At 33.5% G+C, this 101,601-nt stretch overlaps 6 protein-coding genes and 2 pseudogenes across 6 annotated transcripts; 1 reads left to right on the top strand and 7 right to left on the bottom strand.

The window, feature by feature from the left end:
• Positions 1-14,162: 14,162 nt before the first annotated feature.
• On the bottom strand, positions 14,163-17,705 carry LOC114376089 (cation/H(+) antiporter 14-like). Its single transcript, XM_028334006.1, has 3 exons — positions 17,472-17,705; positions 15,727-16,725; positions 14,163-15,269 (listed from the first exon to the last, which is right to left on the bottom strand). Exons 1-3 carry the CDS (start codon positions 17,703-17,705, stop codon positions 14,163-14,165), a joined length of 2,340 nt encoding a protein of 779 aa, XP_028189807.1.
• An 11,351-nt stretch (positions 17,706-29,056) lies between these two features.
• LOC114374153 lies at positions 29,057-44,090 on the bottom strand (annotated as a pseudogene).
• On the bottom strand, positions 40,387-41,497 carry LOC114374154. The gene is made up of 2 exons (XM_028331762.1): positions 41,086-41,497; positions 40,387-40,997 (listed from the first exon to the last, which is right to left on the bottom strand). The coding sequence occupies exons 1-2, from the start codon at positions 41,234-41,236 to the stop codon at positions 40,534-40,536; spliced, it is 615 nt and encodes a 204-aa protein (XP_028187563.1). The 5' UTR covers positions 41,237-41,497; the 3' UTR covers positions 40,387-40,533.
• A 2,536-nt stretch (positions 44,091-46,626) lies between the features above and the next one.
• Positions 46,627-48,551, bottom strand: LOC114375682. Its single transcript, XM_028333532.1, has one exon. It carries the CDS (start codon positions 48,335-48,337, stop codon positions 46,856-46,858), a length of 1,482 nt encoding a protein of 493 aa, XP_028189333.1. The 5' UTR covers positions 48,338-48,551; the 3' UTR covers positions 46,627-46,855.
• A 1,939-nt stretch (positions 48,552-50,490) lies between these two features.
• On the bottom strand, positions 50,491-54,411 carry LOC114376791 (WRKY transcription factor WRKY24-like). Its single transcript, XM_028335067.1, has 5 exons — positions 53,995-54,411; positions 53,257-53,445; positions 52,541-53,112; positions 52,116-52,277; positions 50,491-51,428 (listed from the first exon to the last, which is right to left on the bottom strand). Exons 1-5 carry the CDS (start codon positions 54,268-54,270, stop codon positions 50,981-50,983), a joined length of 1,647 nt encoding a protein of 548 aa, XP_028190868.1. The 5' UTR covers positions 54,271-54,411; the 3' UTR covers positions 50,491-50,980.
• A 6,952-nt stretch (positions 54,412-61,363) lies between these two features.
• On the bottom strand, positions 61,364-61,864 carry LOC114373047. Its single transcript, XM_028330596.1, has one exon. It carries the CDS (start codon positions 61,862-61,864, stop codon positions 61,364-61,366), a length of 501 nt encoding a protein of 166 aa, XP_028186397.1.
• Positions 61,865-92,306: 30,442 nt separating this feature from the next.
• LOC114375547 (wound-induced protein 1-like) lies at positions 92,307-92,980 on the top strand. The gene has a single exon (XM_028333350.1). It carries the CDS (start codon positions 92,357-92,359, stop codon positions 92,846-92,848), a length of 492 nt encoding a protein of 163 aa, XP_028189151.1. The 5' UTR covers positions 92,307-92,356; the 3' UTR covers positions 92,849-92,980.
• A 572-nt stretch (positions 92,981-93,552) lies between these two features.
• On the bottom strand, positions 93,553-95,148 carry LOC114373044 (annotated as a pseudogene).
• Positions 95,149-101,601: the final 6,453 nt, after the last annotated feature.

Genomic DNA, 101,601 nt, shown 5'->3' with positions numbered 1-101,601 from the left:
ATGTGACCTATGCCTTCCTTCATAATAGTCGCGAAGTTCTTCACTTAGGCTCTTGCAAGAGTTATGACTACTATAGGTGGCATGTTTTTCTCTTTTCATTTCTTTCATTATTTTTCTTCTTTCTTCCTCTCTTATTTTCTTTCTTTCATCTTGACTTATTTCTTCCACTTTTTTTTTCCTTTTTCTTTTCTCTCTTGTTTTTCTTTCCATAACTTGAGGGAACTCAACTCATCTAAGATTCTAGATAAAGGGTCTTTATGACTAGTACCCTTGCCATTAACACTAGATGAATGATGACTCATGTTGGTTCCTAAGTTGTGGTTCTTTCTTTTTGGAGGTTTGAAAACAAAAGGTAAAAGAAACTATGGTTGAAACTAGCCAAAATAAATACTAAAAGAGGTGTGAAAGATAAGGTAAAAACTAATTGGTAAAGTGCAAGCTATCTAGGCGGTTTGACAATGGAAGATAAAAGAAATAAGCTACGAAAGTAAGCAAGAAATGTAAATTAGGCGAATCCTAAGAGTGTTTGGATGACCACATTTAAGGTTCCCAACAAAACACTCACAATCCTAAGGGAAAATTGCCTAAAATTATTACACACAAAGGGAAGTAGGGTGACCTATTGGAGGCTCCCAACTTACTTCCAACGAAAGGCCTTTTTGTTACAAAATTTGAAAGCAATGAAAGTAAAGTAAATTGTCAATTACAAAATTACAAAAAGGTCCTCAATTTTGGTGGTTTTTCTCTCTTTGGTGATTCACTCAATTTGGAGTGCTTCTTAGTCCAATAGCTCATAAGGTGGTTGGCCCCTTGCTTCTTGACTCAAATTCTTCAAGGGATGACACCAATCCTCCTTTCCAATTCCCTATATGGCAACTCACAAACAAGGAAACAAAGAGACAAGTAATAACCAAAGACCAAAAAATGAAATGAAAGTTAAACCAATGGAATTTTAACAAGACATTTTTTTCAAGGATTATTCAACAATTAAAGCAATGAAAAGGACATAGAAGCAAGTTAGGACTCAAAGAGAAACTTAGAAAGGCTCTAGAGTAGAGTAAAAAAAACTAAAAAAAAGACTCAACAAACCTCTAGCTTTGGCACTTGTTTTCACACTAATTTTCTATTGAAATTTAGGAACTAAGACTGGTATAACAGAGGCACCAATTATAGAATAAATTTTGAGTCAAAACAACAAGCACACTTCCCTTTCACTTTTTTTTCATGGATACTGATTTTTCTGCCAACTTGTGTGATTTTTAGTATTTTTTCCTTTTATCCAAATCACTTGGTTCTTTTTGTATAACTTTTTTACAGATGTCTAGAAAGTTCAGTAAAAATTTCAGCTCAAAATTCAAAGTAAAAAATTCTTAGTAATTTTTACAAGTTTGTATGTCCAAGCTGCCAGCACCAGCGATTTTTTTTTAAGCATGGTATATTGATTGCCTTGGGCTTACTTTCAACCTTACTATGTATGTTGAACTCACTAATATTGTTTAACACAGTTTCAGGAGTTCAATATTCACTTAGGATCAAAATTTCAGCCAGCAATTCAATCACCAAAACTCAAATTCACAATAGACACAATCATAAGGAAACCTAAAAGTTCAAGAAAAGGTTCACAATCAAAGACTCTCTAAGAATTTTGCATGAACATGTTAAGGACTAATTAACATGCAAGATTTGACTCAAATAAAATAATAGGCTAAAAGAATTTCATACACTCATGAACAAATGAGTTAGACAAAGAAACAAGAAAATAAAATTCAGCACAACATAAGAAATCTTATGTGACAAGTTTCATGACTAGACATGACTTCTATGACAAAACTACAATAGGTGAACAAGTCACTCTAGATTTTTGAGGTTTTCTTATACTTTAATATTTTTGTAAGAATTTTATGGTTTAGGTTTCAGCCAAAAAAAATAACAAGACAAAACTCAAAGGAACCTAAACTCAACATAATTCATGGTTCAAGAACAAGAACAAGAAATTTGAACCATAGAAAATCAAATCTAGCTTCTATAGCAAGTTTAATCGGTGGAAACTCTAAAGAATCATGTTAACAACATTTAGCACAAGACATGTGAGGAGATACATGGAGAAAAATGAAGAAACAACAATAAAAGAGAAGGTAAAGCAAAAACTTTAATGAAGGTTTAAGGAGCACCTACTTGAAGCTCTTGTGCTTTGATACCACTTGATGGAAGCTTGCTTGTGGGGCTTCTATGGAGGATGGATCTTTGAGCTTCAATGAGATCCTTTAATGGTGATTTTCCACCATGGAGATGCAGCGGAAGACAAAGGAGAAGAGGTGAGAGGAGGCGCCATCCACTAGGGAATAAGCCATGAAAGAAGGAGCTTCACCACCAAGATGAGCCTTGGATAAGAAGCTTGGAAGGATGCTTCAATGGAGGAAAAGAAAGAGGGAGAGAAAGAGATAGGGGGGAGCACGAAATTAAAGGAATAAAAGAGGGAGAGAAGTGGAACTTTGAAGTGTGTCTCACAAGACTCTCATTCATCAAAGTTACAACAAGTGTTACACATGCTTCTATTTATAGACTAGGTAGCTTCCTTGAAAAGCTTTCTTGAGAAAACTTCCTTGAGAAGCTTCTTTGAGAAAACTTCCTTGAGAAGCTAGAGCTTAGCTACACACACTCCTCTCATAACTAAGCTCACCTCCTTGAGAAGCTTCCTTAAGAAGATTCCTAATGAAGCTAGAGCTTAGCTACACATACCTCTCTAATAGCTAAGCTTACCTCCTTGAGATGAGAAGCTAGAGCTTAGCTACACACCCCCTATAATAGCTAAGCTCACCCCCATGACAAAAAAAACATGAAAATACAAAAAAAAGTCCTTACTACAAAGACTACTCAAAATGCCCCGAAATACAAGGCTAAAATCCTATACTACTAGAATGACCAAAATACAAGGTCCAAAAGAAGGAAAAACCTATTCTAATATTTACAAAGATAAGCGGACTCATACTTAGCCCATGGGCTTGAAATCTACCCTAAGGCTCATGAGAACCCTAGGGCCTTCCCTTGGATCTCTAGCCCAATCTACTTGGAGTCTTCTATCCAATGCCCTTGCGGGATAGGATTGCATCAGTTTCTATTAATTTTGATTCTATCTTTATAATTATAACTGTGAATTATACATGTTTGAAAAACCAATTGATGTCCCAATGAGAAATTGTCGTGAAATTGATATGTTTTTGTGTTGAGTATGAACCCTAAAAATTGAGTTTTTTTTGTTAATTAACATGAATTATATTCTCTTTAATTGTTTATTTTATACAAATTATTGTCTTTGTTCTGTATTTTCCCACAATGATGATCAACATGTTATATACATATATATATATATATATATACATACATATATATATATATATATATATATTATAATAATAAAATAATAAATTAAAGAAAGTTGAAAAGTTAATGCCTAGTAGTATTTCTTTTGATGTAATTTTAATTTAATTGTTGTAGAAACTCTTTTTGATTGAAAATAATGTAGCTTGATTTAGTGTGTGTGTGTGTGTGTGTATGTATGTAGTGTCATGCAAATATTATTACTGTGTGATGTGTATATGAGTTATGAGGCGTGATAAATTGTTATAATGAGAATATAATATTGTTGTTGAGATTGAGCACAAGTGCAAAGTTGAACATGTGTTAAATTTTGAGATACATGTAAACATGTGATGGTGGATTGTGACATTATGAGATGTTAAATTGTGTACATGGAATTTGGTTGTGAATAAGTGTGTGGTTAATACTTGATGTGAGAATACTTGTGTTATGAGCTGTGAATTATACAATAACCTGACTGTTGTTTACCTTGGGAAAAGTGTTTATGCATAGTGTTAAAGGGAAAGTGTAGGATTCCTAGTGAGGAACCTCAAGTGTTAAATTGTAGCACAATGTGTCAAACGTGTTTGAATCATGAGTGTGAGGTTGTGGATATTGTATAATTCATGAGCAGTGTCTGCGTGCAAAAATTGTTTTAGGGGTTGGACCTGAATTAGGAAGGTGAGGCCCTAACGGATTCTTCGGAGTCTAGCCCTTGGGGGTAAAGACACTCGGTTTGAGTGCTCCTTTAAGTTTATGTTGATCTCATATGGTTGAAGCATTCTCACAAAACAGAGTGACCCTGACTGGTCACCTTATGATTTTACTTAGTGAGAGTGACCTGACATATCCATTGTGTGGGGTGTCTTGTTATGTACTCCTAAACGCCCTAAGGTGGTTTTTCACTGACATGGTACCATATTGCATATAGATTTGAGTGTTAGTATAATTGTTTCATAACGCTTGCTAATTGTTTATTATGACATTGATGAGTGTTATTTCATCTTGACTCGAGTGTGTGATTCATGGGTAATGTGATTGGTGATTGAAAAATGAATTTTAAATGATAAAGTGATGAAGTGACATTGATTGTATAAGTTGAGCTATGTTATAATTAATTACACAATTTATTTTGATTACGTATTTGTTTATTTGTATTTTTTTAAAAAATGTGATAACTCACTCGCTGTGTGTTATTTGTGTGTGGATCCTGTGATGATCTCGATCTTTGTGTTCGTGGGAGCAGATGACTAGGTGGATGACTTTAAAGAATATCGTGCTAGAGGATGCTGTGACATAATGCTCTGATAAGATGTGACATTGGGGATGAGTTTTTATTTTAATTGCATGATGTTATTTATTTTATTTTGCCTCACTGATTTAACAAAATTTCTTTTGTAAACTTTGACGACCTTGTTCTGAGCCGGATATGTTTTTAATAAGTTTTATTAGGTAAGAGTGAAGTGAATGTGAACCTTTTACCCACATGAACTTGTTTATCAATATTTTTTATGTTTTATTTATTTATATTTATGTCAGGGTAGAGGGTGTTACACAAGTTATGCATTGAAATAGAGACAAATGCCAACAAAAAACTACTTTTCTTAAGAACCTTCAGGAGTTGGAAAACAAACTGAAAGATCTTCAAAAGGATCTAAAGGAGTTTAATGAACTTCACAATCATCAAAAGGAAGAAAGATATGATCTTTGGAGAGAATATGTACAAGCACACAGAGATTATGATGAACTCAAAGTGTGTAAACACTATCTTTGGGTGGAATGTGAAGAACACAAGAAATCTACAAGTTTTCTAAAAAGTGAGCATCTGAAGGATCAAGAACTTAAAGGTCAACCTCAAGATGTTGTTAAAATTCATGAGGAATTAAGAAACTTAAAGACTACATTATCTTAATTTGTCAATGGAACAAACAACCTTAACAAGTTGTTAGGATATTGTAGAAGTTCAATTGACAAATCTGGAAATGGATATGAAGGGAAGGTATATGATTATGATGAAGAATTGGACATATGACGTCCAAATGTAGGGATCATCCTAAGAAGGATTCACCCAACCCCTTCATGACTAACACAAAAAGACCCAAAAATATTTGGGTACCCAAGAAAATAATTTTTCCTGTTACAGATATCCTTGATAGCGAGAAACAAACTCCTGTCATGATACCTAGACAGTGGCTACTCACGACACATGACGGGAGAAAAGGCTTTGTTCCAATGCTTGACTCCATATCATGGTGGAACAATCACTTTCAAAGGGAATCAAAAAGGCAGAATAACCGACGTGGGTTAGATTGGTATTTACCCCTATCCCTCTATTGATAAGGATTTGTTTGTTGAAGGTCTTAATCATAATCTTCTGAGCATAAGTCAATTATGTGACAGTGGATATGGTGTATCCTTCAACAAGGATGAGTGTGTCGCCCAGTGTGAGGACGAGTCTCTTTGATTCTCTGCAAAGAGAAAAGGCAACCTCTACAAGATAAAACTAGGGGAACTCTCAAATCAAAAGGTGTTATGCTTAAAATCTATCAAAGAAAATCACTGGCTATGGCATAGAAAACTTGGCCATGCAAGTTAGAGGTTAATGTCCAAATTGCAGAAAAATAACCTTGTAAGAGGTTTACCTAGTATGTCATATAAAGATGATTTACTTTGTGAGGCGTGTCAAAAGGGGAAAAAGATTAAAAACTCTTTTACCAGTAAAAACATAGTTTCCACCTCTAGACCTCTCTAACTATTACATCTCGATTTGTTTGGTCCTACCAGAACTGCGCCCACCAGTGGTAAGAGGTATGAACTTATCATAGTGGATGATTACTCTAGATGTTCATGGGTTATGTTTCTTAATCACAAGGATGAGTCTTTTGATGTCTTCTTTAAATTTTATAAATGAGTTCAAAACAAAAAAGAGTATGCATTACTTTAATAAGAAGTGACCATGGGGGTGAGTTTGAAAATGAAATGTTCCAACTGTTCTGTGAGGAAAATAAAATCCTTCACAATTTTTCAACACCAAGAACTCCTCAACAAAATGAAATAGTTAAAAGAAAGAATAGATCTCTTCAAGAGATGACTAGAACCATGCTAAATGATAACTCAACCCCTAGCACTTCTTGGCTGAAGCAGTGAATACTTCATGTTATCTTCAAAATAGAATTTATATAAGACCCATCTTGAAAGAGTCTCCCTATGAATTATGGAAGTGATGAAAACCCAACATATCATATTTTCATCCTTTTGGGTGTAAGTGCTTCATTATTAACACAAAGGATAGCCTGGGAAAATTTGATTTGAAAATTGATTGTGGGATATTTCTTGGATATTTGGAAACTTCAATGGCATTCAGAGTGTACAACTCCATAACCTTAGTTGCTGAAGAAGCTATCCATATAAGATTTGATGAAAATAAGTTTGATAAAGAACTATCAAAGCTTGATGAGTCTTTTGCAAATTTATAGTTGGATGATAACACATCAGTTACCATCTCATCCAGAAAGGAATCAGAAATATCGTGTCCACTCAACAAAAAGCTCAAGCTAAAATCAGAGAACCCACTGAACGCATTATAAGAAGGAACCATCCATAGAGTCAAATCATAGGTGATCTAGTAGATAATGTTCAGACTAGATTGTCATTAAAAACACAAGGGCATATTGCACTGATCTCTAAGATGGAGCCTAAACACATTGACTAGGAAATGCACGATGACAACTGGGTGAAAGCGATGCAAGAAGAGCTTGACCAGTTTCAAAAGAATAATGTCTAGAAGCTCGTTGAATTACCAAAAGGAAAAAAAGATAGTTGGAGCAAAATGTGTATTTCGTAACAACTTGGACGAGGATGGTAAGGTTATGAAAAATAAGGCAAGATTAGTTGCTAAAAGTTACTCACAATGGGAAGGTAGACTACACAGAAACTTTTGCACTTGTTGCACATTTATAAGCAATACACATCTTACTTTCATTTGCAACCTATAGTAATATAAAGATGTATCAAATGGATGTAAAAAACACATTTCTAAATGGCTTAATCCAAAAGGAAGTTTATGTTGAACAAACTCCTGAATTTGAAAGTGAAACCCTTCCTCAACATGTTTTTAAACTCAACAAAGCATTATATGGACTTAAACAAGCTCCTAGAGCTTGGTATGAAAAACTAAGTTCATTTATTTTAGAAAATGGTTTTGAACGAGGAAAGGTTGATACAACTCTCTTTCGTAAGAATTATGAGTCTTAATTTATATTAGTACAAGTGTATGTGGACGACATCATTTTTGGTGCCACTAATGAAATGCTTTGTGAAGATTTTGCTAAGTTAATGCAGACTGAGTGTGAAATAAGCATGATGGGTGAGCTAAATTTCTTTCTTGGATTACAAATAAAGCAAACACCACATGACATTTATATTCATTAGAACAAGTATGTAAAAGAACTATTAAAAAAGTTCAAGATGAGTGATGCAAAAGAGATGAAGACTCATATGCATCCCACTACACTTCTTGGACTAGACGAGGAATCAACGAAGGTTGACGGGACCCAGTAAAAAGCAATGATTGGCTCACTTTTATATCTTACTGCGTCCTGGCCTTATATAATATTCAGTGTTTTCTTTTGTGCTAGATTCCAAAAGGAACCAAGGGAAGTTCATTTAATTCCAGTTAAACGTATATTCAAATATTTAATTGGAACTTTTAACCTTGGTCTTCCGTTCAAAAGAAGAGAAAGTTTCACGCTTACAAGCTAGTGCGATGTGAACTATGTTGGTAATAAAGCTAAAAGGAAAAATACAAGTGGAAGTTGTCACTTGATAAGAGGCAACTTAGTCACATGGATATGCAAGAAGCATGGATCAACTGCATTATCCACTACTGAAGTAAAATACATGTCAGCAGCAAGTTGTTGTGCTAAACTTCTATGGATAAAGAACCAGCTTGAAGACTATAGTGTCTATGAGAGTAAAATTCTTATCTACTATGATAATAAAGCTGTTATAAGTCTTTCAAAAAACCCAACATTGCATTCCAGGGCAAAGCATATAGAAATTAAACATCAATTTATAAGAGATCATGTTCAAAATGATATAGTGGATTTACAGTTTGTACCCACTGATGAACAACTTGCTGATATTTTTACTAAATCATTAACTGAAGAAAGGTTGATTCTGTTAAGGAGTCAACTTGGAATGATCTCTATTAATGATTGATTTAATATTCATATGTCTTCCATTAGTGCATCCAAGGACATGCCATCTACTGGCCACTATCACACACTTACAATGTTCAAAATATGGATGATATGTTATGCATTTTTTTTTAAAATGAAACATTTTCCCTTCACAAAATGTTGTAACGCTTCATGCTGAGTCAGTTTTGGGAAGTAAGCTAAATGTTTGTTTTTGAAAAAGCCAAAAGGCCTACTATATAAATACACTTATGTTAAAACTCTTAGGATTACACTCTCATTGCAAACACTTCTACCTCTCTTTGAGTTTCTCAAACCCTAGCTTTCTTCCCTCTCAAATGGCCTCTACAAACACCCTCGCCATTAAAGCCATCTCAACCATGAAAATCGCTACCATACACATTGATAATGAGCCTTCCATTCATGTAGAACACTTTTTCGACATTCAAGAACTCGAAAAAGTGGGTCTAAAGTTGAATGAAACCTTGTTGTTTTGTGGTGCAAGATCTTCAATGAACCTGATGTAGCTCCATGTGAAGCTTATAGGCCTTGGATCTTCTTTATCAATGAAGTCCTTTGCTTCTTGAAGATCAATGGCAGTAGAATGGAGAAGGAGAAAAGGTGATCGGAGATGCCACTTCAAGGAGAAGATGAGTCAAGAACAAACTCATGACCATAGGAAGCCATGCATAAGAGCTTAAAGGTAGGAGAAGATGAGTGGAGGGAGAGGGAGAGAAGGAACACAAAATTTTATGCCTCAAATGAGGTATGAACTTTGAAGTGTAATTCTCAAATGATCAAAGTTGAAAAAATGCACACACAAGGCCTCTATTTATAGCTTAAGTGTCACACAAAATTGGAAGGAAATTTGAATTTGAATTTGAATTTGTGGAGCCAAAATTTCACTAATTATGATTAGTGAATTTTAGCTATGGTTCAGTCCACTAATCCAAGATCATGTCCAAGATTCTCCACTAAGTGTGCTTAGGTGTCATGAGGCATGTAAAGCATGAAAGACATGCACAAAGTGTGACTATATGATGTGGCAATGGGGTGTAGCAAGCAAATGCTCACCTCCCCCTTAGGATGGTCCAAAGTTTAATTGGATTGGGCTTCTCCCAATTCAATTAAATTTCTCTCCCAATACACATATCAAATAGTGCACTTAATGCATGTGAAATTACAAAACTACCCCTAATACAAAAACTAGTTTAGGTGTCGTAAAATACAAGGGCTGAAAAATCGTACATTACTAGGGTAACCTACCTACACTATGGAACCCTAAATACAAGGCCCAAAAATAATGAAACCCTAATCTAATTTGTACAAAGATAAATGGGCTCATAGTTAGCCTATGGGCCCAAAATCTACCCAAAGGCTCACGAGAACCCTAGGGTCTTCTCCTACATCTCTGGCCCAATCTTCTTGGAGTCTCCTAACCATGGCTCTAGTGATGGGTCCCTTCCTTGGTAGGACTACATCAGAACCCCACACCATCTACCTAGAGCTAATAAGTACTTCCTAGCAACATGTTGAGTTCGTCAACAAGAAGACCATAGTCTCCAAGGTTTTGGGAGTGAAGGTCGTATTGTCATGCGACACCATTGCTAAGGCAACAAGGTGTTTGTACGAGGGCAGTACCTACCAAGAAGGTTGGGAGAAGAACTACGACTCCCACATCACTAGAGCTTTCTACTGTGGCAATGCATATAAGGCTAGTGATCAAAAGACCATCGTCTACAACTTGATGTGTGAGAAGGCGAAAATCTAGGCCAACATTCTGAATAAGAGTATACTTCATAAGGTAGGCTCCAAGACAGCCTTCTCTGACCTCCACAAGTTCGTGATGTTTCACTTGATGGAGAACCCACTTTTTGATCTTCCACACACCATATATATCAACATTCTGAGGAACCTCAAAGGGTTAGGTGGTCTGGATGACATCTACTATGCAACCTTCATTAACAAGCTTTTATGGGATCAAGGAGTCTATCATTTTTTCAACAACATGGATGGGGACTCCAAGCATACCTTAATAGTTAAAGGCTTGGTAGTTGCTAAACAACAAAAGTTTAGCAAAACTAACCTGAAGGCTATGAAGGTGGCCTTGGAACAGACCTTGAAAGAGGCTCTAGAAATGGATGCGGAAGCCCTCAATAAGCGAAAACAAAAGAAATTGGCTAAGTCCATTGCTGATGAAGACCATCGTCTGGAAAACTTTGGAACTACAAAGAAAATAAAAAGATCAGGACTGAACAACAATAGAAGAAGAAAGCCAAGAAATAGTCCCAAATGGATGAAGAAGAAGAGGAGATGTTGGCAAAGGAGAAACATACCAAAAGAAGGCATGAGTCTACCGTGTCTGCTCCTGCTGGTCCACTCGCAATAAACCCATTCGCACAAAGGTTAACAAACCTGAGTGAGATTGATGATGATGGTGAAGGACTAGTAAGGATGGTCCACCAAAAGTAGAAAGGTATTGCTCTTGATGCACCTGCTCCTAAAAAAGCAAAGAAGGCTCAACCTGCAGCTGAACCATGAGCGTTTGTTCTTCCATCATCCATTCCCCGATGGGTCAAGACAAGGGCTACCAAAGCCAAGCCAAAGATTGGTGACAAAGAATGGGTAGTTTCCTTCACAGCAAACAAGGAAGATCTAGCCTGTTCCTTATCAAAAAATGAGTCCATTGATGACACTTCTCACACGCCACTCCACAAGTTTGCACCAATCCCACAACCACATTCATCTCTCTCTTCATTACACATTGATAAGTTCAGAAGGGTAGCTCCTAGGGAGCCATTGACGGATGAACAACGTTTCTCTCTGGCCTACACTCATGGTAATCATGCACCACTCTCTCCATATTTTGAAGTCTCTTTCATTGAACCAATGGTAAGGAAAACCACATTTGCTGAAACACCCATTTGAACTTGTTTCAACTCTGAGCACACTCCATCGGAAGCCTTTAAGGCCTTTAAAGCCTTTATAGGAAAAATTGCATTTTTGGTCTCTCAATTTGTCTCCAATTTTGATTTTGGTCCCCCTTTAAAATTATTGACGAATTTTGTCCTCTTATTTTATCCAATCACGTAATCTTGGTCCCCCAATCCAGAATTGGACGTTGACTGTTACAAAGGAATGTTGACTGCCACATGTCACATTCTTATTGGATGATGACTGCCACATGTCATGTTCTGATTGGCCAATGACAACAACAATGCATTTCATCTTCCATGGATTCGACATCCAATCAGAACATGACACGTGGCAGTCATAATCCAATAAGAACATGACACATGACAGTCAACATTCCTTTGTAACAGTCAACGTCCAATTTTGGATTGGGGGACCAAGATTACGTGATTGGATAAAATAGGAGGACAAAATTCATCAATAATTTTAAAGGGGGGCCAAAATCAGAATTAGAGACAAATTGGGGGACTAAAAATGCAATTTTACCAAATTTATACTATTTGTCATCATAATAAATGAGAGATTATTAAGTATGGACGACCATGTGTCTCATCCATCCTATATTTTAATGTATAACAAAAGTATAAATTATCGATATTCTAATGAGTTTTTGACAAGTGGACATGATTATTGTGCTAAAGGAATGTTGTCCACAACTATAGAGAGTATGCTTTGTTTTAACCTGTTGTCCAACATGTTATATTTTGTAGGTGTCCACTCTTATGCAAAACAACGTAACACGCCATCATAAGATAAATTCGTGCGTTCAGTCTCAAGGACTAAGTATCATGAAAAAGGGAAGGACACATGTATTATTTTATTCAAATTTGGTTTGTCTCTATTACATTTGAATAACTAACATTTGACTTCAAGAAAAGGACAACATAGAAGAGACTAGAAGACCTCTATGGAATATCCCCTGGAAGGTCACTTTCACAAAGGTCAAAAAGCACATGGCGTTGTCTGTACTTGATATAAAATCCTCACCATTCGAAGCTTGGCACGTTGACTAATTCCTTTATGTGAGACAATGGTCCTTTCAAGATAACGACACAAACCCCACAATAGATACCTCATTGAAGTCTATAAAAGGATGTCTTGCACAATGAAACAACTTGACGAAAAATGAGAAAAAGATAGAACAAGAGTGCAAGAAAAATACTTGAAGCGAAACTCTGATATAAACACTACAAGTTCTACATTGTTATTATTCCTTGCAAAGAAAATTAATTTGTATCTGTGGAATAATTGGGTTTATAAAAACATGAAAAATGAAACTTATTTTGTAAACTTCTAATTGGATTCATCATATTTAATCGTCCTTTCTGCTATGTATCATTTTCATCAATTTGATTCTTTTATGATCAACTAGGAAATAAATTAGAGAAAAAAGTGTGAACATTGTATGAAAATCGTCTATTAATTAATTTAAGACAATTGATTAGAAATTGATTATTGACTCTAGAATTTCAATTAAAATAAGCTTTTGGATATTTTATTACGTAGTTGAAATTACAACCTAGTGTTCCTTAATTGAAAATCTCTTGACAATTGCTATTTGTTTCTTAAAATTATGTTTTTCACAAAGTGATTGTTAAAATGCTTTTCAATATATCGTGAAAAGTTGAATTGTTAGTTTATGGTAATATTAGATTATTTTGGACTTAGGTCTACTGTTATTGTCGCATATGGTACACTTGCCCTTAAGTGCACGTTTTTATGCATCAACTACCTTCTAAGCTTTTGGCTTTTCAACTCCTAACTTATAACTTGTAAGCTTTTATGCATTAATTAATCAACACTTAGTATTATAACACTTTTAAAATACCTTAATAAATGGCCCGTGTTTACAATTATTTTAGGGTAATAATGAAATAATCAATATATAAATTTTTATTAAGATTATAGCATTGATAATAATAAATATTTGTAATTTTTAATCATTGTATTGTTATCATAATAATATATAAAAAATACTTGAGCAAATTAGACTTGCATCCCTTGAACTTTTTTTGAATTACACACCATACTACTCTTTTTTCTATTCCTATTCTAGTTCCCATAATGTTTGAAAATCTTACTCTGACATCCCTTATATATTACACTACCTTGTATATTACATAGACATCCCTTGTAAGGGAGGTTGTTGCAAACATTAAATAAAGAAAGGTGTTGTATATAATTGAAAAAAAATCTAAAAGGGTGTTAATGTAATTTGATCAAAATACATAAATCATTATTATGACAAAAATTATCTAACAACCTTTTAAGATATATTAATAACCCATTAATGTTTAACTTGTTATACTATTTTTAGCTCATTTTCCATATCCTTAATTATTCTTAAAGCTTCAAATTGTATTTTGCACACTTTTTCTAGTTTTATCTATTTTTCAAACTTGTAACAAACTCGCGACTCGTATTTTTTAAGCTTAAATACCTTGCTAATGTATTCTAAGGTGTATTTATATAAATTTCCAAAGTTGGTAAAGATATAAAGTACCTAGTGTGAATGCATGTAAACCTCTACATCAAAGACTTTCAAAATTTCAAATATATTAACCTATAGCAAATATTATTTTAGAGTTAAACAACCAAAAAAGTGTTACTTTCATAGAATTTTGCTCTCAAGAATCACCTAATATACCGATATTCATGATTAAAGGGGGGTTGTTGTTGCACAACCAAAACTGAAAATGTAAAATCTGATGTGGCTAAGAGGTTCCCAAGTGGACCAAGCTCAGGAAGTTCACACCATTCTGTCAAGCCTAGTGTACATGGAGAGTCTTTAATGTAATGTCTACCGACTACGACCAACTTATATTGTCCTTCTATGCTTCGAATAACTTGTGTTGTTCCTTCTCCATCTTCCACAATCTCTTCCTTGAATGTTACTTTGCCTTCATGGTAACTACTATAACGTATGTGCTCCATCAAGTCAATGTAAGGATTCTTTGTTTTCCTTTTGTTGCCTTGTATTTTAAATGTTATCCAAAAGACTGTTAGTCTCACATTTGGATGTTGAGCTATGCGTAAACTATAAGCCAAGGCCTCTTGGTCATCACCTCCACCTAAGAAGACCATGGCAATTTCACAAAATGACTTCTCATATATGACTAAGAGTTTGCCATTCATTTGGCTTCGATCTATAAAGATTCCAACTGAGCAAGGAGCTTTCCTTAAAACATTTTGGTTTAGTATCCTAATTGAAGCATTGGAGTACTCAACATTTCCATTGATGGACCATTGCTTATGAAATGGCATAATCACAATGTTAGACTTGGAGTCCATTGCCATGTAGCATATATCATCGTGCATGCTTAAATATGGGGTAATTGCATTGAAATATTGCAACATGACACACCCTCTGTTATGCATTTGAAATTGATCAAAGGCGTTCTTTATGTGTTGAGATGACTTGTTAGTACTCTTATTTTTTGTGAGAGTGGAAATTGCCCTGCCTGAGAGCTCTATAAGATGTAGGACAAAGATTGAAATGGGCGTAACATTTGTAGGGTTGGAGGCTTGGAGAAGGTTGATCATTGGATATACATTTTCTTCATTGTGAACACAAACAAGTATTTTGATATCAGGTTCATGTTGTCCATCCTTAATTGTCTTTCTAATATATGCTTTATACCTCCTTGAAGGATCATATATGTAATGAACAACTATAGATGCCAATCCAGTTATGGCCACCATAGTAAATATAGCAAGGGTGAAAGGTAGTTCTTCTATTGCCTATTGATATACATCAAATAGAAATAAATTAGCAATATATATATGATCACATGTAAATATGCTAAATAGTATAATTCCAAAACTTCTTTATATCAATATGATTTTAAAGAACTTATTGGATCAACAAATTGGGATCATTATCAAAAGTGCAATAATATAGAATACAAAATGAAGTACGTTGTGTATATATTTGTTTATGTATATATGTATGTAAGTATTTGGACAAAATTTAGATGTGATTGTGTAGGTGTTTTTGGTGTTATGTTCCAATCAAATTTGGAGTTCCATATCAATAATTCACAAAATATGGATTTGCATTGAAAGTTAGCATATGTTACTACGATAAAACTATAATTTTGATTGAAGAACAACAAAAAAACACTTAAGAAATTATATTTATGTTTTTTCTATATAGTTTTTTCCTTATTATTTTATAATAAAAAAGGAGGTAACGTACCTTAACATTCAATAACATGTTGAGGACGCAAAGATCAACAAGGCCTTTGCAACACATGATTAGAGCTAGTGCAAAAGAATCCCAAAATTCAATATGAAAGTGAAGCGATGGTAAAATGGTTCCCATAAACTTTCCTACGTATGTTGAAATTAAGATAACCTCTATGGTTACTGTCTTGGATTCTACTAATGAAGGAACATCAGTCCTGAGGCCAGTAATAGTACAATAAGATGGAACCATAAAAGTAGAACCAACAGTGTCAAGTCTTTCTGCCAGGACAGAACCTAATGGGGGACCATCCGGTAAGATCAAGCCAAAACAAAACGCAACAAGGAATGGAGGTTGGCCTAACATACTTGCAGAGAATCCAACAAATAGTAATATACAAATGATTGATAAGAAATGACTTTCTGTCATAGGCTTTCCTTGTGGATTGCGGTTGGAGATCCATATAACCAACGGCCTTAGAAAAAAGAATAAGATGGAGAAATAACAAATTGTCACAGCTATTTCTGTAATAGGTTTATATGTTTGTTGTTCCACTGCTTTAGCACTATTGATTACCACAAAATACATTACCCACATGCATAAATCACTAATCATGGAAATGGATATAGCCATGCGTCCAATTTCTGAATTAAGAATGTTCATCTCAGCAAGGAAGCCACTAATAACAGGAAATGTAGACACTGAAGATGATATCACTAAAACATGAATACCAGTGTTTTCCATCCCTTCAGGGTACATTCCTTTAACAATATTGAAAATTATACCACCAAGTGCTATAGAAGATATGTTTCCTATTAGACCAATTGCTATTGCTTGCTTTTCTATCTTTAAGATTAGCATGGGATTGATTTGCACCCCTATTTGAAAGAAATGGATTATCATGCCAAATTCTGCAAATGTTGTGAGTGTCATTTTGCTTGCTGTTGGAAATATCATCTCATAACTTGAATTGTGTTGACCTAGAAATAAAGGGCCCAGTATGATTCCAGCCTGATGAGACCATTGAAGAAGGAACACAAGATGATAAACCATTAGATCAAATCCCATAGAATACTCATGTCAAAGAAAAGATTGTTCATTTTAGAATAAATAATACATGCATTCACGGTCTTCCAATGACAAACCATCATGTATGGTAAATTTGTTAACTTTTATAATAATTATGGTAAAAGTCATAAAAAAATAGTTTATATTAATTTACAATGTAAAAACTCTTACATTAATATTGTGTGCCTATTAAACTTTTTATTTATGAACTTTGTGGGAGAACTTAAAAACAAATTCATTCCAAAACATGGCTTTAGAATAATTATTTCAAATGCTTAAGTTAAAATGCATTTTCATGACCATGAATGATTTTAAACTTTTAGCAACTATGGTCTCTCTAGATAGTACAATGTACTAACCATGCATATTTATTAAACTCTTTATTTTATTAGCTTTCAAGGAGTACTTAAAAAAAAGAAGATTATGGAAAACGAATTCACAAACACAACTTAGTATAATTATTTCAAATGCTTAAGCTAAACTTCATATCAATGAACGTTTTTAAACTTTTATTAACTATGGCATCCCTATATAATACAACGCCGAATATAAAATGAATGATATCTTTGTATTGAAAGGTTGATCTTGTTCTTAAATCCCTTTGGTTACTAATTGATGGCTACAATTCAAATCAATCGACCAACAAATAGTAATTGTTAATTGTGATGAAAGGAAAAAAAATAACTTACCACAATCTGTGAAATAAGAAAGGTTTGATGACAAGGCCTTAACAAGAGATAAGTGATTCTACCGACAATATACATAACAATAATCTCGATAAATAAGACAGATGTGTCATGATGAAGGGGATTGTCTCCATACCAAACACCTCTGCTTGTGTGTTTCAAAACATATTGGCATACGAATTTCTCATTGCCAATCATTCCATAAGAACTCAATTGATCTTTCCTTTCAATATCCATTTTAGTAGATTTAAGAAAAGTTAATACTTCAAAAGAAGCACCCAAAACAATGGCCAAAACTCATACCAATGACAGGAACAAGGCAAATAAACTTCAAAAAATGTGAGAGAAAGGTGATGGAAAGAGAGACTAAAACGATAGTTTAGATAATGGATGGACAAGGAAGTTAGAAGCTTAATGGTTGAAAAGTGTCAATTTAGTTGACCGTTATCCGATATAATTGGTTAGTAAAAATAGTAACTAAAAATAAAAAATAAAAATCCTTATTGTTTGGTATGAGATGAGGTACCATGCTAGATATGTATCTATAATTTAAGACTTTTGGTCTCCTTAGTCAAAATGTGGAAGATAATGACCCATGAATGTAGCCAGATGTTCAACGCATATGCATCTGTGCATACATAAGTTTTGTAACAATATAAGAACACCAAATATGAAGATGAATCATATATTTTAAAGGTATTTGTGGGTCATCATGTTATAGGTGCTAAGTATTCACTATCTTTATCGATGGATTTATGTTAAAAAAATTGATTGAATATTAATGGGATTTCCTCTTTCAACCACATTTTTTTCATCCATAAATCTTAAACTTAATATCATGCTTAAGGGATCTAAATCTAATTACACTCACACCAATGACACATTATATATATATATATATATATATATATATATATATATATATAGATTATGTAAAAGGTACTACATATTTTTTGAGTTCTACAAATTTTTAATATTTTATAATATATTTTAAGGTGACTATTTTAAATGCTAAAAAATTAAGGATAAAATATGTTTGTGATCCCTAATATATATCCAAATTTTGCATTAGGTTCCTAATATTTTTTTTTGCGTTTGATTCTATTATTTGAAATTTTTTGTTTTAGGTCTATGCGGGTAGAATTCCTTCATCAAGTGATGATGTGTTCATTAAATACGATTTGTGACAATTTTTAAAATTGCTAGTATCTATTTTGAAACTAGAATTGAAATTTTTGGAGGCAAAAAAACGTCACAACCAATTAAATATATAAAAAATAGGGAGAAAAATTAAATTCCAGTACAAGAAAAACACCAAAGGATGCCTTTCAAATCACAAAAACAAGATCTAATCTCATATTCAAATAAAAAAATTCAAACAACAATTCCAAATTGAAATCAAAATTTTGAACAAGACCTTAGAATCAAAATCAAAGCACAAATAAAAAATCCCCAAAATTACAACACCAAAGCATAAATTAAATTTCCTTCGGCTAGTGCGCAGACCACAGTGGAGTCAAAATCACTACCATCGGTAGTGTGCGACCTCACCATTCTGCCACCCTAACCTCGAACCAAACCCTAACACCATAAACTCAACAACCCAAATATGGAAATGCAACCTTGAGGATGAGGTTCTATGACACCATATTTAATTTGCATGATGAGGTTGAGGAGCTTTTCAGTGGAGGTAGTGGTTAAAGTGGAAGAGGAGATGCAGGTCATGGGGGTGTTGTTTGGGTCAAGATGGTGAAAGGGCATGCACGACATGACAGTGCATATGAGAGTCATGCAGGTGCAAATCTAGAGGTAGAAGTGGCGTGCATGTGGAGGTGATGGGGTGGGTCGCGCACACAAATCTTGGTCGAAAGAGGTGGCGACGCACAACATGGAGGTGATGACATAGGTCGTGTGTGCAAATCTTGGTCATAGGAGGTGGCAGCGTGTGACGATGGTTACGAAGGATGTGGTGGTGGTGCATGTGTGGCTGTAGAAGATGGGAAAGGGAGAAAATAAGGTTACTATAAGAGAATTTGGAAAGGGAGGGGTAGAAAGGGAAAATGAAAAGGAAAAAAAATAAATAAAAAGGTCATTACGTGTGACACATTCCTTTTTAACTTATTTTGGTAGTTTTTAACCACAAATTATAATTTGAAATTTAAGTGAATAGAACTATTTTTTAAAACTGTCAGAAATTATATTAAATTTTTAATGGACACGTCATTTGACGAATGAATAAACATAAAGAGAAAATTTAGTAGGGATTCTAATGCAAAATTTTGCATATATTATAGACCACAAACATATTTTAACTAAAAATTATTTATTTTTTATAATATTGGTCTCCTTAAAATATGTTGTCTATAAGATACCGTCCTTTTATATTATTATTTTTATTTAAAGTTTATTTTATGAACTAGTTACATTTGCATACATAAAGAGGCAAATTTGTTTACAATTTAAATGAATTAAAGTTTAATAAGAATTGTTAAATTTAAAAGCAAACTATCCAAATTGACACAGGTTTGTGTAACATGCTTTTAAATTTAACAAAGTAGATGCATATCAATTTTTGAATATAACAAGCTACTTTGTTAATTTTCAATTGAAACTAGATGCATATCAATTGAAAATTAATTTTCAATTGAAACTAGATGCATATCAATTTTTGAATATAACATGCTACTTTGTTAGTCTAAAATACTACTAATGAATATGAAAAAAAAACCTACAATGGCATATTCATCCATTAACTTAGGTAATTTATTTTTGTAAAAAATCAACATTCTTTTTGTTTTCAAGAGTAGACTAACTGGCTAAGCAAGTTGTAACTTAATTTCTTTTTCATGGATTAAACACAAACTGAAACCACAAACTATCACCAGAATATATAATAATGTAAAACCATAGAATGAGTCAAGCAAATGCACCTTCATGTAGATGTAGCTTTCATATGAAACAAATTATGTGACCAAAATGTATATACCAAAAGCAAATGGCCTCAGTTCTCAACACAAACATGTTTAATTATATCACCCAATATTGATAAAGATTAGAATTTTTTTTTTATAGAATGAATTTTCTATGCATTCTTAACTTACATCTTTTTACACTATTCATAAATGAGAAATCACAATAACTATTATTTTTGTGCAAAATATGTTTTTGGTCTCTCAACCTTTAGTGATTTTCATTTTTAGGCCCTAAACAAAATTTTAATTGTTCTTAATCCCTATACTTTTAATGTTTACATTTTTAGTTCCTGTCCTTAAGTATCACTATTAAGTGATGACGTGTCAACCACGTTAGAGTCATGTGACATATTAATATGAGGTGGCAATCACATATTAAATTTTTAGGTATATTGTGTTCTTAGTCTTTCATCTTTTTATGACATTCACTTTTAGTCCTTCAATGATCTTTTTCTTCTCCAGAATTTAGTCTCTTAACAATTTTTTGACTGATCTTAATTAGTCCATCAATAATTTGTTTGACTAGTCTTAGTTACATAAATTTTTTTGTCATTGTTTTTAGTGTTTCTCATCAAATATCGCCATTAAGCGATAACGTGACTTACCATGTGGACTACTAGTATGATCTAATAGTCACTTGATAAAATGTTTCTTGTTCGAGACATTTTCTAGTGGTTCTAACGAACTATAAATATTTTGATGTTTTAGCCCCTCCTCTTTTGTTCGCTCACATGGCCTTCTCCCCTAACGTATAGACTCTTCAATATCTCCTTTTAGCATTTTTGCACTTAAGAAATTTTGTAGTGCCTTAGAATGACTAGAAAATGTCTTGAACAAGTAATATTGTATCAAGTGACTATTACATCATACCAGCAATCTACGTGTCAAGTCATGTGATTGCCACATCATCGCTTAGCCATGATACTTGATGAGAAAGACTAAAAACAATGACAAACAAAAGGTGAGAGACTAAAATTGGTAAAAAAAATTGATAAGGAACAAAGACTGGTAAAAAAAATATTGAGGAACTAAAAGTGAATTTCATAAAAAGACGAAGAATTAAAAACATAATTTACTCAAAAAATTGACATGTGGCTTCCATGTCATCATTTAACGATTTAACGGTTGGGACTAAAAACATAAACAGAAAAATATAGTGACTAAAATTGATCAAAATTTTGTTTATGGACTAAAAACACATTTTGTTCATTATTTATAAGGAAGTTATTATAAAAGTTTACAAACTTACTATGCATATTAGTTTATGATTGAGTGACTAGTGTAAAAAGTCTTTAATTTGTGCATAAACTATTTACTCAAAAATGAGCAATACCCAACATGTTCTTTAATATATCACTGTTTATAGAAAGTGTTGATATATTTCCAATGTCATTAAATATTTAGATAAAAAAAACAAGGCTTACTTATGTGTTTTGATCCCTGATGATTTAGTGAATTTTGTTTTGAGTTCCTAATAATTTTTTTTTGTATTGAGTTCCTTATAAACAAAATTTTTATTTTTGGTCCTTGTTGTTTTGTTTTAGTACTTCTAGTATATCTATTTTTTTTTTATTTTTGCTCGTATAATATTTTGTTCATTTTGTATTAATCCCTTTGAAAAATATTTGATAGAGACTAATAACAAGTTATCCACTTATTTTAGGGACAAAAACAAATATAGATATATTAGAAGGACTAAAACAAAATAATAAGAATCAAAAATATTTTTTATTAGGGAATTAATGCAAATTTATTTATTAGGAACCCAAAATAAAACTAACTAATTTAACCAGAATAAAAAGTTATGAATCGCATAAACAATAATTTGGATTTTTTATTGATCAGGGGCTTTTTTTGCGATTTTTCTAAATGGGGGTCAGCTTTAAATAATTACCTAAAAGGGGATAAGTCATGATAGGTGACACGACTTATGAGTTAAAAGTCGTAACACCTGTTGCGACTTCCTATTTTTTGAATTGAAGTCGTAAAATTATTTACGACTTCAGTTTAAATTTTTTTACGATTTTAAAGTCATAACCATTTTTTTTGCTTTTATGACTTCAAAGTTGTAAAAGATTTTCTTTTTCTTTTGGTTTTATGACTTTGAAGTCGTAAAATCTTTTTTTTAAAAATAAAATTGTTTAAGTTTAAAGTGTTTTTTTTAAAAAAAAAATTAATTTTTTTACATTATTTTACTTTGTATTCTAATTTTTTAAAATTGTAAAAAAAATTATTTATTTAAATTTCAAATAAATAATTTTAATTTTACTTATTAATAGTTTTATTTAATATTGTGTATATTTTTTATGGTTTTATTTTATATGCTATTAATTTATTTTAATGTTTTATTATTTAATATATATTATATATTTTTAATATTTTTTTATTTAAATGTTTTTGTTTATTTAAATTTTGGATAATCTATTGATAAAAATACATACTAAAATTAAAAATAACATTATACATTAATATAAAATGAACAATACAAATTAAAGAAAAACATAAAAAATAGAAACTATATTAGTCATTTACTTGTTTGTATGGATAGTTAGTACAATTATGACCTTCGCATCTACACAATGAGCATTTCTTAGGCCTATTTGAAATTGGTTTGTCCATTTCATTATGTATTCAAGTAGTGGCTGATCTTTCCGATGTCTGTCGTCGTTTCGAAGGATCAAGCATAAAATGTGGACCTAGATATTGAGGCCATGTGTCTTCACTTCCAAGGGAATGAAAGTGATGCTAATAAAATTTGAAAATATTTTTCAACTTGTATACAGGGTCAATAAAGTCATCATAATTTAAATTGCAAAAAGCACACCCTGTAATGGCATGCGAGCAAGGTAGTCAAAGTGCTTGAAATTGCCCATAATCACACGACCATTCATTCAATTTGATAGAGCATGCCATTGCTCGTTGACCAAGTCTCATGTTTGCAATTTCTTGAACCTCAAACTCCCTTGTTTCTTAAACATGCATGCAAATATAATGCGAGGTAGAAATGTGTTGATTTTCTTGCATCATGACATATGTCTTCAGAGTATCTATGTCTCGCCTTTATCATATTCATGATTTTCATGTCATTAGTAACAAATGAATAATTTATTTTATTAAATGTTTCATTAACTAAGGCAGTAATAGGTAATGCTCAGGTTCCTTTCAAAATAGAATTCATATATTCGGCAAGGTTGGTAGTCATATGGTCATACCATTTCCCTTCACCGTAGGTCTGAGTCCATTTACTCTTGGAAATTTGATCCAACCAATCTGCTGTTTGAGTAAACTTGGTTTCCTCATCTCGTATCCTATGTCAAAAGATAAAACAATGAGTAATAAATATAGTGAAGATGTAATAAAGCAAGAATCTGATGCATGAAATAGGAAGAAACATACCCATATTGATGAATTCTTTTTTAAGTCAACATTTTTAAATTTTTTTGTTGAAATTTGATGCAATGTGGCGAATGCAATACACAGACGAAACATCCGGTCCATTCTACCCAACGCTTTCCGATTGTAAAGTTGCTAGCAAACAGGGTTACCCTGTCTGATATAATACACAAATTTGGTTGCAGTGTAACATATCTTTGCAAATAATGCAAGAAACATATCCCCTATCGAACTAGACAAAGCGTGAAGGGACACTATCTACTGAGGTTGTAAGTTTAATTTACAATTTTAAAAAATTATTGATATTATTAATCATTATTATTTCTAACTTTGTAAATCTTGAATCACAACATTATCTTGGTCATCACCAACATCAATCATATGTTGAACCCAATGTACCTCCAGTGCATGTTTCTAGATATATGCCCCAACATCATCCATCACAAGCACAATATCAATCAACAACCTTCTCTGGATACGCGTCTCAAGGATGTCAACAAAGTTTTCAACCAATAGGGTTCTCATCATATATGCCTCAATACTCATTTCAAGTTCCTTCTACCTCAAATATTTTTTATGGACCCTCACAAAGGTTTAGTGTAACATCCCATTTTTCATAAACTAATTTAAAAAGAATTGTTATTTATAAATAAATAGAGTTTTAAAAAAAATGATCATGTTTTTATAAAGAAATAAATAATGAGAAATAATGGTTTGAAGAAAAAAAAAAGATATTTGATTTATTCATTTGATAGGGAATAAAATAGAGTTTCTTTTTATAAAATCTTAAAAATAAATAAATAGAGTAATAATAAGTTGTGTGTACCCTAGGTATAAATAGCGATGTTAGGTCAGTTTTAGACTGACGATGTCTCTTTCCTTCATTTTCGTTATCTCTCTTCTCCTCTCCAAAACCATTTCTTTTTCCCGCAGCCCACAAAACCTGTCTTAGAAAAACGATGATTTTGGACTCATTCACCGTTGGTTCGTGAAAGTTGAGTACCACGTTCGCAACCCAATTTCAAGCATTCTCACCGTTGGGAATTGCAAAAACATGTCAGAGCTAAGAGAAATACCCTTCGCACCGTAGCTTTCTCTTTTCCCACAGAAACCCAAAACGGTCTCAGTAAAACTATGATCCCGGTTTCGTTAACCGTTGTATTTTCATGAAATTTGGATATGTTGTTTGAAATTCAATTTCACGCACTTTCACCGTTGGGATTTGCGAGATAATATTTGTGGAGGGAGAAAAAGGAATCGCATGAAGACAGCACAAGTGGAGGCTTCAATCTCTTTTTCGTATCTCTGATGTTTGGGAATTCTATTGGAGCAGTCGGAGGAATAACTGGAGGAATCTCAGGGAACCGCTAGAGATGCCGCTATCGCTGTCGGAAGACACGTGAGTTCGCTCAGAGGTAAAGGATGAGTTTATCGCAATTGGGGGTTAGAATGAACATGTGTAGGGATCCTTAGAGAACTAAATTTGGGATTATTTTGGGATGTTTATTGAATTATAATTTTCTCTTTATGATTATAAATACAATATTATTGTGTTCTATGTACCAATTGATGTCCTGATGAGAATTGATTGATAAACTTGAGTGCTCTTGATGCCTTTGTGTTTAACCCATGAATTTGATTATTTGATTTTGATATAATTGTGAGAAACTATTTCAGGGATTTTACACCCCATGTTGTGATAAAATATTTTGTATAAATTGTTATGTTGAGGTTATGAAATGATGATTCGAACTGTGATTATATGATAAATTGAACATATGACGGATGATGAAATACATGTGTATTGAGATGAGATGTGTGTATAGAGTTGTGAACTATTAACTGTGCAATCACACAATTGTAAGACCCTTTAAGGGTGACGAGTATTGTGATGGGATAAATTGTGGGAACCCGACGAGTTAAAATGATTTTGAAAACAATTGAGTAGTTGTGTATATTGCATAGTTCATAGGTAAAGTGAATATGATTCATGAGATGTGATAACATGCTATTTTGAGATTATACCATTGTGATTGAGATCGAGTGTATGTGATAAATTGTGTATGTATGTAATTGAGATGTTGTTCGCATTGAGTATTAACTATGAATTGTACAATTGCACGACTATAAGTCCCTTTAAGGGAGACGAGTTAATGCTAAGTCTCTTTAAGGGCGACGAGTTAATGTTAAGTCCATTTTTGGGCGATGAGTTAATGTTAAGTCCCTTTAAGGGCGACGAGTTAATGTTAAGTCCCTTTTTGGACGACGAGTTAATGTTAAGTCCCTTTAAGGGAGACGAGTTAATGTTAAGTCCCTTTTATGGCGACGAGTTAAAACTATTTTGAGAACAATTGAGGAGTCGTGTGTTTTGTACAGTTCATAGATAGAGTCTGTGTGCTAAAATGTTTTCTGGGTTGAACCTGAATCAAGAGGGAGAGACCCTGACGGACTCTTCGGAGTGTAAGTCTTGGGGGTCACATGGTTTGAGTGCTCCTTTAAGCCTATGTTGATCCCATATGATTGGAGCATTCTCGCAAAACACTGTGACCCTGACTGGTCTCCCTATGATATTACCTAGTGAGAGTGACTTGACTTGCTAGTGTGTGGTTTGTCTTGTCATGTACTCCTAGGTGCCCGACGAGGTTTTTCACTAACATGGTACCACATTGTATATAGGCTTGAGTCTTAGCATAACTGTTGCATACACTTGCTAATTGTTTATTATGAAATTGATGTGTTATTATGTCTTGATCGGAGTGTGTAATTCTTGTGTATTGTGATTGATGATTGAAAAGTGAATTTTGAATGACAAAGTGATGAAATAATGTGAGATATGCTAAGTAAATTGTATTTGACTATTATATGTTGTCTTGTTTCTCTCTAGTAGTTAGGAATGTGATAACTCACTCCTGGTTTGGTGTTTGTGTTTGGATCCTGTGATGATCTTGAACTTTGTGTTCGGGGGAGCAGATGAATAGGTGGATGACTATGAAAAACCTCATGCTAGAGGACACAGGAACACAACGCTCTGATAGGATGTGACATTAGGATATAGGTTCTATATTAATTGTATGAAGCTTAGATGGCTTTGTTTGAGCCGAGATGACTTATTTATTTATTTGCACAAGTTTGAATATGATGTAGAAGAAAGTGAATGTGAGCCTTTTACCCCTTTGAAAGACTTGTATTTAAAAATGTTTTAAAAATACTTTTAATTAATATTTGAATTTTTATTCCTTTATTAGTATATATGTGAGGGGTAGAGGGTGTCACATTTAGCACCACTTTTAACACTCCACCATCTGCATATAATCCACCACCATTGAACTCTTGTTACCGTCCATCATTACCTACTCAAATGTGTGACATGGGTCATGAAGATGAGAAGAATGATGATGATAACAACAATACCAACAATGGCGATGATGATAATGATGATGACAATGGTGGTGATCATGTTTCTCAACAACAACACACAATTATTTGTGAACATCCTAGAACAAGAGGAGGTAAAGGTTGTAGAACAAGAAGACAACAAACACATGCAAATCTAGTCCAACAAGATGAGAGACTGAGGCACATGTCTAGAATAACTAGTTGTGGGACATCATCTCTATTAATTTTTTAAAAAAAACATGTAATTTAAATTTAAATGTCATCAATTTTTAAATTAAAGTATTTTAAATTTTTAGTATCTCCTTTTAATTTTACTATGTATTTTTATTAATAGATTATCTAAATTTTAAATAAAAAACATTTAAATAAAACAATATTAAAAATATATTATATTTTAAATAATAAAACATTAAAATAAATTAATAACATATAAAATAAAACCATAAAAAAATATACACCATATTAAATAAAAATATTAATAATTAAAATTAAAATTATTTATTTAACATTTAAATAAATATTTTTTTTTACAATTTAAAAAAATTAGAAGACAAAATAAAATAACGTAAAAAAAATTAAAACTAAATAAAACACTTTAAACTTAAACAATTTTATTTTTAAAAAAGGGTTTTACGATTTCAAAGTCCTAAAACAAAAAAAAAAAGCTTTTATGACTCTAAAGTTGTAAAAGCAAAAAAGAAAATGGTTACGACTTTAAAGTCGTGAAAAAAAATTAACTGAAGTCATAAATAATTTTACGACTTCAGTTAAAAGATAGGAAGTCATAATAGGTGTTACGACTTTTTAACTCAGAAGTCGTGTCACTTGTTACCACTTACCCGTTTTGGATAACTATTTAAAACCAACCCCATTTGAAAAAATTGCAAAAAAAAACCCTAATCGATAAAAAGCCCAATAATTTCAATCATTTTAAAAAATATATACTCAGTATACATACAAGTTTAATTACAGTCTATCAATTATCTAATATTAAACCCAAATTAAAAATAAATAAAAAACTAGCAAGTCTCACTTTGTATTGTCATGTGAACTAACAAGGCTAGCCGAAATTAATAAGGCTGGCCGAAATTTCGGCTAACGTTTGCTTCAATACGATTCTAAAATTTGAGATTTTAATCAAGCAATTTGTAAATTGAAAGGAAAATTTGTCTTTCAACCGGAATGAATTCTCAAATTACTTTCCAAAAGCACTTGGTTCAAGGTGGACTGTAACTAAATTTGGAGATAATTGGGACATAAAAGATAAATGATTTTTTTTTAAATGGAACAGAAATCAAATAATCAAAAAAGAGATAATTGTATTGATTTTATTAGATTGTGACTAACAATAAAAAGATGACCTTGTTAGATTTATGCATATTTATGGAAAAGTCACATAGAGGCTCATTTATGCAACACTAAAATTGTAGAGATTTTTGTGGCAACACCAATCATTACATTAGGAAGAGTTTGATGATCTATGTCATGACAGTTTTTGTGTGCTGAGAAGCTTCTTGTTTGAACAAAAAATGATGTATTGACTAATGTATTGTTTTATCCTATGAATAAAATTTTAAATAAAAAAAAATAGTTTTAGAACATAAATTTGAAAAATGAACATACATATAAAAAATTGTTGATCATGAATTAAGTCACTTAAGAATAAGCAAAAAACATTGTAAAGGAAAAAAAAAAGAAAGAGGAGAAAATGAAGACAGAAGGGACAAAATTAAATTTGGAAACACATAAAGATGGTACATTATCTATATCCAAAGTACACTAAGTTTATACATATGATTGCTGGTGATGTCAAATCCTAACATTTTGCTATATATCTACTCTTCTCAAATGTGTGGACTCTTCTGGATCACGTGATCCCCAAAATCTGATTTGTTGTTGCACCACCAAAATTGATCTTTTGGCTCTTATATTTAAAGAGGCAAGAATCTCTCCTATAACTCCCAATTCTCCGTGCTTCCATTTTCTAATTTCTGACATTAATTTTGAATCTGCATGCCTCCTGCCAACCATTACAAGGTCATAACAACTCTCCATGTATTCAATAACTTAAAGTACATCCCTTCCATCCATTATCATCTCCTTTTTGTAAGAAACTCTTTCATTCCAGAATTCCTTAAGCCTAAACTCACTCAAGATTTGTGTGTCAAGCTTTTTGCTCTTTTCTGTGTTAGAGTCAAGAACATATGAGTTCCTTGACACACACTTGCAGGAAAAGAGAGAAATGTATGAGGTAGGAGAGAGAGTTTCTATTCTGCAAGTGTATTCCTTTCTTGAAATGTATAAACTTATTCAACTATCTTATTGAATGATCAATTGTATTTATACTTCATTGTCAAAGGCTAAAAAGATAAAACTGAAAATTGCAACTCAACACATTACTTTCTATTTTTTCAGCAACAAACTACTAACCAATTAACTAACTTTCTAACAAATGAAAACTAACTGATTTATCCACAAATGGATCAGGATTACTACAACACCCTCCTTTAATTCTGATCCTTAATTAGCTTTTATCATCAGTTTACTTCTCAGTTCTTCAAACTTGGCTTTCTTCAATGGTTTTGTCAGTAAATAAGCAAGATTATCTTTTGATTTGCAATAGGTGAGCTTGATTTTTCCTTTGTCAACTTTGTCCCTGATAAAATGATACCTAGTATCAATGTGCTTGTTGTTCCATGATCTACAGGGTTCTTAGCAATATTGATTGTTGACTTATTATCAATCAGTAAGCAAATTGGTTCCTTCTTTTGAATCTTCATTTCTTTTAGCATTTTCCTCAACCACAGACCTTGACATGCTCCAAGGGAAGCTGCTATATACTCAGCTTCACAAGTAGATAATGCTACTGGATCTTCTTTCTTCAAGCTCCAGGAGATTAGAGCTCCACCATACATGAACACATAGGCTACAGTGCTCTTCCTGTCATCCTTGTCCCTCCTCCAATCTGAATCAGTATAGCTAAACATATTTTGATTTGATTCATTTTGTCCAAAAGGTAGCAACACTCCATAATCATTTGTGCCCTTCATATACCTTAAGACCCTTTTTGCAGCCATCATGTGAGAAATCTTAGGTGCCTTCATAAACCTGCTTATAATGCCAACACTATAAGCTATGTCAGGTCTTGTATTATACAAATACCTGAGTGAGCCAACTATTTGTCTGTATAGAGTAGCATCTGCTAGTTCTCCTTCATCATTCAAGCTCATCATTAGTCCAGTTTCAGCTAGAGTTGCAGTTGGATTGCAATTGCTCATGTGAAACTTCACAAGCAAATCAGCTGCATATTTACGTTGATGCATCTCCACACCTGTTTCAGTTTCCTTGAATTCAGTCATTTCAAATTGCTTCATCAACAACTGCTTGACTTTGTTGATTTCTAACATGTTGCTCCCAGTGATCAACAAATCATCCACATAGAGGCATAATAGGATTAAATCTGCAGTAGTCTCCCCTTTAATATAGACACCATGTTTAGAAATACATTTCTCAAACCCAATCTGGTTGAGAACACCATCAATCTTCCTGTTCCAAGCTCTTGGAGCTTGTTTTAAGCCATACAGGGCCTTTTTTAGTTTGTACACTTTGTCTTCTTGGCCATCAACTTGAAAAACCTGGAGGCTGATCAACAAACACATCTTCTTCAAGAGGCCCATTTAGAAAAGCAGACTTGACATCCAATTGATGCATTGACCACCTTCTCATACTTGCAATTGCAACTACAAGCCTTATTGTCTCAATCCTTGCTACTGGAGCAAAAATTTCACCATAGTCCACACCTTCTCTTTGCGGGAAACCTTTTGCCACTAGTCTTGCCTTGTGCTTAACCACCTCTCCTATGGGATTCTTCTTCACTTTAAAGACCCACTTAACTGCAATAGGTATTTTCCCTTTTGGGAGGTTCACAAGATCCCATGTGTTGTTCTTCTTAATTGAGCTCAATTCCTCCTTCATTGCTTGAATCCATTGAGGTTCTTGCAATGCTTCCTCTACATCTATTGGCTCAGCACCATCATATAAGGCCAAGTGCACTAGGTCACCACCTTCAGTGATTTGATCATCTTTATAGACTTCATAATCTCTCAAACTCTGGGGAACTTGTGTCACTCTTGTTGACTTTCTCAGAATTCCTTGGTCAGGTGTGACAGCTGTTACAACAACATTATTACCACTGTAATCTGCTTCAATCAAGAATCTTGCATTCCTGCTTGTAGACTCAAGTTCTAGCCTCCAGTTTTTAAACTCATCAAATTCCACATCCCTGCTAATTGCAATTTGCTTGGACCTTGGATCAAATAGCTTGTACCCTCCTGTCTCATGGTATCCAAGAAATACCATCAATTCACCTTTGTCATCCAGTTTCTGTCTCAACTGGTCAGAAATGTGTTTGTAGCAGATAGCACTTAAAATTCTCAAATGTTTCACATTGGGTTTGATGCCTGACCAAGCTTCTTCTGGAGTCACACCATTTAGTCTTTTTGTAGGACTTCTATTCAGCACATACGCAACAATGGAAGCAGCTTCACTCCACAAGTTTTATGGCAGATCCTTGCATTTGAGCATGCTCTTGACCATGTTCATAATTGTTCTATTCTTCCTTTCTGCTACCCCATTCTGTTATGGAGTGTAGGGTGGTGTGAACTCATGTACAATTCCTGCTTCATCACAAAATTCTAGGAATTCTTTTGAGGTGTATTCACCACCTCCATTAGTTCTCAACACTTTAATCTTCCTAGAACTTTGATTTTCAATATAAGCTTTGTACTTCTTAAAGATATTAAACACATCACTCTTTCTTTTGATCATATAAATCCAGGTCTTTCTAGTGAAATCATCTATAAAGGATATAAAGTACATGTTTCCTCCAAGGGACTCTACTTGTATAGGGCCACAAACATCTGAATAGATGATTTCAAGCTTCTGAGTTAATTTTACTGGGATAAACTTCTTGAAGGGCTTCTTTGTCTGCTTGCATTCCAAGCAATTTCTGCATTTCTCCTGTGATTGCTGTAGTTGAGGAATTCCTTGTGCCAACTTGTGCATTTGAGCAAGATCTCTGAAATTCAAGTGTCCAAGCCTATAGTGCCAAAGCCATTCTTCTTTGTTGCTCACAGCACTAAGACATTCGTGCTCAAGTGCTTGCGTTCCAATTTTAAAAGTTTTATTTCTGGTCAATGGTGTTTTTATGATTAGATTTCTGGTTTTGTCATATACCATCATCATCATGTCCTCCATAGTTATCTTAAAGCCTTTTTGAAGTAACTGGCAAAGACTTAGAAGATTGTTGCTTAGGCCTGGAACATAAAGTACATCCTCTATGCAAGTTTCTCTGCCATCTTTCCTCTGAATCAAGACATTTCCAATTCCTTCAGCAAGCATGGTGATGTCATTTGCAAATCTCACTTTGCTTTTCATCCTTTCATCTAGACACACGAACCAGTCTTTGTGACCAGTCATGTGTGTAGAGCATCCTATGTCTAAGTACCATTGACCCTTGTCATCAGGCGTTGTCTTATTTGTCACCATCAACAGGACAGGTTCAGGAACTAAATCTGCTTCTTCTGCAAGTTGAGCCTCATCAGCAGGATTTTTATCCTTGTACCAGCAATCAGCAGCATAATGTCCCTTCTTTCCACAATTGTAACAATCTACATTCTTCTTGTCCCAAGTCTTTTTTCCTCCTCTCCCTCGATTTCCAATATGTCTTTCTCTGTTGGAACTTTGGTTGCCATTATTTTTATGATCTAAGTGCTCTCTTGATCCATGGTTGCCTCTTCCTCTTGAGTTCTTGAATCTGCCTTTCTTTCCTCTGGATGATTCATTTCCAGAGTTCTTCGGGTTTTGTTGAGCTTGAAGAGCTGTTTCAACAGGATTTGTATTACAATTATTCCTTTCTTGCAATCTTTTCTCATGGGCTTCGAGGGAACCTTGTAATTCATCAATGCTCATGGATTCCAAATCCTTTGATTCCTCAATAGCAACCACAATGTGGTCGAATTTTGGATTCAATGATCTTGATACTTTTTCAATCAGTATTAGATCAGTGAATTTCTGACCACAACCTTTCATTGAATTAGTAAGAACTTGTAATCTACCAAAGAAATCTCCAATACCTTCATTCTCTTCCATCTGCAGCAGTTCAAACTGTCTCTTCAGGGTTTGTAAGCGCACTTTCTTGACTTTGTCTACACCAACATAGGCTTTGTTCAACGTGTCCCAGGCTTTTTTCGCAATAGTTGCACCTGCAATCTTCTCAAAGTGGCTATCATCAACACACTAATGAAGAATCACCAATGCTTTGCAATCGTATTTCTTTAATTCTTTGAATCCTGCCTTTTGTGCATCAGGAGCATTGTCTCTTGGAACTTCTACACCATTCTCAACAATATCAGTTAAATCTTGGAAGCCAAACAAGGCTTTCATCTGAACTTGCCACCTACTGAAGTTCTTGCCAATGAGAACTGGGAGATTCGCTGGAAAAGGGCCATTGGAAGCCATGGTTGTGCTTAAAGATCCCTTCTTGATCGTTCCTTGCTCTAGATACCACTGTTAGTGTCAAGAACATATGAGTTCCTTGACACACACTTGCAAAAAAAGAGAGAAATGTATGAGGTAGGAGAGAGAGTTTCTATTCTGCAAGTGTATTCCTTTCTTGAAATGTATAAACTCATTCAACTATCTTATTGAATGATCAATTATATTTATACATCATTGTCAAAGGCTGAAAAGATAAAACTGAAAATTACAACTCAACACATTACTTTCTGTTTTTTAGCAACAAACTACTAACCAATTAACTAACTTTCTAACAAATGAAAACTAACTGATTTATCCACAAATGGATCAGGATTACTACAACATTTTGTTCCTCCAACAATCTTAGCTGAAGATGAGAAATGAAAAAGGGTAATATGTACATAAGGTTGATCTAACATGCGTCTCGCATATGAAAGTGCTTCTCGATCATCTGCACCATCAAAGAAGAGCACAACCACTTGATATATTGATCCCATTCTGAAGCCACACCAAAACATCTTTTGATTACCACGATCAATGAGGACACCAACTGAGCAAGGAGCTTTCTCTAGAACATTTTTGTTGAGCTGCTTAAGAGCAAAAGATGACTCAGTTATCCATCCAAGTATCCATTGCTTATGAAAAGGTACGATAATTAAAGTTGTTCTCTTTTCAAGTGCCAAGTAGCACACATCATTGTGCATTGTAACATAGGGAGAAATGCCCTTATAGGAATGTAGTGTGACCTTGCCCTTGTATGCATCTTCAAACTTGTTGAATGAGTTGAAAATCCTTTCAGTTTGAGTAGGATGTCGACTAAGCTTCTTTTGCGGCACGTGTGCAACAAGAGAGGAAGCTCTTCCCACAAGCTTAATAAGATGAAGCACAACTAAGTCAATAGGGCTTGCTTCAGTGGGAGTGAAAGCTGCAAGGAGGTTCAACATAGCCAAAACATTTTCATGTTTATGAATTCAAGCTAGTATGTGTAGTTCTTCATTATTTTGGTGATGCATAATTGTCCACCTTTTGTAAGCAAGAAACCTCTTAGAAGGATCATATAGAGTTTTCACAATAGGTGACACAATCTTGGTTACAAACACTAAAGTAACAATCATAATTGCAAAGCATTGATCATTCATGACCTGCAAAATTCATAGAAGTGAAACATTCAATAAATAAGTTTACAAAACAAAAACTCTCTCAAGTTGTAATGTGCACATGAATCAAAAGTTTTGTTTACTTTTTCTATTCTCAAGTCAACCAACAAGGCCAATTCAACAGTGCCTTGCAGTTCATTATAAGACCAAGAGCAAAGGCATCTCGAAATGGCATCCTAAGGAAGAAGAGAGGTAATAAAGCCCCTATAACTTTCCCACAAAAAGCAATGCAAATAACGAATTGAATTGTAGCTAAGTTCTTCATCTTCTGTATTGCATACACATCTATCCTTAATCCAACTATTATAAAAAGGATAGGCACGAACACCACTGAAACAAAGTAATCAAGCTTATTTACCAATGTTGCTCCTAATGGTGGACCATTTGGTATAGCCAACCCCACAAAGAAAGATACAACAAGCGCATTTAGGCCAAAAACTTCACCTAAGAATCCAAGAAATATTAGTGTTAGAAGAACCCCACATATATAAATTTCCGGAATAGGTTTCCCTTCTGGTGATTGCTGAATTGCCCATATTGCAGCTAGGTGAACTACAAAAAGATGATGAATGTAATAATTAGCGTGGTGGACAAGCAAGATCCAATAGATACTCCTATTGACTTTGTCGAGGATAAACTAGCAACAAACTTTATTGTCATAACCAAAACGAAGCAAACATCACACACTAATGAAGAAGAAGTGGCCAATCTTCCAATCTCTGAATTGAGGATCTGAAGCTGAGAAAGAAAATGAGTAATTACTGGAAAGGCTGAGATACATTGAATTTCTATCACAATGAGGAGAACCTTAGAGACATCATTATCCAATGATGCAAAGTGGGTGAGGATAAAGGGCAAAATCACCATATTGGGTCACTTTTACAAAATATTTACCAGAATGGGTCTGTTCCATTCTTATTTACCAAGGGGTGCTGTTTTGGTAATTGAAAGCACTTACCTGAGGGGCGCTTACCTGAGGAACGCGACACGTGGCCGCTGCTGCAGGCGGTGCTGACAGGGGCTGGAAGCGCCCTGCAACGAGGCGCTTACGGTTGCGCCTTACATGCAGGCGCGTTCAGTGGTGGCCTGCCCCGAGGCACCTTGGTTCGCGCCCTGGCCCCAGACGCGTCCAGGCGCCCTTAAATGGGGTCCCCCCTCCCCCAACCCCCCCCCCCAGCATCCCCTTCGCGTTTTGCTCCCCTCCCCCCCCCCCCCAGCAGTCCCCTTCCCCTGAAGTTCCCCCCTCCCTAGCAGGTTTTGTTTTTTTTTTTTTGTTTTTTGTATTTTTAATTTATTTAATTTATATAAATTGTTATATTTTAATATTTATATATATATATATATATATATATATATATATATATATTGTTTTGCAGATAGGCAGTTTATATTTTTTAGTGGATTTATTTGTAGAGGTAATTATTATTAGTTTGATAGTGTGTTACATTTTTAGTGCTTTGTTTTTTGATTTTATAATAATATAAAATTGTTAATTATTGTTGAAGATAATTATAGATAATAATATTGTTATTTAAATACTATATAAATTGTTATATTTTAATATATATATATATATATATATATATATATATATATATATATATATATATATATATATATATATATATATATATTGCATATAGGCAGTTTATATTTTTTAGTGGATTTATTTGTAGAGATAATTATTATTAGTTTGATAGTGTGTTATATTTTTAATGCTTTGTTATATATTTTTTTATGATAGATAGGCAGTTTAAATTGATATATATTTTTAGTGCTTTGTTTTTTGATTTTATAATAATATAAAATTGTTAATTATTGTTGAAGATAATTATAGATAATAATATTCTTATTTATGATTTGTTATTTAAATATTATATTATTATTTTTGTTAATATTTAATTATATTAACTATAATTGATGTTATTTGCAATTGTAAATAATAAATATTACTATAATATTGCTATTGAGCGTATTTAAAAAAGAAAGGCATATTGAGTTTGATACAATATATCAATAGTTTAAAATTAAAATCAAACTGTGTGTGTGTGTGTGACGTGGCATCTAGACCATTAGAGGATGATTTATTGTGGATGCAAAAAAACCATATATCACAACATATTTGGAATGGTGCTAATCAAAGGACGTTAAAAATTCGACGAGCTACACCACTGTATAATCATAGCGAAGTACCGCCCGAGGAAATTATTCCTTTATTACAAGTTTCGGGTTTGTACCCGATAATGAAATTGCCGCAATTGAAGGTAAATGGAGCATTAGTTAATGCTTTTATTGAAAGGTGGAGGCCAGAAACACATACATTTCATTTGAAGTGTGGCGAGGCAACTATTACACTTCAAGATGTTTCTGTGATACTTGGTATTTCTGTGGATGGAAGACCTTTAACTGGCAATACAAATATTGACTGGTTTGAGTTGTGCCATGAATTATTGGGTGTCATGCCTGACGATGATGCAGTTGACGGGAACTCACTTTTATTGAGTTGGCTGACTTCTCAATTTGCAAATATTAATGATTTTATAGGCAACCAACAAGGGCTTGAAAGATTTGCTCGAGCTTGGATCTTAAGATTCATAGGAGGCGTGATGTTTGTTGACAAAAGCAGCAAAAAGGTGCCAATGAGATATTTGCAATTTTTGAGAGACCTTAGAGAGTGCAACACTTATGCATGGGGAGCTGCTCTTTTGGGTAACCTTTATAAAGAGATGTGCATCGCAACTGACTATAATGTTAAATCAATAGGCGGTTTCACTCTCTTGATTCAATTATGGGCATGGGAACAATGCCCAACGTTAGCCCCGTCGTTTATTCCTCCACAACAATAAAACGCACCACTTGCATACAGGTATACTTTCCTTTAATATTTTGAATTGATAATTAATAAATATGGTTGCTTGATGTTAATCATTATTATACGTAACATCTTATTTTGTTATTTGGTTTTTTGTGAAGATGGTTGGGAGGTGAATTGCATCACATAGGCAATGACAATTTACTTGAGTTTCGTCGTAAATTAGATGTCATGAAATGCGATGAGGTAATAATTTTGACATTTGTTTATCAAATGATGTTGTAATTGTTACTTAATTTATTAAATTTAACTTTTATATGCAGTTTGTTTGGGTCCCTTATGCTGGACATGTGGAAATGAATTTGAGTCAAGTTTGTTTTATTGGGTCTGTATTATGGACATGTATCGTACCACTTATTTGTTTTCAAAAAGTGGAATGGCACCACCCGGATAGAGTCATGCGACAGTTTGGAATGCAACAACCTATTCCGGGCCCAGTAATGCAACCCGCGCTTAATGAATGGAATAGTCGCTATGAAAGGAGAGTAGAGCAAACGCCGCCACAAACAGGGACCCTTAGTTTGAACTCTGAATATATGAGGTGGTACAGGCGTAAGACAAAAGTTTATGTCGACCCAAAACATGCAAGAAGAGGACTATTGGTATAAATTGTTCATTATAATTTAGGAAATAATGTTGCGTTGAAGATTATTTTAATAACTATTCCTTTATTTTTTATGCAGGGTGAAATCGCAGAAACACTACATTTTATGGTGTCGCCTGTTGGGAGAAGGGTTTGTACTTTTGACGATTTACTACCATGTATCGAGAAGATCACTCTTCTATCTGAAGAAGAGGATAGGATACTTGAGGCACATCAAGATGCTCCCCCTTCTCAGCCACAATTTGAACATCAGCAGTTTAATATACTACAGCGAAGTGTGGAGACTCGAGGCTTAGGGCGACGTCGGCAAACTGTTGATGCAGCACCGTACAGTTTGCCTCCGATGCCAGAACGAGAACATGGAATGTATTACACACCGCCGCCCAAGAACCATCGCAGATGGCGCCGATGTATTCATACCCACATGATTTCCAACCAGGGTACAGTATGACAGGCATATTTGAATCCTCTCCTCCTTCAGGGGGGACTCCTTCATTCACCCAAAATAATGAACTACCGACCCCAAATGCCCCACTTGGTGGTCTGTGGAATGTACCTGGAAATATACCCGACATGAATGACTTATTGGGGGTCGATTTACGTCATAATTTCTCTGTCGAGGCCGACGAAGTGGATGAAAAGGGGAATCGTAGAAGAAGAAACCCTGATAGGGCAGCTAGGAATTGGGATCGGCCATGTGGGACATCGTCGCGGCATCACAGACATAGTGATGATTGATTAATAATGGGTTTACATTGTATTGTTTTTTTTCCATGTACTTTGTATTGTTTTTTTTTCATGTTTTAACAATGTCATGTACTTTGTATGGTTGTTTCCATGTTAATTTTATATTATTGTCACTTTAACATTTCAATCTTATCGTGCAATGCTTTTAAAATAAATTACGATAATGTCACTGACACATAAATGTGTTTAAGAATAACAAAAAAAGAAGTAAGCATTTCATTATCATATGATCTAATACATGACATCAACAACTGCCTTGTTGAGATTGCAATGGACAATTACGCCGATTGTGTCCTACTGTCCCACATCTGCCACACTTGTATCGACTTTGCGATGGCTCCCTCCAATCCATTTCATTTCTTAATCGTGTTGATCTTGGCCTTCCTTTTTTGTCACGGATAAAACTTGGATCAGGCACAAGTGTCCACGGCTCATCAGATGGGACAATCGCATCGTCATTCCCAAGAGGCCATCATTGTGCGGAGTAAGCACGTAATATGTAGTCATTTGTGTACACAACATCTATATATTGATAAAAGTTGATGCTAACAGTACCACACGCAGCAATGATATGAGAGCACGGATAGTGGTAAGTAGTAAATTGTCCACATTGACAGTAGCGCTCATTCAAGTTAACTGCCCATTGATGTCCACCTCGTTGAGTCATAGGGTCGAAAGCCTCCTCAACCTCAAATATTGTTCTCTGAATATCATATGTCCGAACAATGTGAGAACAAGCCTTTTCTTGATTTTCCCGAAGTTTTTTCATGACGTGTGAGCAATATATTTGACCATCGCGTATTTCCCTTTGTGCTTGACGACCACGATCAACAAAATACTTTCAACACCTACTGTATGTTGACTTCACAAGGGCAGTTATTGGTACATTGCGACATCCCTTAAAAACTTTATTTACACATTCCGATAGATTGGTTGTCATATGACCGTATCTATGGCCTTCTTTGTCATATGCCATTGTCCATTTTTCTTTTGAGATCTTCCCAATCCATGTTTTTACTGGGGGACTCAGCTCACAAAATTTATCAAAATTTCTATCAAAAATATGCTTACACGGGGTGTATCCTGCACATAATAAATTATCCACATTAGTCAAATTTGCATAAAAAATAACATATGTTATATATGAAATAATATATGTTAGATATGAAATGTTACCTAATTTTTTTAACATTTCTTTTTGTTTCTCATTCTTAAACTTGTGATTAAAATTGCTTGCAATGTGGCGCACACAATACACGTAATACGCATGAGGAGGTTGCCACCCGAGTGCTTCATTCGCAACAGCTGACTTTATACTTGCATGACGATCAGAAATGAGACAGATACCATCTTTATCTGTGACATGTTCACGCAAGTGTGCCAAAAATCATGACCACGTTGTTAATGTTTCTCCCTCAACCACAGCGAATGCAAGCGGAAGAACATGACTATTTCCATCTTGTGTTGTTGCAATTAACAGCGTACCGCGATACTTCCCATACATGAATGTACCATCAACTTGTATGACTGGTTTGCAATATTTAAAAGCCTCTTTGCATTGACCGAAGGTCCAAAAGACTCGATGGAACTGTCGGTGTTCACGACTGACAGTATTGCCAACAACAAAATCATCATCACAAATTTGATAATACGATCCTGGCGAATGATTTTGCATGTGTTTCAGCCATGACGGAAGAACGACATAAGACTCATCCCAGTCGCCATATTCAATTGTTATTGCCTTTTGCTTTGCCTTCCACGCTTTCCTGTAAGAAATGTTGTAATTAAATATTCCATTGATCCTCTCTTGAATCAAAGAAATCTTGAGTGACGGATCTTCTTTGATCATCCCTATAAAAATAAGTACGAAAAATTATTGTACACCACACCAACAAACGCAAAAAAAAGGATAAATAAGAATGAAAATTTATAATCATACCTAGTACACAAGTGGCAATCAAATCAGAATCCAATTTATCATGGTCTTGAGTTATACTCATATTCAAGCAACTGTGTGGTCCTCCCCATTGCGTAACTTTCCATGTATTAGTTTTTTTTTTTATAAAATTGCCCTCATATAAAAAGGGCATGGGATGTCATCGCTTCTATTTCCACAACAGACGACATATTTCTATGATTTAGATTCAACAACTTTGAAACTTTGATGCACTTTCATTACATATTGTTGTAATGCATTTTTTACTGCGCTTTTGGTATCAAATTCCATACCAACATATAATTCTTGACCCATATTAAAATTTGATCCCATATCTAAACCGCAAATTTCTTCTTGGTCAGGATGACTCCAATTAATATTACTATAGTGAGAAGCAGAATCCCAAAATGGAGTCTGACTTCCACCTACAAAAACAATATACCAAAAATTTATAATTCAAAGGTAGTGAATTATTTAAATATTATAATATTTATTTATATATAACAATAAATATACCTTCTCCCGATTGCACAACTATAAGTGGTTCGATCAAACAGGCAGCTTCATCATCTGTGTCAAACATTTCATCAATATCCTCATCCTCATCTAATGAGTCCTCAACGTATGAATTAGATATTAAATAATCATCATCATCAAAATCTTCTTCTGAATTTGTTCCAACTGTTGCACTACCCGATTCATTGTGAGACATATTATTTTCGCATGATAACAATGAATTTGTCAAATTAATTGCAAAAGCACCCGTAACATCAACTTCAACACATAATTCTATGACAGACATTTCTTGTTGTTGTTCAAAACTTTGAATCATTGTTTCAACATCTTCATCGTTACAAATTTGCAGTGCAATATATTTACCTGCAACTAAAAATCTACAAGTGATAGTAGATATACTTTCATGTTTTTGTAATTTTACCTTGTCGTGTATCCTTTTTTTAAAACTCTCAAAATTAATACCACGCTTTATTTGAATAGCTTTTTTAGGGCCTTCAAATGTGATATCATCATCAGTTTCATACATCTTACCATTTAAATAGACGAGTGTAATAATTGAATTCATTTTTCAAAAATATACCTACAATAAATAATTAATGTCGTCAACAAACAATAATATAAAAAATATATTAACATAACATAAATTATTAGCCTAAAATAAATTAACAACAACAAATTACTCTAAATAAATTAAATTATTGTCACAACAATTTCCTACTTCGCACACTCATGACGCAAAACAATCGGCATTTATTTTTAATGTCTATGTATAAATTTTGGCTATTAAAAAAATATACCAACAACATCAATAATTATGAGCTTAACTAATAATAATAATAATGTGCTAGACATAAAAACTACTACAATAAATAATTATTGTCATCAACAAACAGATATAACATAATTATAACCAAAAATTAAATTATTAAGTTACCAAAAATTACTAATTATCACACAAAAAATATAAACAAAATTATTATTTCATTTTATAATTCGTGTCAATTTGTTTATGCACCTACAAAATATAATCATTATTATCATCAACAAAATAAATATTAATTAATGCTATAATGTATCGAAGATAAAAAATATTTACTAGTTTTGAGCAAAATTTCTAACCGGTATAAAGTGCTTCAACATGTTTCAACTCAGCTTCAACGTTTTCAACTCAGCTTCAACGTTTTCGTGTGAAAATGAAACGGAGGGCAAGAGGTTTTATAGGAAAGAGGGACGTGCCAGGGGGCCCACCACTAGTGGACGCGCCTGACAGGCTACCACTAGTGATCGCGCCTGGGGCCCCACCACTACTGATAGCGCCTGGCAGGCCACCACTAGTGGTCGCGCCTGGCAGGCCACCACTTCCACCCCTGTCCCATCGTCCTGTCAAGTCACGCCACGTGTCGCGTTCTGGTGGAACGCGCCCCTCAGGTAGGCGCTTTGTAGTAAAATAACAGACCCCCTTGGTAAATAAAAATGAAACAGACTCATTTTGGTAATTAATTTGTAAAAGGAACCCAATTTGGTGATTTTGCCGAGGATAAAGACAACCATTTTGGCAAAAGCAAAAGGAACAAGGTAGCCTAAAATTCCTATGGCAAAAGTCCTTTTACTTGATCTAAAAGTGATTGTTGGATACCCTAGTTAAGAAGATGAATATCATAAAACCAAAAAAGGCCATGGTATCAATCACATTTCTTCCTTTTGATGGGAAAACCTTGTCATGAATGCTGTGTTGTGCCCAAGAATAGAAGAACCTAAAGTCAGCCCACCCTGGTTAACACAAAAGCATTAAAGAAATGAATCAGATACATCTCGTTAGCCTCCAAGTTTCAATAAACCAAAAATAAGCAAAAAGAAGTGTTTCTATATATTACAATAAATACAGCTAGGTTACCAATGATCAATAAAAAAATGAAATTATCTATCGACAAAGTACACCATTTGATGCTTTTGAAAAAGGTAATTGTCACATTGGCAAATTGGACACAATAATTTCTCACAAAATCTCTTCTAAGAACTCTACATAATAAGTTTTCAGCTTTTCAAACAAATCCAAATTATCTACACTAATCATAATAGCCAACAGAAGATAAACCAAAAACTCGACACCAAAAGGAACTTGAACATAAAGATAAAATACATGAAAATTAAAGCTTGCATGCTTACAATAATCTGAGAAACAAAAGACGGTTGACCAGATGGATTGAGAATAAGGTGAATGAAACGGGAAAAGATGAACATGAGGAAAACTTGGAGCAAGAAGACAGGGAGATAATATGCAAGTGGGTCATCTCCAAACCAAATTCCCTTGGAGTTTATTTGATTAACTGTGCTGTGGCATATGAAAGAACCAACGTGTCTGCCTTGGTAATTCCAGCATGCATGACATTGTGAATGAGGCTGTCGTCCTGGCTTACCTTCATCGATATTGAAGATGCATGAAGAGTTAAGAGACATTGAAGGGAATTAGAAAAGTTTGAAAAACACATGAATGTGATGATGAGAGAACCCATTTGGGAGAGAATTGTGATCATGGATGGACAATATAGAGAGAGAGAGAATCAATGTAAGAGCTAAAGGTTCTCTTTTATACGTTACCTTAACCTTGTGTTGACGAAACATAATCATATACTAATTATCTTGTCTTTTTTTATCCATTAAGGGATATTTTTAAGAAAATAGTGACTAATTTATTTATCTATCTATTTATAATATGTAAAAATAAGTAATATTTAACGATGCAATTTTACCGTCAACATTTTAGCTTACTCATAATTGAGAGTATATTTTTCTAACTTCACTTTCGAAATAACCATTTTAATTGTCATTAAATCTTAATAATTCTATAATTTTTACAGCATCGTTTCTTATTTCTTAATCACCAAAAATAAAACATGTAATTAATTTTTAGTTACGCACATCTTTAGCCACATTTTTTAATCGATTTTCTCTAGAGAGGATTTTTTTTTTATCAGATTAAATTGAGAATACCAAATCAAAGCAAGACATAAAACTAACTGGACCATAAATGAATTCACAAGATAGTAAATGACAACACGTTGGATGGCACATCGAGAGCTATAATATACATTAACTGAAATGATAAGAATTTCCCAATCGAGAGCTATTTGGTGCATATCCACTTAGAGTTTAACCTCATATTTTAACAAAAAAAAAAAGCTTAAATATGTTTTTGTCCCTGATATATATATCCGACTTTTGCATCTGATCTTTGATTAAAAAAATATTTCAAATCGGGTTCCTAATATTTGAAAAGTTTTATCTAAGGTCTCTGTCGTTAGTTAGAATCTGTTATCTACTTACGTGACTGTTAACGGACATGTAGGCATGTAACGTGTAATGTCACATGTAATCTTTGTCTGAGTGAAATTATGCATAAGAAATTTTTTTTTTAAGTAAAAACAATGTCGTATTATTTTCGTGTTTCTTCTTCGTTAGATTTTTTATCTTTTAAAATGACGATTAAGATTTTTTCTTGTTCATTTTCTTATTGTTTTCCTTCCTTTCTTGTTTTGTCCCTTTCTTCTTTCTCCTATTTGTCTACATCACCCCTTATCTTCCTCATATCCCACCATTGTGCCACCAATGGTGTTTCATATATTTTTTTTCTGGACTAAATGAAAACAAGTTGGATGAAAGAATAGATATGAACCAGCAAAATCTTAACAACAAAACATCAAACCACAAAATCGAGAAAACAAAAACACCAATTTGAACATATCTCCACAAAAAAATCCAAAATCCCCCCCCAAAAAACATCAAACCACATCAATAGTAAAAACAAATCTAAATATGAAAGCAAGAAAAACAAAACCGATTTTGTTTGGTGAGCTTCACTGGGTTCGTAGTTGGATTTCATGGGGGGTTTCATGATGGGGTTTTGTCGTGAGTTCATGGTGGAGCTCGTTGGGTTTCACAGCGACGGTGGCAGTGGAAGTCATAGTCGTTGGGTTTAGACCACCACCGCTAGCTCCACAACCAACACCACCTCTTCTTCTCAAAGGCAAAATAACCTAGAAGTGAGGTTTGGGTTTTGGGATGCGAAATAACCTGGAAGTGTTCATCGGAGGCAAGGGAGGGGAACACCGGAGAAAGTTCAAATCGCCACCCCCTTCTTCTCTACAAAGACCATGCACAACCACCACCATTGTAGGGCCCACCGTCCTCAACGAAACCCAAGCAATGAAACCGCATGACCTCGTTCTCGTCGGTGATGCACCACGCGTTCTCCTCATCGTCGTTGCCCTCGACGAGCCTCGCGACAACCTGTGACCTTCATCAGGTTTTGTTGTTGATGATGGGTATTTTGAGCTTGGATGTTTCTCCAAAGATGGCTTGGAGTGGGGTTGTGATTAGGGGTTGTTGTGGTTTTGGGGGTGGTGGTGGTGATGACTTTGTTGGTGATGGTGAAGAAGAACAGAGGTGGTGGAAGAAAGGGGTTGGAGGAGGAGGAAGATGGGTTTGTGTCTGTGTTGAATTTGAAGGTGTTTGGGAAGGTTTGGGATTGTGTTTCAAGGGGAGTTGAGTGATACTTCGGTTGTGGCGATGAAGATGTATATGGGCGGAATCTCATTGTCAGTTCCTTGCGTACTTGACTATATCTAGTACTAATGATCATATAATTCAAATGAAATGATAGTCATGACACTTCAAAAAATGTTGCCTACTTATAGAAATTGATCACATCTGTATTTGCAAATTGCTTTTCATTCTTACCTGGGCAAATCTGAATGCAAGGTAGCTTTCCCTAATGCGAAGTTACTTATCAATGACCATATTGAAAGAGGATTATGCTCCCATGACTTAGGAGTTCTGTCTACATTTACAGAGGATAATTAGGTGATGAAACAATGTCAAACACTCAAACTTCAACATCCATTATTGTATACTTAAAATAGTTAAATGTAATATTAATATCTTTAACCTGTCACTCAAGCTGCAACTGAGCAAAAACATTACCTCAAGAAGCTTCATAAAGACAGAAATCACCAACAACAAATGCAATAATTGAAGATATGAAGAGAATATACAAAATCTTTCGTTAACTCATTACTCAAACCTTCATTTGCAGGCATGACTATGGACGGAAAAGAATAAGAAAGAACCAATTTAATTGTGTAAGATCCTACCTACACCGTGCAGAACAATAAAAAAGAATGTCTATATCTATACAAAGAATGATAGAACAGCAGTGAAAAAAATACTATGTTTGTAGTGGGTTATCAGTTATCAGTTATCACCACCATTGATGTACAAGAACTCCATAATTTCTAAGTGAAGTAAACAGATCCAAGCACTGAGAATAGGTCTTGTGATACTTTGCACTTCTCTGACCAGGGCAGCATCTCTGCCACCTATTGTAATGGCACTCAAGAAAAAGCTCATCAATCAAACAAATAGCCCCAGTCTGAATCAACCTTGGTATGAGATGAAACTCGGTCCCTTCCACATCCATCTTCACCACCACAAAATCCCTCTTTGTAACAGTGCTCATGAGCCACTCTGCAAAATCAAAACCCTGAATCTTGTCCTTATCACCCATATGGCTAGAAGAGGTTTGCACAGGGTTGATCCTCCCCATTCCTCTCCCTCTCATCATCACATTCTTGATTGGGTCTCTGGTGATCTCAAAGAACAATGTCTCATTCCTCACCCATGCTGCATAGGGCAACAATGTGACCCCTCTCTTTTCCCTATAATCTTCATGAAATGACTTATCAGCCTCAATTGCATAAACCTCAAAGGTTCTATTCTGCTTTGGGTACTGTTTCCTAAACCAACTTCCAATGCTTGAACCATAGCTTCTAGCTCCAACATCAACATACACATACCTATTCTTAAAGCTTATGTCAACCAAAGAAGTTAAGTACTTTATGTTCTTCACAATTTTCTTCAGTATAATCCAAGGTTTCAATGGCTCTTCCTCTATCAATGCCTCTGCATTTTCAACTATTTCACGTTTGTAACCCTTAACAGAGCACTTTTTCACGAAATTGCCACTGATTAGGGTTTTGATTTCGAAATTAGGGTTTTTGTTTTTCTTCTTCATCAAAATTTCAAGAACCGGAGATGAATCAACACTGTTGATTTCTCGTGTTCTGATCAGTTCAAAGCAATTGAACAGTTCAAGGAAAGAGTCGAAGCTGTAAGCATCTCTCACCGCCGCGTGGACTGCTGCGAAGCCGCCGGGACGGAGCGTGCGGCAGACCTCGGCGGCGAATTCGGCTGGCCGAGGTGACCGCTCCAGGCCGCCGTTGCCGGAAAACTCGAAGTCGAAGGCGTCGCCGGAGAACGGATGTCGGCGGGGGTCGCCGTGGAGGATTAGCGGCGGCGACGGTTTCTTGAAGATTCCGACGGAGTCGATGACGCCGACCTCTTTCAGCGCGAGGACGTCCTCGCCGGAGGGAGTGTCGATGCAGAGAGCGCGGGAGTTCGGGGAGAGGAAGCCCTCGGCGATGAGGTCCTGGAAGACGGCGGCGTAGTGCTCGACGGAGCGGCGCCAGTTCATGCCGGAATACGGATCTTCGGCGTCGGAGATGCGGGAGGTGGCGGAGAGAGTGAGGTTGTCGGAGAAGAAGCAGAAATCGGCGGAGTCGCAGGTTCCGCCGCGGACGGTGACGATGATGGCGAATCTCGCGGCGAAGATGAGGACGGCGAAGGAGAAGAGACGAACTAGAATGTTCCACAGGGAGCCGTGTTTCGCTGCGGGTGGCTCCATGGATTGCTGCGATGTAACCACAGAAGCAGAAAAAGAAGAAAGAAAGAAAGAGTGAGACTGAGAGAGGGGTATGGTTTGAAAATTGACTCTGGTTTCGAGGGTTAAGCGGGAAACTCATATGTTTCACTTCGCGCCACTGGTTTTGAGAAACGACGTCGAAAAACCGTTCAGCGGTACGCACCAGAGGCTGATTGTTGTTCTGCCAAAGTACCACTTAATTTATGTGGAATAACGAAACTGCCATTATTATATATATATATATATAGAGTAGGTTTTATGATACTTAATTACTGTTAGGATTAAAAATATGATACCAGTATTACTTAATTTTATCTGTTTTTTTTATCTAGAATTTATGTTAGAAATAAAAAAGAAATAACAATCGATTAATCCGAATCTTGACATAAAGTTTCCTTTAATAAAAAGTATGAATATGAATGTGATTTTTTTTACACGGAACTAAATCATAGTATTTCATTCACGATAATTTGGAAGATACATAAGGATATATGATGAAAAATCTTGAGACTAGCCATAATATGTTGTTACTCAAAAATAGTGAGCAACAACATTAGCTTAGCTCCTCATAAATACATAAACTGAAACTTTGTAGTTTATATTTTCCACAGGTCAATTTTTGCATTGAAGAACTGTAGTTTGGATTTTTCTTTTTAAAAGATATTTTTATACTTCGTTTTTAGAAAAATACAAAATAGAAAACTGTATTACGTTATTTTATTATTTTCATAGTCTCTTTATATATTGAGACCTGTCATAGCCCATAATTCGAATTGGGTCAGTCCATATGTTAGACCGGGTAGTCTGGTTTGCCTCTATACCCAGCTGATAATTTAAGGATTCTCGATTCTTAATATTTTCATCATCTTGGTGTAAAAATAAATAAAAAAATTTATCAAAAAAATCATCATCTCTTTTGAAAATCATTTTCATACAGACATATTTTCTCTTAAAGTTGAAAATAAGGATTCCTTACTTCCAACTTTAAGAAAATAAATCATGGTACTTTTTTGAACCTATCTGACATTTCATCGAACGAGTGGTAGGGAAGAAATATAAACCCCTTATCCATCAAATCGTGACTAAGGTAAGATATAATTTCTAATTGCATGAAAATATTAGTCAATAGCAGAACAGAATTTACTCCTTACAGAATTTACTCCTTCGAAAAATACTCAAACATAATACTAAATATTATTATAGAAAAATCATGAAATTCTTATACTGATATAGCTTGCAAATATAATAATCTATTGTATCAAGACTTTTTTTTAATAGTTTATATCTCATTTATTTAATTTTATATTTTAACGAAACATTTATAAATACAATTTTTAATATTTAAAAAATTACATGACTTATATATGTTTATAACATCTGTGTTAGCCGTTATGAAAAGACCACTAAGTGTATGAATTCACATGACATTATTTTAACTTAATTCGTAATTTCAGATTCAAATTTTAAATATGCTGATATGAAAGAGGACATAAAGCATAAAATAGATAGAGCATAGCATGATCAGATTGCTGCCTTTTGTTTTCGATTCAATGGTAATTACGACAGAATTAACAAGTGCAATGTGAAAGAAAAAAAAACACTTCAAGCTTCATAGGAAGCAACACTAATATATATTTGGAAATTACATCTCATTTATTATTGAAGAATGGGTAACTTGCACGTCCTTTATTATAAGCTCAGCCTCGTAGGAACACTGCTTGCTCTCATCACCCCCCAAAATCCTATTGTGAGATGTCATGGCCCCACTTAGATAAGATGACAGCTATTTGATTAAGAGGAAATAAAAAATACAATTAATTAAGTTGAAGTTCACTAGCTACCTTACCCACCAAGTAATTAATTCTCAGCTCCCTATCTTTGACTGAGTATGGCCCTAATCAAATATAATACTACAAAAACCCGTGTGATAGCCGCTTCTCCAATCAGCTAAACTATCTCTTCAAGATATTTTTTTAATTTCCAGTAAGATTGGTAGGGACCAAAGCCACTCCATATTAAGTTTCTAATTAAGATGACAAGAGATAGCACACAAAAAAATGTGAAATAATTGAAATATATAGTATGTCATACTATATATAATACATAGCATAAATAGTTTAAGACAGCACATTTCGTATGCAAAGAGAAATTTAAAGGATCCTGAAAATGAGTTTCTAGCTCCCAACTGAAGCCACATGATTACTAAAATAATGATAAAAACTATTTTTACAAACACCTGTGTAACATACAACAATTATGAAATATACAGTATATACCATACCAATCTGTGTGGGTGTGGAATTATACAATAATAATACAAAATAAAAAAATGGATGAAACTTGCATGCAATTTTTTAAAGTAATTTCCGTGTTGTTCTTTAGTTAGAATTAGAATTTCACCTTAATAACTCATGTTGAATTCTAATGCAAATTTTTTGTCCATAAATTAGCGAGGTGAAACTCTAACTCTAACCGACAAACAGACATAAAAATACTTAAACAACTGCATCTAAGTTAAAATAAATGGAATGAACTGTATCTTATTAGTCAAGTAAAATCCTAAACCAACCCCTTCCAAGAACTCCAACCATATCCAAATCTATGCAAAAGCAAATTAATATTCCTTTAACATAGCAAAGAGTCAAGAAACGAGTCATCTCCAGGCTCCTCCTTGTCTCTAGTGGTGGTGAAAACATTATTGTAAGATTGTTGATTCATGTAAGACCCCATTAATGGATTTCCAAACCCTGAGAATCCAAAGCTTCCTGAACTGTGCTGCATATTAGGGTTGAAGTGTGATAATGATGGCCTTTCTGGTGGAGCTGGTGGTCTAAGACTCTGAAGAGAATTGTTATTAGTGCTGATAGAAGTTGCTACACTAGTGGTGTTGTTTGTTGTATTGGTTATTATTGGCAATGATCTACTGATAGAGTTGTTGCCACTGCCACGTGCTGCAGGCACGTCATGGTTGTGTTTTCCCTCATAGGTTGTGATCACTGCCCTTAGGTCTTGTGAGGCTCTCTCTACGTGCTTCCTCACTGGACATCCTGGGAATGTGCACTTGTAGTAACTCCTATATATATACCAGTCACAGATTAAACACAATTTAAGTTGTCAGAAAAGACAATATATTGGAATTATGGTTTTAAATAGTATTCCCCAATCGCAATTGTCATAGTAATATCAAGATATTTTTCCTTACCGTAATGTAATTCAATCACAATTACAACCGTATCAGTCAAATTTTGTTACAATTACTCGTAATATAAAAATTTTCTGACTAATCGTAACGCAATCGTAATTGCGATCACGATTTATTAATTTTAATGGAAATAGACAGCACATGGTACAAAAGGTTAATTTGATTCCCACATGCACACGTGAGTGAAACGATGGTTGCAAAAATTTGACCAAAGAAAAGAGTTTAAGACAATGCAAAAGCAAGAGAGTTACAGGTGCATGCATGCTTTAGAATATATTCCAAGAAACAGCCACTATTGCTAACGTACCTAATACGGTATGTAGTTAGATATTTTGATGGCACTTATCATGCATATATGATGAGTCTGTGTATGCCACATTTGAATGGTCAAGGAGTGTAATGATTGTATATTACTACTAGTATTAGAATTGAGAACTCTATGATGTGATTCTTAATACCATTCTTAATAAAAGGTTAAAGTAGAACAACTTTATAAAAGTTGGATGCATAATTAATTTTATCAATTAAAGAAAGAGATTAAAAAGTGCTTTCTTTTACCTTGGATTTGGATTTCCCTTGACCACTTTCTGTCCATATTTCCTCCACCTGTATCCATCATCTAGAATATCGATGTCACTGGTTGTCTGAACCACAACTCTGGGTTCTCTCACTGTTCTACTTCCTACAGCTGATATACCCTCATTTTCACCTTCTATTCTCCTGCAATAATATTGATAAAAAATATTAATTCAATTACACTTTATTGGAGGGACTATAACATTAAGGAAATGAATCGCATTAAAAAATATCCGTCTCTATTTAAATGTCATATAATTTTAAAGAAACATTATCTCTTTTTATAAGATTTCATTTCAATTGTCTTTGTATTAATTTTTTTATTAAAATTATTTAAATTAACCAATTTTTTTAATATGTTAAAATTAGTCATCAACATAGAAAGGGATGTAATAAATAAAGCTCACCATCTTTTGGCATCAGGTTCATCATTATCAAACTCATCTCCTCCTGATTTAGTATGATCAAAATCATCATCATCCATTGAAATTGATGAATTTTCAGGAGTGGCAACCGAATCCATTTGATGATGTGGTAGTTCATTGCTGCCATGATTTGAATGAGGAATTGCAAGTGATGATGAGGCAGACAATGAGTTCCTCTTGGCAGCTTGAGGCTTGGGATGGTTATGAGTGCCTTTGTAAACTATCTCGGTAATTTGTCCATCTAAGGATTTCTCAACTTTTTTCTTTGTTGGACAATTGGGGTATGTGCACTTGTAGTAGCTTCTTGGATTTTCACTTCCTTTCACTTGCTTTTGCCCATATTTCCTCCAATTGTACCCATCATCTGATCTTCTGCTCAAGGTCTGAACTTGTTGTGGTTGGTAGTTTTTATGATCTGATTGAAAACCATTCCTGTGGTTATTATTCTCAGGGGTCAAACTCTGCATGGCAGAAGTGGTTTCAGTTTTCACCATGCTCATACTTATTCTTGAAGCAAAACCATCCTGTTTAGCAGTTTCTGGAAAACTCCATCCCTGTTGATCAACAAAAAAGAGGTCAAAACATCGCAGAGAATTGAACTTATTCTGCAAATTAAGCATAGAATTTGCATATTAGTGAAGTTTTTTTTATCAGCCAATGTTAATTATTAGTTTTTTGTTAGAATGTTAGTCACGCACGGTTTGAACTATGCCGGTTGAAGATTGAAATCCAGTTGAAGATGGAAGAGGAGGGTGTGTTTGTGTTGGGAAGGAGAAACTAGAGAAGCTTTTGTCTTCTTCTTTGATATGCTGCTGGCTTTCCCCATAACTGCTCTTCCAATTGAAGCCTTGACCACCAAATGATCCAGCTGTTGGAGATGGCAGAACCTGAATTCACAAAAAAAAAAAAAAGGAACACACCACCATACCCATTATTCCAATAACAACACAAAGTTATATCATGCATATGCAATATTCACAAAACACAAGCCACACAATGTAACAAAAAAAAGAGTAAACCGGCCTCCAAAATAAAAAACCATGTTCAGGGTAGATCATCACTTGTGTAACACTCAACACCTTAACCAAACCAATGAAGATTTAAACAAGATGAAATATATATAGCCTATTTGGTTCCATATTTCATGTGATTTTCCACGTTTATTAAGAAGTTAATAGTTACTATGTTTACTAAGAAGAAACTAATAGTTATAACTTTTACATTATATTCATTCGAAACGTGATTTTTTACTTCTCAACAGGTTTCTAAACACGCGAATAATCAGGTAGTCAACCAAAGTCTCAAGAAGAAAACAGTTTTAGCATTTTTTTTCCATTATATTAATTCTAATACACTTTTTGTTCAAGGATGTATTGTGCAATGAACCAAAAGCAAATAAAAATAAAAATAAAAGAGATCCAAGTAGGTTGACTTACGTTGGAAGAGTTAAGGAGAACGGGGGAGTCAAGAAGTTCAGCGAGGCTTAACCCATGAGGGATGTTAAAGTAAGAAGAAGGAGAAAATATTGGTGTTTGAGGATGATTATGGCTAAGAGGGAGAGAAGGAGGGGGTGTGGACTTGAATTTTGGCACACCGCCTGAAGAACCTGTTTGATCCGACGAGTAGGACTCATGATGAGGTCTTTCGAAGCCTCCGAGATTGTGGTGATTGGAGGTGGGAGAAGAAAGAAGGTCAGAGAAAGAAGTGGTCATGAATATGGAAATTGATGAGATAGGTGAAAATTTTCAGAGTTGTGTAAGGTAAGTTAAGAGATGAAGAAGAAGAGGCTTTTAGATAAAAGAGAGATGAAATATAGGAAGCGTTTGGCTTAATAGTTAATACTAACATGAAAGTGAATAGAAAGAGAGAGGAAGAAAAATTGTTACGTGTTGAATGACAAAAGGATGAGAATTGAGAAGAGACTTCTCGGAAGCTAGCTATCCCAAAGTGTGTGTATTTTAATTTTAATTTTCATTACTACTATTTAAATTAAGAAGAAGAAAAATAGTATAAAGTTTTTATATGGGTCAAAGTTGTGTGGTTTGACCGGTTGGCGGCTTATGAGTCATGAAGAGATATTTTCTTTTGTTTTCTGTGTTGTATTTATTGGCATTGAATTTTCAATTCACTGTTGAGGATATTTTTATTTTGTCTGTTGTGTACCTGGCATTATGCCCAGTTGCTCATAGCCACAGTTTAATATTTTTTCTTGCCAATGGCAATATATATAGCCCTAGTTGCATCGTCCAAGACTTTTGGTAATTGGTGATATATATGGTGGTGACGTTGATTTGCTAGATTATGTTTTCTACAATCTATTGATGGCATTAGCTTACTTTTACATTGATTTTTTAATTTTATTATTATTTTCTTTTTTATGTTTCTTTTTGTTTGTCATTTATGTTATATCACATAAATTAAAAAGTAATATTAATATTCTATTTTTATTAAAATCTATACCTATCTTTTAGTATGAGACATTTCATACACTATTATTTTTTTATTTTTTTTCAAAACATAGTAATTAATAATATTTTTAAATATTCAAATAAAAGATAATAAAAAATTCTTTAAAATTACTAAATAAAAGCAAACAAAAATAGTAAGTAGAACCTGACAAATTGTGTCACCACTCTTATAGGTTAAACTAAGAAACTGAGATGACCCAAATTCTAGTAATAGTGTAGTAGTCTTTAAGTATGGCTTCTGTAAGGTTAAAAAATATTTTAAGGATAAAATGAAAGTTCATGTTGTTCATTATGCTACAAATTAATTAAGTTCATGTTGGATTCTTAGGCGCAAAATGTAATAGAATGTGAACCTGATTCTTTATGTATAATTGTTTGCTTTTATATAATTTTTTAAATTATTTTAAAGTTTAAAACAAATTTAATTTCTCTAATCTGTTGATCCAATCTAAATCAATTCATTTACTAACGAATTAATTTGAGTTGGATTGAGTTCGAGAAAAAAATATATACAAATTCGATTCATTCCCATTTCTAAAATTTTGTTTGACTTGAGTCATCAATTTGGCCAAAATAAAAATCCCTAGTGTTAAAGTTGACACTTCTTACCACATTTAATTTGACATCTTTAGGACCATGTTTGGTAAAACTAACTTAAAAGCTAGTTGGAAATTAAAAAACTAGTCCTGATAGATACAAGTTATTGGTAGCTAGAAACTGAAAAAATTAACCTGTTAAATCATAAGTATTTAATAAAATTAGATGTTGAAATAACTAAAATGATTTATTTTAAAAAGGTAATAAGGAAAATGAATAAATATATTAAGGATAAAAGTGAAAAAATATAAAAAGTTAGCGGATAACATTTTAAAAAATGTTATTTCAACTAGAGTCTCAAAAATCACTAGAAGTTACTAAAAAAAAATTATTTACTGAACAATCAAATAATTTTTTTTAATTAAAAAAATAAATACTAATTGAAATATCTTCTCAAATATAATCTAATTTAAGATATCTTTGTTAATTCATAGTTAAATTTCTTTCTTGATGGATTATTACTCTACTAACACTAAAGCACAATAAAAGGACGATGTTACTCTTTTAAACTTGGACCTTTTTCAAATAAACACCCTAAATTTTAGTTTTATTTTAATTAATCTTTAAAATTGATTCAATTTATAAATAAACACCTTAAATTTTAAGTTTGTTCTAATTGATCCTTCTATTTTATCTCTAGTTGCACATGATTAAGTCTCCCATTAACCCTTTGTCCAAAAAGATGACACTTGTGACGTGTATAACAAGGGTGCATCGATGTGTAAGAAAAATGTGTTCAAAAAACACACATTACGGAATAAAAATATCTATTTTGTATTCAAATTATATTATAAACGGATGACATATTAAAAAGTGTACATGTTGATGAGCTCTTGAAGCATATATAAAATTCTTCAATAGTGTGAAGACTCTACGTGTATCCACACCGAGACTGACCTCTATTCGTCAACAACTTTGACAAGTGAAAAAATAAAAATAGAGAAGTGATATTGGGATGATTTCAATGTGCAGCCTAAGGCTCTATTTATAGCACGCTAAGGATATCAAATTTCTGATCAAATCAAAATCATTATTGATAATATCCTTTTTTAAGCTATATTATTTCTTGTTACCTTTTATTGCTAACCATTTAGCAATTAAAATTGAAATAATAATTGACCAAGTCAAACTTGTATCTAGCCGCCTTTTCAACCCAAATTCCAAATACAAAATCATACATGTTTGTTTCTCTTCTTTCACCAAATCTTTCATATTATTTATATTTTTAGTGCTAGCAAAAATATAATAATATTTCGCCTTTTTGAAATCAATTAATCATTTGATCATATTAAATTCTCTAATTTAATTAATCATCAAATATTAAAATAATTTCTTTAACAGAGATTAGCACACTCGTTTGTGTGTGACCCCGTAGGTTCAATACTAAGCAGGTAATATATTAATCAAATTAATATACTAATCAAGGTAGGCGTCTAGCAACACTCCTTAACGTCCAGATAGCATGAAATATCATTTTACTTTCAAGAACCATTAGAAGAGTAGTGTAATAATTTCTTCCATCTTTACAGCTCTGGATTAACTTTAGAGTATGGTATTACTGTCAAACCATTTTGAGTTAACTCATAATAACTTAAGAAACTCATTTCTTCTTTCATTTAATTTTCCTGGCCAGGATATAATTTTATTCATAGAGCTCAAACTCATTACCAAGAGTTGATGGATTCCTTCTTGATTAATCATTAATTCTACAGGTATTTAATCATATCCAATATCCATTCAACAAGTGCTCTAAAGCATTAGGTGTCCGAAATCAAAATACAACAAATAACCTGTTAATTACTATGACAATCTCAGGTCAAAGAAAACTATTATACCTCTTCTTGAGAATTTTCTATTGACCGTTTATGGTAAATTTTAACCATTAGAAAATTTCAACTGAGTCAGTTCAATGATTACATCAACATGTGGCTCATCTATATATGCAAATTAATAAATGAGATCTATTAATACTTATCCAATAAATACTATCATATATATATTAATCTATCTGGATTATTGATATCCTATTTACAATAATCTCATGATCAAGAACGGTTTAGATTAAAATTAGAATAAACTTGTTTCTCATTATCATAATCTCTATTATAATAACAAGTCTTTAATTTTAATCAAGGACATTATCAAATGGACCATTTAATCAAATAGTGAAATATGACAATGAAAATAGAATAATACTTTATTATTAAAATTATAATTAATTACATGATGATTTGGATCGTGGACATACAAATTTATTCCCAACAATCTCCCACTTGCCTAGGGCCAATCATTTATGAACTTCATTCTTAATTTCCATTTGTGTTTGTCAAACTCTTTTATGCCAAGCGCCTTTGTGAAGGGATCTATTGCATTCTCCTTTCCATCTACCTTTTCAATCTTAACGTCACCACGTTCTATTATCTCTCTAATCAAGTGATACCTTCACAAAATATGTTTGGACTTCTGGTGTTATCTTGGTTCCTTTGCTTGAGCAATAGCCCTATTATTATCGCACAATAATGGGACTGACTCTTCTATTGAAGGAACCACACCTAGTTCAAATATGAACTTTTTCATCCAAACAGCTTCTTGAACGACCTCACTTGCCGCTATATATTCTGCTTTAGTAGTTGAATCTGCTACCGTAGCTTACTTGGAACTTTTCCAACTTACTGCACCACCATTTAAAGTGAAAATATATCCTGAAATGGATTTGCTATCATCTTTGTCTTATGCAAAGCTTGCATCAGTATAACCCTTCAGTTTCAATTCAGAGTCTCCATAAATGAGGAATTGGTCTTTAATTCTTCTTAAGTACTTAAGTATGGTCTTAACCACTTTCCAATGTTCCTCACCAGGGTTTGCTTGATATTGACTAGTTACACCTAGTGCATTAGCGACATCAGGACATGTACAAGTCATGGTGTACATGATAGCTCCCACTGCACTAGCATATGGTACTCTACTCATGCGTTCTCTTTCTTCAGGAGTTGTTGGAAAATTTTCTCTACTAAGAGTAATTCCAACACGTACAGGCAAATAGCCTCATTTGGAATTATCCATGTTATATCTCTTTAAGATAGTATCAATGTACATAGATTGGGAGAGTCCAAGCAACCTTTTAGATCTATCTCTATAAATCTTTATACTTAGAATATAGACTGCTTCTCCCAAATCCTTCATGGAGAATGGTTCTGATAGCCAAATCTTTGTGCCTTGCAATGTTGGTATGTCATTTCCAATTAGTAATATGTCATCTACATATAACATTAAGAAAATAATTGCACTCCCACTGACCTTTTTGTAAACACATGGCTCTTCCTCACATTTAACAAACTCGAACTTTTCAATTGTCTTATTAAAATGAATGTTCCAACTTCTAGAAGCTTGTTTCAATCCATATATAGATCGTTGCAACTTGCAAACTTCATTACAACTAGCCAATGATGTGAATCCTTCAGGTTGTGTCGTGTATACTTCCTCTTTCAACTCACCATTAAGGAAAGTTGTTTTCACATCCATTTTCCATATCTCATAATCATAGTACGCTACTATGGCACGTAGAATCTGAATTGATTTGAGCATTGTCACAAGAGAAAATGTTTCGTCATAATCTATTCCTTCATGTTGATGATATCCTTTAGTAACAAGGCGAGCTTTATAGGTCTCGATCTTTCCATCTGCTCCAATCTTTTTCTTGTAAACCCATTTACAACCAATTGGTTTTATATCCTTTGAAGCTTTAACTAAAGTCCATACTTTGTTGATCTTCATTGATTCTATTTCAGATTCCATGGCTTTTTGCCATTTGTTGCAATCCGAGCTTCTCATGGCCTCTTCATAGCTCTTAGGGTCATCATCATTATGATAAACCTCATTTGACATGTCATCTTGCACCATTAAGTTTAATTTATCAGGTGCACGATGCATTCAAGTAGATCTTCTAAGAGGTTCTTATGTTGGGTTCAAAGGTTGTTGCAATTGTTCTAAGATTGGTTCATTAACTTCTTCTTGAACAACAACTTGTTCTTGAACAATAGCTGGTTCTTGAGCCATAATCGTTTGAGTTGAAGAGCTTTGTCCTAATTTCAAAACATCAAAGAAATGTCTCTCAGTTTCCATCTCATGTTCTTGAGTTATGTTATCATTAGTGACTTGAGTCTCATCAAGCTCAATTTCTTTACCATGGTTTCCTTCTACAAGAAACTCTCTTTCCAAAAAAGGTTGCTCCTTTTGCCACAAACACTTTATGGTTAGAAGGTTGGTAGAAATAATATCTCATTTTTTCTTTGGGATAACCAATGAATCTACACTTATCAGACCTTGCCTCAAGTTTATCGGTTTGCAATCTTTTAACATAAGCAAGGAAACCCCAGACCTTGATGTGTTTAAGACTTGATTTCTTTCCTTTCCATATCTCATATGGAGTTGTAGAGACTTCTTTTGTAGGAACTTTATTTAGCAAGTAGGCTGCTGCTTCTAAAGCATATCCCCATAAGTTTAATGGAAGATCGGTGAACCCCATCATGGATCTAACCATATCTAATAAGGTTCGATTTCTTCTTTCAGATACACCATTGTGTTGTGGTGTTCCCGGAGGTGTCCACTGAGATAGAATCTCATTCTCCTTTAAATAGTCAATAAAGTTATCACTAAGATATTCTCCTCCTCTATCAGATCTAAGCATTTTGATACTCTTACCAGTTAACTTTTCAACTTCACTACGAAATCTTTTAAACATTTCAAATGATTCAGATTTATGTTTCATAAGATACAAAAATTCATATCTAGACATATCGTCATTGAAGGTGATAAAATAAGAATATCCTCTTTTGGCTTGAATCTTCATAGGCCCACAAACATCAGTATGAATTAGTCCCAATAACTCAAAAGCTCTTTCTCCACTTCCAAAAAATGGAGATTTAGTCATTTTTCCTTTGAGACAAGATTCACAAGTTTCATATGATTCATAATCATAATTATCAAGGTAACCTTCCTTGTGCAACTTGTTAATTCTTTTCTCGCCAATGTGACCTAGCCTACAATACCAAAGATATGTTTTATTTACTTGATTATCTCTTTTTTCTTTTGAAACTAGAAGAAACATGCATAATTGAGTTATGATTCACATCGAGTAAGACATAAATGCCGCGTTGGAGATAACCATTCACATATAAATCATCATCATGATAAATTGAGCAAATGTTATTATTAAAGATAATGTGAAAACCTCGCATGTCCAACATGGAAATTGAAATAATGTTTGAAACAAATTTCGGAACATAATAACAATATTCCAATACTAGTACTTTGCCAATAGGCATTATTAAAGAAATTGATCCTAAAGCTAAGGCGACAAAATTTGCTCCATTCCCTACTTGTAGATTTATTTCTCCTTTCTTCAACCATCTAGTTATTTGTAGTCCCTACAACGTATTGCAAATATTAAAACTACTGCCTGTATCTAATACCCACATTGAAGAATCAATGACAGTTAAAGAAATCATGAAAACATTTTTCATTAATGTCTTACCTTGTTTCTAGTTTTTCAAAGAATCAAGATACTTCTTGCAAGATGCTTCCTTTTTGGTACTTTGCCTTTCTTCTTGGAGCTCTTGTCAACTACCATGATAGTTCATTTCTTCTTCTCAGAAGCAATTTGATTCTCATAATCAATTAGCAGATTAAGCATCTCATGCAAGTCACAACTTATCTTATTCATGTTGAAATTCACAATAAATTATGAAAATGAATCAGAAAGTGATTGCAGAATCAAATCTTGAGAAAGCTCTTTCCCAAGAGTGCACCCCAACTTCTCAAGTTGTTCTATAAGATCAATCATCTTAAGAACATGGGGTCCAACCTTTTCATTTGCAGCAAGTAAGGATCTAAACAGGGCCTTAGATGACTGAAATCTAGCCATTCTACTTTGACCACCATACATCTTGTTAAGATGTTCGACGATCTCATATGGGTCCATGTCTTGATGTTGCCTCTGGAGTTCTGAACTCATTGATGCCAAGATAACGCACTTAGTAGTGAGGCACTCATCTAGGTACTTTTGAAAAACCTTGGTTGCTTTAGCATCACTCAGATCAGGTGCTTCCATGGGAGGCTTATCAATAGTGCCAATAAGCTTCTCATGCATGAGAACAATTCTCAAGTTGCAGTACCAATCATCATAATTGGCTTTGACTAGTTTTCCAGATTCAAGAATACCACGAAGCGATAGAGAAGACATACTGTTGATTAAGCATACAACAAAATATAGTTATGTCAGAGCATAATTTTTTAAACCTTTTAAAAAATATAAAAATATTAATGATATTTCCACTAATTACAATAATAATATAGTAATGTAAGAAATACTTATTTCTTTTAAGTGGATCACATAAAGCCTCTTAAAAATTGTGAGCAAGCCACTTGGTTATCAATTCATTTCTCATACACATTCTAAGACAATGTATTATATACATTTTCAAATCAAAATAAGAAATATCATATCACATAAGTTCCTAGTTGTCAGGCCAATCCTATTGATATCAATAAATTAATTTTAATACTTCCCTAGGTTGTCTAGGCGCTCAGTATAATTAATTTCAAAAACATGCATCTTATGCGAGAAAAAAAAATATTAATTATAAGTCTCCTGTTCGTCAGGTCGTTCCTTATTATTAATAAAAAAAATTACATCACATGTCTCAATTTGTCTTTTTTGTATAAGTCCCCTAGTAATTAGGTCGTTCCTTATGATTAAACAATTTAATATGTAAGATAAATCAGATGACAAACCTATTTATCTTTTAGATATATAACAATTATATAATTTACACACATAGCATAAAAAAATTTCTCTCAAATAATTGAACGAGATACAATGCTTGAAGCGCATACCTCTTTGATATCACATATCCTGATGCAGCATCTTTCCATTGAATTATTATCCAGCAATTTGAAAATAAAAGAATTAATAACAAATTGCTCAAAATTGAAGGAAAGGTTTAATCTTTTAAAAGGAATCCAAATAAAATAAAAAATATTTATTCTCCTTTATATAAAAATACCAACGTATATGATATGGAACATCTCCAACAAATCAAACACCGTATTAACAACTAATTGCAAACATTTCACTGATTCAAAACAACATCCACGTAACAAGATTACAAATTGCACAAAAAAAATTAATTTGATTTGACAATGTAATCATGCGATCATAACAAGCAGCATTATGTGTAAGTAAATAAAAATTGAAACTTTTTCAAATTTTTGTTAAATATAATTTCAATACAAAAGACCCATGACTCTAATACCAATTGTAGGAAAAAAAGTGTTCAAAAAACACACATTGTGGAATAAAAGGACCTATTTTGTATTTAAATTATATTATAAACAAATGACATATTAAAAAGTATATCTGTCAATGAGTTCTTGAAGCATAAAATTCTTCTGTGAATACTCTACGTGTATTCACACCGAGACTGACCTCTATTCATCAACAACTTTGAACAAGTGGAAAAATAAGAATAGAGAAGTGATATTGGGATAATTTCAACGTGCAGCCTAAGGCTCTATGTAACCAAATTTTTTATCGAATCAAAATCATTATTAATAGTATCTTTTTTTAAGCTATATTATTTCTTATTATCTTTTATTGCTAACCATTTAGCAATTAAAATTGAAATAATAATTGACCAAGTTAAACTTGTATCTAGCCGCCTTTTCAACCCAAATTCCAAATACAAAATCATACATGTTTGTTTCTATTCTTTCACCAAATCTTTGATATTATTTATATTTTCAATGCTAATAAAAATATAATAATATTCCATCTTTTTGAAATCAATTAATCATTTGATCTTATTAAATTCTCTAATTTAATTAATCATCAAATATTAAAATAATTTCTTTAACAGAGATTAGCACACTCGTTTGTGTGTGACCCTGTAAGTTCAATACTAAGCCGATAATATATTAATCAAATTAATATACTAATCAAGGTAGGCGTCTAACAACACTCCTTAACATCCAGATAACATGAAATATCATTTTACTTTCAAAAACTATTAGAATAGTAGTGTAATAATTTCTTCCATCCTTACAGCTCTGAGTTAACTCTAGAGTATGGTATTATTGTCAAATCCTTTTGAGTAAACTCATAATAACTTAAGAAACTCATAAAGCTCAAACTCATTACCAAGAGTTGATGGATTCCTTCTTGATTAATCATTAATTCTATATGTATTTAATTATATCTAATATCCATTCAACAAATGCTCTAAAACATTAGGTGTCCGGAACCAAAATACAACAAATAACCTGTTAATTAGTATGACAATCTCAGGACAAAGAAAACTATTATACCTCTTATTGAGAATTTTCTATTGACAGTTTATGAAAAATTTTAACCATTAGAAAATTTGAATTGAGTAAGTTCAATGATCACATCAACATGTGACTCATCTATATATGCAAATTAATAAATGAGATCTATTAATATTTATCCAATAAATACTATCACATATATTAATCTATCCAGATTACTGATATCCTATTTACAATAATCCTATGAATCATGATCAAGAATAGTTTAGATTAAAATTAGAATAAATTTGTTTCTCATTATCATAATCTCTATTATAATAACAAGTCTTTAATTTTAATCAAAGACATTATTAAATGGACCATTTAATCAAATAGTGAAATATGATAATGAAAATAAAATAATACTTTATTATTAAAATTAAAATTAATTATATGATGATTTAAATCGTGTGCATACAAATTTATTGTCAACATAATATTATCGAAGTCGTGCATTATTCATATTATTCATAGACAGAAACCGTACTTCAATTCTTTTTGCCCATCCAAAGTTCCAACTTTTGCTTTGTGAAACTTTAGTCAATCGACAATTATCTGCATCCAAAAATAATAATAAAAAAATATTATTTATGAATTAAATTAAAATGTATTAATAGTGTTAAAGTTTCTTACATTGATTATATAATTTATTAAGTTTTATAATAATTATTTTAAAAATTATATTTGTGATAATTTTTATTGATTAATAATATAAAAATGTGTATACTAATAATATTAAAAAATTAAACATGTTATTTACATACATAATAAATTTATATACTTGTATAATACTTTTTGTTTTAATTCATTTCATTAATATTTAATTCACACGCTGTATTTTTTTCTACATATTTTATACAAAATAGAAATACAATTTCTCATTAAAAATGCAAAAATCATGCAATGTATATTTTCGATCTGGTATCATATAATACATTATATATGTAATTAAAATAGTAATTTAGACGACAAGAAAAAGCAGGATATCTTTTAAATTTCCAATTGTAAACATAATATTCTATTGGTGAATTATTTGGCACAACCTTGTCTTAGGGGTTGTAGTGCCCTCTCTTAGTATGTCCAATGAGAAGTAGTCACGTGTGGTCGTTGTCCACATCAGAAAGGAGTGTCATTTCCAGCCATGGGGTAGATTTGTAATTTTCATATGTTTTTCTTATTTTCTTTGAATTTTGTAACAAAATATTTCTGATGGAATGGAAACATCGTTGTTTTAATTATTATTTATTTTTAAATGTTAAGTTAGCCTTTGTGTGACCCCTTTTCATGTGCCCCCATTTCCGACAATCCCTTTTCTTGTGACCCCATTTTCGGCGATGAGTGTTGTTATTAAAGGAGAGTGAACCAGGAACCCTATGTCTTCCATGTGCGAGTGTTTGCCAGTGAAGGAGAGGGAACCCATTGTGTTTGATTTTTTGCAGTTCTCGAGTTGCTTAAGTTGAGTATTTGCCTGTTTCGTCATGGGTTTAGCCCAATGATGGAGACTGAACCCTAAGTCTCCTATTTTTCACAGTTTTGTAGTTGATAATTAAGAAAGTCGTGGAGGCTTTTGCACCTCATTTCTGCCTTTGGTGTTGGTCATCGAAGGAGAGGGAACCGTAAAGATCCGATTTTGGTAGTGCGATCTTTTGGCAAAGTAACGAAAAAGACAGTGTTTTCAACCACTTCTACATCGTGGCTATGCCCATCATAATAATCATAGTTTATGTGCATAACTCGTTGGCTCTTGGGGCACTTAATTGAAAATTGTTTCCTTATGTTCTGGTAAAAGGTACCCCCCATGCAACATTAAGGATTTGTGAGCCTTTTCAGATTCCAAAATACGGAATGTTCCTCTCGAAGCACAGCTTGGTGAGGCTGAACTCAATGGAGTCTTTCTCTTTGTCAATGTCCGTGAGAAAGCAATTTGAGTTGACTCCATTTTTGGCGAGGCTTAACTCACTACTACATTTTCTGACTAATGCTACACGTTTTCTATTACAAAAAAAAAAAAAAAAACTATTGTATTTTTCTTAGAGAACGATTTTTAAACTGTGGTAAACTAAGGCATTGCCTTAGCCTTTGGGAACCCTTTTTCAACAAGGACAACACTGTCGAAAAAATTGTAGTCTTTGGTATGATAAAGATAACAATTTTTTTAAGTGACATGCAACAACAATTTTACACCATTGCAATGAAAGGCAATAGCAAAAACCGTTACAGTAAGACCCAAACTCCTTCCATTTTGATCTGCAACAGGGGTCCTATGGTTCCCACCGATAGCTTTCCAGCCTTACTTTGTTCTACTTCTAAGCAAGAGGTTTGAAACGTTATTTCTGTGATGGATAACAATAAAGCTCCTGGGCCAAATGGTTTCAATGTTTTATTCTTCAAGAAGGCTTGGAATATCATTGGTGATGATATCTTTGCAGCGATTAATGAATTCTTTACAATTGGAAAAATTTTAAAGCAGCTTAACCATGCTATTATTGCGCTTATTCCTAAGCATGATCAGGCCTCCCAGGTTAACCATTTTAGACCCATATCTTGTTGTAATTTATTATACAAGATTGTATCTAAAATTTTGGCCAACCGCATAGCCCCAGTGCTTGAGACTATTATTGGGGAAACTCAAACTACTTTCATTAAGAACAGAAAGATGATGGACAACATCTTCCTAGTTCAAGAGATTTTGCGCAAATATGCTCGGAAAAGATCCTCTCCGAGATGCCTCCTAAAAATTGACTTGCATAAAGCTTATGATTCCATTTCTTGGGAATTCTTGGATTGGATGCTTAAGTCCATTGGCTTCCCAGCCTAGTTTTCTACTTGGATCATGGAATGTGTTTCTTCCACTTCCTTTAGTGTGGCAGTCAATGGATTCATTTATGGTCACTTCAAAGGGCAGCGGGGTCTTAGACAAGGGGATCCTCTCTCCCCTTATCTGTTTGTGCTCTGTTTGGAGTACTTTTCCAGAGATATGAGCAGCCTCAAGGATGATGCCAATTTTAAATTTCATCCCTATTGTGCAAGTATTCAGCTATCTCATTTGGCTTTTGCAGATGATATTATGCTTCTATCTAGAGGAGATATCCCTTCTGTGTCAACTATGTTTGCCAAGCTTCAGCACTTCTGTAGGGTTTCAGGGCTTTCCATCAGCTCTGATAAATCTGCCATATACTCAGCCGGTATTAGGCCTCATGAGCTTTCTCATATTCAGCAGCTTACAGGATTTAGCTTGGATGACTTCCCTTTTAGATACTTGGGTTTTCCCCTTTTATCATCTAGATTAAATGTATGTCATTATGCTCCCTTGCTTTCCAAGATTACTGGCCTGATTCAGGGATGGAGCAAGAAGTCTTTATCTTATGCAGGTAAGTTAGAGTTGATCAGAGCAGTTATTCAAGGAATTGTGAATTTCTGGATGGGGATTTTTCCTTTGCTGCAATCTGTTCTGGACCGGATCAACGCTTCATGCCATAATTTTCTGTGGGGCAAAGCGGATATTGGCAAAAACAAGCCCTTGGTTGCTTGGTCAGTAGTTTGTTCTCCGAAAAAAGAAGGGGGTTTAGGCCTTTTTAATCTCAAGGACTGGAACCTTGCGCTTCTTTCCCGTATCCTGTGGGACTTTCATTGTAAGAAAGATTCTCTATGGGTTCGGTGGGTTCACCATTACTATTTCAGAGGGAGCGATGTGTGAAATTACAATACTTCTTCATCAAATTCAGTTTTGATAAAGAAAATCATTCAAATAAGGGACTTTATTATCTCCAAAGAGCTAAGTACGGAAGAGGCCAAAAAGAGGATTCAATCTTGGAGCACCAATGAACAATTGCTTGTTGGCAAAGTCTATGAATACATTAGAGGTGTCAAGCCTACTGTTAGTTGGTGTTCTGTTATATGGAATCCAGCAATCCCCCCTAAGATGTCTTTCATTTTGTAGCTTGCTAAAAGGAACCGGCTGCTTACTCTTGACAAAGTTGCTTTTTTGAACAAGGGTTCCCTTTGCCCTTTATGCTCAAATGAGGCTGAGTCAAATGCTCATTTATTCTTTTCTTGCAGGAAATCTCTCCAAGTTTGGGCTCACATTCGTGATTTGGCTCCTTTCCGCAGGCGTTTCACTTCTTTACAGCGCATTACTGACTCTTTAATTAGGGGCAGATCCACATCAGGTGTTCAAGGAAAATTACGTTGTCTGGCTATAGCAATTACAGTTTACTGCATCTGGCTGTCTAGGAACAAGCTGATTTTTGAAGATTATCAATTTTCTGTAATAGAGGTTATTAGTAAGATTAAGTTTCTTATGTATAGACAAGTGCACCTGTTGCATTTGTTTTAGCATCTTGATATAGGTCTTCTTGTATTAGGGAGGCTTTTGATTTTCTTTAACTGCGGGGTATGCCCCGTTTATTATTGTATCATTTTGGGTTTAATATAATTTACATTTTTCCCAAAAAAAAAACCGTTGCAGCAAAAGGCAACCATAAAAAATTGTAGCAATGAATGCCATAAAGAATGATTATTTTAATGTTCTACAACAACAATTTTATAATAACATACTGTCAAACAACACACATATAATTGTTTGTTATTATCAATTATAGATGTAGAAAATATTTTTCTTTTGTTTGGGATTAAACAATATATTTTCCTTTTAAGGCAACAATTTTAATTTTAGATGTATAAAATGATTTTGTAAGATAGTTTGGGAACAATTTTAAGAGAAAAATAATTTAATTAAGTATAAAAATTATCATTTTTGTTTATTAAAAATTATTTTTATTGATGGCAATGAACTAATTATAAAGTTATACTTTTGGATACATGAAGTAAATTAAAGAAAAAAAGATGGTATGTCATCAATCATTAACTTGTTCACTAAAATAAAAATTATAGTCATGATCTATGTATGTACAAGTCATAAATAAAGATGACTACTTGGGTCGATAAGGTACTCAATTGAGGCTCAACTAAACATTAAGATAGGGGTTATGTTTGGCTTTGCATGAATGGGTAATATTAAGGATCAAGGACATTTCGGTGGACAACAGAGGAGCATTCAAATTGGGACATTTCTTTGGTGTGATGGTGGTGAATAGTAGGTACATTTCTTTGCATGAGTTACCAATTGTAGAAGTGTTGCAACTAATAGTGCTATGTGTATATGAATTGTATGTTAATTAAATATGCCTGCTATGTGTATATGAATTGTGTTGTTAATTAAATATGCCTATTATAGTTGCAAGTTTGTATGCTATGTTATATAAGTTTTGTTGTAAGTTTGTGTGCTATGTGTATTTGGCATATTGTATATGAATATTAAAAAAAATGGCGTAATTGTTTGAAAATGGTAATCAGAAAGTGAAGAATATTAAGCCAAGTTTAAGCCTCAAGTTTATGTGGCATACTACTATTTGAATTGAAATGGACAATAGATTAAATATAAAAAATAAAAAATAATAAAGCAGTTGAGCCAGAATATGTCAATATGACATACTGATTGCCTGATAAATTTAAAAGTGCCATTAAAATTGTCTACAATTAAAAGTTACAAATCAGAAGAGTGGATTGTAATAAATACTGAGAAAACCCAAAAGCAGCACCAAGTCAACGTCCCAAAAGCAACAACCAACACCAGAAACATGTCATTTTCACACATGACAAAGTCTTCCCCCTCCAAGCAGCATTTCAATTAAGAAGTAGCTCTCTGTGTTTTTCCTCCAAATGCTTCCGGTTTTCCCCTGCATGGCAAACAACTTCATCTTTCGTCATGTTGTAAGATGTCAAAGGATCTAGTGCAATTTTCATTTTGGTCTAATTGTCAACCTGGCACCGTTAAAATCACAAATTAGGTAAAGTATTTTAATAAGCAGGTAGATGAGCAACACAATTGAACACATAATTTGAGGATTTATAGTGATCGCATAATCATTGGACCAACTAGAATCCATCATCCACTTGGAGATCCACACACCACAGTCATTGCTATCATGTTACAAATGTAAAATAAGAAGTTCAGCTTATTTAAATTTTGATATCGAGGTTACTAAAATGAAACAACTTTTGAAGTGTTTTGCATTGCATTTTACGAGTAAGGAGATTGTTCCCCAATATCATGAGGCACACTAAGCTGATAGTCAGAAAGTTGAGGGTGAATTATAGGATTCTGAGACTAAAAAAAGAACCATGCAACAACAATTCTTCAACAAATACAATCAGTTTATATAATTATTGCAGTGTCAATATTATGGATTCATAATGTTATGGGTAGTGAATTTCCTTAGAGTTCGAGGCCTAAGGATCCTCCAGAAAACAAGCTAAGAGAATGAAATTTTATTTCTGCTTGCAAATTCATTACATGGATTGGCTATTTATAGGCTCAATTTGCAAATTATTTGTTCCTTTTGCAGGTTCTAATGGGAGCCAACAATAACAAAATTGCAAAAATATCCTAACAGAGAAAGTATATTCCCGACAGGATCATTTAGGTGCCCAATCCCACACTGCCAGCTTAGCATGTTTGCTCCTATTCTGTGATGAAATCCCTCAAGTGCTGAGGGCGCACGCTCTGCCTCTTGCTTCTCAGGTTAGTGCTTGTCTCTTCTTGGTTTGGCTTGTCTGAAGGCTGCTTCATAACATCCCCCTGCACATTAAGAAGCACCTTGTCCTCAAGGTGATAGGCTTCTTTCAGTTCGGTCCAAGGCTCCCACGATGTGTCCTCAGGTGGCAATCCCTGCCACTGGACTACAACTTGTAATTCAGGGCCTGTGTCAGTTGTGGCCCACTTCGTGTTAAGAATCACAAGGGGTGTAATTAGCGGATCATTGTCCTTTGACTGCGGCGGTAAGTCAACTGCACATGTATCTGTGTCAGAGAAGTGGTGAAATGGCTTAAGGAGCGCACAATGAAAAATTGGGTGTATCTTTGAGTCTGGAGGGAGCTTGAGGCGATATGCAACTAGCCCAATCCTCTGTAAAATCTAAAATAGCCCATAGTATCGTTTGGCTAGCTTAGAAGGTGTACATCCGACGACGGACATTTGCCGGCGAGGTCGCAACTTGACCAGGACCTAGTCACCTTCTTGAAAGTGGACTTCGCGCCTGTTGTTGTTTGCAAACTTCTTCATGGTTTGCTGAGCTTTTAGTAATTTCTTCTTGAAGCTGACGAAGGCTGCGTCACGATGCACCAGAAAATCCTCAACAACATCAATGGTGGAAGTGTCGGTGAGATAATGAGGGATGGTGGGGGGCTTCTTCCCAAAAGTAATCTCAAATGGAGTAAGCCCTGTTGCTGAATGAACAGACGTGTTATAAGATCATTTTGCCCAAGTGAGGAATTTTCCCCACGAAGCTGGTTACTGATGCACAAATGATCGAAGATACTGCTCGATGACGCGGTTGAGAACCTTAGTTTGTCCGTCTGATTGGGAGTGGTATGCAGAGGTCATACAAAGCTTTGTGTCGGAAAGTTTGAATAATTCTTGTCAGAAGCGACTCACGAACAATGGGTCGCGGTCCGAAACTAGACTCCTTGGCATCCCATGGAGTTTGCCCACTATCTCCATGAACAATTTGGCCATTGTTACCGCGGTGTAATTGGGTCGGAGCATACCCAAATGGACTCCCTTTGAGAAGCGGTCAACCACCACTAGAATAACGGTGTGACCTTGGAAAGCCAGGAGGCCACCAATGAAATCAAGCGACAAGTCCTCCCATGGTCGTGATGGTACCGACAGAGGACACAATAAGCCTGGACTTTTGCAGTGGTAATATTTAGTTTACTGGCATTGAAGACAAGTGGTCACAAAGTGGCAAACATCATCTCTCATCCCGTGCCACATGAAATTCTGGTTAATGCGAGCCAAGGTCTTGGAAATCCCCATATGTCCTCCTGTCGGCGTAGAGTGGAATTCGGACATGATTAAAGGGATAAAATTACACCCTTGTGGGAGCCAAATATGATTTTGCTGTAGGATGAAGTTCGGGGTAAGCACAAAGGTCGAATGAGTAGAGGAGTTGGTCTCGATAGTTCGTCGGAGTTCCTGATAGGTAGGGTGATTCTACAACTCTGCTTTCAAATCCTGCAAGAAGGTGAAATGAGGAACAATCAATGATAGTAATTGACCTGGGAGGTTTCATGGACTCGCGATAGGGCATCAGCAACGGAGTTAGTTTTGCCGGAACGATACTAAATAGAATAATCAAAGCCCAGAAGGCGAGCCAAATAAATTTGTTGTTCTGGCGTCTGAATCACTTGAGACATGAGCTCCTTTAAGCTTCTATGATCGGTTAAAATGATAAAATGGTGCCCCTACAAATAATGGTGCCATTTCTTTATTGTTGTAGTGCTCGCTGCTAGTTCCCAGACATATGTTGAAGAATGGAGCAGTTTATTGCAGAAGGGTTTACTGAAGAATGCTATAGGGTGGTTTTGTTGGGTGAGGACTGCCCCCATACCCACGCCTGAAGCATCAGTCTCAACAATAAATGTTTGAGAGAAATCCGGCAGCCTCAAAACTGAAGCTCTGTAGATTGTGTCTTTAAGAGTGTCAAAGGCTATTTGTGCCTCCGGCGACCACTGAAATTGGTCCTTGACTAAGAGGCGAGTCAAAGGAGCAACAATGGAAGCATAGCCCTTAATAAAGCAACGATAGAACCCAGAAAATCTGAGGAACCCCCTTAATCCTTGTGTAGAATTCGGAATTGGCCACGCCTGTATTGCCTCGACCTTTGTGGGAACAGGTGCCACTCCATGGGAGATACCATATGTCCGAGATACTCAACTTGTTGTTGGGCAAAAGTGCATTTAGACAACTTAAGGAAGAAGTTTCCTTCGAGCAAAACTGTGAAATCTTTTGCAAGGTGATCTAGATGCTCTGGAAAGGTCTTATTGTAAATCAGTATATTGTCGAAGAAGACGATAATGAACTTGCATAGATAAGGGCCAAAAATGCAGTTCATAGTAGCTTGGAATGATGACGGGGCATTGCATAAGCCGAATGGCATCACACAGAATTCATAGTGACCGTGATGCATGCAGAATGCATTTTTTCCAATGTCTTCCTCCTTCATGTGAATTTGATGATACCCCTGCAAAAGATCAAGCGTAGAAAACCAACATGCACCACCTAGTTCATCAAGTAATTCATCAATAGTTGGGATTGGGAATTGATCCTTGACTGTGATGGTGTTTAAAGCTCTGTAGTCAACACAGAAACGCCAGGGGCCGTCGCGTTTCTTAACCAAGAGAACAGGGGATGAAAAGAGGCTCGTGCTTGGTCGTATGATCCCATTCTAAAGCATTGCCTTGACCTGAGCTTCAATTTCTTGTTTCTGAAAATAAGGAGAGCGATAGGGACAAACATTAATTGGCTCTGAGTTAGGTAGGAGGTGGATAGCATGGTTGGTGGGTCATGAGGGAGGAAGGGATGTTGGTGTTTGGAAAAGGGTGGAGAATTGGGTCAGAAAGGTGGCTATTTCTAGGTATTGGGAAGTTGCTGGTGTGGTGGAGGCAAGGTGAAGGACACGAATATGGAGGAAAACACTAGCACTGTCAGTCTGAGTTATGCGACGAAGCTGGTTGGGGGTAACGGTATGAAGGTCACTATCAGAGTGACCTTTTAATTCAATTATTTTTCCATGATGAAAAAATTTGAAGGTGAGATCATTATAATCTGTGAGATCGGGCCCTAAAGATTTTAGCCATTGAACGCCAAGGACCAAATCGACACCGCAAAGAGGAAGGACGTGAAGATCAACTATGAACGTCTGGTCCTGAATGTGAAGCTCAACACCTGGACAGAGTTGATGACAAGCTAGTTCATTGCCATTGCCGACGACAACCTAGAGAGGGTGTGTAGGTTGGGCCTGGAGTCCAAGTGAACGGACCAATCTCTCTTGCACAAAATTGTGTGTGCTTCCTCCGTCAATGAGGATGAAAACACAATGTTGGGTGACACGGCCCATCAAACGCAGCGTTTCGGGCGCCAAATGACGCACAAGAGCATAGAGGCTTATTTGGGCCTGGGTCGGGTGGGTCTGAAATATTGGGGGTAATATTAGGGTTGGTGCAGGAGGGTTCATCCTCTTCCTCAGCAGCTGCGAAGAGAAGGGAGAAGCGAGAGGAGCACTTATGCCCTCGTGAAAACCTCTTGTTGCAATTGAAACAAAGTCCTTTTTCTCGACGCATTGTTATCTCCTCTGGGGACAAGCGACGAACATTCAGAGGTGGTGGCTTTGCTGGGGAAGGCAATAAAGGTGGAATAGGTGGCGGCAGTGGTGCTGGTGGTAGGGAAAAGCCAAGGGCGAGTTGGGCGCGGCTACGGAAACCCCTGGAGACACCGCGACATTGATCGGCTAGCTTTTCCTCCTGAAGGCGCGCGAGCCCTACAGCTTGGACCAGGGTCAAAGGGTGAAGCGCCTGAACCTCCCTGCGAATTTCCGAAGCCAACCCCGAGACGAAACATCTGAGAAGAAATGGTGCCGGTAAGCCAATAATACAATTGGCTAGCATCTTAAACTGAGAAAGGTAACTGCTGACTGAACCTTGTTGTGTTAATTTGCACAGGACCTCGTGGAATCCTTATACTGAGAAGGGGAAAATTGCGCTTCCAGAGCATGGAGAAGAGCAGACCAGGAGGAGATTTGGCCATTGCGCGTAAGCCATTGGAACCACGCAAGCGCAGGTCCTTCCATGGTGAAGGAGGCGATGACTAGACGGTCGGGTTCTGGCGTGGCGTGGTAGTCGAAGAATTGACTGATTTTGAAGGTCCACCCAGAAGGGTTAGAGCCGTCAAATCGAGGGACTTCGAGCTTCATGCGAGGTAATGATGGGTGAGGGGAAGATGGTTGAGGGTTGGCTGAGGAAGAAGAGGGGGTGGGTGGATTTTGGTAGTTGGTTTCCAACGCTGTGATGCATTGGAGGAGTTCATCAAAGTTTGTGGTGGTATGAAGCTGATTGGAGGCAAGCTTAGTTGTGGCTTCCTCCATATGTTCCAGGCTTGTCTTTGAGCGAGTGGATTCAGCCATGGTGGAGGCTTAATGAAAGCACCAAGTTGTTATGGGTAGTGAATTTCCTTAGAGTTTGAGGCCTAAGGATCCTCCAGAAAACAAGATAAGAGAAGGAACTTTTATTTCTGCTTGCAAATTCATTACATGGATTAGCTATTTATAGGCTCAATTTGTTAATTATTTGTTCCTTTTGCAGGTTCTAAAGGGAGCCAACAATAACAGAATTGCAAAAATATCCTAACAGAAAAAGTATATTCCCGACAGGATCATTTAGGTGCCCAATCCCACACTGCCAGCTCAGCATGTTTGCTCATATTCTGTGATGAAATCCCTTAAGTGCTGAGGGTGCACGCTCTGCCTCTTGCTTCTCAGGTTAGTGCTTGCCTCTTCCTGGTTTGGCTTGTCTGAAGGCTGCTTCATAACACATAAGGTAGGTTATATATTTCATATTCACTACGACTTACCAACTTTTTGCATTATAGCTTGCATGCATTGTATTTGTGTGGGTCTGGGTTGGAGTCCAACATTATAAGTTTGTGGATCAAGACATCAATAACAAGAAGAAACCAATGGTTGTTATTGTCATTTATGGGAACAAAAATCTGAAATCTATCATCATTGAAATATTGATTAACTGCATGATGATATATATATTACAACCGTGAAGAATGGCTTGAAAATAATAATTTAAGGTGACCTTTTCCAGGTAGTCAAGTTTGCCCATATATATAGCTTGAAAATTCTAGATGATAGTCAAAGGAGTTGTGGCCTAGCTTAAGGCATATTACTAGTTTTTCAAATGGCAGAGATAAGTTGATAGGTAACAATAATAAGTCACATAGCATATGAAATAAGTAAAAAATACAAGGAAAAAAAACATAGTTTTAACATGTATTACCGCAATTGTTGTCGGAAAGAACCAAAATCCAGAAATCCCATTAATAGACCGTTGTTTGACAGTAAGTATACAAGCTACTAAGTTGATCACCTAAGTAAACACACAATTGGTCTAGATTAATAAACGATAAATACTTTTTATTTTTGTGTTGAAATAAGTATCGCATGATAATATTTTGGTAAATAATTTGCAAATGCAGTTATGTAAAAAAAATTGTTGCGAAAAGGTACCTCTTAATCAACCTAACCCTTAGGCTCAAGACTCCTTAATGCTTTCATGTCTGCAAATGTTTTAGCCATGGTCATTACCAAGATTTCCTTCCTGCAACAAGAAAGATAAATTGGTCAAGAAGGATAGGTAGGTTCTTTTTTATGGTATTACGTGTTAGTTACATAAGGTGAGTGGCATATCATACCCACTATCTTTGTCATCCTTGTTCCTACCGAAGATGTAGATAGCTACAAGTGAGTGAACCTCATCCAAAATCATCTTTGGTGGAGACCTAAAAGTCATTGGAAGCGACTACAAAGGCCACATATAGTTTGTTTTAGTTTTGATTACAATTTTCATTGTAAGGATAATTTTTTTTTTAAGCATGCGATAAATTATAAATGTACCATTGGAATGTCTATAGTAGTAGTCATTCCATCATATGTTGCATAGTGAAGAGGCTCTACATTTGAAAATAGTCCAAAATCCTTGCCAACAATAATATGCTCAAACAACTCCTTCTTCAGACTGACCTCATTGACAATAGGCTCACATTTAGTATTGTTAGCTTTCGCCTTCTTTGATGAGGATGCCTTTCTTGTTTTCCTTACTAAGGATTGCTTCGGTGTTGTGCTTTTTTGTTGTTTCATGTGAATTGAAGAAGGAGTCGCATTGTGTGTGTTGTTTTTGACTCTGATTGGAAACAATCGTTGCTAGGTCATGTTTGTAATTTTAGGGATCTTAATAAAATACCAATAATCAGCGGAAACACATTACGTTAGCTTATCAAGAGGGGTTGTGAAAAATACTTGAATCCATGATAAGCAACGAAATTGATGAGTTTGAGGAACTGTTGGTTTTGTGTTCTTCCTCAACCAAATCACCATTTTCCTTTTGGGACCTTAGGTTTCTCGTTAGATGGGGAGAAGATAATACAATTTCTGATTTTGGGGTATTAGGGACCACAACCTTGCTCTAGGTTTTAACCTGTTAGAGTTCTCATTATTCCCTAACGGGCCAAATTGGTTCCCGCTTATCAAGCCCATATTAATTTTTTATGATAGTCCAATAGGCTCACCAAATTATATCACTTTTATTGAGCCCATAAATGTAAATAACTAATATAAATGATAAATATAATATGTAGCACACACTAATTAATTATTTAGGAATTATAAAATTCCTAACAATCTCCCTCTTGAGCTTCATATTAACCTTAATCATTTATATTACAAAATTCTTTAGGCGCGCAACCGTATGTTATTTACTTTTAGACTTTCCTTAAACAATCTGGTCCATCTTATATAGTAACACAGAACCATTGCAGTTTTCCTCACAATCCAACGTGATTGAGCCACAATAATCACCAATGTCACATATACTTGATGACATAGATCAAATATGGATAAGCGGCATGAAAATAACATGCAACGTGATCTCATTCGTGTTCATTTCCAACTAGTCCAAACTTTATTCTTTATAGAGATCAATCCAAACACAATATAAATATTGCAAACAAAACAAGCTCAGAATGAAATGATAACCTTCGACTTTATTTTATAGAAAATAAATCTATACAAATATTTGAAAAACATAAGGCATATATAGAACATAAATGGGACTCCCACTAAACTAAGGTACTATAAGGAGTCACTCCCATATGAGCAGTGTGCTCATGAAAAACTTTAGGTATCAAACCTTTCATAAGTGGGTCAGCTAGCATATCATTATTCCTTAAATGTTCTATGAAAATCTGTCTATTCTGAACTCTTCCTTTAACAACCAAAAACTTGATGTCAATAAAATTTGATTTGGTTGCACTCCTATTGTTGTTGGAGTAAAGAACTGTTGAGTTATTGTCACAATAAATATTTAATGGTCTTTCAATGCCGCCAACCACATGCAAACTAGTGAAAAAATTTCTTAGCCATATCCCATGGTTGGATGCCTCAAAACAAGCAATGAACTCTGTGGCCATGGTAGAAGAAGCTATGAGAGTCTGTTTAGCAGACTTCCAAGAGATAGCTCCTCTAGCCAGCATAAATATGTATCCAGATGTGGAGTGTTTGCTATCTTGACATCCAGCAAAATCAGAGTCTGAGTACTCAATGATCTCCAAATTCTTAGACTTCTGACAAGTGATCATGTATCCTTTTGTTTTCTTTAGGTAACGTATCACACATTTTGCTGCTTTCCAATGCTGCATTTCAGGATTACTCAAATATCTACCCAGAACTCCTACTACAAATGTTATATCAGGATGAGTGCAAACTTGAGCGTACATTAGATTTCCTACTTCTGATGCATAAGGAATCTTTTGCATCTTTATTCTTTCAAGGTCATTATTGGGGCATTGTTTAAGACTAAATTTGTCTCCTTTAGCTATCGGGGTATCTCCTGGTTTACTATCTTTCATGCCGAATCTATATATCTAGGACCTTATCGATATAACTCTCTTGCGACAACCTTAGGATATCTTGAGAGCGATATCTTAGTATCTTGATTTCTAATACTAAAGAGGCTTCCCCAAGATCTTTCATCTCAAAATTTTTCGTCAGAAATTTATTAGTCTATTGTAAGAAGCTTATATCATTGCTAGCAAGTAGTATATCATCGACATATAACACCAAGAATGAGTATTTAATCCCACTAAACTTGTGGTATACACAATCATCAACTGCATTTGCCTCAAAACCATACGAGGTAATAACTTGATGGAACTTGTAATATCATCGATGTTAATGTAGTGATGTTAAGCCTATATTTTGTAGTAGTGACTTTGATATGTAGAGGTACCTCCAAGAAAAGGTTTATGATGTTGATTCATGACTTGGTTAAGAAACATGATGTAGGTCTTTTGGTACTCATGGAGACACATTCCAATGGCAACAGAGCAGAAGGAATTACCAGAAGTTTCAAGTTTGATAAGCATTTTATCAAAGATGTTGAAGGAGGTTCTAGGGGGGATTTGGTATCTTTGGAATGAGAGACATTGGGAGGTTGAGGTGACCACCTCATCCTCTCAATTCGTTGATATCAAGGTTGCTAGAGGGCAGGACATACCTTGGTTCCTCACTATTGTCTTTGGATCCCTTTACTTTTCCCGTAGACAATCCCTTTTGAAGGAATTTGCAAAAATAACTAGTGAGATTGATAAAGCCTGGGCAATGGCTAGGGATTTCAACTCTGTTATGGCGAAGCATGAAAGGGAAGGGGGCTCCCCATATCCTTCCTTTCACAGTCTAAATAGTTTTTGTTGTTTTGTGTAGGAATGTGACCTTATTGATGTAGGCTTCCAAGGGTACCCCTTCACTTGGCAACAAGGGGATCAAAAGGATAGATTGGACAAGATTCTCATAAGTCTCTCATGGAGGCTACATTTTTAAGAAGCTAGTGTTCACCACCTTACACTACTAAAGTATGACCATTCCCCTCTATGGATTAGATTTGTGGCCCAACAAAGAAGTAATCAGAGCGTTTAAGGCTTTAGGTCCTAATGGATTTCAAGCCTGGTTTTACCAAAACCAATGGGAGGTAGTAGGGGACACTCTTACTAGACTGGTTGTGAACATGTTTTTTATCCTTCAAAGGTTAGAGCCGTAAACGAAACCTTGATATCCTTGATCTCCAAAGTGGAAGGAGCAAAGATCATGAAGAAATTTAGGCCCATTAGCCTCTATAATGTGGCTTATAAGACGGTAACCAAGATTCTAGCTAGGAAGCTTATGGGAGTAATCCAAAAGCTTGTATCTCCTTGTCAGAGTAGCTTTGTCCCGAATACACAACTCTGAAAACATCATCATTGCTCAAGAGGTGTTTAATTCCATGAGGAGCAAGAAAAGGAAGGTGGGTTGGATGACTATAAAGATTGATTTAGAAGAGGCTTATGATAGATTGAGTTGGTCTTTCATCCAAGATATTCTTATTGATATTGGGCTTTCGACGAGTTTTGTTGAGCTAGTGTGGTATTGCATATCTTCCCCTAAAATGAAGGTGTTGCAAAATGGCAAAGCATTAGAGGAATTTTTACAAGCTAGGGGAATTTGTCAAGGTGATTCATTGTCCCCTTATTTATTTGTTCTTTGCTTTGAGAGACTTTTACATGTGATTAATGTGGTCGTTGATAATGGGTTTTGGCAACCGATTCAATTGGCTAGAGAAGGTCCAAAGCTTACTCACCTTGCATTTACGGATGATTTGCTCTTGTTTACGAAGGCAGATTTGGATTAGGTGAGCAACCCTTAGTACCTTTGGTGAGAGCTAGGGGGGCAGAAGGTTAACGAAGCAAAGACAAGAGTTTACTTCTCTGCAAATGTTCCTAGCCAGGTTAAGGAAGAGCTTAGTCAGGCTTTGGGATTTCAAAAGACGGAGGATATGGGGAAGTACCTTGGGATTCCTATCCAGGGCTGTGCAAGACGCAAGGCAAATTAGACATCAGCCTAAGGCCCCAAAAAAAATTTTTTTTAGGCCCCTAAAATGTTTTTATTACTAACTATTAACAAATTTTAACTGACCAAAATAAAATAATTTAGAATCTCTCTCTTCCCTAAAAATTAGTCAATCAATATCATCTTTTTAAAAATTAATCAATATCACAATTAATGTCATTTAAAGTATTTTATTTATCCCAAAAAAGTAAATCCCTATTAACTTTCCTTTAACTCATCCCAATTCCCTAACTAACGTATCTCACTCTCCAGACTTCATTCTTCACGTTTTTTCATCTCTTCATCTTCTGTTCATAAAAAAAAAAAATCTATTCTTCTCCTTCCCTTGAATGAAACTTATTGTCTATTGATCAAACTTTGTTTCCGCGGCTCAATCTCTCTGGATTTGACATCGTCTGGATTCTGAACGCCTATAAACCGCATACATCCCGGCGTCCCACGTACGAAGTCTTTCATCTCCATCTCAGTGGATTGGTGGAACGATTCATTTCACGAGCATGACTCTGGGTACGCAGCAATACAACACGTATCACGTAGCACCCTTGCGTCTGACACAACATCTAAACAACAGCTAAAAAAGCTAGAAGATTAATATAAAAATTGATATTTTATATAATATACTAAGTCTCTTTAAAATTCTTGTAAAAAAAAATTTCATTTAACATTTTCGTCTTAGGTCCCAAAATGTCTGTACACGGAAGGCGAGACTATTGTAAGGCGAGGCTATTGTCCTATCCTACATAAAAATGTTAATCACAATACTTACCAGTTTGCAGTTGATAAGGTATACCAACGTGTGTCAAATTGGAAGGCGAGGCTATTGTCCTTCGCAAGTAGAGTAGCACAAAATTTGTCCTTCAAGCATTGTCATCGTATGTTATGCAAACAACTGTGATTCCAAAAGCTGTTTGTGATACAATTGATCGAAGGTGGAGGGAGTTTGTGTCCGGTGGTACTAGCCAAAGAAGGCGGATTAATACAACGTTCGGGCCGTCATTGTGTTTGCCGAATGATCAAGGTGGATTGCGACTCAGAGAGATGAGGAAGGTGAATCAAGTGGATATGATGAGGGTGGTTTGGAAATTAATAAGCAATAAAGAGGATCTTTGGGTGAAGACTGTTAGGTCCAAGCCAGAGTTGATTCAAACCTTTGGCAAGGAGTGAAGTCAAGAAGTGTAGATATCTTTGTTAATTGGGTCTGATATCAACAATTTCTTCTTAGGCGAGTGGGGTGCATGGATGGCAAGGTTTTCCAATTCATTGGACAAGCACTTTTGCAGTTGCTTTGGACTCTATATGGAGGAGTAGGAATGATTTTATTTTCAACAACAGACAAGAGGAAGCTGCGGGCTTGGTCGGTGAAATTCAGATGAAGATTGAACAAGTACTAGAGAGTCTCGAATTATTCAAGAAGGTAGGAGGTCAATCTGGAGGAAGTGAATCCAGTGATTGTATTGGTTGGAATCTATCGCGAGTAGGCTATATTTAGGTAAACATTGATGCTGCACTGTGCACAATGTATGGAAGAGCTGCTTGTGGAGGGTTGTTAAGGGATCATGATGCTCATTTTGTGGTTGGTTTCGCGACTAATATTAGGTTGTGTTCAGTTTTAGCAGTTGAATCATGGGCTAATTATTATAAAGGCTTGCAACTTGCTTTGTGATAGAGGGTTTGTGCAGATTGAGGTGGAAGGTGACTCTCGAAATGTTGTGTCGTTAATTGTGGATTGGTGTATCCAGATCCATGCTCATTTTAACTTAGTTACTAAAGATTATGAATCTTGCTTGGATCAGGTTCTCTATATCTTTTTCTCATGTATTTTGAGAAGCCAATAATGAATGTGGCGAATGCATTGGCCAAGCATGGTCTTGCCATTTCGGTGGACATGAGGTTGTTTGATGTTCAACTCAGTTTTATTTCCTTGTATTTGTTAGCAGAATCTGCTGGTATTTGTTTTAATAGGTTTGGTTGACTCGGGAGTGTTTGTTGTGCTCCCATATGCGCATAGAAAAAACAGCATTGCATATACAGTCATTTTACAAATTTAACTATTACTTAATTAACATATATTTGTTGTCATGTATGCTTTCTAGGTATCAGATAACAATACATTTATTTTAAAAACTAATTAAATTTATTATACTATTCCGATCCATGTAATAAAGCAGCTATTATTTGTTATATGATTACTATATTTTTTTACTAATATAATTAATATACTTAATTAATCTTGTTTGCAATTATTTGTATACACTACCAAAAAAAATTATATGTTTCAGAATGATTATATCAATTAAGAGAAAAAATAAATTTGAAAACGTGTGGACTACGTTTTTTTTAATCAGTATCAAAATAGTTGGCTATGTATTTAAGCTATCCTTTAAAGAACAGAACAAAAATACAGAAGAGTTTAAAATTGACTAGAGCAATTTCCCCGCTTTGCAGAAAAAAAAATGATGTTCCGTATTTTTTTTAAATGTAAAAAATAAAAAAAGTAAAAAAAAAAAAAAAAAAACACTTCTTGACAAGTGTAATTTTTTGGTGGCTGAACAATAATATATATTACTGACGAGTCTAATTTTTATAGGTAAATTAATTAAAAGTGATATTAAATATAATTATAAATTAATTATTACAAAAGTAATTAATTTTACTATACATAATATTTTTTTAATGAATGATAAGTACATTCTAATTAAATTCATTATTAATTTATAATTATATACAAACAGAGGTGGATCTTGTCCAAAATGTTTGGGTGGACCAAATAACTAAACAAATACATTTTAATTTATTTTTTTATTTTAAGAATTGAATATTTATATACATTTCAATTCATTTACAATCTTATTTATATATTTATATAATCTATCCAGTATCATGTCACGTGCTGGTTACGGAGTGCTGAATAGTAAAAAAATCATTTTTTAAATTCTTTATAAAAAATTTCATGGATTATTTTTTTTAAAAAATTGTGCTATGGGGTCACACCTAATTTATATAAAATCTTATAAACCTACCAAAAAGGAGGAAAAATATTTGGGGTGCCCATGCCCCCTCTATATAAAGGTCTGCCATTGTATATAAACTTAATCATGTTTTTAACTAGTCTCTAAAATCTGATTTTAGTCTCTCAAATTTGAAAAAAAATTCTAACATTTCAAATTTAAAAAGAAATACGGTTTTAGTTCTTGGAGCATTTAAGATAGCACCAGCAGAGGTGGTAAGAAATACGGTTTTAACCTCTGTAAAAACTTTATATATATATTTAAAATGTTTTTTTAATGAACAAAAACGAATTTATTCCAAACTACAGAGGTTACAAACATAATAAATATATTCTTATACATGTTAATTAGTATCAATTTTTTTATCAAATAGTTAGAAATTATTTTAAATATGATTTTAAATAGTTATTACAACATTTAATAATCTTAACATACATGTGACTGAAGTTGGTACATTTTAATTATATTATATTCTACATTTTAATTAGAGGGAAAATTGACATTCCATTAATATATTCTTATAAACGTGCATTTAACTCTATGAAACACCAAGTAATTAAACAAAGAAAATGAAATGAACAATCACGTAAAACGAAATGCATAAAAAAAAAAGGTAAAACGAAACTCTCTATGTATATCAGGTGACGACAATTTAACTGTTATATCAAGACTGTACTCTTCTTCTACATAAATATTAAAAAAAATATGAGGACAAAATAATTATAAAAAAAACTATTTTTGGCTACCTGCAATTAGGGGTGGAAATAAGTCAAGCCAAGCTTTACTAGGCTTGAGCTCGGCCTGAGTTGAATAAGTAAAGCTTGAGCTTAACTCATTATCTGTTATAGGCTTTTTTTAAGGCTCAGCTCGGCTTATATAAAAGTCTGGTTTGACCCACGAGCCTATTTAAAAGTCTGCTTAAAGACGTCTTTGATTAATTAATTATTTTAAAACCTAATGAAATACTAACTAAAAAAAGAAACTTATAAAATTTCGTATAAGTAATGTACAAATCCAACAATAATTGATAAACAAAATCATATTGAAGTCAAGTCGTTAAAGCACAAAGTATATAAAAAAAATAAAAATAGCATAATATTAAAAAAATGTATGGATTAGAGATGATTTGCAGAAAATGAATTTTATTCTACGTGAACAGTATGCATGAACAGTAATAAAAACTGAAATTCTAAAATCCTTGAATTATTCTCCTCTCCGAAAAAAAAAACTCCCTTAACTAAAAACTTCGCTAAAAACTTGGTGCTGTTATATAGGTTGTGAGTCCCAAAACTTACAAATTTATTTTAAGTCCAAGGCCATAAACGAAATAAAATAAAGTCTGGACAAGATAAGATGGGATGAAATAAAATCTGGACGAAATAAAATCTAGATAGAATAAAATCTGAATAAAATAAAATCTAGATAGAATAAAATCTGGATAAGATAAAATTTGATGAAATAAAGTTATTATTATTATTATTATTATTATTAGTTAGACAAGCCGGCTTGTCAAGCTTAACAAGTTTTTTTTATGGTTTGAGTTTGGCCTTTTTATCTAAAAAAACTTTTTAAAAAGTTTGAACTTGATCTTTATAATAAACAAGTCAAGTCGAGCCGAGCCTTACATAGTCCGAGCTGGAGGCCCTCGACAAGCTGCTCAGCTTATTTCCACCCTACATGCAATGAAGGAATGTGATCTAAATTAATTAATAATTAATCTAACTATATATAGTAATTGCATTAAAAAATAATCATCCCGTTGCGTGGAATGATTATCAAAAGACATTACAAGAGACAATATTGCTCCATCAGACAACAAATCGTTTCCTAACATTATTATTATTCAAAACGAGGAAAAGATGATATAGAGTTTAATTTTTATGCATCTGAATTTTTATATTATCTATTAATTAGAAATTATAATAATAATTTTTAAAATAATTATTAAAAAATAATAAACTTATTATATAATAATCGGAAATGATAGTAATAATAACTTTTAAAATTATTATTTAAAAATTAATAAATTTATCACATGTAACCGTTTATAATTAAATTAGGCATGACCGGCCTGATTTGTACACCACCAACACCAAGTGACATGTGTCAATTGAAAAAATGATGGCTGAATGATTTTTATAGATATATAGATAACAATGTACGTATAAGAGTATATAACCTATTTAATCCAAATTATATATGCAGAATGTGCATGATATATTATTAAATACTTATATTGTTTTTCCCAAAACAGTGGAATTTGTTTGAAAATACACATTAAGAATATTATCCAAAGATGTGTCTGCTTAAGTTAGCAACCAAACCAAACTAACCTAGTTCTTTGTAGGATTAATAGACTAGAGAGTAGAGACAAAAGCAATAGCTTTGGACATACGCACACATATAATGCAAAAAAAAAAAAAAAAAAAAAAAACAGCTTGCTCTTAGATATTCAATAATAGTAACACACATATATAATGTTAACCAAAAACAGCTTGCTCTGATATATTAAACAATAATAATTTCTTGCCTGACTATGGTATTTTTATGAAATAGATATATAGAGATATAAAATTGATTGAGTAGTTAAGAAGGAAGAAAAGGAAATAAAATGTCGTGTTTGACCTCTCTTGATTAGAAAAGATTAATAATTAATATTTGTCAATAAAAAAATAAAGTAATTTGAGTTAGAAGTGTGATTAATCTTTATTGAAAATTGTGAACACACATAATGTATATATTTTTTTTCTCAACATGATTTATTTCATATTTTAATGTCATTTTATTAAACTCAAATCTCACATGGACTAGAGATAGTGTGACGATCAATATAATATATAAGTGAAAAATAACCTTTATCTGATTTTATAGGATTATGTTAAACACAAACTCACATTTTAAAGTGGAATAGAATTTATATTAAACTAGATCTATTAAAAGAATTATCCACCATATTATCCATCTTATGACATACCAAACAAGAAAAAAAATAGTAAATAAAAATCGGAGTTGAGTTAAACCTAAATTTACATTTTAATATTCATCACCGAAATGTGATCCAAAATTTTGAGCAGTTAAATAACAATATCAAAGTCTCTTTTACCAAATAAAGAACAGCCACTACAATACATTAATACCTGAAATCCTGAATAATCGAGATAGATTCAGATTCAGTATCAGTTATATTTAATTATGCATCATTACTATTTGGTCCTTTTTCCCATTCTTAATGCCCTAAAAAATATAAGGCTTTTTAATTACGTAAAAACCTCAACTTATCTCTTCCATTTTTTATTTGAAGGTATTGCTGCACCTTACTCGACAACAACGTATAAATTAATCCATGCAAACTAAGATCATCGATCAATTTAAAACGTGGTTCAGATGTATCAAAAAACAAAAAAGCAGTTTGAAATAGTAATAATCAGATAATTGTTAGTTGGTACAGTTCTCTTGTGTTGGCAGAGTAATATGCTTGAAATTGAACACAAGCAGTCAAATTAGATGATGGATACAGATTTCTTACAGTTGAAAAATTTAAGGGCAATGATTTCATATTTAGTAAATTATACTAGCTAACATCCTGAGATTTTTTTTTTAGATTGCACACAATATTTTTTTTTCTTTTTCTGTAGTCCTTAAATTAAATATTTTTATTATTTAAAAAATTATAAACTGACAACTTTTATACATATATACTAACTTGCTTAAAAGTTAAAAAAATTAAGGTATCGCATGCAATACGAGAAAAACTCAAGGAATGATAATGTAATGTATTCTTTCATCTTTCACCATTCTTTTTTATTTAATTATATTCTTGTACTTCATCTATTTCTATTTATTTATTATTTAATTAAGATTATAATATGTAGATTAAGAAAACAATTAATCTTGTTTTATTAAAACCATTTATAATTTCTTAATATGTTTCTATCTCTTTTATTTATCATGAAGATATTTTGATTTTAACCCTTTAATATATTTGTTGTTTGTTTTAGTCTTCATATATTTTTTTAAAAAAATCTTTATTATCATTTAATGATATATCTAAATTTTTCACGTGATTATTTAAATCAGCTATTATCATTTGTATCTAACTTTATTTAATATCTTTTTTTATAAAGTAATAGAAAGATTATTAAGAGGGTGCTAACACTATTTTGTATATCTATAAACATATAATTAGGAGAAAATTAATAATTGATATAAGTGATAGTGATTTGTGTCATTTAATTAAGTGGTTCAAAGTTCGAATTCTAATTTATTCTTGAATATGAAATAAATCTTGTTAAAGGAAAAATATTTACTTTATATATATTTATAGTTTTCGATAAAGATTAGTCATTGTTTTTGGCATAAGCTATTTTTGATAACATGTTGAGAAAAAAATACAATAAGGGAACAAAGGTTGAGAATATAAAGAATATAAAATATATTTAATGCTTATTATTTAGTCATTTGAAGTGTTTTATAAAATGGTAATATTTTTTCGTGTCTAGGAACACAATAGGTTTCAAGTATTAAAATTCTTTGACCTTTTCTCTTATGGTAATTTATATAAAATTTGTCATTTGAGAGTTAGGTGGAGTACTCCTCTTGACCGCCATCAAGATTCTGGAAGAAGAGAGCAAGTCAAACGTAATATTCAGAGACAAATAATTAAATTACATGGAACATTCTCGTCTGAAACGATTAATTAGTAATCACTATTAATTAGTAATCACTAGAATTAATTAAATACTATTTTGTGCCAAAACAGATATATTATAACCAAAAGGAGCGTGCGTTCGATCGTGGCTCGTATGTTTTGGGGATCCAATGACTTCACACATACTACATTTAAGGATTTTTAAAACTTTTTAACACTATCGCCTGTGGCTCTAGCTGAGCCTATATACACCATAAAAAGACAAGTATATTGTAATCGATACGATGTGAACTTAGTTTACTCAACAATATTGGCAATAACATTCACCTTCGATTTGTATGAAGATAAGCATTAATTAGGGTGTTGTGAAGAGTGAAAAAAAAGTGGAATCGAGGGAGGAAAATGTAGTTAAAATTAGTGATTATTCACTTTCTTTGTTTGGTTAGCAAAAAAGAGTGTAATAACTGATTTAGCTACTCCTATAATTTAGAAAATAAAAACAAAAAAATAAATAGTTTTCATATTTTTCTTCTATAGTATAACTTTTGAAAACATGAAATAAAGTAAAAATAAGGTGATTTTTAATTAAAAGAAAAATAGTTATTTATATAATCATTCACTCATAATTCATCATGTATAATAAATTTATTAACTTTTAAAATAATTATATTAAAGTATTTAATCATAGTCAAGTTCAATTCTCTCACCACAAGCAAATTACAATAGACTATGATTGGGCCAAAGCGACTCCAATTGAAGAAATGAAACCTGTTTCAAATGAAGGCATTTCAATTTTGCAAATTCTTTATTGCTTTTGCACCTCCTATTTTTTTTAAAAAAAAAACCAACCTACCCCTTATATCATCTTCCTTTGTTTCCATTCTTCCCCTTCTTTCTCCCGCAACTAGTGCAAGTCCGAACCCTCTTCTTTCTTGTTCTTCTCTTCTTCTCGACTCAATTCAACTCTTCTTCCCAAAACAGATGTTCCTATTTTAAGTCCTGCATCTATTTTCAGAACAAACATTCTCTAAAGGTATAAATACTCTTACAAAATGACCCTTCTAGAAGGAAAAGTCTTACAAAATATCTTATCCATAAGCAAAAATAGTGCTTTTGGAACGATCATCCCAAAAGATACAAAATGTACTTCCGAAATACTATTCTGAATTGCAATTTTTGCTTTCGGAGTGATCATTCCATAAGCCAAAATAGTGCTTTCTAGAACACCCTTCCTAGAAGATACAAAATACATTTTTGAAAAGACTATCCTGGATTGCAGTTGTTGCTTCTGGAATGAGCTTTCCATAAGCACAACAATGATTTATGGAACCCATTTTCTGGAATATATAAAATACACTTCCAAAAGGTTACTCTGAATTTAAAAAAAAAAACTATTTCCAAAATCATCTTTCCATAAGCAAAAATGTTTCTAGAACAACCATTCCAAAAGCATTTTTTGCTTATAAAAGGACCATTTTGAAAGCTTTTTTACAATTAATTAAATTTGATGAAAGGAGAAAGAGGAGGAAGAAAAGAAAATAAAATAAAAAAAGGGAGAATGAAACATTTACCTTCATGAGAGGAGGAAGGAATATGAGGGAACACGAGAATGAGGGGGTCAGGGAAAGAGGAGTCACCGAGGGAGGAGGTGTTGTCGAGGGGGGGGTTCCGTTGTGGTGGGTGTGTTGTTGAGGAAGGAATTTCATCACGAGTTGAGAGAAGGGAGAAGAAAGGTGTTAAGGTTGGGAGATGAGAGGTGTAAATTTCATTAAGAGTATTATTATATTTTCATTAAATAAGGGGGTGCAAGATTCAAGTTGGCGAGTGTAGGATTCAAGTCCTGAAAAAGCCCATAGGCCAATGGCCACCGTGGCCCAATAAGGGCAGGTGCCCAAAATTTCTACAAATGCAATATCCCAGGTTTTTACATATTCGAGGAGTGGCAGCATTTTTTGTAAAAAGAAAAGAAGTGGCAACAATCGATTCTTTGAATTTTAACACCGTCTTTTATTGATTGGATTTTTTACGAATCTGACTAGTTTTAAAGTGAGATTTGGAAATGAAAAATAGGACTCACATATTTAGTGAGATACTCGTAAAAAAAAAAGTGTTAAAAAATGTACTATTTGCATTCCTCTTGCATAATCACCTCTTACAAAGGGATAAACTCTTTATTTGAGACATTATCTTGTATCTTGTATATAAGCAAAACCCAAGTTCCCATGTAGTCATCTCACCTCATATAATTCCTCTCATTGAGAAACAACTTACTTAAGCTTTAGAGACCTTGCATGGACACAACCCTCCCCTTTTCTACCTTGGAGCATGAGATCTAAAAGTAGTTCCGATGCTAGCCACATCCTAAAAAATTCAAACCCAATTGTTGAAGTAATATTTTAGAATCCTCAAAGTAGCGGTGGGTGCTAATAACTAACTAGTTTTGTCCTTTTTAATTTGTGCTAGAATCATTGTGGCACTCGTTAGTATATTATTCTTGAACAGTTGAACTCCATACAGTATATGCTTGGATTCACATCATGTTAACAACTTGATTACATTATATACGGTATATATCTCCCCGAATCTTTATTAGAATGGAAATCGACAGTTTTACTTTGAAAGTTGGTTACTCAAAAATGAACAATCACAAACAGTAAAATACCAATGCAATGTAATTGCATATTCAAAACTGTTGTAATTCAAGATTACATGTGTCCATTAGTCTACACACTTAGACGGCATTTGTTTGACGAATTATTTCTTTAATTTTAGAAATATTTTTTCTTGTAAATATAATATGAGAATATTATTTCTAAGTATTTAAAAAATTGAGTTTTATATCCAACAATAATTATTTTATTACACCATAACAAACATGAGAAAAAAAATTCCAACCTCATATTCTCGGAAATAAAAAATAATCTGTGAAACAAACCAAAAAAAGGAAAGACTAATATATATTAACTATTATCGTTAATTAGAAAACTAGTTATTGTTAATACTGTGATAAAATACATGTATATACCCAGATGTGAGACTGATACAAGGGGGCAGCCAAGGACTTTAGCCCCTCCCTCAAATTGCTTTTAATTATATATGTAATAATATATATAATAATTAATAATAAATATACTACTATAAATAACATATACTAGTTAGTATAATATATATATATATATATATATATATATATATATATATTAATATATGTTACCACTAATTATATATTAATCTTTTTGATAATAATTGTTACAAATTATAATTTATCTTAGAGATATATACACTAATAAATAGATCTAATAAAAATGATATTTTTATATGATTTTTATTTCATCCATTGTTATCTAAGTTAATTATGTTTTGTGTATTATTATAAGTCTCATTTATCTATTTATATATTTAATTATTAATATTATATTATAAACATATTTATATATATTTATATATAATTGTTATGAAATTTGATGAATTTTAATTAGTTATTATTATATATTTTTCTTTTTATTGTGAAATTATTATATTGAGTCCTATTTGATTGTCTTGTGAGATCATTTCAAAACTTTAAAAACAATTATACAAGTGATAAACAAATGTATTTCCTTCTTGTATCATTTGAAATAAAAACCAACTTTAATTTTAAGTGTGAAACTAATAAATAATTTTAAAAAATTATTATTTATTTGTTTGAAAATAGATATTTAAATAATTAAAAAAAATTCAGTTGTCTTTTAATGGTTTTCTAGATCCCTCAGGTATACACTTAATAAATTATAAAATTATTCTAGTTTGTTTAATAGTTATAACTCTTCATTTGATACTTGATTCAAACTTCAATGCAAATTCAAACACAGCCACCACAATCGTTGAAAGGTCAGGAAGTCACCTTCGCATTTGCATATATATACTTGAATTTGCAATTACTAATTAAACTAAAACAGTCGTCGGTGATCCGTGAAAGAATAAAACTTTACAGTACTTATATTATTCAGTATAGTCTTTGTAATATATTACATCAGCTGTGTTAATATATATATATATATATATATATATATATATATATATATATATATATATATATAAACTATTCACATATAGCAACAATATTGTCTATTAGTATAACCTGAATTCTGAGCTACAACCGTTCTTCCACCATGAAGACCATCCCCGGCAGCAAGGCCGAGCCGGAGAAACTCTCCGGCACGGCAGCGGATCACGAAAACCGCAACCGGGAGACGGTGAAAATGGTGTACAAGGCATTGCGTGACGGCGACACGGAGAAGCTGGCGAAGGTGGTGAGGGTGGAGTTGGAATGGTGGTACCATGGACCTCCTCACTGCCAGCACATGAAGAAAGTGTTGACCGGGGAGTCAACGGCGACGCAAAAGGCTTTCAAGTTTAGGCCTCGGAGGATCAGGGCCGTCGGTGACCGCGTGATGGTTGAAGGGTGGGAGGGGGCGGGGGAGTACTGGGTCCACGTGTGGAGGCTCAAGCACGGGATTATTGCCCAGCTTCGTGAGTATTTCAACACGTTGATCACGGTGGTGCTTCGGGTTTTGGAGGACGGTGATGAGGCTCGGTGTTGGCGGAGCACCGACCGGGTTCGGGTTCAAGGGTCGTTACCGGATATTGTGCTTTCCATTTGAATCATATTTTGATCAAATTAGTGATTTTTTTAATCATCTAACTAATCTTATATCTTAATTTCATTTAAATTAAGATGATAATTGTTATCAAAGTATTTTTTTAATATACTTAACAATGAAATTCTCATTTCTTATCTAATGGATTTTATTTATAATTTTGTAGATTTCAATAGTTTGAACCAATAATGTAAATAAATAGTATGTTAGAAAGAAAAAAAATATACATTTGATGGTGTGTTGCTACCATTATTTACGTATATGATAAAATCAGACAAGAACCTTGGATATGTGTTTTTAGTCAGTGATTTGTGGTGGGAGGTATTGGTCTGGAGCTGTAAATGTATGCCGAAAAGTTTATGCAGTTTGCAGCATATATATAAAAGTAACACTAGAAATCTAGAATTATATATGCAGTTTAAGGAGATTTAGCTTAATTAATTAAAAAAGATGTAAAAATTATTATAATTTTTTTGATATTATTTTCAATTCTTATAAATTAAAAAACATCCCAGACATGAACTCACGTCTCACAATCTCATCTCTCGCTTGATATTGTTATGTTTCTGCATGAATAGTAATATAATATATATATATATATATATATATATATATATATATATAATTCTAGATTTCTAGTGTTACTTTTATAATTTTAATAAAAGATACCTATTCCTGTATGTGTAAAGATGGATGGCGTATAAAAATGACAACATGAGTGTTGATGATCTAAAAAGCAGGCGATAGGATACAACATGATGATACGTTGTTGATATTTATAATATAAACACCCATTATTTCAACAACCCCAAACCATAGCATAACATACAATTACTAAATGCCACAAAACCCACACGATTGCACAAAAACAGGCACACTCACACTATAGACCCAATTAACTGCACATAAACTACGTGGCACCACTCACTATAAGTGGGATGGTGAACTTTTGAAAATTGAAAACCAATTAAACAAAGGTTTTCCAACTTCAATTATCACCACCATCTAATTCTAATATGTTAGATTGCCAGAACAAGTCCAGGCACTGATTCATCACAAAGCCTACTCTGCCAAATGCATTGACAATTGGAAGCATTTGTGATAAACGAGTCACGGAAACGGATGTGTTCACATACTCTTTGACCTGGGTTATGAGCCCATCAGAAGTTCTGATGGTCCATGCATGCACCCACCACACCAAATGGGCCTCATCAAACCCTTCAGCAATAACCAATGGCCCAAAGCCCACCACATGTTGCGGAACCAAAGCCTTTGAGGAGGGTGAGGAGCCCGTGAGCCAGGGGACCAAGTGGTGCCGATGGCATGATGGGCCGTGGAACCACCACTCCAAGTCTTGGGCCACAATCCCATGAAGCGTTTCGGGGTCTTTAGAGGTTAGGGCTTTGTATAATTCCGTGACCACTCTCGTGTTGTGTTCCACATATTCCTCTAAGCATTCTCGTGAGTTAGCCAGCTTCGGAACACAAGTAAATATTTACTAGTAGCAGGTTTAGAAACTCTTTGAAAATGAAAGAATCACGTCTTTTCTTTCAAATTAAGGAAGAAAGCTAAGTATTTATAGAATCAATGTTGGTGGGAATTGAATGGAAGTGCATGCAGGGTGGAGGTTCTTATATAGTAGTGGACTTGCGATATAATAAATTTAAAGGGTCAAGAATAGAGTCATCACATCAAACTTTGCCAATTCTGATTTTATGTCCGCAATATTCCACTATTAGAGTTCTTTATTATTTTGATTATTTAATTCCTTTGAGAACGCATAACATTATTGTTCATTCCCCTTCTGTCTTTTTATCGTTGGTTGTTTTATTTATTTAATAATAATACAACATACTTTAATCTTCACTGTCCATGTCAATCATTCAAATTAATAAATACTAGCCATTAATTTTCAACTTAATGTACTTTGTCGTCTTAACTTTCTACTTAGATTAGCGGCAAAAATCCTCAAATAGTGTTTTTTTATAAACTAATTCTCCAAATGGAATTTTTTTTAAACTTATTCCTGGCAGGTGTAGTTTTTCTACGTGAAGTCCATGCATGGTACCACCACCATTGGTGCTTCCGCGTAGGAGCTGCCACATGGCCTCGAAGACGCCAGTAGCACCAGCGCGTTGCTCTTCTGCTTACGTGGCAAGGGAGGCGTAAGGACCACTGGCGGGTTCTGCATGGAAGACCGAAGGCGCCAGTCAAACTAGCGTTTTACCTTTGCAGCAAGGATAGAGAGCACAGTGCTGCAACAGTCTGCTACTGCTGCAGGAAGCAAGAGCAGGAAACGCCATTGGAGCCTGCGGGTTGCGGACAGCAGGTGGAACGTGCCATCACGAGGAGCGCTTTGCTCCTTTATATGCAGTTCTCGTCCACTGCATTGCTACCCGTTGTCCTTAGCCTTCTTCAAGCTTGCTTCCTTGCTTCCTTTGCTTGCTTCCTTTGCTTGCTTCCTTGCTTCGTTTGCCTCTTTGGTTTGTGTTGCTTGTAACTTCTTGGTAAGTTTATTTGAATTGATAATAAATTTTATGTATGTTTAGGTTATAAATTTTAAGTGTTATGTGTTAAGTATGTTTAGGTTAGGTTTGTTTTATATGTTAATGTTATGTATGTTTAGGTGGTATTTATAAATTTTAAGTAGTAATTTGAAATATTAATATTATTTATATTATATGTATATGTTATAATTTTAGTTAGTATGTTCCTATTTGTATTATATGATACATTAGATTTAGTTTATTTGTTAATATTATTAGTTTGAGTTTTGTATTTTATATAGTAGATTAGATTTAGTTAAAAAAAAATTATATGGTAGATAAGGAATAGTTTTAGGTAATCTAAGTTATTAATTTTATATGATAAATTAGGAATAGTTTAAATTTTTATATGGTACATTAGGTTTAGTTAAAATTATTTATATAGTAGATTAAGAAAAGTTTGAGGTTTTGAAAAATATAATTTTAGATTAGGTTTAGTTTAAATTTTTGGTATGGTACATTACATTTAGTTTAAATATTTAATATGATAAATTAGAAATAGTTTAAATTTTTATATGATAGATTAGGTTTAATTAAAAAAAATTATATAGTAGATTAAAAATAATTTTAGATTCCGTAATTTATTAATCAAAATTATTAACTTTAAATAAATTTCACATCAACACACTTAAATAACACAAACAATTTTATAAAAATTTTAATCCAAACTAATAAAATGTAATCACAAAAAGTCCCTTTATTGGAACTTCACATTCAATTTCTCTTTTAAAAAAAATTAATTGACTTCAAATTAATTTCATAGGACACACTTAAAAAAAATGAACAATTTCAAGATACTAATTTTTACCACAAAATAAAATAATTCATGAACGAAGTTAGTAGTAAAAATAATTAATCTTAACAATAATAACTTCAAAATGAAAATAGGTAATTACAAAATTATTACAAATATATTAAATTAAATATGATACAAGAAACAACAAAACATCATCAAATAACACTTTCAACTTGAACGCTTATCAATTTTTAACACACAAAAAAATGAACCTAATCTAATTAAAAAAATACTACAACTTTATATTAAAATAAATTTCGTACTCAAAATACTTTCTTCAAATAAATATGATCTACAAATTTTTTTAAATGAAAGTTGAAACGTTCATTAATTATTAACACACTAATAAATCATTAACACCAACCTAATCTAATTAAAAAAATACTACAAAATTCATATTCAAAATATTTTATTTTCACTGATAAAATTTTCTTCAAATAAATATTATTACATAATTTTTCTTTTATTTTAGACATTTAAACACACACTAACAAGCTTATTAAATATAACACTAATTTAATTTTTATAAAAAATACTTCAAGATAAATCTTTATTCCAACCTAACAAAATAACTTACAAAAAATATGTGATACTACAGAAATTTCGAAAACCACCTAACAAAATAACTTACAAAAAAAATTGATATCACAGAAATTTTCAAACCCACGAAAGCAAAAACGAAAGCAACTGCTGCAAGCGAAAACAGGTGAAAAGAATGGTGAAGGAGGAGGTGTATTTAAACACCCTAAAACGCCAACCCCATTTGCGCCATATTCTACCCTAAAACACTAACCCCATTTGCGCTTCCAGACCAAAAGCTGCCTCACTGCTCCTGCCTGCCAAAGCTGCTCCTGGTCTGCCAAAGCTGTTGTCCTTGCTACAGTAACACGCCAGTTTGACTGGTGCCTTCACTCTCCCATGCAGAACGCGCCAGTGCTCCTTGTGCCTCCCTCGCCACGTAAGCAGAAGGGCAACGCGCTGGTGCTATTGGCGTCTCCGAGGCCACATGGCAGCTCCTACGCGGAAGTGCCAATGGTGGTGGCGCCATGCATGGGCTTCACGTAGAAAAACTGCACCTGCCCTGAATAAGTTTCAAAAGAACCTCATTTGGGGAATTAGTTTGTAAAAAAGCACCATTTGAGAATTTTTGCCTAAATTAACATTTTTATTATAATTTATAAGTTTTATTAATAATTAATTTTTGTAACGGTTGAATTGAAGTCTCATTTTTTAATCATGTTTATTGATATGCCTTAAATTGAAGACATTATTTAAAGAATTTATACTTAATTGCATTTAGATCAATGCGATGTTGGTTAAGATGATCTTGATCAGTATTCAATCTAACTTATTGAATTTTTTTTTGTATAGTAAAAGCTATATATTTTTTAAAGATTTTATATATTAACAAAATACTTTCATTTTTAGGATTTTTTTCTCATATTGATCAACTCAACTTTCCTTAAAAATGAAAATATTGTTAAAACTACTGAATTAATCTTTCAAGATTTTGTATTACGCTAATTTACTTTATTTTATTATAATTTTTTATAACTACTTAACTAGACATAGCTAACGCCAACAAAGAAAAGGGAATAGCCAAGAGAAAACTGCATGGGGTATAGAAGCACTAGAAACATCGGATAAAATAAATATTCCCTCACTTTAAGTGCTGTACGTGAGAAAATATTGCTAGTTATTATATATATATATATATATATATATATATATATATATATATATATATATATATATATATTATAATTCTCTATCTTGATGATACAGTAATTAAATTGAATAACTTTCAATCATTTTGCTCCATATCACTTTAGTACTATGGGAAAATATTAAAAAATAAGGTTGACATGCTATTTTATATGCTTTTTCGTGATTATATTTTCAACTGAATATTTTCACATGTTAATTTCATTAGAAATTTTGATAAAATCCGTAGTCATCTCATTTAATTAGAATAAATTAAAGAATATTAGTGCAAATAATTAATAAATAAAAACATACTAATATAATGTTATTTATAAACTTTACATATTAATAAATTACTGAGTGTTGACAATACACTTTCTTTTACAGTATTTCTAATAAACTTTTTTATTATTAATTAAGATATATTAAAAATAAAAAAGTTATAGATATAGACAATAGAGTCATTAATGGTATGTTTGGTTTAAGGAAAGGAGTGAAAGAAAAGAAAGGAAAGAGAAGTAAGAAAGAAAAGGAAATGAAATGGAAAAAATGATTTTGTAAGTAGTTTAGTAGCCAGTAATCAATAAATTTAAGTATATATATAAAATTACAGAAGTATTCTTAATAAATAAAAATACACAATGAGGATATTTTTGGTCATTTAATATATAAGACTAACTTTCATCCTTCAATTCTTTTCTTCTCCTTTTGGAACGAATACTTAACATGTTGGTCTCATTTTTTAATTGTTTCTATCTACTTATTAAGTAACCAAATAAAGAAAGGTGAATTTACTATCTTTCCCTTCTCCTTCGTTTCCCCCTTTTATTTCTAGTATACTAAACGCAATATGTAAATTAATGAGAAGTGATGAAGCTTACACATAATTTTATGATTTTTAATATTTTGTTACACAATAATAAAATATGTGTGGAAAAAAATATATTAATAGCATTTCCATAAACATTGGCAATGAATTAGATCGACTTGCATCTGGTGAATAATTATGTTTCTTTATATCCTAGTGTTGTCAAAATTAAATATGACGGACAAATAATTTATACTTTTAAACTTTACTACATTGTGTACATTTTTCTTTAAAAAACAATAAACTTGTCCGTGGATTGGTTAAGAATATATTTATTTAATTGGTGTCATTGTTCAATTCAAAGTTTTAACATGGTTATTTATTTAAACTTGAACCTGACATGGTTAACACTCAATAATACATAATACATAGGATAAGCTTAGGTTAATCTAATTTATTGACATAATATGTTAATCTTAAGAACCGAGTTAAAAGGGAAGAATAAAAACACAATATTTTACAATTAAAAATATCTAGCACAATTTGAAACACTCAAACCCACAACAAGAAAAATATCTAGCACAATTTGAAATATTATATTAACGATGTTATTTATAATTTTCATTTTGACATAATATTGGTAGTAGCACTTAAGTAAGAAAAAAAGATAAGTGAGTCGGTGAAGATTAACTTTTGACGACATCATCGCATTTAAATTTTAACGACATAGACTAATGTGAAAGTCACTAACTCGGTATCACATTAGATATCATATTATTTTGAAACAAATAAAATCAATTCGTTCCCTCAATTTGCATACCACAGATTCACCAGTGGATGTATTCAGTTTCCTGCAAAATATGGAAACGTGGGAACTGGAAAGATCCAATAAATGTTACGGCTTGGTACCTAGTCATCGTGTCATAGTGACAATGGCTCATTGATTTTTATGTTGTTTTTTTTATTATTGATTAATGTTAATTGTTAGTAATTCGTTATTTTTTGTTAAAACTCTGATTGAGCTGAGTGCGAACTTCACTTCTTCTATCTTTATCCTTGTTACCTCCATTTAATTTTTGCTTATAAGAAAAATATATTCACAAATATTCAAATTAACACTCGTAGAACTTTGAGTGAAAATTTAGCTTCTTCTATTGTTGTCCTTGTTAATTAGGACAGTGTGTTTTAAGAAAAGATTAATAAGAGTTAAGAATAAAAAATTTAAATTCAATCTTTTTTTAAAAAAAAAAAAAACTCAATCCTTAATAGAGTAAGATAGTGATGTATTTTTTTAAGGAGGTAAGATAGGGATGTTTGGTCGTGTTAAATGAGTCAATATGAGATATTAATCTCATTTATTCTAATGTCTTCTCACGTATTAAGAAATAAACAAATTAAACTATATAAAAATGAACATCTATTGTGATATTTAAACAAAGAAACTAAGTTACACAAAAACATATGTTGCATAAATATTATGTCAAATCACAAAACATTCTTATATTATTTTGAATAACAATGATGCGTTACTAGATACTGCATATTATATTTATAATATAAATAAGATTTAATATTGGATATGTTTGTTTAAATAAAAAAAATTTATAAAAAATCGATAGAAAAAATAGTTTAGATAAACACATAAAAACAAAAAAATATTCATTTTATAAAAAAAATATTTAAAAATAAATAAATTTGAACTAACGAATCCATTAAACCTTTTGTGTCACACTCATAAAACAAATTGGAGGAGAGAATAAAAATCATGACTTTAACATGCCTTATGGATTGGACTTATAAATGTTTGAGACCACTTAAAGACAAATTAGAATAATGAGGAACATATATATTTCTCATAGGTTGAACTATTAATACAGGAGCCAGATCGACAATGTCAAGTTAAAACGTTAAGAAACTTTTATATGAAACAAATATGCCTAAAGCCTAATTGAAGTCGCATACTGCATTTGGTGTGTAAGAGAAACCTTAACTAACATAATTATTTTATGGATAAAATATGGTTTTGCTCTCTTTAAAATTTTGAAGTTCGATTTTTTTTGTTCGTTTTTTATACCTCTAAAATGTACAACTTTTGATATATACTCGGGCGCAATCTAAACCTCTCTATAAAATGTTATTCAAACTATTTTAAGAATAAAAATGATGAATTCTAAAATTAGAAAGAGAGAAAATTAAAGACACAAAACCTGAACTTTAAATTTTTTTTAATTTAAAACAACCCTTTCTTTCTTTTTACTGAAAAAAAAGGTTGCTTTAAAAATACCCTTATTTTATTTTATTCATGCATTAATTATATTTTTTATTCTTTTTCATCCATTCACATCGATAGATATTCAAAAATTTTAACAGAACCTTCACGTGGCCCCTCAAAGGGACCTTTGGTGTTCATCAAGAGACACCCAAGCCTTGAAGTGGAGGGTCAAGGATCATGAACAGCAGTTAAGCCAGTGCTAAAATGAGACTAACGTGCTTTGTACTCTTTGAACAGCTGAAGGGAAAATGAATAAGAATAGTGTTTTCTTTTTTTCTTTTTTTTTTTATCGATAAATGTTATTAATTCTTAGTTTTTTTTTATTAAACTTTTTATATTTTAATTATTTTTTTGAAAATAGTTAACATGGCTCTTTAATGATTTAATATCTGTATTACTATTAAAGGATTTTGCTTCTTAGATGTTTAATTTTCATTCTAAAATTAATAATTATAGTGGCTTCTGTTGTTTTATAATACTCTCAGTTATCATCATAAACTAAATAGTACTACGTTAATCTTCAATAAAGTTTATGTAGGCAAAATATATATTTTCATCTTCCAACTTTGTTTTATTTTTCAAATTATTTAACTTGATTTTCTTCATAATTGTCGTATATATAATATTTTT

Source organism: Glycine soja, chromosome 11, assembly GCF_004193775.1.
Source record: "Glycine soja cultivar W05 chromosome 11, ASM419377v2, whole genome shotgun sequence".
NCBI classification, from domain to species: Eukaryota; Viridiplantae; Streptophyta; class Magnoliopsida; order Fabales; family Fabaceae; genus Glycine; species Glycine soja.
This window is presented reverse-complemented; position numbering and strand designations above follow the sequence as displayed.

Coding starts and splice junctions, on each gene's coding strand:
- LOC114373047 (XM_028330596.1), bottom strand. CDS start 61,864: ATGTCTTCTCTATCGCTTCGTGGTATTCTTGAATCTGGAAAACTAGTC.
- LOC114376089 (XM_028334006.1), bottom strand. CDS start 17,705: ATGGATATTGAAAGGAAAGATCAATTGAGTTCTTATGGAATGATTGGC. Junction 16,726..17,471: donor TTCTTATTTCACAGATTGTG/GTAAGTTATTTT, acceptor TGGTCTCATCAG/GCTGGAATCATACTGGGCCC. Junction 15,270..15,726: donor ACATGTTATTGAATGTTAAG/GTACGTTACCTC, acceptor GTATATCAATAG/GCAATAGAAGAACTACCTTT.
- LOC114375682 (XM_028333532.1), bottom strand. CDS start 48,337: ATGGAGCCACCCGCAGCGAAACACGGCTCCCTGTGGAACATTCTAGTT.
- LOC114376791 (XM_028335067.1), bottom strand. CDS start 54,270: ATGACCACTTCTTTCTCTGACCTTCTTTCTTCTCCCACCTCCAATCAC. Junction 52,278..52,540: donor GAACCTGATGCCAAAAGATG/GTGAGCTTTATT, acceptor ATATTATTGCAG/GAGAATAGAAGGTGAAAATG. Junction 51,429..52,115: donor AAGGGAAATCCAAATCCAAG/GTAAAAGAAAGC, acceptor GTATATATATAG/GAGTTACTACAAGTGCACAT.
- LOC114375547 (XM_028333350.1), top strand. CDS start 92,357: ATGAAGACCATCCCCGGCAGCAAGGCCGAGCCGGAGAAACTCTCCGGC.
- LOC114374154 (XM_028331762.1), bottom strand. CDS start 41,236: ATGCCCTTTTTATATGAGGGCAATTTTATAAAAAAAAAAACTAATACA. Junction 40,998..41,085: donor GATTGCCACTTGTGTACTAG/GTATGATTATAA, acceptor TTATTTTTATAG/GGATGATCAAAGAAGATCCG.